Source organism: Hemicordylus capensis, chromosome 3 (genome assembly GCF_027244095.1).
Source record: "Hemicordylus capensis ecotype Gifberg chromosome 3, rHemCap1.1.pri, whole genome shotgun sequence".
Lineage (NCBI taxonomy): Eukaryota > Metazoa > Chordata > Lepidosauria > Squamata > Cordylidae > Hemicordylus > Hemicordylus capensis.
In genome coordinates, this window is record NC_069659.1 from 188,964,285 (window position 1) to 189,108,463 (window position 144,179).

At 42.8% G+C, this 144,179-nt stretch overlaps 1 protein-coding gene across 9 annotated transcripts; it reads right to left on the bottom strand.

The window, feature by feature from the left end:
* Nucleotides 1-8,414: 8,414 nt before the first annotated feature.
* On the bottom strand, nt 8,415-99,999 carry CTBP1 (C-terminal binding protein 1). 9 transcript variants are annotated; one of them, XM_053309838.1, is made up of 11 exons: nt 99,760-99,995; nt 58,545-58,635; nt 56,068-56,284; nt 46,887-47,041; nt 32,908-33,052; nt 27,175-27,381; nt 24,301-24,515; nt 15,677-15,807; nt 15,061-15,188; nt 10,816-10,933; nt 8,415-10,570 (listed from the first exon to the last, which is right to left on the bottom strand). In XM_053309838.1, exons 3-11 carry the CDS (start codon nt 56,072-56,074, stop codon nt 10,384-10,386), a joined length of 1,293 nt encoding a protein of 430 aa, XP_053165813.1. In that variant the 5' UTR covers nt 56,075-56,284; nt 58,545-58,635; nt 99,760-99,995; the 3' UTR covers nt 8,415-10,383. The 9 variants fall into 9 exon arrangements, with proteins under 9 accessions (XP_053165813.1, XP_053165814.1, XP_053165816.1 ...); XM_053309839.1 differs by having other exon boundaries at nt 58,545-58,683; XM_053309841.1 differs by lacking the exon at nt 99,760-99,995 and adding an exon at nt 99,122-99,329.
* Between the last annotated feature and the right edge of the window lie 44,180 nt (nt 100,000-144,179).

Below are 144,179 nucleotides of genomic sequence, written 5' to 3' on the forward strand. Positions count from 1 at the left end.
AAATGAAGTTGCATAAGCCATGTCTGCCAGCAAGTATGGAGGATCTCACTGACTGACATCCTAATTAACTGCATGCATTAGGAGGCTCTGTGGGGACTTGATGGATGCCTGTACACAACTCCCACAGTCCTCCTACACGTGCGCTGTTGCACTAAAAGATTAAGGCTTCCCAATGCTACCTGTGCTCCAAAAGTGCTCTGCAAGAAAGGAATGTTGGAGGTTGTTGATTTTTACCCACAATAGGTAAAACAGCAGTGCACTAAGGAATGAGCACACACTCAAGTTACAGTGTAGGAAGCAGAGGACGGTTTGGATATTGCAGCTATTTAAAGAAAACACATGGAGATCCTTGTATGACTAAACACTAAATATTTATTGGTTAAATACACTTAGATAGGAAAGACCTATATCTAATCTAAAGGACTACATAGTGGATAGGTAAGGAGAGAGAGAAATGTTTCCATCTGCTCTCTAGAAGGAAAGGAAGGATTGTGACTCAGCACAGGTCACAGGAAGTGCTGCAGAGTTAGTCCAGGGGTCATAGAGTAGTAGGGACAGATAGGGAGACCCTGACTGACTGTCTCTACTCCCAATGCCCCTAGTGGTCATTAGGACAGTTGGTGCAAAAGTTTGATGCACTGGAAGTTCATCTCCAACACAGGAAGCATGTTGCTGACTCTCAGCAATGTGCTTCTTCTCTTAAAGAATGCTTCCGGAGTGCAGACAACACTGGGACGCTTTTGCTTGCTTGCACAATTGGGGAGTTTCATGTGGCCTCCCATCACGTCTCTGCAGAGATTGCTAAGCTCCTGTGCTTCGTTAGTTAGATTATCATTTACTATACAAGGCCAATTCCACAAGCACCTCACCAATGCCTCACTACTTCATTTTCTTCTCCTCTGCCACAGTCTTTCTGAGCAAATGATTTGGGCCTCCAGCCAGGAGCCCGGACTATGGGCTTCCCTAAGCTTCTACAAAACACCAAAAAACCCAAATATATATATATATATATATATATATATATATATATATATATATAGAGAGAGAGAGAGAGAGAGAGAGAGAGAGAGAGAGAGAATATAAAAATATATTATTTAGAATTACACCACCTATAACATGTTCATAATATAATAAAGTGAACAAAAGATTGAGCCACAGATACAGTTTATGCAGATCACTCACCAATTGTTATAGAATGGTCTATAAATGATAGAGGGAGCATTCCAGGGTTATTTGTTGTTGGATAATTCCTTATTATAGAGTAAATAGGTTTGTCAGTTCATTACCACCTCTTTAGAGCAATATTTTCAGAGTAACAATACACCTGAAATTAATCCATTTGTATTATGGGAAGCATCAAAAGGAGTATTTATACAAAAGTTATCCAACGAGTGTTTATACAAAAGTTATATAATTTGAATGTTTATGTTTTAAAATATTTTTTTTTTAAAGTTTTGTTTTAATGTTGTAAACCTGGAGACTTTGATAGTGGAAGTGATACAAATATGCTAAATAACAAACAAACAAACAAATAAATAATAATAATAATAATATAATGATGATGATGATGATGATGATGATGATAATAATGGACCTGTAAAAACAGAAAGTAGTACATCACCTAAATGGAAGATTAGATTAGAAAATAAAATCTCCAGGCTTAGATCAGATGCTAGTAAATTGAAAGATATGAAAGACAGGAAGCTGAAGAATGAAAACAGTATCTGATCCAAAAATACCACCTAGATTCAAGGAAAATTAGAGAAGTCCTGGAAATAATAAAGCAGCAAATAACAGCAGTGCCAAAGAAGATTAGGAGATATGAAGCCAGAACTACACAACACAGGCAGAATCTCCGATTCCAGTCAAATCAGAGACGTTTCTACCAAAGCATAGAAGGAGAAACTGCAAGAAACGTAGAAACACCAAATAAAGAAGAAACAGTGCAATTCTGGGGGAAATTATGGGGCAATCCAATAGATTATAATAAAAAAGCAGGCTGGATGAAAGAGGTCAAAAAATGTAACCAACAAATGCAAGATCTAATAATAACGCCAGAACTAATAAGTGAAAGAGCAAAGAAAATTAAAAATTGGACTGCACCAGGCGACGATGAACTGCATGGCTTTTGGCTTAAACACCTAACAAGCCTTCATAAACAACTATCAAAACAGTTCAACCACATTTTGAAAGGCGGTGATATTGAACAATTGCTAACAACTGGGAAAACCCATCTCATCATGAAAGACCCAGCGAAAGGTGCAGTTCCAAGTAATTATAGACCGATAACCTGCCTACCAACCATGTTCAAATTATTAACTGGAATAATAGCAGATGAAGTGATGCAACACTTAGTAACTAACAAACAGCTTCCAGTTGAACAGAAAGGAAATTGCCCAAACACCAGAGGCACAAAAGACCAGCTGCTGATTGACAAAATGATTTTAGAAAACTGCAAGAGAAGAAAAACCAATCTAAGTGTTGCATGGATTGACTACAAGAAAGCCTGCGATTCATTGCCTCACACATGGATACTAAAATGTTTAGAAACAACTGGTGTCAGCAAAAACATTCAGATATTTATTTAAAAAGCAATGAGCATGTGGAGTACACAGTTAATAATCAATGGCGAGGCACTTGGACAGGTTAGCATTAGAAGAGACATTTTCCAAGGGGACTCACTATCCCCTCTATTGCTGGTAATCACCATGACCCCTCTTTCACAAATACTAAACAAAACAGGCCTCGGATACCAAACATCTAAAACATCAAGTAAAATCAACCATCTGCTGTACATGGACGACCTGAAGTTGTATGGAAAGTCCCAGTCAGAAATCGAATCACTGCTAAAACACTGTCCGTATATTCAGTAGCGATATAGCAATGGAGTTTGGACTAGACAGGTGTGCTGAATTAATAATGAACAGAGGAAAAATAACAAAAACAGAAGGAATAGAACTGCCCAATGGAAGCAAGATCAAGAACCTGGAAGAGAAAGAACGTTACAAATACTTGGGCATTCTCCAGGCTGATAACATCGCACACACTGAAGTTAAAAGAAAAATTGGAAGTGAATACATCAGGAGAGTTAGAAAAATCCTCAAGTCCAAACTCAATGGCGGGAACACCATACAAGCCATAAACACCTGGGCTATACCTGTTATCAGATACACTGCAGGAATAATAGACTGGACCCAGGCAGAGCTAGAGACGCTAGATCGTAAGACCAGGAAAATCATGACCATCAATCATGCTCTGCACCCCCGCAGTGATGTAGCTAGGCTATACCTCTCTCGCAGCTCTGGTAGAAGAGGAATGCTGCAAGTCCATCAAACAGTAGAGGAGGAGAAAAGAGGCCTTGAAGAATATATCAAGGACAGTGAAGAAGATGCACTTCAAATGGTCAAGAACAAGAAACTATTCAACACCAATGAAACAAAGCAGGCCTACAAGAAAGAACAAGTCAAGAACCGAGCAGAAAGATGGAGAAATAAGCCCCTGCATGGTCAATATTTGCACAAGATAAGTGGAAAATCAGACATCACCAAGACCTGGCAATGGCTTAAGAATGGCAACTTGAAGAAAGAAACAGAGGGTTTAATACTGGCTGCACAAGAACAGGCACTAAGAACAAATGCAATAAGAGCAAAAGTCCAAAAATCCACAACAAACAGGCAAGTGCCGCCTTTGTAAAGAAGCAGATGAAACAGTGGACCACCTGATCAGCTGTTGTAAGAAGATCGCACAGACTGACTACAAACAAAGGCATGACAAGGTAGCAGGGATGATACACTGGAACATCTGCAAAAAATACAAGCTACCTGTAGCCAAGAATTGGTGGGACCATAAAATTGAAAAAGTTGAATAAAATGAAGATGTAAAAATATTATGGGACTTCCGACTACAAACAGACAAACATCTGTCACACAATACACCAGATATAACTGTAGTCGAGAAGAAAGAAAAACAAGTCAAAATAATCGTCATAGCAATACCAGGGGATAGCAGAATAGAAGAAAAAGAAATAGAAAAAATCACCAAATACAAAGATCTACAAATTGAAATTGAATGGCTGTGGCAGAAAAAGACCAAAATAATCCCAGTGGTCATTGGTGCCCTGGGTGCAGTCCCAAAAGACCTTGAAGAGCACCTCAACACCATAGGGGCCACAGAAATCACCATCAGCCAATTACAAAAAGCAGCTTTACTGGGAACAGCCTATATTTTGCGATGATATCTATAATAACCAACAGTATTGATGATAAAATTCAGCCATCCCAGGTCCTTGGGAAGGGCTCGATGTCTGGATAAAACAAACCAATTAATAACACCTGTCTGACTGTGTAAACAAGAAATAATAATAATAATTTACAGGCCTTTTTGGACCTCTGCCTGCTCGGAGCGGCTGTTTTGAAGGCTGTCATACGTACGCACTGGCCGTTTGTGTGCCCAGGTCACAGTGGATGTTTCTCCTGATGTTAGCTACCAAGTGGCCATTTTTGCTTTATTGTCTTTTAAAATTAGGAAGAGAACACTATCTACTAGCCTTACTGCACATCTGGCTAAGTTGTAGTTCCAGGACTAGCTTTCTTATTCAAGTTGCACCCATCGGAGTTGAAACTACAGTTAGGTATTTAGGATTATCTCTTTTTATTTCCATGCATGTTGTTTAGCTAGTTGTTATGTTTTTTTACTTATTATTTTTCATCTGTTTTTCTTTAAGCATGATGTATTAGCTATTGAGGCTGTGCACACCCCTAGCCAAACCCAGGCTTGAGCAGCCCAGCCTGGGTTTGACTGCACATGTACACTGCCAGGATTGAGCCCAAGCCCAGCGCTGCCCTCATGGGTAGCCCAATTTTTTACCTCGGCCTTTAGCTAGGTTTTAAGGGTGCAAGTGCACCCTTAACCCGGGGGCCAAGGTCATATGCTCAGGCTGCACGTAGTCCAAGCATACACAGAGTCAGGCACCTTAAGCACCCTACTCCTGGGAGAATCTCCCAATGCACCATGCTAGTCACATGGTGCATTGTGGGAATTCCTGGAGGCCTGAGAAAATGAGTCTTGGGCTTCAGAGATCCACACTGCATAGAGCAGTAGATTGTTTGGGCACACGATGGCACGACGAAGAGGACATCAGCGATCATCTGGGGGTAAGGTAGGTCTATCTCTGCCTCCCCCCCCCACCATTTTGGTCATGTGTATGACCTCATGATTTTTGGTGTTGTTTTATTATGCTTTAATGTGTGTGTTATGACATGTGGTTACAACAATAAATTTACTTAAGAATTCAAAAAGAGGTGCTGGTCAAACTCACAGAGGTGAAGAATATTATTCACAGGGGTGGATCTTATCTATGGGCAAAGTGGGCGGCACTCACCTTAAATTCCTCAAGTCAGCAATGTTGTCTCTGCCTCCATTCTGTGTACCTACTGCCTCTCTCTCTTGTTCTATGCTGCTCTTGCCTGCAAACTGCTGCTGCTTTAAGAGCTGTGAGATGGGTGATGGTAGCAAAGAACAAATTAAAAGTCTCAGATGTTTTAAAATATTAATAAGTCAATAAGCATGCTCACTTTTGCTTTGCAAAATGGGCAGTCCTAAGATTCCAGACTCCTCAAGCAGCCAATTAGTGTGTCCAGAGGGAGGGTAAGTATTTTTCTTTTAGCTACTCAGAAGAATCCAATCACCATTTTGGTTAGAGAGCAGATAGATTGGCTGGCTGTTGGTAAGTCTGATCTTTTGCTGGCTTCTTTGTGTTTGTTTGGAGGGGAGGAATGCAACCTCTGCTTTCTCTCTCTTGCCCTTTGATCTGTATGAAAAGCATTACGGCCCATTCCCAGAATGACATGCCATAAAACACTGGAAGGAACAGCAAACTGTAAGACTGGACTAATTAGATTAGAAACTAGAAGAACCCAGAAAGATCTTTTAAGGCATATGCATGGATTTCTGAGTCCAAACTGCTTTTCAAAAAATTGCAGAAGTGGCTTTCCATGTGGTTGAGGTGTAGAGAAGGAAAGGATTCTGTTGGAAGAAAAATAATTTTAAAAATCCATTTGCTTCACAGAGAGCTAACCAGGCTCTTCTCTGGCCAGTATCTGTAATATTAATGTGACCACTGGGGGTTATGGTTCATTTGGCAAGGATTAAGGAACTGATCTCTATAAAAATCATTTGCTGCTTGGTAGGATGGACACCCAGGCTAAGTGGTTGGCACCCAAGGTGGGCAGAGAGTGGCACCCAGCTATTCAGCAGGAATGGAGTAGGAAGAGGGTGTCCCCATGCATCTTTGCTTCCTATGGTGTCCTCTAAGTTACAGGAGATGGTTCAGAGCTGCAGCAAGCATCAATAAAAAACCTGTGATTTTTCTATTATGTATATATGCATTTTTGAAATAGGCAGGCAGAATGCATTTGTTCTCCACTTTTGTAGCTGGTTTTTGCTTTACCTGTGGCTTCTATAGATTTATTTGCTTTTACATGTCTAGCCTGTGCTTACTCCAAGTAGCCCAGATGGTGCACATGGTTACATTTATCCTCCCAACTGCCCTATGAGGAAGGTTATGCTGAGAGATAAGTGACTGCCCCATAGTCAACCAGTTTCATGGCTGAAAGGGGATTTGAACCTGGATTTCCCCAGGCTTGTCCAGCACACTAACCACTGTACCACTCTGGCTAAGGATTATTTCAGGTGGTTGTTGTTAGTAGTAGTATTCATTTTTGAAATAATCAGGCAGACACAGCTGCCCTGGTGACTTCAGCATGCATTTACTCTCCACAGAAGCAGCCTTTTGTAGCTGGTCTGTGCTTTACTTGTTGCTTGTACCAATCTTTTCCTGTGCGCGCACTTGTGTTTTAGATACAAATCTGCACACTACTGTAGTCCAGTTAAACCAGGGGCGTAACAAGGCTGGAATGGGCCCAGAGACAAAATTTTAAAATGGGCCCCTCGCTCACACACACACACACACACACACACACACACACACACACACACTTCACAATATATAGTGCACTCACATCCCCATTATGCCAGCTTCTCTAGAAAACTCCACTCCCTCGCTTTAACCCCATCCCTCCACCCTCCCATGGGGAAGAGCGCTCCCTGCTCAGAGTTGCTTCTGCAGACAAGGACTTTGCTGCATGCATGCTGACTTTGCTCCGAACTTGGGGTTGGCTTTTCCACTGCACCGAAGCTCTGTGGGTGTTGGGGAGTCATGTGACTTGCCTCTGGGGGGCCCCTCGAGGCGTGGGGGCCCCCAGGCAGCTGCCTCCCCTTGCCTAATGGTAGTTATGCCCCTGAGTTAAACACTATAAAGCTATGGATGTTTTCTATATTTCTCTGTATTTCTGCACATGAGCAATTGAGATTTGTGACCTTGTGTATTTGCATTTTGATCCCACTTGTTAGCTACAGATCTGCACTTTGCCAGTTATTGCTAAGGCACCTGCCTAGTCCTGGGTCCACTTCCACAGCTGCCCACAATGGGCTCCATCTCTCACTACCTGTCGCTCCACCCATCACCTGCCCTGCCTAGCACCGCCACTCTCCAGCCTCCAGGGATATGCACGAACTGGTTCAGAGGCCCTGTTACAGACCTCAGAACTGGATCAAAGGACTGGCAGTTTGGCCAGTTCAATGGCAGAGGGGGTTACCCTTAAGGAGCAGGGTGGGTGCTCTTACACCCCCTCGCTGAGTTTCCCCCACTGGCGCTGTCTTTAAAAACAGTCCCGGGGGGGTGTACCTCCTTGCTGCCCCGGTGCACATTGGACTGGAAGTACCTGGTGTGCATGCGCATGTCATGCTCTTGCACCGCACACACACACACAGGGCACTTCCAGTCCAACGTGCACTGGGGAGGCATAAGAGATATGCATAGGAAATATGTCAAGGAGATATGCTGCCACACCGTGGGGCTGTTTTAAAGACAGCGTCAGCGGGGGAAACACGGCCAGTGGCGGGGGGGGGAGGGGTAACTGGCCATCACTGGTTCTGTGCACATCCCTACCAGGAACCACCAGCTGTCATTGATTATTCATATAGTTTACAGATATGGGCCACAGAATCCTGAAGGACAATGTCACAGGGATGCACTGAAATAATTAAAACTAAAATTAAATAAACAAGAACTGAGTACCTTTCAAATGAAGCAAGATATGTAAGCTTCCAGAGAGGCAGCAGTGTTAGTCTGTTACAGCAAAAACAAAGTATCGTAGGCACATTTAGGATTAACAAACTTATTTAAGCATAAGCTTTAACTAAAGTCAAATTCATAAAGTCAGATGCATAAAGTATCATCCTCAGTTGAAAAGGATTGTCTGAAAAGAGAATAATAAAGTTGAATGAAAACCCAATAAACTTAAAGGATAGTAGGTGAGTGTGAAAGAGAGAATCAAAACCACCAGACACCAACAAACAAGTAATTATTTAATCAAAAATGGGCAGATAATAAAGATCTAACAATAACAGAACAAAGATTTATGGGCATCTACAGACAATATTCCAAACACAACAGTCTCATGGGGCAACCATCCAGCAGAAACCAGTGTTCAAAGTGAAAACTGAGTCTTTAATCAGCACTATATTGCACCATCATTTGTTTCCATGGCTTGAATGAGGTTAGGAAGGGGACAGACAGGAATGTGTATTTATTTTGAACAAATATCTACTAAATATCCTACCTAATCTTTCAAAATGCTCATGTGGTCCTATTGGAGGCATACATAGAATACATAAGGTTCTATTATAGAACCAATGAAATCAGTGCAAGAATCCCCACTGATGCCAGTTAGAGATGTGCAAAGCAATTCAAGCTAGAGATGACTGGAGCTCGAAATGGGCTGTTTCGAGCTCAAAACGAAACAGCCCCATTTTGACTCAAAATGGTTCAAGTGTTTTAAGTGCCATTTTGAGGCCTGTTTTTATGGCGGGGTTGGGGAGCTGGTCTAACAATTGGGGTTGGCGGGTAGAGAAGTCCTCCGAGGCAGGCCAATGCACTAAGTCCAGGGTGGAGGCCTGGTCTACCCACCTCATGTGGCAGGTAGACCTACCAGTGCTAGAGCTGCATTCCACCCATTTGTTGTTACTGAAAGATGTAAACTAGCTTTGTCATACTAGTAGCAAGATACTTATTACCATTTATGCTGTCTACATTTGCAACCTCAGCAGTGGGGAGTATAAGAAAGCTGTCTGATATTCTTGCAGAAGCAAATCCAAGTTATCTTTAAGTCCAACACTGTTCAAGACATAGAAAAACAGACAAAACACAAGACAGGAAAATGAAATAAAGGCAGTTCTTTCCAATATAATTATTTCCAGTTTTGCAGACTGTAAAATAATGCAATAGAAATGCTTTTATTGGTTTTCCTCTAAGAGAACATCACAAACAAGTGGAGAACAAATAAACTTAGGAAATATCTATGAATACTAACAGTTACCAGAATAAAAAAAAAAGTGTACACATAATATTTGTTTGGAATTTTTATTTCTTTAAAATAATTCATACAAATGGATACAGTCACAAACATGATTTTAACCCAAAATATTGCTAGCCTACCACATTACCAGGAAGGAATCCATGTAGGCAATGAAATGCTGCTACTTTTCAGTAGTCTAGTGCCTCAGTCTCTCTCTCTCTCTCAATCTCTCTCTCAATCTCTCTGCCTGCATCCCACCAATAATATATACTTTAACTGGTGACAAAAAAAAAAGCACTATGCTCGTTTATACAAAACCTTTATTTGCACCTCAAAATTTCTTTGAAATGTCTTCATTCTGAAATAAGGGAAATTTGTGCCAAAATTAGGAGAAATTGTTTTTATTTTATTAAATTATTCTAAAAAATAAGACAAGAAGGTAGAAAAAACAATGCACTGTGTGGCGTAGAAAGAAAAATGGGGGAAAATTTGTTGTCCTGAGAAGTTCACCAACTGCCTCATTTTTGGGCATATTTTTAACATATAAAAACAAAGGATCTCAAATCTCAAAATTGGTTTGTCGAATGCCTCCCTTATGGTTTTTTTTTCCTTGTTGACAACTAAGCAAACAAACCCTTGTTAATGTTCTAAAACTGTACACAGACAAGTACATTCATGATATAATTAACTACTAACTTCTCTTGCTTAACAAAGAACCCATAGGACACAAAAACAGTGAATCAGGTCACTGGACAGGGACAAACTACATTTTATATGGAGGAATAAAGTTTTCATATCTTCTTTTCATCTCCCACCATTTCTCCTTATACTGCATATTGGACCAGTTCCTAAAACATATATAGTCTCCTTGTATGTTCATGGTTTTGCATCTATTCAAAGTCCAAATGGTTATCCACACACTCTCCAAAGCTGCAACCGCCAGTGTTGGGAATGATGTTCTCTTGGGCTACAATTGGTCACTTGGATGGTCTCTATCAGCTTCTGGTTTGACTGTTTGGCCGGGGGAAGGAGCATGGGGAGGGTGGGCCACAGTTGGGAGCCCATGTGATAAGGACATGGCATTGGGGACTATTCCTTCTACTGCTGTGGGTATGCCAGGTGGAGCCACACTTACAACACCGGGAGGATACCTGCTGAGAGATGGAAAGGACAGTACAATCAAACCTCTTTAATATCCACTCTTTCAATCACTGCTGTTGTTAACAACATACTGAATGAGTCTTCATTGTGAGATTTTCACTCCTGATATTAGCTCACTGCAAGTATGTCAATGGATAAACGGCAGAACTGCTAACAGTGAATAAAGGAGAGCAGCACCAAGTTAAGCTTGATTTAACACACGTTTAATCCACTTCTGCTGTTTTTGTTGCATTCCTACCTGTATGCAGCACCATTAAGCTCTGGGTGAACAACTCCTGGATCCATGCTGGCCCAATGGGTGGCTGCAGTTAAATGTTCTTTGTTGACACAGTTTTTCAGGCTGTCTGGAATACGACCTAGCAGACAGGAAAATATAGTATGAAGTAAGCCGCTGAATTAACAGCTAATTTGTAATTTGTATTAACAGCTGAATTAACAGCTAATTTGCATAGTGTCTATACAAAGACATACAAATGTCATATTTAATTGGTTTTAAATGGTTTTAAAAATTAGTTTTATATTAATCTTTTTACTGCTTTTATTTTATGTTTTATGTGAACCGTCATATGCCATTCTGAGATGGGAAATATAAAAATGAAATGAATGAATGAATAAATAAAAATGTATGAGATGTATGACCAGGTTTCTTTGGCCATAGTTGACAGCAGTCATCACTTTCTCCCCAAGTTCAGAATTTTACTAAATGTCAAATTTTTAGACCTATTCTTTAGCAATGGTAATCCTATGCAAAGCACTATACTGATGTCTGAACATTCAAGTGGCTGACATCCCAACTAATGAAACACTGGTGCTCTGAGAGATAGGACCTTCTACATGCAAGCAGATGCTCCACCACTGAGCTACAGCCCCATCCCCTAAGGGAGGGGTTCCCAAATTGTGGTACTCCCAAATCAGTGCTCACTCTAACAGGGATTCTCAGATGTTGTTCACAACTCCCAGCATCCCCAGCTGCAATGGCCTTTGGCTGAGGATTCTGGGATTTATAGTCAGCAACATCTGGGAATTCCTGTTATAGGGAATGCTTCTCCTGATGTTGCTGCACTACAATGCCCATCATCCACAGACGCAACTTATTGTGGCTGGGGTTGATGGGAGTTGCACTTCAGCAACTTCTGGAATACCACAGGTTGGGAACCCCTACCATAAGGAGAATATCTTACAGCAGACAGAGCTCCTATGTAGTCACCATCCAAATGCAATCCAGGCCAGACCCTGCTTAGCAAAGGGGGCAATATGTGCTGGCTACCACAAGGCCAGCTCTTCTCCCCAATCCTCTCCTGAGGCTTTGTGAGCCTCAGGGACATAGTGGGGTGGAGGCACAGAGCACTTCTGGGGGGAAGGGGATGTTTTCGAATCACACACACACCCATACATGTGCCAGAGCTAAACTAAACAAATTAATGGTTTTGCTTGCTAGCCATCTTATTCGATGTAAAATGATATAAGAACTTTTGTTGAAAAACGGTATATAAGTGATATATAGTAAGCTAGTTGATCATACCCACAGCACTGCCACTGCATTAGTGGATGTTGGCTAGTGTTCCTGATCAGGTAGAGAGCAGTTTCACTAGACTTTCCTGTGGCTCATGTTGAAAACTATAATTTTTTGGTGGGGGGGGGCTTTAAAAATTGTTTCCAAGACTATACTGTTCTTGTTTTAAAAAACATTTTGCTTAAGGAGCCAATATTCCCTTTGGATAGGTGAAGGGCCGTTGTACTGCTTCTACTGATGAGAGGTTATAAAGGAGACAACATTTTATATAGATATGGGAGCAAATGAAACATTCCAAGGAGGGAGATTTAAAATCAAAACAAAAAAGCAGGACTATGGCTGAGAGTTCTCTATCTTTGTGTGTGTGTTTGTGGCATCTGATGACTGCACAGGAGACAAAGGGGTTTGCTAGGCCTGCTACGAAACACTGGAATGAGGTTAGGGGTGGAGAGGGAGGCTAGAAGCCATGCAATCACTACTATCCTAAACTCTTTGGAATGGCTTGAGTAAAGGCCAATAAGAGCATGTAGGTTGTTTTTTTATTAATTATTATTATTATTATTACTACAACATTTTTATCCCTCTCTTCCTCCAAGGAGCCCAGAGCGGTGTACTACATACTTAAGTTTCTCCTCACAACAACTCTGTGAAGTAGGTTAGGCTGAGAGAGAAGTGACTGGCCCAGAGTCACCCAGCGAGTATCATGGCTGAATGGGGATTTGAACTCGGGTCTCCCTGGTCCTAGTCCAGCACTCTAACCACTACACCAAGCTGGCTCTCCCTGCTTAAACCCTGCTTTGTGATTCTGACTAAGACAGGCAAAGAAGATACACTGGTTTAGATAACAATTTGTTTTGATATTTTTGTGTGTTTTCCTTGCTTCTCTTATTTTGTGCAATAAGAATTTCATAGAAGGGTATGTAATTGCAGTCACATTTTAAACTTTTCATGTTTAGATTGCTGTGTTACACACTTTCTTGGAAAGAACTTGAAGCCCAGCTTAGCAAGATGAACCCAGAACTCATCTGAGGGTTTAAAGCAGTTCTTTCCTACAGCTTATCCTTATTTTCAGGTATTCAGAGGGGCCACAATTTTGATAGTGGTGACCATTAAGAAATGGCAGATTAAAGCAGGATTGCCTGAAATTTTATTTCTCTGAAAGTGCTATTTCAAAAAGCAACAGAAATAGCCACTGCTCAGTGCCATAGTCAAGGGAGTGCAAGAGAGTGAAGCGAAAGGTATATCTCAACAGATAAAATGTTTTGGTGTCTACTGTAATCTTTCACCATAGTATCCAACCTTTCAAAAACAGAAAGGAATCCATTGGTAAAAAGTATATGGGATATTATGAAATAAAATATTGAACCATTTTTGCCATCAGTAGCAGGCACAGTGATGCTTTAAATCTGCATTCTGTGGGTTCCTTCCTAAGTGATTCTCTAGACTGCAATAAATGAGAAAGGGACACAGCAGTACTATATAGATGTGCATCACATTGGTCCGATCATTGGATGTGATTCAATGCAAAGCCTATGAGTCAATTTTGCATTGGATCAGAACTGATGTGAAGACTGGATCTAAGGTAATGTGAAAGCCAATCTGATGCAATGTTGTCCAACAGATTCTACACCAGATCAGACTGGATCAAATGTCTTACCTGGTATGTTTTTTTCTTTCTTTTACTGAATAAAAGCTGCCATTTCTGTGGGCCACAACACCATCAGGGCATTGTTTCTTTCCTTGGGACATTATGGGGCAGCTGCCGGGGAAGAAAGCAGCACTTTCATGTAACACTGCTGCTGCCCACAGAGGCAGAGTTTTTCTTCAGTAAGCTAAAGAATAAACATGCTGTTGATGCCACCAGGTAAGGCCCCCTCAGCCCTCCTGGCTCAATGCACTGATTTAATCTGATCCGTCCTACACTACTAGATTAACTCAAGGTGGGCTGCCCATGTGCATCAGTGACACATCCACAGCCCTGTTTTTCTTCCTGCAACTTTTTTTGCTCTATAATATTACCGTGTGTGTGCACATGCATATGAATTCTTGATTTACAGCTGCTATAAAAAGATTAATAGCAACTGATCATGATAATCTTGTCTTGCTCCTTGTTTCATTTCTTAAAATGCACTAGCAGATATCAAAAGAATTCCTGCTCTAAAAGATATCTTAGACTTGTGATTGGCTTCATAAAATAAATCAACTTCTGAAATGGTCCACTATCTACACATATGGATTCTTTCTTACAGCTCCTAAATTTAGACACTCAACTCCACTCAGCCTCAACAAAGAAGAAAAACTTGATATGTTCTTGGCTGTGACATCATACATGAAATGAAGTGGAGTTTTGCTCTCGAAACATCTCTATCTGGATCTACAATAGAAGCCTTTCCAGCATACTAGTTCATGACCTGGGAGGCAAAGGTGGCAAGAGAGCAAAGAAGACAACATGAACATGGTAAGAGTCAAGAGGCCACCCAAGACAAATGTCAAAATGCATTAATGTTGGTTTCACCAGAGATAAGGAACACAAGAGAGTCAATTCTCATACATGCAAAGTCATTAAGAATCTGGGAAAATTGATTTCCCCCCTCTTATATTTACCATCACCATTCATATTATGATTCATGTGAGGAATGTGGCCCATTGGATAGAGTCTTGGATATGAGGATTTCCAGACTTGTCCGGCCATGAAGTCACAGTATGGCAAAGTCATCCTCACTTACCAAGTGAGAACAAGCATGACTGAAGAAATGAGATGAGAAGAGACAGACTGTATATCACTTATATTAGAAGTGCACATAAAGGTTAACATTATCACAAGCCCTTGGTTAACAGTGCTGTGGAAGCATTATTCTAAGCCAGTTTCATACTTTCTGTACAATTGCTATTCTAAACAGGGAAGAATCAGCGTGCTTATTTGTTCATTAAGCCAGGAAAAGAGTCAGTGAGAGAACATATGTCTGGCACCTGTGATAGCTCTCCGGATCTCCCGTGCTGCTTCCTCCCGCATCTCTATCGAGGCTTGTTCACTATACCAGGCAGCATGTGGGGTACAAATCAGATTTGGTGCATCCTTCAGAGGACCTTGACTAAAGCTGAGGGAAAACACAAAGAAGGCACTGCATCTTTCTGAATAAAGACTTTTGCACATACATTAAGAGTGGGTGTGCCCAAGCAAAGCGTAATGGCACCTGCGTTTCTGGGAATGTGGAGTTTTAGTCCATACTTGCTAGTTCACCAGCCAGGCGTTCAGGATACATACATACATAAAATTGTGCCGTTTGGCAATACATTTTAAACCCACAACCGGATTGGTTATTAGAGGCATGTTTCTGTGCTTAATTTTTTCTGTTGGTAAAACATTTTAACATAAAAATGTGTCTTCCATTGTGGTTCTTCTCTAGACTATACTCTGGCTAAACCAGAGTTGCACACAAGCATATTGTTTCAGTAGGGAGGGCCCAGCAAGTATGTGAGGCACTTGTAACATCCTAAAAGGATGAAATCATATTATTAAGCAGAGGCCACTTTGTTGTTGCTGATGGCTTAGACTCAATCTATTTTTAAATCAAAAGTAAGGCACCTGAATGGTTCTGATTCATGCACATCCAAGGCTGCCCCTCGTATCCTCCCTTCCTTCAGGGCTTGTGCAAGTGCTTTTTCATCTACCAGCCCTCCTCGAGCTGTGTTCACAAGGAAGGCCCCTTGTCGCATCTGCAGGAAGTTAACAAAATGAAACACAATCCAACATTTGCAACATAATGCTTACTGCAGAATTCTTTGCTAAAAGGGACCATAATAAAGTCTGTAGAAATAGACCTCTGTCCTTCCCGCCCCTCGCAACAAAAGCACCACAAAACTATATTTTATAAGCAAATTTCTCACCACTGCAGCTTCACATACTTAACATTTATGACAAAACTGCTTCTTTATCATGGGTAACACCGACAAATAGAGTATCGAACAAATTAGTATTTGCAACTAAAATGCATTGTAAACTACGGTGAAAAAAGCTTTTAGAAGATGGGCAGTATGAAGGGGCAGAGAGAGAGAGAGAGAGAGAGAGAGAGTGTGTGTGTGTGTGTGTGTGTGTGTAAAACCACTCTATCAGTTAACCTGTTATAGTTTTACTCTATATATTGCTCTGGAATCAGACTACAACTGAGGAAAATTAATCAATTTGAATAATTTTAAGAAACTGCTGTGGCCCTGTCCTGAAGAAAGTGTATACACTATTTTCTCTAGCTTCCACAAATAATCGCACTATTTTATTGTACATTTTAAAAACTGAAGTTCATAGAATTTACTTAAAAACAAGCAGTGGGAAAAATAAGCACTAGTCAAGCAGAACATGTTTGCATACTGATACAATGCTGTGCCTTTCTACTTGCTTTAACATATCATATGACAACAATGAAAACATTTAAAGCCATATCAAGCATTACAGCAAAACTGTCAACATTTATAAACATAATGAGGTTGTTTGACCAGCAATAACCAGGCTAGCGTAGCCCTACTTGGGTAGAGCTGCTTGTGAGAACTCCTGGGATCGGTCCTGATCCCAGCACTCCTCAGCCAGGTAGCCCGGGTTCTAAACCTGGTCTAAAAGTGAGGTATGCTCTCCTAGTTGACTGCCCAGTTGTGTGTGCAACTGTGTTGCCAACAGTCATTTTAAACATGGAGGTCAGGGGAAGGAGCAACCTGGGCTCTGGAATGCCTACAATGCACCACGCTGCTTACACAGTGCATCGTGGGCTTCGTTCCCCCAGCCTCCAGATTGCTGTGTCACTTGCTGCAGTGGTGATCGTGTGGTCACGCGAGCCGCGCGGTTGGCAGGGCACCTGAGGACGTGTGGGGGAAGGTTGGAATGATCCTGCCCTCCCCGCAACCCTCCCAAGCCCCAGCATAATAGGTCATGTGAATGACCTTAAGGAATAACGTATTAATAACTTATCAGAATTCCCTTATGTTTTAACTATTTACTAAAATGAATGTTTCCCAGGATACAAAAAACTGTTTACTGCTTGTTATGCTTTGAAGGAAAATTACTACAAAATGATGAACAGATGGTATCTAACGCCTAAAAAACTGGCATTAATGTATAAAAATGTTTCAAACAAATGTTGGAAGTGTGGGCATACTGAAGGTACTTTTTTTCATATGTGGTGGACCTGTGGGAGGGCCAAGGCCTATTGGGACATGATATATAATGAACTGAAGAAGATATTTAAAGTGACATTTCCTAAGAAGCCAGAATTCTTCCTGCTAGGAATAACACAAGGAGCAATTTTTACAAATAATTTAACTTTTTTAATGTATGCTTCTACGGCGGCCAGAATATTATATGCACAGAAATGGAAGACTAACGAACTGCCTTCAAAAGAAGATTGGCTGATAAAAACTTTAGAATATGCAGAAATGGCAAAACTTACAACACTGATCAGAGACCAAAGTTTAGAACGCTTCAAGGAAGATTGGAAACCTTTTTTGGTATATTTAAAGAATTATTTTCCTACTATGGATCTTACAGCAGGATTTGAAATTTGAAATGCAGGTTGGGCAGATTAATGGTGGTGGAAGGTTTAAATTTGTGTTTTTCTTTTTTAATTAATACTACAATAAGGCTAAAATTTATAGTTGGTATCATGAAAAGAGGTGCGCGGGAAGTCAACTTGTAACTGTGTTTATTATGATTGTTATGGTTACTATTATTGTTAAAAGTTAATAAAAAATTTGAAACAAAAAAAGGATACAAAAAACTGTAACTTTGGGCAACACAGTTAAACAGATTTCCTGTTTCATTCAGTGCTCTTTAGGCATTTACAGATTTGTAAGAAAATGTATCTGTTTACTTTTATATTTCCTCCAATTCTCTGTAGGCTATACATTTTTGAAAGTGCATTTTGGATTTTCTTATCTCATATATTAGGTCAACATTCTACAAATGCCCAGACCTAAATGTTGAGATTATCTGCTTGTTGAAACCCAATTAATTTAAGACGCTGAGCTATAGAGGCCAGTTCACACAGAGCTCATGGCCACATCAAAGAATCACTCCTGGGTGCCATAAATCATGAGGTGCCTCCATAAATATTCAAAAGCCAATGAAGGATTTCAGAGAATCAACCACAGAGCCAGGAGCGAAGCTAGGCTGGTGGTGGCCCGTGTGCGAATAAGGAAGTTTTAGATCGAGTTAAACCAATAATATCACTAGAAGTTAAGATTACTAAACAAAGACTGACATATTTTGGTCATGTCATGCAAGCTGTTTCACTCGAAAAGACTATTATGCTGGGAATGATCAGCGGAAGAAGGAGACGGGGACAACTTTGTACTCGGTGGCTGGATATTATAAAAAATGACACTGGAATGACCATGGAAGAAATAAAGGAAGCTGCACGAGACAGGATGGCATGGAGTACATTGATCCATAGAGTGACCGAGAGTTGGACACGACTGAACAGATACAGAGAGAGAGAGAGAGTTGTAGCCTTGCATCATAAGAAAGGTGCTCTAGGCCCCTGATCATCTTGGTTGCCCTCTTCTGCACCTTTTCCAGTTCCACAATGTCCTTTTTTAGATGTAGTTACGAGAATTGTACACAGTACTCCAGGTGTGGTCGCGCCATAATTTTGTAAAGGGGCATTATAATATTAGCTGTTTTATTTTCAATCCCCTTCCTAATGAACCCTAGCATGGAATTGGCTGCCACACATTGAGTCAACACTTTCAACAAGCTGTCAACCATGACCCCAAGATCCCTCTCCTGGTCAGTCACTGACAGCTCAGATCCCATCAGCGTATACTTGAAGTTGGGATTCTTCGGCCCAATGTACATCACTTTACACTTGCCAACACTGAACAACATCTGCCATTTCATTGCCCACTCACCCAGTTTGGAGAGATCCTCTTGGAGCTCCTCACAATCCGTTTTGGATTTCACTACCCGAAAGAGTTTGGTATCATCTGCAAATTTGGCCACCTCACTGCTTACCCCTACTTCTAGATCATGTATGAATAAATTAAAAAGCACCGGTCCCAGTACAGATCCCTGGGGGACCTCACTACTTACTACCCTCCATTGTGAAAACTCTCCATTTATCCCTACCCTCTGTTTCCTGTCCTTCAACCCATTAGCAATCCACACATGTAATTGTCCCCTTATCCCATGACCGCTAAGTTTCCTCAGGAGTCTTTAATGAGGAACTTTGTCAAAAGCTTTTCGGAAGTCCAGGTATAATATGTCAACTGGATCACCCTTATCCACACACTTGTTGATACTCTCGAAGAACTCCAAAAGGTTCGTGAGGCAAGATTTACCTTTGTAGAAGCCATGCTGGTTCTCTCCCAGCAGGGCCTGTTCTTCTATGTGCTTTACAATTTTATCCTTGAGGATGCTTTCCATCAATTTGCCTGGAACGGACGTTAAGCTAACCAGCCTGTAATTTCCCGGATCGCTCCTTTTTGAAAATGGGTGTTACATTTGCTACTTTCCAGTCCTCTGGTACAGAGCCCGATTGCAGGGATAAGTTATATATTTTAGCAAGGAAGTTGGCGACAGGAGTGTGCCTGAACCGGTCCGGGGCCATGCAAGAGGCCTCCGGAATGGATTGTACTTCAGCCAGTCCAGCGGTCCAGTGGGGGGGCAGGAGTTTGGCTTTAAGGGCAGGGGGTAGTACTTCCCCTGCGCCACTCTCTGCTGCCCCTGCCCCCATCGTTGTCTGCATCCTCTGTAGCAAGTAGAAGTTGGCGCTATGCACGCGCCCTTTGCAGCACATGCGTGCCCACCGCCAACGCGCACGCCGCATATGTCACACGCGCCGCCGGCAGCAATGGGCGCACGCCGCGATGAGCGCATGCATAGCGCCAACTTCTACTTGTTACAGAGGATGCAGCCAACGATGGGAGCAGGGGCAGCAGGGAGGAACTCTGCCACCCCAAAAACTTTGCAGCAAAGTCGAGCACCGGAGGGGGAAGAGTGGCGCAAGGGGAAGTACTACCCCACTGCCCTTAAAGCCACAGTCATTCAGCGTATCTAGAAATCTGACCTCTCTGTCCTTACCTGTCTATAAATTTACCCAGTCTATGTGTGGCCTTGCCTCTCCTTAACGCCTCCCTGATTTCTTGCTGCAACTCCCAGTCACCATCAGCATTTTGATCCGGGGGGCCATAGCACATCCCCACTAGCACATTTCCTTTTAGGCCTTGTATTGTCACCCACAGGGTTTCTGTGGAGGACTCCGGTCCACCTAGGTTTTCTACCTTGTTAGATTCTATCCCGTTTTTAACATACAGTGCTACTCTACCTCCAAGATGTCCCTCCCTGTCCTTTCTATAGAGTTTATATCCAAGGATAACAGTGTCCCACTGGTTCTCACTGTTCCACCATGTTTCTGTTATGTCCACTATGTCTATTTCTGTGTTAGCAACCAAGCACTCCAGCTCACCCATCTTGGCTCGGCGGTTTCTGGCATTGGCATATAGACACCTATACAATGAATCTCTCACCTGGTGTCTGCTATCTTTCTTTGGACTCTTTGACCAGCTGGCACAGCCTTCTATCTGCTCTCTGTCCCCTTTTGTTTTATCTGAATCCTTTGCACCCTCGCACTTTAAAGGATGGCATTTGCTGAAATGGATACTGCCCAGCTCCTGTCGACTATTCCCCAGGCATCATTTTAAAAGCTACTCTGCAACCTTTTTGATTTTAAGCACCAGGCAGTCTGGTTCCATCTTGGTTCAAGTGTAGCCTGTCCCTTTTGTATAGGCCTTGTTTTCCCCAAAATATATCCCAGTGCCTAACAAATCTAAACCCCTCCTCCCAGCACCAACATTTCATCCACGCATTGAAACCCCTCAGCTCTGCCTGTCTCACTGTACCTGCGCGTGGAGCAGGTAGCATTTCTGAGAATGCTACCTTGGGGGTCCTGGACTTCAATACACTACCTATCAGTCTAAATTTGGCTTCCAGGACCTCCCAACTACATTTCCCTACATCGTTGGTGCTGACATGTACCACGACAGCTGTCTCCTCCACAGCACTGCCTAAGAGCCTATCTAGATGCTGCGTGATGTCCACAACCTTCGCACTAGGCAGGCATGTCACCGTGAGGTCAACACGCAGGTCACAAACCATCTCTCTATACCTCTAATGATAAAATCACCCACTACAAGGGGGCCCCCACCCCCCGGAGGAGTATCCCCTGTGCGAGAGGATATGGTCTCATCATCTATGGAAGGGGTCCCTTCTAAAGGAGCATTTCCCTCTTTCTCAGACCGATGTCCTCCTTGCCTGAGACCGTCATTCTCCCTGACAGCAGAGGAGCTATCAGCCCTGGAATGGGATGCCTCTACCATGTCCCTGAAGATCTCGTCTGCATGCCTCACTCTTTATCTGAGTTTCTCTAGATCCACCACCTTGGTCTCAAGGGAACCAATTTGTTCCCTAAGAGCCAGGAGCTCCTTGCACGGAGCACACACATTCCAGGAATGTCAAAGGAATGTGGGTCCTCTCACAGCCCTAGCTGACTCCACCCCCTCCAGGCAGGGACAAACAAAAACACTGGAGTTTGCTAGCCCTGGCAAATGCTAGTCCTGACAAACACTACACACACACACACACACACACACACACACACACACACACACACACACACTTATCTCTTAAAGAGAAACCAGCCCCTCAAAATCTCCCCTTCTCCTGTTAGTTAGTTTGAAGGTGGAAAAGGCTAGATGTTATTCTGTTTAGAAAAGCTTGCTCATCTCAAGTTGTGTCTGCTCTTCACAAAGCTGAGACCCAACGCAATGTGGGCCGATTTCAGCTCCAAATCAGGCCGTGTGACCTCGTTTGGGACCAAAATAATGCCCCTGCGTCTGACGTCAGTCGTGGGGGCATGTCTGGGGCTGTGCTTGCAGTCCCTGATTGGTTCTTTGAACCAGTTTGCCCAATGGTAGCAAACTGCTCAGAGTTGATGGTGGCAAACTGCTCAGAGTCAAACTGTTCAGACAGAGCTGAGGGCGGCCCTGCTCAGAGCAACTTCAAGGGGGAGTAACTATGTCAGCATGTCACATCAAACAAAAGAGTCTTGTGTCAAATTAGACTAGCAGATCTATTGTGGCATAAACTTTTGTGGACTGGAGTCGAAAACCCAAAGTTCTCAATATATGCCATGTGGATTTAAACACTGGTAATGACTTAGATCCATGAACAAATGATGAACCCAGAAACTGCCAAGATTTCAGTGGGCTCAAATAAATTTCCAGCTGTGCCCGACTGAAACCTGTTCCACCCTAAAACTAAAGATAGAATAAATGTCCAATGATAAGCTTGAAAATGAGGAAAGTTAAATCTGCCTTCTTCAATAAATAGTTGAAGTTTACAAAGTGAAAATCTGGGCAGGCGTCTTTGCCATAAGAAGTCATTGACTAATTTACAGACTTGCTTAATATATGATGAAGACCTCTTAAAATATATATGAGCCTCGGTGCTAGATTCATCTTAATCACATTTATTTTGCTCTAGATACTCAATGAAATTATCTGTCGCTTTTCATTTGAACCAAAAATTGGGAAAATTTTGAATTTACTAATTGAGAAAGCAAAACCCCAAACCCTACTCATCAGGAAAATCTGTAGAACCTAAAACCATTTCTATTATTAGACCTGGAACATCTATTGGATGCACTTAAGCCTGTAACCTTGCTCTATCACAGGCCTGCTCAACATAGGCCCCCCAGCAGTTTTTGGACTACAACTCCCATAATCCCCAGACACAGTGGCCAATAGCCAGGAATTATGGGAACTCTAGGCCAACATCTGCAGGTTGGCTGAAGTTGAGCAGCCCTGCTCTATCAGGAGCGTAAAGACATTTATAAGATTATATTGATCATATCAGAGATCTTTGGAACAGTGATCTTGAATACCCTATCTTATTAAATCAATGACGGGTTGTTTTGAAGGCAGTAAAATATGCCTCTTTGGATCTCAAAATGAGGCTAATACTGCAGAACCTTTATTCTGAGTTTACTGAACATCTCAGAGAATGTTTAACAAGGGATGGTTGCAGACTTCTAGATGCTGCAGGTGTAATCTGTATGAGGTTTGGTCCTGTCCAGTTATTGTGCCATTTTGGCTTGAAATTCATAATGTTGTTAACATGACATTGCCTGTCAAGGATGTTCATGTTGGAGTACATCCCCAGCACATGGAATCTAGCATTACACCCAAAATTGTGGATTCTCCGTGCTTGGGGGGTACTGGAAGGACAAAGTTACTCTTGAACTGCAACTTTGGATAACTTATATGTGTACCTTGCCGGCATTTGAACTGGATTTTTCCCCAGACAAAAAGGTAAATAAGAGGAATTTTCAGCTATTTGGGTGAATTTTAATGAATTGTTTATGTCTTGAAAACAAAAGATATATATCCTTAGAAGAAGATGTATCCCCCTGCCCGCTTTCTTTTTTCCTAGGTAGACTGTATTTTATTATGTTAGAGTTATGCGTATGGGGTCATTTTCTTTTCTTTCACTTTTCAGTTATACTCACATATATAATTACTATCCTTGATTATTTTATATGCACCATTGTAATCTTATTGAAACAGAAGTGTGTGTGTGTGTGTGTGTGCGCGCGCGCGGGGGAGAGATGATAAGGCCATACATACTCCGGGGAAATTTTCAGATATTCCATTCAAAGCTGAAATACTTTTATGTGCTGTCCTTTCTAAGTTATCTTCCAAATCATTTCATTGGGGGGGAAATAGTTTTGAGTATTAACACAGAACACAAGGGGGCACTACATACTCATTATAGACAAATATTCCACCAAGAATTATGGTGTGGAGAAAGTTTCTGCAGAGTATTACGTTTCAGCTGTTAACTATACAGGTAAATGAAGAACAACACAAGTTGCAATGACAGTAAATAGCATTTCCTCACCAACAGAACCTGCTGGTCAACAAAACAGCAGACAAAACTGATATTGGTATGAATATACATTTTAGCTTGATAGAACTTTCCACTTGTCTGATCAATCATAAGCATATATTTGCAACACAGAAATCACAATAGTAGTCTGCCTTAGAGGGCCTCCTGTAAGGATTACTAAGAAAATATCTGTGAAATGCTTTGAAATTGCTATGTAAATGCTCAAAAACTGCTATATAAAATGCTCATGATCACAAACATTTCCCTATCCTGATATTTACCTGTTTAATGGTGAAGTCATTAATAAGATGATGATTGTGTTCATTCAGGCTGCAGTGGAGGGTGACACAATCACTGTGAAACAGCAGATCCTGTAAAGTGCTCACCCGCTGAAGTCCAAGAGCACGTTCAATGCCATCTGAGAGGTATGGGTCATAGAAAATGACATTAAAGCCAAAGGCTTTTGCACGTAGTGCAACTGCTTGCCCAACTCGCCCTGAAAGAAAACAGAGATTTTACAGAAAATAGGGCCAGGCTGATGTAGAGCAAACGACTGCTCATACATAAAGTACACTACATAGTGATGTCAGCTCTAATGAAACATATGTCTATGTTTCATTAGGACACACACCCTACATATGAAGTAAGGCTCTTGCATACTGCAGTTCATAATTCATCACCCCCTCCCCACCCCACTGCACAGTGATTCAGCTCCTCTTCTGGAATTTGTGCCAGAAACATACTCAGCAATGCCGAAATAAATATATGGTGTTGCATATACAGAAGACAAGAGTCTTGTCCTTGTGATTTTTACCTAATCACCACTTCTGAACTGCCAACTCTCTCGTTAGTGTCTACTGAAGAGAGTCATACCCTTTGGGGAGTGTTTATGTCCGGGAACACTGAGCGCTTTGGTTTGTATGCTGCCAAGAAAGTATTTGCCTGAAAAGTTCTGTATGCTGCTTGAAAGTATTTGCCCTCCTGTGCTCAAAACCAGCTTTGTGGCCAGGGATATTTTGGAGGTTTTACAAATGTTTCCACAGGTAAATCCTGTGTTTCATTGAGATGCTGCCCCGGATCCACTGGCCAGGAGCTCGGGACCCTTCAGGCCTCAATAATTGTAAACCGCCCTGAGCCATTTTGGAAGGGCGGTATATAAATCAAACAAACAAACAAACAAACAAACAAACAAACAAACAAAATAAGGCCAGGGGAAAGGAGATGGCCTGGGTCCTGGGATGGCAGGGGTTTGAATTTATCTCGCAATATGACTTTTCGGCTGGGTGGCCTGAATTGTTTAGGGAAGGTGGGATCCACCTGTCTCCCACTGGGAGGAAACTGCAGGTTTCCAACCTGAGAACTGGTTGGGGGAATGTCTTTTCTTGGAGGTTTCGTGGTGGGACAGGAGTTAGGCGTTAAGGCCATTCCTGCCTGGGTGGCTGAACATTATAAGGCTGGTAGGCAGTTGGGAGGGGGCTTCAGGCACACTCTTGAAGGGGCAGATGCTTTGACAGTGGTCTTTGCAGGGTCCCTGGTTAGGCACCAGCATATGGAGAAACTCAGGCAAAGTCTATCTGCTCAGTGGGGTCACTTCACTTTTGTAAAATGATTTGTTGATTTTATTTGGTTATTTATTAAAATATATCAGAATTGTTTGTTCCAAATATGTATAGTGTATATGTTTGTTTCCCTTGTTTTTTCCTGGTCAGAAATGCTCTCATTTGCTTTAGGGGTTCAAATCACAACCAGGGGGGTTGCAGGGCTAGGACTTGGATTTGCAACCCTTTCTGGTAGGAGAACTCTCCTTTATTTTCAACTGAGTTGTACTAGACAGCCTTCAAAGAAAAGAATCTTTAAAAAGTCTTGCAGCTGCTATTTTAAGATGGGCAGTAGAGATTTGAAACTATTTAGATTCATATCAAATTTATATACTTATATCTAGGTAAACCACTTTGGGAACTTTTGTTGAAAAGCGGTATATAAATATTCATCACATTTGTATTTAATTTCTACTTACCTGTGGGCCTAACTATACAAGGAATCACAACTGTGAAACGTTAATTTTTAAGTGGAGTATCTGATCAGACAATAAATAAATAAAAATGTTGACCATTTTCATAGGAGAACAACTTTTGATCCATTATAATTAGAGTAAACTTGCAGTTCAGAATTATATGTTGGGAATCTCATTTTATTGGAGCATGAGTTCTATTCCGCCTTGGGGTTTTCTTTTAACGAAAGGCGGTATAGAAATGTAAAAATAAATAAATAAATAATTCCATTTTAATTTTCTTTGACATAGTCCCCTATTACAGTGATTCCCAACCTGGGCTCCTCCAGATGTTGCTGAACTATAACTCCCAGCAACAATATATTATGACTAGGGATGCTGGGAGTTTTAGTTCAGCAACATCTGGAGGAACCCAGGCTGGGAACCACTGCCCTACTGTAACTAAGCCTATGCTATTGAGAAAAGGAAGAAGCATGCAAACAATTGCATATTCCTTCCCATTTCTGTTCCCTCTATTTCCCTTCCACTAGATCCCTTGAATCTATACAGACTAGGGCAGGCCTGCTCAGCTTCAGCCCTCCTGCAAATGTTGGCCTACAACTCCCATAATACCTGGCTATTGGCCACTGTGTCTGGGGATTATGGGAGTTGTAGTCCAAAAACAGCTTGGGGACCAAAGTTGGGCAGGCCTGGTTTAGGGGTAGAAATAAAAATATTATTATTATTATTATTATTATTATTAACATTTATATCCTGCTCTTCCTCCAAGGAGCCCAGAGCAGTGTACTACATACTTGAGTTTCTCTTTCACAACAATCCTGTGAAGTAGGTTAGGCTGAGAGAGAAGTGACTGGCCCAGAGTCACCCAGCTAGTTTCATGGCTGAATGGGGATTTGAACTCGGGTCTCCCCAGTCCTAGTACAGCACTCTAACCACTACACCACGCTAGCTCATTACCTCTGGAATAAATAATCATTAAATAATCTAATTAAATAAAACCAAATAATCATTAGCTCTGGAAAAAAACATCCATGAATATCTTTAAGTTAAAAAAAACAAATCTGCTCTGCAAACAACAGGGAAATATGCCCAGGCTTAGTCCCAGGACGAAATCAGATTAGACGTTTCTTCTAAGTTGACATACCTAACCCGATAATGCCCAGGGTCTCCCCTCTAATTCTTGCAGCCCCAGAAGCAACTTCCCGAATCTGTTCCACACTTTGCACTCTTGTGCCTTCTCGCAAAGCTTGATGAAGCCAGGTGGTTCGTCTGTAAAGGTTCAAGATGTGGCACATTGTAGAGTCTGCTGTCTCTTCTACTGATGCAGCTGGGACATTACATACTGCGATCCCTTAAATAATAAAACACAGTGAATGAAATTTCACAGACAAACTTCCTCTCTATCCGGACCAACCCTGAAAGGTAGATTATTTCAAAACCAAGGATATTCAGCTGTTGTCTGAGAGCCTAGACAGCTTCTATACTGCTATAGCACAATATATATAGAACAGAATGATCTATGCATGAGATTCTTCACCAACATACAAGGGATCAGTTTTGACCAATCCTGTCAATTTACTTGTCTACTATAACAACAATAAAGCATAACCCTTTAATAGAGAACATTAAAGTTTTTCACCAATTTAATATTCAGCTGCTGATGAATCACTCAATCAATCAATCATCTTTATTATGGTCCAAGACCAGCATAAGATAGAACAGTAGAGCATGATTCAAAATAATAAAAACAAATTATGGAACCACAAAACTATACTACTTTAAAATTACTACTCTAATAGTATAAAACTATATTATAATACCATAAAGCTTCTAACCTTAGAAAAGAGGGTAGCTATGAGATCATTAAACACTTGTATTTAAAAGAAATTATGAACATATAACATGTGAAATATATAAAATGCAAAAAGAGGTGGCTAAAATGGGGTATATAGAACAAGGCATCTAAATAGGAACACTAAAAAAGATAGAATATTCAGTGGTTTAAAACTGCAGAGCGGATGCAAGAGAATGGCCTGGCAGTCACAACCCAGAGGGTCCTACACTTCGCAGTGTTCTATGTGAAGGCCCGGTCTTCATTAGATAGCAGCATCCAGGTGTAGGCTTGGCTTGGGTGACCAGGGTACTTGAGGAGCAGTGGATGACTGTCTCTATAAAAGGGGCAAGAGAGGAGTACATGCTCTGTGGTTTCAACCTCCCCAGCGTCACAGGGGCAAAGTCTCTCTGTGATTTGGATCTTTCTGTATTTGCCTTCTTTTTTTAAAATAAATTTTATTGGTTTTAAAGATATAAAGATACAAAAGTGAGGGGGGGAAAGAAATTAATATAAGATCAAAAGAATAAGATGCATCTCCAAACTTACAATAGCCACTAATAAAAACAGTTTTGCATACTTGTTTGGCAAACGTATTATCCACAAGTAAAGTACATTCTTATCATCAAAGTTGTCTAGTCCAGCCAAGCATCCTTTTAAAGCAAAATCCAAGGGGAAAAAAGGATAGTGACAAAAAAAAGTGGCAACTCAGTTATGAGCTTCAAATTAAACCTGAATCTCATTGGTTTTTATATCATTCAGGTATTAAGTGTATTATCTCCCACAAAATACTGAATAATTACATCAAGGCAAACTGAGAAAAGGAAAAGGAAAAGGAAAATAATAATAGTAATAATAATAATGAAAGAAAATGGCAGAGTGAAGTAATCTGTAATTAAATACAGTTTTTCTCTAAACAATTTGATTTTAAAAGGAAAGGAAAGAAATTAAAGGACTACCAAAAATATGGCAAAAGCTTTGTTTGGAAGCCTATCAGATTAATTGGAAATAGATAATACCAAAGCAGAAAAATAACAAAGATGTTCACATTATTTGCCTTCTAAGGCAGCAGAGGGAAGGGCATGACAACAGGAAAGGGTAGAGGCCCTTCTGTGGCTTGGGATTTCCAACTGGGTCAAGCACTCAGCGGGAGAGGGAGAGTATCTAAGTCCTTCTGAGGACAGGAAGCCTGGAGCCCTGCCTAGGTCGGCCTGGTGCTCAGTATCCATTATCCTCTGTTTGATGACTGTTTTTGCCTGGTCATGGTATAGAGCAAGTGGAGGGGGCGAGGTAAAGCCAGGAGCAACAATTTAGTCCACATGGCCCTTTTCCAGGAAGACTGAAAATTGTCCTGTAGGGTCAGAGGGGCCAAGCTCTTGAGGGACAGTTTAAGCCAGAGGCTTGAGGGATAATTTAAGCCAGAGGTTAAGAATGGACAACCACACTCTGGCCTCAACCTTTATCATGCCCGTTTCCAAGCGTAGTGCGGAATTTGAGACTCAGTGAGGCACTTGGAGGGCCGCTCTTAGAAGTTTGGACTGCAATCGCTCCAAGGGGACAAGACTGGAGGGGCCCCCCAATTGGGCACCATAGAGGATTTGTGCCAACGTCTTGGCCTCAAATAATTTGAGCACTGGGGGTACTTATTGACTCCCTCTAAACCGTAAAAAATTTAGAATGGCGGCAGAGCCATTCAGTGATAATCAGTGGTACTTGTTTTGGAACCAGATAAATAAGTAAATTATCCTGGATGGTCCTCTCTTATCCTGGAAAGAGCCATTTAATATATGGAGGTTAAGCCTGACAGTCGATTTTGCTAGGCAGAGGCTTGAGTAATTTGATCTCTGGTCCTTAAAGAGGTGGGGTGTGTGTGTGTGTGTCTGTGTGTGTGCTCGGACTCCAAGCAGGGAGGTGGAAGCTGGGGTCAGGAGAATAGGGTGTAGTCATCAGGCCCTAGCCTGGCACTGAAGTCACGTCCCCGCCTTCCTCCACACACCACCAGTGCATCAGGATTGGCCAGCACGAGTTCAGCCCATGCAGAGCTCATTTCAGGTTTTTGACGCTGTGGTGGGAGGTACGTACTGATTCTCAGCAGTGAGCTGGGCCTCAGGTGAATCAGAATAGCCACAGCAGTTTGTTTAAGTGGAGTCAGGGGTGATGTTGCACGCAGGGTAGTGGAGACTAATATTCCCAGGCCACCTTTAAGTCTCCTTCGGCCTGCCCCAGGAACCGCCCCCACATTATATGGTATCCATTAACCGAAAGGTCATCCATTGGTATCCATTAACCGAAAGGTCATCCATTGTCCAAGTTTCCTGCACCAAGATTATATCCAACTGGGAGAGGAAGTTGGTGGAGTCTGGGTCTCTGAAATGGAGCCACCCAGCCACATTCCACAACAGGACCTAGATCTTATGCTGGTCTGTGGGATGTCATAGGGTCGAAGTGGCAGTTGAATTCTGGGTTGGAGAACTCTGTACAGGAATCAGAAAATCTCCAGCGGCCAAGCTGAGGGACTGGGGTTCTTGCCAACAAGGAGAGGGAGGGGAGGCATCTGCTTGTACCTGCCCTCTGGCCCAGGGGCGGGGGGGCTGGTGAGGCACTCAGTTGGTCCAACACTTCCTTACAGAAGTTATCTGTCTTGGATCCAGTCTAAAGAGGTCAGCAGGGAAGACCTAAGTGCTCACTGGCTTGGACAGGCTGCCTTGGGCGCTCTGCTCACTAATGTTCTCAAGATGAAAGTTGCTGACCAAAGATACAGCAGTTCCCAGACCCTGCAAGGCGGTGGGCGCTTCCACAGATTCAAGGCCCAGGTGGGCAGCTGCTGATGTTGTAGGCAGCCCTAAGATTTTTCTTTAACCAAGTAGTAAACTTTAAATGCCTATTTAGTTTTATCAAAGTGCTCCAAATACACTTTAAAAGCACTGCCTAACCAAGTCAACATTATACTTTAAAGGCCACAGCTTCAACATCAATGCAGTTAAACACCACAGAGATGCAAACTGTGCCTGCCTTTTGCACAACTCTCAGAATTTTACTTTCTCTCACACATTTTTGTTCTCTGAAAAAGCCACTTAAATAATTCAAAGCACCTTTTCAAAAAAGTCAAAAACACTGCTGAGAAGCATTTTAGAACAGTCAATACATGAGCATCAAAATGACATATAAGCCCTTTCACTGAGCCTTTTAAAGGGAAATGCCTTACAACACTGTAGACTACAAGAGTTGGTTTTAGTTTCTGTCCAGAACTTCCAATTGTTCACTTTGAGTGCATTGTACTTCTATGCACATCCAAAAGGTTTTACAGAGAACAGCAGAAGTTAAGAGAAAATATATGTTGCACAAATTCAGTATCACATAACAGATTTCAAGTTTCTTCGTAATGAACCCTGCCGCCCATTGAGATCATCAGGAGAGGTCCGTCTGCATTTGCCACCGGCTCGTCTGGTGGCTACTCAGGGACGGGCCTTCTCCGTTGCTGCCCCGAGGCTTTGGAATGCGCTCCCTAGTGCAATAAGAGTCTCCCCATATCTGACATCCTTTAAAAAGTCTTTAAAGATGCATTTCTTCACCCAGGCTTTTAGCTGATATTGTTTTAATTGTTTTGAATGTTGTTTTTAGAATATTGTTTTAAAAATTTTACATTGTGTTTTACATTTCTTGCTTTTAAATTTTTGTTTTGTTTTGCTTTTGTTTTTCATTAATGTTTTACTTTTTAATCTTGTTGTAAGGGATGTAAGTTTTGGGCGGTGTAAAAATATGATTGATAAAAAAAGAAAAAGTTAAGTTAAGTTAAGATGCAGTAGGAGCAAAGGAATGCTTAATAAACAGTTCCAAGGAGGGGGAAAAGGGTATTTAAGAAATACTGCCAGATTCTTCAGGTCACAAATTTCTTGCAGTCAGGAAACATTTGCATGTATTTAAAAAAGTTTAACACAAAGTGAAATCTTGCTTTTAAAATGTTGTATTTCAGTAGTTACAAGGCAAACATTTGGTTGTTTGATGTACAACAGAAATAAAACTCTCTAGCCACTATTTGTAGCTTTTCCTCTGAAATGATCACAGTCACTGAGACAGAACGTGCTTCTGTGTATACATGTGTATGTATGTGCTATGTACGTACACACACACACACACACAGACACAGACACGCACACACACAGAGAGATACTGAATCCCAGAAATCCCAAAGAGCAAGATCTCTCCAGAGGAGTCAGCTCACATTTCAAGTCCTTGAAGAACCAGGGCCTTGAAATATTTCCTGCATTGGCACTACAATATAATGCCTAAAAACCCTGCACAAAGAACTTTCTACGTGTAATAATTCTCTTGTGTTTCTTGTAATAATCATTTTTGTCCTAGCACAAGTGACAACATGGCCCTTGGCCAGACAAACCAGGAATGTAGTCTCCTGAAAAATGGGTCTTTCTCTGGGAAAGAGATGAGTTGGATGTAAACATGCTGCTAAATGGAGCACTCAAAAGTATTTTTCATCTCATAGAGTTTTCTAGAATGTTTGCTCCAAGGCTGTAATATGGACAGACATAACTCCACGGTATCTATGATACTGCACAGAGGACACAACAAACTTGCAATGCATCTGTACTATTCTTCTTGGTTATATCATCACATATAAAGATAGATAGATAGATAGATAGATAGATAGATAGATAGATAGATAGATAGATAGATGGATGTGTGTGTGTGTATACACACACACACACACACACACACACACACACACACACACACACACACACGAGAGAATGATTTAAAAACCTTGCAAAGTGCTTTATAGGCTTTTATCTAATTCGGAACCATAGCCAAAAATGGTGTGTGCAAGGGCAGAGATAAGGAGAGGCAAGATAGTAGGAGGAGTCAGTCCAAGTCAGTGCAAGTCAGCACTCACCTGAATGCCAGTAATCAAAATCATTCAAATTATTAAAGGAATTTCAATAAAATAAAGACTTTCCAACAAATTTTAAAGCAAAGCCTTGGTTATCATATTACTCCATACAATTTCAAATACAATAATGAATATAATACCTAAATCTCCAGCAGATTTGATATCAATGTTATCAAAACCACTTCCAATTCGAACAATTATTCGAAGGGCTTTAAACTTCTCCAGATCTTCACGAGTTAAAGTGATGGTATGATACATCAGGGCACCCACTGCTTCATTTAGTACCTGGAAAACAAAGACATCCACCATCAGCTTGGGACTGGGATACTGAAAGGACTGCCAAACTTGACCATTTGTTAAGGTCTGCTGAGGAGATCCTTCTCCATGTCCCGTGGACCTCTGACGTTCATCTGATGGGGATGTGGGAGAGGGTATTCTCTGTGATAGTGTCCAGGTTCCAAAACTCCCTCTCCAGAGAGATCCATCTTCTCCCTCCTTTATGGCTTTTCACTGATTTTCTGATTTAGTCGGCTGTTAACCTGTCAGCTGAATGAGATCATTCTGTTTATATCTGCTGTTGAGTTGTTTTGATTGCTCTGTTCTCTTTGTGTTATTTTCTTTTATTATTTACTCTGGTTTTCTTGTTTATTGCTCTTTATTGTTGCAGGCCACCTTTTAATAATGGAAAGCTGAGATACAGAAGTTTTATGAACAAGTCAAATTACCTTTTCTTAACAGACTTGCATATATATCACTACAAAACATAATGGGAACCAATCCAACAAACCATAGCCCATTCAGATGTCCAGACTGCTCAAGGTGAGCTCTGTCACCTGTAGCAGTTTGCTAAGAAGAAACTCAACACACATGCAAATGTGTGATAAAATAACTGCCTGGATGGGCACCCTGTTGTACCTAAGGTGTACCTGCAACTGTGCAAATTGTTTTCAATGGGATCTATGTGCAAATACTCTATTTTTTCCTGATTCTCCCTTTGAATTGAACCAGGCACTATACAGAGATCCTTCCAATCCCACTGACTTTAATAAAACATAAGAGTAGTCCACATTACCCCAAGCTGGAGGAATCATCATTATGGTAATGCCTATCTGTGCAACCCCAAAGAACATCATTAAGCAACAGAATAATAATTCACTGTTATCAACATGCACCCAGAAATCCCACCGGCATGCTGCTTAAATTCATTACAAACAACAGCGGTACAAATCCATTAGGGCTCCAGTCTTCATTCTGAGAAACAGGCTGCTTATCTCATAAATAGCCTCCACATGTGAAAACAAGTGGGCAGAACATCGTCTTGCAGCACCTATGTAGTGCCTAATGCAATGCTAATGGTGATGCCAACAAGGTGACATGACAAGCAACCTCTTTGCTTGCAGGAATGTGTCATTTTAAAACTTAACCTGCATTGTTATTCACAAACACCACCTCTTTCTTAGGAAAAGCCAGTTTCTCCTGCTGATCACCAACCTATTCCCTACCAAACATCCTCATGTTTAAAAAAATACACAATACACAAAATGTGAGGATCAGGGGTGTACCAAGGTTGGAGTGGGCCCAGTGACAATATTTTAAAATGGACCCCTTGCTTCCTTCCTCTCCTTCTCCTGGACCCGTGTCTCTGCTGCAGAAGAACATTAAGGGCACATGTAGTCATGTAATACAGTGCAGCAGATTAACAGACAACACAAACTGTCATCTGAATCTACCCCAAGATATATGGACCAAATGATGGGGGCGGGGGGGGGGTTGTTCTCAAACTCAACAAAACAATTTGCAAAATATGGGAAAGGCAACTTGTAGAAATTATATAATGCGTTTTAAGTATATTGCCTTTTCACATTAGAGGTTTTCCATGGTAAAATAACATGTCTTAAAGAGCAATGCAAATTAATATAACATTTTTATTTATTATTAATATTTATTAATTCAATTTTTATACCACCCTTCCAAAATGGCTCAGGGTGATTTACAATTAAAACATTCAAACAATCCTGCAAACCAGTGCTTGGATGTGGTTCTTTCAGAGTTTTTCCAATCTAAGGTTGTCACCAAGTGATTCAGTGAGGCTATTCTCATGATCGGCTAAAATTGGGCTAGGGGAGCCTAGCCCGATTTTAGCAGAACGTGAGAACCACTGGGCTCGCAGGCAAGCCCTGTTGCCTCAAAGCAGGTAACCCACTTGCGAAGCCCTCCCCTTAGCCCAGGTTAGCAGAGCAAGCGCTCCGCTAACTGGGGTTTCCGGATTGTGTGTTGCCACGGCGCGGCTCCATGCCAACTCACGAGGAGACCCCTGACCAGGAGGCTAAAAAGCAACCTCCCGGCTCGGGGGTCTGTCCAGCATGCTCTGCACGCTCACGCAGAGCATGCTGGAACTTCTGGGGGCCACACGGCCCTCGAACTCCCAAGCCCCCACTGGCTCTGTGATGGAGCCAGCAGTCATGTAGGCGGCTGATCCGGCCACCCAGGGCTTCCCCTCCGGTCATTTGCAGGGAGTGAGACTCACCTCAGTTTGAAAGCCTTGACCCTTATTTCAAAACACAACCATACCACCTGAGACACTGTGCCGATATACTTTTATAATAAAACTGCAATCCTGTGTACACTGACTGGGAAGTCAAGCATCTTTCCCTGCTCCACACATACTCAGACACATAACATGACACACGTGGGTTTTTGAGGGCACAAACAACAAATGAACTCACAATAATGTGATAATATAAAAAAGTATATTCATGCAAATATGCATTTGCAGAAACATTTCAACACACAACTTAACATAGTCCCAAATCCTGCATAATTCTTTATCCACTCCCCCCTCTGTCTCTGAAGGATCCAATATTTAAACAACTGAATTTCCAAGAATATAAAGGTATAAAAATCCAAGGTAATAAGGGTTTTTTTTGAGGGAGCATGGGGGAGACCTTGGAATGTTTGTTGTTTTTTAATGCAGCTTGGGGGCTGGGTGGGAAAGAGACCCACCATTCAGAAAAGCAGGAGCTGCTTAGCTGCTCCTTCATGCCTCTCTCTCCTGGCTTGCACTCTTTCCCTTGTCATAGCTGAATTGAGTGTTTGGAAGTAAGGCATTTTCCCCCTCTCCCAGCTTCCCTCCTGCTCCTGCTGCTTTTGCTTTTTCAGGACATTTGCAGAGTTCAGGAGTTTTGCAAGCACAGAGAACAGACACTGGTACAAAAAACGAAACATACACAAGACAGACCCGATCTCCACGAGGGAGCTCCATTCTCCACGCCCCCACACACATGAAACTCTTCCCTTTTCCCCTTTGAAGAGAGACAGTTTGCAAACTGAAGTCCAAGCTCCACAACTGGCAAAACAAAAAAACAAAAACAGGGTGGAGTGGGGTGGGGGCTTACTTTTTCCTGCCTTCTTTGTAGTGTCTCCCGCTCTCTTCCATCTCCAGGTCCAGCCTGGGCAATAGAAGGCAGATAGAACTGTTCCCCTCCCCCAACAGCAGGACAGAGCTCAGCAGCGATCCAAACAATTATTCTCAGCTACCTGAGTCTGCTGAGGAGAAGGAAGCTTTGCCGAGGGGCAAGCACACCGCATGGGCGGGGAAACAGGGAGAGATCTGGCAGGCAGGCAGCTGCCTTTGCTCTCCCTTGCAGGCATGCTGTACGGCAGAATTGAAAGGGCAAGGACTGGCCTTGGGGGAGGCCCTGAGAGGATGTGGGCCAGGAGACATTCATCTCCCTTTGCCTCATTAGTGGTACACCCCTGGTGTGGATGACATCATTGAGGAAACATCAAATTCATGTCATGCTCAAGATTCAGTAATATCCATTTTTATTTGCTTGGCTACCTTAGCAGGGTCATTCAATAGATTTCAATTTAGACACTAACTTGGAGGTAAGCAGAACACTGCTGACAATCAATGAGGCAATCCCTAGATGATTTGCAATGGAGTTATGAGGATCCCTGGCTTTGCAATGCCTTTCCTCCCCATAGCCAAGATTGCACACTTTTAGCTTCATTTTAGTTGTAGGTATGGACAACTAAATGTCACTGAAAAACATGAATGTGAGTATCACTGAGAACACGAACGTTTCAATCAGCCTTTATCTTGGATAAAAGGAGCCATCCTCTTCACTGGACCATGTGGGGTGGGGATGGCAGAAAAGCACCACCACAAAGTGGGAACAGAAACTGAGGAGCCAGTGCATAACAGTCGGCCCTTGTGCAAAAGCAGACCTGGTCCTCACAGCATGCAGACCAGGGCTGCTCAACTTCAGCCCTGCTGCAGATGTTGGCCTACAGCTCCCATAATCCCTGGCTATTGGACACTGTGCTTGGAGGTTATGGGAACTGTAGTCCAAAAACAGCTGGAGGGCCAAAACGGAGCAGCCCTCATGTAGACCAAGCAGCAGCAGCAAGGAAAAAAAAGAAGAGGGCTTAGAGGAAAATTTTACCTCCAAACTGCAACACCTGTGAGCCAGTCTCTAGCTCTCCTCCAAGTTTCTAAACATGGAACTCCTTTTGCGCTATTAGTCGTCTGCAGCTTCCTTTTTGATTATTTTGTATTGGGTTTTTTTGTGGGACATTTGAGAGGCATAGAGAAATATGCCGCTGTAGGTGGCATGTTCTCTCAAAAGCTACAAGACCCTTAGTTTAGTTTCTGTTAGCACTTCTTGTGCAAAAACAGGATGAGCCAACAAGGTATGGCAACCAACTGGCAGGAGATGGGAGGGACAAGTACCATGGCACGTAGAAGCACTGAGATACCAGAAACAGTGGGAGACAAATGCTGCTGCCAGGATTTATAGGCTCAAGAATACATGAGTCAATGGGCCTATCCAGACTAAAGTTTGTCCACTGGCCTGACTCCATAGGATAAGGAAATGTATATGCCATATGCATGTTCTTCCCTGCACTTGCCCCTTGTCTGAATCATCCCCCACAATTAATAAATGATACCCCTGCATGCCAGAAGTGGTGTGTGTGTGTGTGATATGCATGCTCACAGCATGCACACAGCTTTATCCCATGGAGTCAGGTCAGTGGACAAAGTATCATCCCAATTGGGCCACTGAGGCCCAGAACCTGTCAGCTAACCTGGGCAGAGCCTCAAGGACTCCCTAACTCCTATGACTAAACTGTGCATCCATCCTGCAGCATCTTTTCCAGAGGTCACCACTCCAGCCGGTGCTGCTGCTTTAGCATGCTAACATCCACCTATCTTCTGGGCAGAGTTCTAGACATTATCACACTTAGTTGGAGCTTTTTAAAACCTCTCTCTCTCTCTCTAAATGGATTTTAGGATTACAGTGTCATTTTGGTTTCATTGGGCCTCTTATTCCACAAACCATTGTTTTTTTAGATTGAGAGCCACTTTGGGGACAGGACTATTAAAATTTAAAATAGCCCACAGAACAGAGTGGGATTAAAATAAAATAAAATACTGTAGTTGGGCCTCTGGTCTCCAGAGTACATAACAGAACCGACACTAGGCCCTAGGGACAGGAAGCTCTGGCCCCACCCATTCAGCATGCTGCCCCACACCCACATGATCACGGGGGGGCTACAATGCCTAAACTGGGCCATAACCACACTATTAAAATGCTGTATTATTTAACCAGCTCAGTGAGGCCATTCACACGACTTACCAGGCAGGTGGGTGGGGAAAAGGGTTCACAACCTTGCCTTCCCCCCCAAATGAGCATTCGGAAACTGGTGGGAGCACGCACCACACGCCCACATGATCCCCACTGCTCTGTGCAGCACAGAGCAGGTTGGATCGCTCTGAGGCCGGGACTCATTATCCCGGCCTCCAGGTATCCCACAGTGCCCCACGCACCAAGTGCAGTGCACTGGGGGATTCCCCAGGGGACGGGCGCTCTAGGTGCTCCTCTCTGTGTCAGCACAAGCTACAAGTAGCCCACGCTGACACACAATCCTGGGAGCTGGGTTCAGGGTGCATTTACGCCCTGAACATTGGATAAGAGCCAGGCTCTGGCGCTGGGTTTGGCACCGCAGCACTGCCGGGATCCGTGTGGATCCCAGCGGTTCTTATGGGCAGCCAAGCTCAGGCTTGGTTGCCTAAGCCCAGGCTTCGCTGCTTGTGGGAACAACCTCAGTGTCCAGAGGGTATTTGTTAGTCACACATACACATACATGCAATACTGCCTTGTCTGGCTGTAAATATGAAACCAGACAGCCAGAAACATAGGGATCCAGATAATCTTAAGCACGTCAAAGACAACAGGATTGCAATTTATTCTGGCCACAGTACATCTTGAATGGTACGACAGTTCAAAGGATTATGTACCTATTTGAAGCTTGAGATGTGCCTTTTCAGATGGTTTTTGATTCATTACTCGTCAAGAGAAACTGAGATGCATACAGAAGCAAGTCAAAAAGCAAGAAGGGCACCATAAAAAGGAGCAGGTTGGCAGGTTGGGTTGCTGTTAGATCCAGCCTTTACTTTAGATGCCCAGATGTCATCCGTGGAACAAGGTACCTTGCATCATGTGATGTAGATATGCTGGCTGCAGTGCTTTCTGGATGGAGATGGCTTGCCAAAGCTATCTAAACCGTCACAACATCCAGATTAGATTATTGCAAAGCACTGTATGTTGGGCTGCCTTTAGAGATGACTTGGAAATGTAAATAGAACAAAATTCAGCAGTGAAAATTACCAACAGGTAATAGCTGCATGAAACGCATATCTGAGCACAATTTGGTGGGCTATGATTGACCTTTAAAGCTTTTAATGGCTTGGAACCAGGATATTTTAAGACCCACCTGCTCCCATACAATCCCACCTGGTTGTGAAGATCATCTTTAGAGGCCCCTCTCCAAGTGCCTCTGCCTTCAGAGGTTAGGTGAGCTTCTTTGGTGGTGGCATCCCAGGGCTGGAATGAACTCCCTTCTCAGCAAGGTTTGCCTTGCCCCAGTTATGTCGAGTTCTGAGTGCCAGGTTAAAATGATTCTCTCCCCACTGTGTTTTTAATGATCAAAATGCTGATTTTGGATTTTATCAAATAATTTTATTCTAGTGTCATGTATCTGCTCTTTTAAGCAATGCCTGCTTTTTGTTATATCAGTATGTTACATGTTAGGCAGTCTTGTGATTGCTTTTGCTCAAAAATTGTAAATTGCCTAGAGATGTACATTTGGAACAATGTACAAATATAATTAATAAATTAAAAAATAAATGGGATAGGACTACTCTAAGTAAATAAAATAAAAATGCAGTGGAAAATGCGGAATGGATTTCAGTGAGGGATATCTTCTTTAGGGGCAGAGTATCCTGGTCTAGTAGGACAGGTTTCTCAAGATGCTGTTTTCTTCAGGCAACTTGTTTGTTGGGGCCTGGTGTTACCTATTTGCTCTTTTTGCTGGTGTTCTGAACAACCTGCATCCAATGACAGGTCTCCAGTACAACTTAATTGCCTCACCTGTGAGCACCACATGAGACATGTCACTAAACAGCCCTTTTTAAGGCTCCTGAGTGCCATATATTTTGAATGCTGAACAAAAAATATGGCACCCAGTGGGCAAAACTGTTGGATCTCCATGTGACCACGTTCCCCCTAGGGCTATGGATGCTTCAGCAGGAAAGGGTAATATGGGAATATCCATACTGAATTATGCAGCATGTTTTATATCCTACTGCAAAACAGTAAAAGTAACATTTTGCTTAAACAAGCCTGAAGTTTAGATGCAGAGCTTTTATGCAACTGAAAGGTTAATAAAAATTCCCTCCAAGTGTTGTATTTCATCTGAGCAGAATAGATGGGGGAAAGATCTGCCTAATGAAGGCTTTTATAATTTGAATAAGCAAGTCAAAGATATATTTGACAGGTGAACTCTTACTAAAAACAACAATGAAAAAAACTGGTTTTTCACTTTTAAATCATAAACATGAAGGGAATGCTTAAAGCCATTTCATGACAGCTTTAAACACAAGAATAATCTTCAGAAAATGGACACACACACAATCATTTGGGTGACCTTTTACTGTGTTATTAAAATTACTCTTGGGGATTCATTGGTACCATGAAACATGGCTTTTGTCTCACTTTGTTAGATTTCTATATTCTCATTTTTACCAAAAAAAAATCTCATTCTCTCATATTTTTTTTACAAATACATTAACAAAACAAATAGTATTACAAGTTACAAAAACACACAGTCATCTGACAATCCCACATAACCCATCAATCCTCTGAAGGAAACTAAGCTTGCAATAATTAGAAGAAAACATGATGAAAACCACATTAAGTGGGGTACTGTAGCAGGTCCTAGGTTCAATCCCCAGCATCTCCAGGTGAGACTGGGAAAGACTATTATCTAGAGCTGCTTGCAGACAGTACTGAGAAAGATGAGCCAGTGGTATGACTTGGGAGAAGGCAGCTTCAAATGTCTATATCAAGACAGGCCAAGGTATTTTATTCCAAAAACATCAGCTGGCGTCAATTTATGTAAAAGATAGCTCTCTGTGGAATTTCCCATCATCTCCAATAAGTGGTAGCTTGACAAGAACGTTCTCTTTCTGATAAGAACATTATTTCTAGAAACAAGTAAAAATAGCAACTGTAAGGATCAAAGATGCCGTAAAAATAGAAAGTGGCACAAATTGTCCCAATTAGGGTTTTACCATCTGTCATCAACCTTGTACTTGACATAACTTTTTAGACAGCCACTGCACTTTTCAGATCAACAGACTTGGTGAGAAAAGATGGGCTGCGTGGCATTAGCAACAGCCCCCCACCCTTGCCTGCTTGCCTGCCTGCCTCCATTCCTGAGGAAGGTGAACTCAAGATGGAGGTGCTTTGCATCAGTAAAACTGGTGATCTGAGAAGTCAGTAAATCTGATCTTGGATGGGGCTGCACTCATCCTGAAATATGACATCTGGAGCTTGGAGGTTCTCCTAGATTCAACCCTGTCCTTGGAAGCTCAGGTAGCAGTGGTGTCCAGGAGTGCCTTCTACCAGCCTGAAGAAATTTTCTACTTTCTCCTTCTAATTGGAGAAACCAGCACTGACTTCTATCACTCAAGCACTGGTCACATCCAGACTGGACTACTGCAATGCACTCTACGAGGGGCTGTCTTTGAAGACTGTTTGGAAGCTTCAATTGGTCCAGAATGCTGCTGCAATGCTTGTGGGCATTAGTTGGTTCATAAGTACTACACCTGCCCCGCAGCAGCTTCATTGGAAGTCAGTTTCCTTCCAGGCAAGGTTCTGGGTTTTAACTTTAAAGCCTGACATGGCTTGGGACTGAGGTATCTTTTCGACAGCATTCGCTCATATGAGTTTGTCAGGGCCCTCACCCAATCAAGCCCTCCTCCCAGCCCCACCATTGACACAAATCCGATTGGCGAGGACCAGGGTTAGGGCTTTCTCAGTAGTGGCCCCTCCATCTTTGGAATGCCCTCCCAGAAAGCAGCCGTCAGTCTCCCTCTTTGCTTAGTTTTTAAAAGAACTTTAAAACCCTCCTTTTAAAAGAAGACTGGCTCTGATTAACATATTGTGTTAATCCTGGCTGCTCTTCTATTTTTATCTGCTCTTTTCTTTTATTGTGTTTTAGGACAACTCACTATCTTTCACTGTGTTTTACTCTTATTTTTTTAATCTTGGATTTCATATTTGTATGATTTTATTGTAAGCTGCCCCGAGTTGCAGTGTCCTGGAGGGGCAGGATATAAATATTTTAAATAAATAAGTAAACCTCCTTCTGTCTGCCAGTGTATCAATTTGCCTTCACCTGAGCAGCTGAAACAAGACTATCTGATTGCACCCATTGCAACACTATTTTCTGGTGTGTCTCAATCAGAACAGCATAGGAATGCACTGTTCCTCTCCCAAATATATCCATGTCCTGTGTCTGTATAACAGAGCACTTTCCTAATGCCTCATTCAGCACAGGCCTCATCCTTTCACACTTCAGCTCTTACTTTTCATCTCCGGAAGCTCCTTCTGGACCTTCTAGGACTGTTTGCATATTTATATATCACCTCGTCCTAAAAGCAATGAGATAGTGAAGCTCTTCTCACAATCCGTGAGAAGAGCTCCGAGGTCTGCGGGGAGAGCAGGTTCACCCGACCCTCCCCGAAAACAATCACTTAGGCTTCCCTGGGCAGGTGGATCGCCCGCCCAGATGAGCGGCAGCTCACCTCTTGTTCTCCCACAGTTCTGGGGGTGGCGCATGGAAGCGCCGCTATGCAGCACCCCATCCATCAGAGTCCCAATAATACACCATGATGTGAGTGTGCAGTGCACTGCTGGGAGCCCCCCTCCCTCCAAGTGTGCCCACCATGACTGCAAGCAGCTGCAGCAGACACACAATCAAATAAATGAGATTAAGGGCATGATCCCAGTGGTTCACATGAGCGTGCAAAACCATGCTGGGCTCCCTTAGCTGGGTTTTGAATGCTCATGTGAATATCCTCTGTATATAAAATACATAAAAATAATGTATTTATTCCTGAACAGAGCAGGGGTTGAACTAGAAGACCTCCAAGATCCCTTCCAACTACAAAAGTCTTTATTCTACATGTCTCAATACAACAATCATATCATCAGTCACAACAAACAAAAGCAGCATCAATGGAACCTAGGGCCTGGCAAAATGGGTATTTTTTATAGGTTTTTTAAATATAACAGTGTTGTGAGGCATTATGTATCCCCACCCACCACCAAAATTAGATTGCCACATGATTTCCCCAAATATCACTCTTTTAACAAATGCATGCTTTTCAGGAAGATCTCACCTGCTGTCAAAAGCTCAAATGTGAGAAGAGTATGCTAGGCTCAAAGAATTTCAGGAGTTCAAACTGAAATTCAGCACTCAGACCCAATCTGAGAGCACCCAAGATGCACACCTTTACAACAAAACTCTATCAGGAGTTGGCAGCTGCACTATGAACCATTGTAGCATTTGAACATTCTCCAATGAAAGTCCTTCACAGAACACATTATAGTTTTGGGTTCTTGAGGTTCCCAGCACATGGCTATTTTATTTATCTCTATGTAAACCACTCTGGGAACTTTTGTTGAAAAGTGACATATAAATATTCATTGTATTCATACTGTATGGATGACCGTGGCAAAATCCCTGTTCTCCAACAAGAGGCACTCCTGAACACACTCATTATATAAGAACAAAAGTAGGGTCCAGGAGTACTCTACAGCTATGTCCAGAACAGGGAGACACTTTCTCAGAAAGGCAATCCCATCTCTCTAAGATCAAGTGAATCATCCCACCGTCAGCATAATCTCTGTTTTGTTTGGATTCAGATACATCCTCATCTGTCCCATTTGGTCAATTTCATCTATCCCACCATAGGTCTCAAACACTAGTTCACAGCTGAGACTGCTATTCCTGCACTGATAGAAAATGAAAAAAATTAAGCTGGCTGCCACCAGTATGTCAAGAACATTGTGCACATGTTTGCGTGCTCACACATTTTTAATGTCTGCTTAGTTAATTTTAGATCCTACTCAGTTTTAGTCAGGAAGGTCCCACTCTGAATGCACGGGAATACACACACTGCCTTGATACTGCCTCCCAGAACAAAACTAATTCTGCACACAGAAGAAAAAAAGTTAGAGAGAACATTGCTTCTGAAGTCTAATAAATAGTGACAATTATCTCCCGGTCTTTGGCTTTTGCTCCTCCAGTCTACCATTCCCAACCAACCCAAAGTATTTTGCTTTTTAAATGAAGAGTTGCAATGAATGGCATTTTTCCAATATAATGGCAGAGAAGAAAACTGATTTATTTGCCACCATCACATCAAAGATTTTTAAATGCAGTCTTTGGTGTGTTCACTCAGATTTGATTAGAGTTTTCCACAACTGGCATTCCAGCTGTCATTCCTGTTGCTTCATGGCCACAACTTCTCTGAAAATGCCCCCACAAAGCAATCTGACGCCACACATATGGGCAGAGCACCTAGGAGCTACCAGTTGAGTGAAATTGGGCAGAACCTCTTTAATACTGAAACCTATGTCACTTTTCAGCCCATTGAGCCCTCAGAGCAGTAATGCTGAGATAAAAGCAACAGACAACATAATTAAAAGCATTGGCGGCGGCAGCAACACCACCACCACCACCGTAAAACTAACAGCAGGGTGGGCTGGTGGGAGGGAACTATTCAAGGAAACAAATAAAACTCAATTAAAAGTCTGAGTAGACAGACCTCCTGAGGAAGAGAGTTACAGAGTCCAGGCACTATGACCAAGGTGGCCCTTTCACTTACTCACCAACCACACTTCAAGCAGCAGTTGGATGCCGGGTTACAGCCTTCTCCGATATCAATGGGAGCAGGTGGCCTTTTAAATACCTTTGTCCCAACCATTAAAGGTGAAAACCGGCATCCTGAATTGAACTTAGAAACACACCAGAAGCCAGTGCAGACAACTAGCAACAGAGGTGCATCTGATGAGTAACAGACCCTTGTCAGAAACCTGCCGGAAGCAATCTGAACACTTTTCAAAGGCAGATGCACACAGGGTACACTGCAATAGTCTAGCCTCAACATGACCAAGGATGGACTCCTGCATCCAGAGGGGATATCTGTTTGGAGCTATGGAGCTATGGGCTCAAACTAGATGCGAGGAGTAACAATTTCTACAAGGCCCTCCTCCCTCCACTTCTTGGTATTTTAAAAAGTTTATTTTCACACACAAAATTTAAATGATTCTTTAAATTTTTCGTGTGCAAATAAACTTTTCAAAATACCCAAAATGAACTCAGGTTCAGCCGCAGATCCAAAGGTCAGTTGCCCATATTGGAGTGGAAACATTTGGATATTTTGATAAGTTACAATCTAAGGCAAGCAGTACTGAGAGAGACAAACAACATGTTTGAAGCACACTTTCACTTTCCAGAGAAAATGAAATGTTATGTTTCTCTAAAATGTTAAGCCATTAATTTATAGAAATTATACTAATTCCTTTGGTGAGGAATTAACAGTTTTGCAATATCTCACATCAGACAAATCAGCAATTATATGGATAGCTTAGGACTGGTTCCCATTGGTTTCCCCCACGTAGTTGTATATGTGAGCACAGGACAGCTGCCCTTTTACAAGCTACAGCAATTATGGAAAATCCATAGCTGCCCCAAGTAAAATTTCTTCATTTCATCTATGGGCCCAAGAACTGTTGGGCTTAAACTGTTTTAACTGTTGGGTTAAAAAGCAAGTATTTAGCACTTATTTAGTACTGTTCAAGTGTAGGGAGAGGAGAGCTGGTTTTGTAGTAGCAAGCATTATTTGTCCCATTAGCTAAGCAGGGTCCTCCCTGGTTGCATTTGAATGGGAAACTACATGTGTGAGCACTGTAAGATATTCTCCACAGGGGATGGAGCTGCTCTGGGATGAGCAGAAGGTTCCAAGTTCCCTCCCTGGCTTTTCCAAGACAGAGCTGAGAGAGACTCCTGCTTGCAACCTTTGAGAAGCCGCTGCCAGTCTGTATAGACAATACTGAGTTAGATAGGCCAATGGTCTGACTCCGTATATGGCAGCTTCCTGTGTTCCTATGAAGCACTTCACATACATCTTTGGTCATTTCTATGAGAGCCCTGTATGGCAGGACAGTGCTATCGGTAATAAAGCAGTTTTTAAAAGCTTGGAAGACTCAAGAGAGAGATCTGCATTAATTAAACCAGAATTCAGGGTTCTTAACCAGTAATAACTACATCAGCGTAGAATCCTCATTTCACCCTGGCCACTCACACCTCTCTAGCAGCTCTTGCAACTAGTTCGCATGCTCACAAAACAGTAGTCAGAGAGAGGGACACAGCCAAGGACTAACACTGCTCCTCCCAGACAGAAAGGACCTATCATCAGGGTCAGGACATTTGTGGGTCCCAAGTATGGCCATGGTTTGTCATGGCAGAGGGGGGCAGAGCTGTAGGGAGCAACATTGTTGTAGATCAGGCTCTTTACTCCTCTTTACAGGCATTTCTCCTCTTTACAGACATTTTCTCTTCTCATGAGAAAAGAGAAGAAATCAACAACTGGAATATCTTTCGAACATCTCACACTATGGAAAATTGCCATGACTACACTGCAACAGTGAGAACACATCCTGAATATTGTAGAAAACGTAAGAGATAGATTCAGTGTTACCTTTTCATGAATTTCTTGTGTAGACTGTGCATCACAAAATGCCACTGTGGCTACATCCTTCAAGATGGGCATTTCTACTGTACAGTCCCTGCCATCCAGCAGTGCTACCAAAGGGCGTGGGTGCATGGGCCCATTCATGATTGGTGGTCGAATGCCTACAATAAAAGAACAAACATCTTTTATACACACAATAAATTCAGTGTGAGTGGAAGGACATGAACAATCCCCCCCCCCCCCAGACTGGAAAAAACAAAGTTTCTGGATGCAAAAGAAGAAGAAGAAGAAGAAGAAGAAGAAGAAGAAGAATTAATTGGTGGAAGGAAAGAAAAGGTGTTAAAATCAATAATGAGATGTATTCTGTGGATTGTTAGAACTATGGGGACTATCCAAAATCCCTGATCCTGTACAGATTATAAATATTACAATCCACAATCTAACAATTCACTGATGATTTTTTCCCCATTACACTGACAGACACTAGTTATTATGAAGAGTCATTTACATGGTCAACTGCAGGCAACAGGAACAAAAACTTTACAACCCACCCACTTCCTTAGGTTAAAAATGACTAATATAGGCATGTGAGGTGGGCAGGCTAGTACAAAACACTCATGGTCTTAGCAACTTTTGAAGACTTATTTGCAAGAATGCTATAAAAGGGGCATTTCAGCTCTTGTACTTTTTCAGCAGGATTCATATCAAGAGAAACACCCACACTCCCAGAGCCCCAATAACACCCTTCATAAAAGCAACCCATGTAAGAGGCTGCATGCATGACAGAGTCAGAAAATAAACAAAAAGAAAGAAATCCTGCTAACATTCCAGTTGGTGGTTATAATCAATTCTTTCCATCCATTTCACAGTCCTGAAGAACACTTCAGAGCTGCCATTTGTGTTGGGAGGGAGGCAGTTATTGCTATCAATGGTAGCTTCTCTCTAAACACAAATAGCTGGGGGGAAGATTGTCAGAACTGCAGTATGGGGCCAGCAGAAAGGGTTCACATACCCTCCACCTGCACCACAATCTTGATCACCCTGTTCCGCAGCTGCTACTTAAAGCATACACACACACGAGACACACTTAATGTAACAAAGTTTGGCCCTAAGCTCACACTATCAGAAGGATAAACTGGTACAACTGATGAAACCCAAAGTAGTCGAAGTACTTGCTCTGCATCTGGCCCTGCATCTAACCAAGGCTAAACTTCCCCAGCTCAACTGTTCAGAATGCTGGAGGAATGTACACCATTTTCTAATTACAGGCTCTGCCAGATGAGAGAGCACCCTTTGCAGGGACAGGGCCAGTTCAACCAACATGATTACAAAAGGGGTGTGCCAGAGCATCTTCATCTTGCGCAGAAGATGTTCAGACACCCTTCTAGCACATCTCTTTACTGAGGGGACATAGACTGTTCATCTGAATGGCTGCGGAGGCAGTAAGGTATTGTTCAAACCAACTCACTACGAGCAGTCCTAGAGCTTGGCATCTCTGTGTGGTACAATATAGCCAATCTAATGCTAATGTTTTAAAATAAAGTTTTTACCGTGGTGTGGACATGCAGTCCTGGGTTTAGTAAGTCACCTTTACCACTAACCATGGTTTCTTAACCAGCTTTATACTACAGTTTCAGAATCTTAGTTAGTGACCAAAACTTATTGGATGCAATTAGGACAATATGCCCTAATTATATGCCCCTGCTAACTGAGCAAAGATACACCTTTTAAAGTGGTGATTCTTTTAAATTTAGCAGGGGAAGAGCAACTGGCCCTATTTAACTCCAGCACAGCATCCTTCCAGTGACTGTTGCTGAAATCTGCCTTATGTTTCTATTTAGATTGTGAGCCCTCTGGGGATGGGGACCATCTTAATTAATTATGTATTATTTGTTTTTCTATGTAAACCGCATTGAGAACTTTGGTTGAAGAGCAGTATATAAATAATATTCATAGTAACCGGAGTATAGTTAATCAGGCATTACACATCATTTCCTACCAAAAAGAAGAGATAAATTAAGCATTTTTATATTCTGCTTAGGTACCAGAACCGAGATGAACGTGTGTCCATGATGTGTATTTGGTCAACAAGGCAGTTTTAAAAGGTCTATGGGGATTCCTGTATTCCAGGTTCCTTATCTAAGGGAAAAGTGGTTTGAGAATTCAGGATCTTTCCTCTCACTGTACTTTTCACCTCCAAGGGCAGATGATTAAATTCTAGCCTCTGCTCCTCACTGGCATCATCTAGGGCCAGTGAGAGCTCCTGCTGGCCACACATCCATTGCTTCCATGGGCTTGGAGAGCCGCTCGCTATCAACACCGAATGTTGGGTGGTGGTGGAATATTTGCTTCTGGATGACAGTCCACAGCCGACTTCTCCCTAGCTTTATGGCCATTCTTTCGGACACTATTGTAAATCCTTTCTGCAGGGTGAGTATGGGGGCAGGAGAGGCTTGATCCTTCCTCCTGCTGTTCCACTTGTGACAATGGTAACAGCAGTGACTCACATTTTGGGCAGGAGGGCTGGAAAAAAAATCGCCCCACCCCCACCGCATCTCTGTCCCACTAATCATTTAGGTCAGGGATTCTCAACATTGAGTCTCCAGATATTATTGGACTTCCACTCCCATAATCCCCAATCAAAGGCCACTGGGCCTAGGGATTATCATCCGTAATTTGAATTCTTTATTGGAATTTAGGAGAGCCCTAAAGACCTACCTGTTCAGCCTGGCCTTCCAGTGCTCTTAAATTGTTTTAAAGGGTCTTTAATGTATCGGGTTTTTATAAGGTTTTGAATTGTTTTATTTTTTAGCTGCTTTATTGTATTTTAAAAATTTTTATGCCCGGTCATTGATTGATTTTAACTGTTTTATGATGTTTGTGAACCGCCCTGAGCTATTTTGTAAGGGTGGTCTAAAAATCAAACACATAAATAAATAATAAATAAATAAATTATGGAAGTTGAAGTCCAATAACATCTGGGGACACAACATTGAGAATCCATGATTTAGGTCACTGTGGCAGCTGTGGAGAGGAGAAAGCAGTGGAGCAATAAGAGTGTCTTCATACGCAGCCCTGCCCCATGTTTGCTCACAACAACTTTAAACCCCAGCCCCACCAATGGTTTTGCTGGGGTATATGGAGACGTGAATGCTTCTCTACCAACCTCAAGAGTCAGGACTACCCTTTGAGAGGGGTGGAGAAGTGTTGCTGATGCTTTGCCTCTTTCCCACTCCTTGGAAGCCTTTCAGAGCCACCTTTTCAAATCAGTATCTGGAATTTTTTTTTAATGTAACCTTCCTTGTGACTACCACCTGTACAAACAATCCCATCTATCTATTCTGTTTTCAAATGCCATTGCATTTGAAGTGGAGAGGAGAGAAGAGCTGGAGCAAGCATGTCTTGACTGCTTAGCTAAGCAGGGTCCACCCTGGTTGCATATGAACGGGAGAATTGATGTGCATGTGCTGTTAGATATTCCCCACAGGGGATGGAGCTGCTCTGGGACGAGCAGAAGGTTCAAAGTTCCCTCCCTAGCTTCTCCAAGAGAGGGCTGAGAGAGATTCCTGCCTGCAACCTTGGAGAAGCCGCTGCCAGTCTTTGTAGACAATAGTGAGCTAGATAGACCAATGGTCTGACTCAGTATATGGCAGCTTCCGATGTTCCTCGCTGTTTTGCTCACAGACACCCAGGTGAAATGTGGGGCTGCATTTGTAGGAAGTCTGGAAACTGTAGTTGGTACTGATTGTGGTAACCAGGTTGGCCTCTGGGTCAACTTGAAGAGACGATATTACTCCTATATTTAAAGAACTATACCAATAAGTTTCTGGGCAAAATACAAGGTGCTGGTGATAACCAATAAAGACCTAAACAGCTTAGGCTCAGGGTATTTAAGAGAATAGCTTCTTCACTATGAGCCCTATCACCTATGGAGATCATCCGGAGAGGTTCGTCTGCAGTTGCCAACAGTTTGTCTGGTGGCTACACAGAGACAGGCCTTCTCTGTTGCCACACCAAGACTCTGGAATACATTCCTTGCTAAAATAAGAGCCTCCCCACCTCTGACAACTTCACCCAAGCTTTTGAACTAGATTTGGTTTTTTAAATGGTTAGAAATTTGTTTTTTAATTTAAAAAAAATGTTTTAAATTTCTGTTTTGTTTTATGTTGTTGAGTTTATGTTGTTATGTTCCAGAGACGGAAGTTTGGGGCGCAGGGTTAAAGCTAATTTTCTTCATCTGAGTGCAAAATGAGTTTTGTTCTGGGTAGCAGTATCAAGGCAGTGTGTGCTCACATGCATTCAGAATGGGGCCTTCTCAATTCAACCTGAACGGGATCTAAAATTAACTGAGTATTTATCAAAAAAGTTGTGAGCACATGCACATGCACACACCTTAGAGGGAACAACATTGGGGCGGTGTACACATATAATAAATGAATGATGAATGAGAATGAGGTCTTACCTAGAAAATTAATGGAACAGCTACAAGCTCTATTCTAGAATCCTCCAAATTCATTTAACTTCTTATCAAACAACATACAACATTGTGGATACACATTGTTTTAGACACATATTCATGACACTTCCATTCCTACACATTCAAGTAAAGTAAAGTGTGCCGTCGAGTCGGTTTTGACTCCTGGCGACCACAGAGCCCTGTGGTTGTCTTTGGTAGAATACAGGAGGGGTTTACTCCTGCGCAGTATGAGATGATGCCTTTCAGCTTCTTCCTATATCGCTGCTGCCCGATATAGGTGTACCAGCGGGGATTCGAACCAGCAACCTCTTGCTTAATAATAATAATAATTATTATTATTATTATTATAATTAATAATAATTGCTTGATAGTCAAGCATTTCCCCACTGAGCCATTAGGTGGCTACACATTCAAGAGACAATGCTAAATATACACAGCTATCCACTGAAAAGGCATCACAATGCTGGGCAGGGCTAGGCAAGCAGAATGGACAGGCAGAGTTCAAGGGCCTAGCAATCAATAAAAATATATAAAATTAAAGTCCAGTGCAATAGCACCATCAAAACCTAAATAATAATTTAGCAAAAGCAAAGGAAATGTTCTCTGTTGCAGTAAAACTCAGCCTTCTGGGTCATTGTTACATCAGAGTTTCCTTATTAGAAAAGAAACCATAGAACACTGGTGGATTTACTATACAATTCAGTCAAGATCGGAACTGGAATGGTCAGACAACAGTCATATCAAGGCCAGCATGGAATAGTATAGCAGCAGCCTTCAATATTTTCACACCCAGAGCTCACCTTTAACTCCAACTGAAAACTTAGGACCTATTTATCTTAAACACTGGGGCCATTCACATGACCTACTGGGTGGGCGGGAGGAAGGCTTCCCAAACCTTGCGTTCCCCCTATGATGATCATTGTGTGCCCAGAGATGGGCACCTAGAAAACTGTGCTCCCAAACAATCAGCCCTGCTCCATACAGCATGTTGTCCTGGCTTCCAAGAATCCCATAATGAACCATAAAACACTCTAGGTGCCCGTCTCTGTGTGCAGCTGGGCTAGAAGCAGTCTGGCTCACACACACACAGCTAGCTGGGTTAAGGGAGCACTTTCTCCCTTAACCTTGGGTAACACCTAGGCTAAAAAGCCCTGGCCCGGCAGGATCGGGCCTGGATTGGATCCCAGTGATTCTTACATGCAGAATAAAGCCGCCCAGAGACGTAAGTTTATTTAATAAAATAAATAAATAAATAAAATAAACCAGGCTGACCATCTCTAGCCTGGGTTCAGCTGTGCATGAAAACAGCCTGATTAGCTGTGTTCAGCCACAACGTGAAACCATGGTTTGCGCTAACCCTAGTTAAGAATCCAAACCATGGTTTGAGCTTACAACAAGCAAATGATGATTTAGAGCTGCTTCTTTCCCATATGGTCGGGACTCAGCTTTATGTTCACTCTCATCTCTATGGTGCAGCAGCCTCTTCAAGTGGAGCAATAGCTTTAACTGTGGTTTATCAATGATTTGTGAATTCAGATTGGAAAAACACTAATGCAATGCACTCCCTAGTTAACAAGCCAACTTCAAACCATGGGTTCAGATCATGAGTTGTCAACCTGAAATAAACCATGGTTCGTTGACTGGTGTAGGTTCAGATATACAAACCAACCAACCAAAGCTCTGGCAAAATAAATTATGCTTTCATTATCTGAACCAGCTCATCATTTCAGAATTTTAAACATTTTGCTATGTCATAGGTTCTCCATCCCCTTCTTTCCCTTCATTCTCCAGCTTTTTTCCTTCCCTCCTCAGTCATCATGTCTGTCTGCCTCCTCTCACATTCCTTCCAAAACAAGGTTGTGGTGTTGCTGGTGTGACTCACCACTTAAGACAAATGGCAAAGCAGATGCAATTGGTTTGTACCAGGAACACACAGGTTAAATCCCCAACTATATATGAAGCTCAGTGCCCTGGGTAACTCAATAAGGTTCTCCACATGAGCAGTGTGGAGAGCCTAAAGAGGGTTTGCGGGGAGAGTGGGCTTGACCGGATCGGCCACCAGACGATTACCGGCTCCATTATCCATTACCGGCTCCATCATTATGGAGCCGGTTGGGACGGTGAGGTTTTGGGGCCTCCTGGCCGCCAGAAGTTCCATAAGGCACCATTCCATAAGGCTTGTTTTAGCCTCCCCATTGGGAGTCTACACGATCCTTTGACCCGGTTTCCAGGCACTCACATATCCAAAATCCTGGTTAAGCGGTGGGCTCCGTAAGTGGGCTTGCCACCAAACTGCCACCAGGAGCCATCGAGCTCCCGTTGCTTCCCACGATCAGGAGAAATCGGGCTAGCCTACCCTAGTCCAATTTTTGCTGATCGTGGGAATAGCTTCAGCATCTCTCAGCTCAACCAATCTCTCAGGGCTATTTTCCTCACCCATTCCTCTATAGAGAGTCGTTTTCACATCGCAGCAGTCAGGGGTACAAAAATCCAGATACACAATCACCACTGCCAAAAACAGTGGCAAGTGGACTGTCCAAGAGCAAAAAGGTGGTTTCTACTCTCCCTGTGTGTAGGACTCGACCACCACTGCCTCCTACACTAGCCTTTAAATGGTCATTTGCCTGCTCCCCTGTGGCAAGTAGGACCACCTCTCAGTAACCAGAAATTTAAGCTTTTGTAGATGAAAAATAATTGGTGCGTTTCCCTTCAGGTTATCAGTATGCCACCATGTATTAAAACAGGTACATGTGGGCTAGTATATTTTTTGTAAGCTTATCTGCAAGGCTGTTGTATATTCATCTTTCCCCACACAATTCTCTCTGTATCAGTCTTTATTTCTTCCACAGCTCATTTGTTCTTTCTACACATCCTTGGGAACATAGGGACATAGGAAGCTGACTTCTACCAAGTCAGCCCATTGGTCCATCTAGCTCAGTATTATCTACACAGACGGGCAGTGGCTCCTCCACGGTTGCAGGCAGAAGTCTCTCTCTCTCATCCCTATCTTGGAGATGCGAGGGAGGGAACTTGGAACTGTCTGCATGCAAGCATGCTGATGCTCTTAACAGAATGTCCCCATCCCCTATGGGGAATATCTTACAGTGCTCACATACAGTCTCCCATGCAAATGCAAACCAAGGTGGACCCTGCTTAGCAAAGGGGACAATTCATGCTTGCTACCATAAGACCAGCTCTCCTCCTCCTTAAAACCAATCTCCCTCTTATCTTCTATCCCATTTTTAAATTCATCTCTACTCAGCATTTCTTTCCCCATTCATTTTTACCTTTTCTTCCATTTCTTTCTTTTTAATGAATACCTTTTCTCCAACAATCTTCCTGAGAAAAGTGCCAAGTTTGACCCAGGTATTCCAGAGCCTTTTCAATGCTATTTTCTATTCTGGTGGAAGATATTACTCATGCCCTGGTAACCTTCCACTTAGATGACTGCAATGCGTTGTACATGGGGCTGCCTTTGAAAATGGTCTAGAAATTTAATAATAGGTATGGGCATTTTGAAACTGTAGTTGGGCATTTTGATCATATCATGCCAGTGTTTCATCACCTGCACTGGCTCCTGGTCTGTTTCCGAGCCCATTTCAAAGTTCTGGTTTTAACCTTTAGCACCCTAAACAGCTTGAGACCAGGTTACCTGAGAGGGTGCCTTGCCCCACATGTCCTGATTCGGACCTTAAGATCTTCTTCAGAGTGCTTCTGCCAAAAGCGCTGAGGTGGGTGGCTACTAGGGAGAGGGCCTTTTCAGTGGTGGCCCACCACCACTGAATTTATGTGCCACCACCATTATGTGCCACCACCACCACCATTTATTCCATTTATGGAATAAATGGAACCCAGTGAGGCTCGCCTGGCACTGTCACTTTATTCTTTTAGATGCCAGGTGAAGACCTTTCTGTTCACTCAGTTAAAATTGATTTTAAAATTTTGATTTTTGAAATTGATTATTTAAAAAGTTTTTTATCCCCCCCCCAACTTTATTCTGTATTTTTTGTTTGCTTTGTGTTGTGATTTGTTGTGTTTTATGTGGTTTTATTGGATGTTTTTACTTTTGTGTTGTGAGCCGCCCAGAGAACAATTTGTTATGGGGTAGATAACAAATAAAGTTTAGTTTAAATTTTAATGATTAAACACCACGGAGAACTGGTTCCCTGTTCTCACTGACATATGTAGGTTTCTGTATCTTTCTCTCCATCCTTACAACCTGGCTCCTAAAAAAAAGGCCTGACCTAGGTTTCGTTTAAAAAAATTGTATCCTGGTTCATGTAGATATTTGGTTCCTAGAAACCAGCTTGGCATCATTTTATCAGCTGGAAAACTAAAGTTAGGGCTATCTATAGGCATATGCAGTTTAAAGAAAATGCAGAAACAGATGTCGAATTTGGAGTCAGGCTCAAAATTCAGCATCCTGAGAATCTCAGCTTTTTTCAAAAGGGAACATTTCTGCGGGGGGAAATGACAATATACAGAAGTATTGTTCTCCTTCATTAATAAAAGTCAACTCATACACTACAGACACTATACATATGGTCTCCAAATCAAACTCTCACAAGGTAATGACTTGCAAAAACGCATAAATGTATACCCAGAAATACAGATGAGCAGTTAAAGTTCAAGTGTTTGCTGGAATATAAAGTCAAATCTTATTTAAAACAGTTGTAAGCTAATGCCAGACTTCTAGGAAACCCTACCAACCTGACATTTCTTAAACTGGGTTGCAGTTTCAGAGTCATTAATTCCACTTCTCTGCTATTTACAATCTTCAGTACTGGAAGGCAATACAGCAAACTGTCATTTGATCCTCCTTCTCATGTCTTTAACTTTTCGTTCAGCCTCCTGCAATCTTGAACCAAAGCTTTAAAACTTCTTATCCACTGCAACCTCTGAATCCCGGATCGAGTTCAAATTTTTACTAAAAATTAAAAACACAAAAAATACAATAAGACAACATTAAGGGTCTGATGAGCAAAAGCCAGGAAATTCAAACTTAAAGGTTCTCACTGAATCTACTTTACACCTGCAGGCTGCCATCATCCATTAATGTCCACTGACATCAAGAGAACATGACGACAAATAAATACTAATGCATCATCACACATCACTATTTTTCATTTGCTCCTCTAGGGTAAGACGGCATCTACTCATAGATATTCTGCATGAGTTGAACAGAATAGTAAGCACAGAGGCTCGAAGCAACAATGGCTGCTCCTGCCCCACCCTTCCGACTGCCTTAACATATCCACCAATATTTCCTTGCCTCTTTAAGGTGGAAAGCAGACAGAGGGCATGGCCAGACAAGAACTGCTGAATGGGTTAAACTAGGGGTGAGTAAACCTGGCCCTCCAGCTATTGTTGAACTTCAACTTCCATCATCCCCAGCCACAGTAAATTGTGGCTGGGGATGATGGGAGTTGTAATTCAACAATAGCTGAAGGGCCAGGTTCGTCCACCCCTGGTTTAGATGATAACACCAAGATGAGTGGGGTAGGGTGACAGCAGAGGGTAACATTAGCTATATTGAACCTGAAAAGTATTATCTTTGTAAAGTCTGTGCAACACATTCTGGGAGTAAACATGGAAATTTTGAAACCACAAACAAGTGGGTACCTGTATACACTTCATGGTACACTTTGAAATGTACCACTGAAGTTGGGAGGTTAGTCTTCTCCAGTGTTCCCAGATGTTGAGTAGAACTCCCATAATCCCCAAGCAAAAGACATTGTAGCTGAGGACTCTGGGAGTTGTAGTCAATAACATCTGGGAATCCCTGTTAGAAGGAACACTGATCTTCTTCCTCATTTTAGTTGGCACCCATGGATAGTAGAATCGTTGTACTTAAGGGTTAGAAGAGGACCTCTGAGGACTTTAGTCCAATCCCCTGCTCAACACAGGATCTCAGCACATGACCTCAGGAAGTTTACTGCAGCTGTATAAACTAAAGATACAGTGAGAAGCCTTCATTTTGAATTGGTAGGATGTGGGGAGTTTACATTAAGCCCTTAATGTTTTCCAAGTGTATTTTTTAAGAAATGTAGCCACCTTCAAGTATACTTTCCACTAATGAAACAGATCAATGACATGCTCTACCTTGCAACCACGTGACCCCAGGGCAGCATTGAGCCACTATGACTCTCCTCTGCTTTGAGAAGTGTTGCTATTTTAGGATGTTGCCAGCCCATTCAAGAGAGTTTTGCGAAATGGGCTACTTATCATTTAACAGATTAAATAGATTAATAGCTAATGTATTAAAATTAAATTAAAAGTTAACACTATTTCTTGAGACACAATATTCTGAAGGTATTACATAAGACAACAGCTCCTCCTCACCAAAACCATCAAACAATGTATTACTCAGAAAACACTTTTTGAATCAAGAGATGAACAAAAATATTTACTGCTGTCATCAACAGTGAATTTTTTTTAAAGCAACACCACCTCTGGTTAAACTTGTAATGAAAAACTTGTAAAAAAAAGATCTTTTGATTAATAAAATTAAAGTCATGCTTGTAGCCATTTTTAAAAGAATATACATTTGTTTTGCATATGAAGGCACCTTGACTTGAGAATGGAAGATTACAGATTAGAATATCCTAATTAATAGCATCCATGACATATGTACATCTTACCTTCATATCTGAAAATGTGTAACCTGTGCACCAGAAGCACAAGTGTCTGATCAAATATGTGAAAGTGATTTATTTCCTAACTCAGCACAAAGAAAAAGAAGTTATGAGTTCCTGGGTGTGAACTTATAACAATGATTTTAGTGTTTTGAAATGTACAGAACAGTCAAATCACCCAAGCAAAGCCTCCAATTCACAAACAAAATTCCCATCAGACCTTGAGATGACTGCAACACTCCAACACAACTGTGCTTCTGTTGAATGCCACAAATGATTGCAATTTGACCCCACAATTGGAACCCAACTGTGTTTTAAGCATTGTTTCTTTCATTTTGAAAAAAAAATCTAAAAAAGGAGGTTAAAACTTGTATAGATTATAAACACATTTTAAAACCAGATGACTTCAACACATATCTAACTTAACTGAAATACCCAATTTAGAATTAAAAAACTTATATTTATACACCAATGGTGTGTTAACTACTGTAATTAATCTCTTGAAGCATCCCCCTGCAAATCTATGATTTGTAGGCCCAACATTTGACCTACCTTTCATTTTCTAACATCTGTTTGCAAAGTCCATGTAATTCCTTAATTTGTTCTTTTTTTCCTCAAAACAAATGCTTGAATTCTCCTTTTTCTGAAAAATATACGAATGCCAAAAAAAGCACAAGACTCATGAGTAACCCTATAAATGACAAAAACCAACAGGTTTGTGAGACGGAGGAGTAAAATGGTAGAAATGAGTTTAATTTCTAATGTTATTATCAACAAGTATTAAAAAAATATTTTCTTAATAAAGTTCCCTTTAGGCATGGCCCTTTTAAAAATCTGAATTCCTATTAACTTCACTTTTAAAGATGCAGTGAATCAAAGTGGTATTTTTTAACATAAACTATTCAAACATTTAAAATAATAAAACACATTTTTAAAATGACATCAGCAGCACTACTATGCAAAACACTTGGAGAAGTCTTGAAATTGTACTTGTACTATGTCCAGGGGCGTAGCAAGGATGTAGTGGGCCCAGAGACAAGATTTTAAAATGCCTCGCCCCTCACTGAAGTTCAGCTCATGAAGTAAAGAAATTTTAAATGAGGCTGAATAGTGGTAACAAAAAGCATAGTAAAATTTATATATATATATATATATATATATATATATATATATATATATATATATATATATATATATATATATATAAATTTTACTATGCTTTTTGTTACCACTATTCAGCCTCATTTAAAATATATATCCTATGTGCCACACCGAAATTATTTTAAAAAAGGTTTTGTAGTTATTGTGGACAATGCAATGGTACTAGAGAAAGATATGCTGCTCTGGTAGCTCCAGGTCTTAACACTCACATCCATTTCGGAGGATGAATACCACTGAAGGAAGCCCGGGCAGGCGGCTGGGGGAGTCAGTCATGTGGCTTGCCTCTGGGCCCCCCCCCCAAGGCAGTGGGCCCCCAGACAACTGTCTCCCCTTGCCCTATTACAGTTACACCCCTGACTATGTCCCCTGTGATATCTGGATGTCATCCCACTTGTAATAACCTCTATGGCACATTTTTCTAAGGCAGTCAAGTTTCTAATTCATTTGTCATCTACTGCATAACTCTAGATCTAAATTTTTTAAAGAATAATGACAACCTGATGAATCTCTTTATTTCAAATTACATTATTTTAGAGTTCTCTAGATATCAGCAGATCTCAATGCAGAACAGATCTCAATGCAAATCATAGAAACGACCCTTGCCCAAAGGTTGGGATTATTGTTTCTGGTTTTGCCTTTATGGTTGCAGTTCCCTTCCATGCTGATCCTGCCGGTATATTTAAACTAGCAGCAATTAGCATGACAACAGGCATACATCAGTCTTTCTAGAGCCAAGCATACCAATTACTTGCAAAGGTATTTGGATCACTGGAGAAAGCAGACACCTGGGGAGCAGCCTTGGATATCAACTACATGTACAAATGGATTTCAAGTACCAAACGCATATTAGGGATATATGTCACACAGGGTTCTTTCTTTGTAAACAATCTTTGGCTTAGTGCTGGGGTGGTAAAGTAAAGGTAAAGTTGTGCCCTCGAGTCGGCGTCGACTCCTGGTGACCACAGAGCCATGTGGTTTTCTTTTTGGTAGAATACAGGAGGGGTTTACCATTGCCTCCTCCCGCTTAGTATGATATGATGCCTTTCAGCATCTTCCTATCGCTGCTGCCCGATATAAGTGTTTCCCATAATCTGGGAAACATACCAGTGGGGATTCGAACCAGAAACCTCTTGCTCGCTTAATAAGTCATTTCCCCATTGCACCATTAGGTGGTGGTGGTATACAAAACCTCTATCCCTACCACCACATCTTTTTTCACAATCAAATCCAAACAGTTCAGAAGCCACTCTAAAGGTAACACAGCATGCAAAGCAATATAGAAGAATGCAGATGATGTTTTTATAATGTTTCTTCTACCCAGCAGCACATACCATGCATTTATCTCACTAAAGTATGATACACACGTGCATGAGCACAGACACAGATGGGCTTTTAACTGCAGTGGCTCTAGACCAAAGAAGAATCACTATCAGCTGTGAACATTCACATTTGAAGGGACGGACTCAGAAAATGGTGCTGGGGGGACACCTGCTCCACTCCTTGGCCTTTGGCCTATGGCGTGTCGCAGGGATCCATTCTGTCCTCTATGCTATTTAACATCTACATGAAACCACTGGAGAAGGTCATCCGTGGGTGTGGGTTGCGATGTCATCAATATGCAGACGACACCCAGCATTATCTATCATCTAAGTCAGCAGACACCAGGGAAGCAATGGATGTTCTTGGAGTTTGGAGGCTGTTCTGGACTGGATGGGGGCAAACAACAAAACTTAATCCAGATAAGACGGAAGTGCTCCGAGTTGGAAAAACTGACCATCCAAGTAGTGAGGTAAATATGGTCATGGATGGGGTCACACTCCCCCTGAAAGAAAAAGTCTTGCAGCTGCTTCTAGACCTGACACTGTCGGTGGAGGCACAGGTGGCAGCAACGTGCAGAAGTGCATTTTACCACCTACGGATGGTACACCAGCTGTGAACATACTTGGAAAAGTTGGACCTGACCTCAGTCACTCATACTTTGGCGAAATCCAGATTGGACTACTGCAATGCACTATATGTGGGGCTGCCACTGAAGACAGTTCAGAAGCTTCAGCTGGTCCAGAATGCTGCTGCTAAGATGCTTGTGGGTGCTAGTCGCTTCATGGGTGTTAACCCATCCTGTGGCAGCCTCACTGGTTACTGGTCCATTTCCAGGCTAGATTCAAGGTGCTGGTTTTAACTTTTAAAGCTCTACGTGGCTTGGGACCAAGGTACCTTCATATTCACCCATATAAATCTGCCAGGACCCTCTGCTTAGCATCTCAGGCCCTACTCATGAACTCACCACTAACAAAGATCTAACTGGTGGGGCTAGAGACAGGGCCTTTTCAGTTGTGGCTCCTCAACTTTGAAACGCCCTCCTATGCTCCCTCCCTTAATGTTTTTTAAGAAACAACTGAAGATCTATCTTTTTAGAGAGGCTTTTTAATATCTTATCCTCTGCTTTTATCTGATAGGTTTCTTGTTATTTATCTTTATTGTATTTTTTCTGATAACTTAATTTCAGGTTCAAAACTTGTTATTTTAATTGTGGTTTTAATCTGATCTTTTAACTTTTTAACCATATATATATATTTTTTAAAAATCTTATATTGTTTCTATTTTATTACTGTTGTAAGCCACCCGGAGCAGTAGTGCACTGAAGCGATGGGGTATACATATTTGTAATATTAATTATTATTATTATTATTATTAGTAGTAGTAGTAGTAGTAGTATCATCCTTTAATTGGCCATCACTGGCCATTGGTGATAATCTTCTGGGTTGGCAAGATGGACACTGGTTAAAGGGCACAAAGTGGGTGCTTCTACAGTTTTTTTTTAAATTAAAACAAAAATTTATTTCAGTGAAATTAATAAAATACATTTAAAATAGGGTGTATTTCTGCTGTTTTGCACTGACTTATGATGGATATGGATATATACATTTACAAGCAGATACACCTACTTTGATGAGAACCTGTACATGCAAAGGGGTGTTGATTGTGGTTCCACTCCCTGATTTGTCCCTCTATGGCTACATGTTGAAATTGTGCCTACTGGAAGGGGACTGATTCCTCCCCTTCCTGACAACCAGCTCTTGCCTAGTCTAAGCTGGCGCTAAAGAAAGTAGCTGAAAATGACAGTAGCTGAAAATTAAATGAGTTTTACACGACTGTTTCTGAGCAGCATTAGTCAGAAATAATCATGCAGCTAATTTATTTTAACTTGAAGGATACATTTTTCTGTTCTTGAGACATTGACTAGCGGAAGTTTTCTTTTCAGTAAAGCTTTCACTGTGATTCATCTCCCCCTTGGCTAAATTTGCTTTTTGTGGCAGCAATGTTTCCAGTGGATGAACACCACGGCACAGTTGGTAGAATGGTAAATAATAATAATAATAATGTTATAGTTTAAGAGTACCCCATCACTCCCCAGTGTAACCTGAACATATTAAAATCCTCTACATGCAGTCACAGTAATGAAGCTGTGATTAAAGCTGAAGGCTTTCCTGTGATACAATGAACTTTCCTACATAACAAAGAGAACATGATACATTCAGACAACAATTTACCAATTAGTAACTTACTGGCAGTTCTGAGGGTGTTGGAATCAGCTATGTTACCACTTTTTCAATGCATGAACCATTTTTAAAGGTGATATTACATATACCTACAGGCAAGAAAACTTCTTCTACACGGCTACATTTTCAAAAAACGCTTAAATATTCTAGTTAGTGGCTAACATTCTCTGCAGTGTTATGATGGAAAGAGACTCACAGGGAGCCAGGAGACCAGCTGCACTGAAGGACTGCCACAAAGCCCAGGGTGGTGGGGATGGGAGGAGTATGGGGAAGCAATTTTCATTTCCCTGCACCTTTTCACTTCCACAAATATGTCCTTGAGAGCTGCAAGACCTGTGGGGACTGTGCTCAGGTATTTAAGGCTGAGACCAGTGATGAGTGCTATAGGGAAATCCCTGGAAAGAACAACACGCTCCAGTATTCCACGAAAGACTTCCTGCGCATCATCCATGATGTTACTCATTTCCTTTAACAGCCCACCCCCATCCAGTGCAGAAACTACTCTTCATGCCTCCATGAAGAGGCATGAAGAGTAGTTAAATGGGCAAGAGCAGCTGCCTCCAGGCAGGGCCAGGCACACAACGCAATGTATTTAATTGGTTTTTGGTTGTAATTTTAATCTGTTTTTAATTGGTTTTTGATTTTGTTATGTATTTTTTATTTTAGTGTAAACTGAACGGTGGTATATAAATAGAATGAATGAATGTGGCTTCGATCCCTCAAAGCTGAATAATTGCACAGGCTTACTGGCTATGGTCTTGATAGTTGATCAAAAGCTTTCTTTTGACCACTTTCTGAACTGATTGACCACTTTCTGAACTGTGCGTGGTCCAAGTTCAAGCCAAACAGAATACTGATTCCATTATTGTGAAAAATGATTGCTACCATGTATTTTGAAGAGACGTTTTAGAAATACCTACAAATATTGAGGCAAGTTACCTCGTGAAAACTGTCTTTGCTTATAATGAATACTATAATGAATAATAGTAAGATAATCACTATTAATTATATATAGTGGCTGATTTCCAGATCTGAGGCTTCCACAGTGAGGCTGCTCTTAACTCAGAATCTTCCCAAGCAGCAGAGTAAAGGGGGGAGAGGGAGCAATCTTGCTACTCTCCTCTACCTCTATAACTGTCCTTTGCCTTCCAAATACATGTCCCTGAGGGCTGCACATCCCTCAGGATCATATTTTTAGAAAGCAAAGAGCATTTACAGGGACAGGGGAGAGCAGCAAAATCACTTCCCCCTTCCCTCGTACCTTGCTGACTCAGAAGACTCTGGCTAAGCTAAGAACAGCCTCTCTGGACAGAGATGCTGCTCTGGATATCAGTCAGTGTATATAGTGCTCACTACCACCACCTTTCTGTTTTTAAAAATCTTGCTAACTGGAGAAAAATAAAGCTTTTGATGCCCTCTTCAGGATACATTATTCACATGTAGTGTTACTTATTTCTCTTACAAACAATATTTAAATTGATTTCTTTGTTGTCAATGAACACTGCATTTTTGCTAGACTTCTCAGATCTCCTGACTATCATACAGCCAAGGCACAGGTTAAGTATTCATGAATTACTGATCTACAAACATTTCTCTACAAAATGAAACCAACTTTGGTCAGTTCACATCATTTTTTAGTTTTTCTCCTCTATGTCTGTTTTCATGGAATTGCCCTTACTACAATATGCTATGAAACTACATAATGTCACAATACTGTCCAGCCACAAGACCTCTTTTGCCAGTTTTTTTCTATCACTCTTAGGAAAGTGCTCAAGTCTGAGGCAGCACCCTAGTTCCAGGTTTTCTTAGAAGATACCAATTATCTGGTTCCATTTCAGTTTATTCTTAGCAGGCTTTTGGGATTGAGACTGCCTTGGCCATCATAGTGGACAAAATTGTGCTAGGATCCTATTAGTTCTCCTGGACCTCTCAGCAGCTTTCAATGCCATCAGCTGGGGTATCCTTCTGTTTTGCCCAACAGGGATAGGAGGCACTGTACAGAAGTGGCTCCACTCATTCTTAGGAGGTAGGGACCAGAAGGTGGTGCTGGGAGACTGCTGTTCTGCCCCATGGCATTTTGGCTTGCAGGGTCCCCCATGCTTTTTAACAACTACATAAAACCGCTGAGTGAAAGCAACCAGAGGTTTGGGCTGATGAACCTTGACATCCAGCTCTACCCCTCATTTTCATCATGTCCTTTTTCATGATTTGCACTGGTTCCCTCTGCAAGCAATGGAGCATTGTTTCCATGCTCCATTCAAGGGGCTGCTTATTGCTTTTAAAGCCCTAAATAGGTTAGGACTTGGGCACCTTAAGGATCTCCTTCTCCCTGTACGCTCAAATGTTCATCTGAGGCCTGTTTTGGACACCTACCAGGAGCAGGACTTTTTCAGTGGTGGTCCTGAATTTGTAGAACTCCCTTTTTAGAAAACCCATAAAGCCCCATTTATTATTCTTTTCAGTGGCTGATTAAGATATGGCTTTTTCATTGTGCTTTTGACTGGTGGTATTTTGGCTGCTGCTAGGTGTTGTTGGTGTTGGTATTGGTGTGTGTGTGTGTGTGTGTGTGTGTGTGTGTGTGTGTGTGTAAAATATGAATTATTTCCCTTGCTTGCTGTTTCTTGGTGTTGTGTTTTGTGGTTTTATTTGGTTTTTATTATGCTGTTATGTTTTGGGCTGCCTTCTGACAGGAAAGGAGACACATAAATGATTTAAAATAAAACAAATAAATAGAAAAATGGCAAACTGTTCTTTTTTTTGAACAAATAAAGTATAAAGTAGGCTAAAAACTAGGCTATTGAGTGAAGACTTCATGAAAATGCATTTCTACATTCATTCTATAAGCAAGCTAACAGGGTATATATAAAAATTTGTATTTTGCTAAGAGTGGGCCAGAAACAGAGTCACTACTAAATAAAATAGACTGTTTTAGGTTAAACTTGACTGTCATTATACAGTATCAATCACAAGTAAAATGTGTATCATATGCTAGCTAAATCTCCTCTCAAATATAGGTTAATGTTTCAATTATGTAGGCCCTATGTCCACTGTAGGGATGTGCCCGGACCGGTTCAGAGGCCATGCTGGAGGCCTCCGAACCGGTCCGGTTCCGAGCCGGTCTGGCGGTCCGGCATGGAGAGGGGTTGTAGCGTTAAGGGCGGGGGGGGTACTTACCCCCCCCCGCTCTCCCCCCTCCGGAGCTGTGGTTTTAGAGAAAGATTCTGGGGCGGCAGCGTTCCTCCCTCCTGCCCCTGGCCCCGTCGTTAGCCTGCAAGTACCGAAGTAAAGATCACGCATGCGCCTGTTCTGCCGCACGTGTGCACCCGCTGCCGCGTGCGTGCTCCACTGACATCACAGGTCAACGTGTGATGTCAGCAGAGCACGCGCAGCGGCGGGTGCGCACGCACGACAGAACGGGCGCATGCGTGATCTTTACTTCGGTACTTGCAGGCTAACGACGGGGCCAGGGGCGGCAGGGAGGAACGCTGCCGCCCCAGAATCTTTCTCTAAAACCACAGCACCGGAGGGGGAAGAGCGGCGGGGGGGGGGGGAAGTACCACCACCCCACTCTTAAAGCTACAACCCCCCCCCGTGCCCGTCCGGACTGGTTCAGACCCTTGCACACCCCTAGTCCACTGTGAGACATGTTCAAGGGGCCTGTATGCTTCAGTTAGGGCTGGAAATGGGACAGAGTAACTGCTAGAGCCCATATTTTCTAAAAATGGGGTAGGGGACGCTATCGTGTGTTCTTTGTCCCAAAGTGCTGGGTGCAACCTGAGATCAGAGTCTAGCACCTAGTGCAGGTAATGAACTTGAGTCTGCATAATTCCTTTTAAACTCCATATAAGGGTTTGTTATAAATAGCAGATGGGGGGGGGGGCACAGCCTGGGCACTATCACACAACACCTCCTCTTCCTTTTTTTTTTTTTTTTTTTTTTTTTTGCTTGACTTCTCCAGAACTCTTCAATGGACAAACACTCAAAAATGTGCTTCTCAAGATTTTGTGTCTTTCTGGCTGGCCGTAATAAAGGTATTACTAGACTGTAGCTTTTGGATTGGGAGTTAAAAGTACAGCTCAGAAAGAGACAGCTTACTCATTTGCTAAGGACGAGAAGCAGAAGTGTTTTCTTCCCACACACCTCAGTGACTAATGTGGCTTAGAATTTAAATGTAATTGTTATGACTATTTCAAACTGTTCATAGAAGCAAGCAGGTTGAAAAGAACATTTTCAATTTGTTTTATGGTCTCTCTAAATGGTGCACATACAATTGCCTACTGCCTTCCTGTCAGCTGCTCATCACATATTTGCAAAAGCCAACTGACAATTCCATTGGAGGAAGAGGATGGAAAGCCTCCAGGCCCAAGCTCAGCTGTGTGTGTTTTTGATCTAAAATGCAACATACAAGCGAGGAGTGGCCCTCGAGCTGCCCTGCACTGGATCACACAAGCTACAAGCAGATCCCTCACATGAGGTCCCTCACATAAACAGGGTGAGGGCACAAGTGTGAAAAGTGTTCTCTACCTTTTAGAGAACAGTCTGTCTAGTTTGGGACTCAGGAGTGTGCCACAGGGTCAATTTCCACTTGGCTGCCAATGGAAACTACACTTTCAGTAAAGTTCCCCTGAACCAGACTGGAGCCATGGCAGGGGCAAAAGGCAATCCCTCCATACACAATGAGATCAAGATTACCACCCCTCCCCCACAGCTGTTTATAAAGTAAAAACAAGTATAGGAGCAGACAATCACATGACAACCCTATCATCTAGTTTAGTTCTAATGTGGTCTAGATTCAGATCAGAGTGCATCTGGTAAAGTGGGCTATAGTCCACAAAAGCTTAGGCTATCATAGATTTGTTAAGCCATTAAGGTGGCACAAGAAATGACTGATAACAACAGAGGGGCATCAGACAACAAGCTTCGCAGGGCAGAAATTTGCCTTTGCCTTATTTGTCGTTCCAAAGCAAATAAATCACTACTGCAAAACAATTTTGTTTGCAATTTTTAAATAAATATGATGTGATGTGAATTTTGCTCAGAAACAATAAATCAATAGTTATAGCTCAAGCAGATTGCAGCCAATGATGTTTTTCCATAGACTTGTTTTGCTTTTTCTCTACTGTTTAATGTTAAAATTGTACAGGAAGTTCTCAGATTTACAACACAAATGATTCCTAAAAACTGTCTTAAGCTGAAGTTGGAGTCTTAACTTGGAACCTATTTTTCCATAGGAAACAATGTTATAAATGGGGGCTTGGTTCCTGAACCACGGCCAGATACCCTTTTTTCCCTGTTGCTGTCAAAACTGACGGTGGGCCAGTGCTGCAGTCACAGACATGCAGCAGATAAGTTGATGGTGGAGAATCAGAAAAGGTGGCAATTTACAAACGTTTTAAGTGCTATTCATCTTAATTTGAAGCGTCAAGTCAAGGACCGCCTGTATCCTAGTCTTTAGATCTGCCAATCTTTACTCAAATATACTTTGGAAATCTGCCTACAGCTTGTGCATGCATCATTCAAATGCCATATTGTAGTGGATTAAAGCCCCTGTCTCAGAGCAGCTCACATGAGGGAGGGGAATGCTGAATCATCTCTGGCAAGCTCCCTATCTAGGCATCTCCTAAAAGTAATCATTATTTCCGGTAGAATTAAAATGCTGCCACCACCACCCCTTTTGTCTACAGAAACTCTCTGGGCTTGGGGTGGGATAACCCAGATAAAATTCTCTTAATTTTGCTATTGAACAAGTACAAAAATCTTCCACGTGTAAGCTTACATGGGATGAGAAAAACCGATAGCTGCTGAGCTCCTGAGGACATGTTTGCACCAGAGAAATCCCCCTTCTTCTACGGAGTTAAAAACCCACTCTGAGAAACTTGTAAAAAGTTTTTAAAAAAAAAAAAAACCAGAAGGAAAACTTTTATTTAAAAGGCTACAAAAATAGGTTGTCTCAAGCTTCAGTAATAGGTTGCATTTAAGAACGCTTAAATGGTTACAGAGTCTTTTTCAATTACTACAGACTGGTTCCATCTGAGGCTGTCTCAGCTTTTAGAAACAGTTAAAAATGCTTCACAAGTTACAAAAATACGTTGTCTTTATGCACGCTTAAATATTTACAGAGGCTTTTGCAACACCCTACTTGTGTTGAGTGTAGGCTAGTGTTTATTTCAATTACATTGCAGGTAAACAATAATAGAACAGTATCAGGAATATGCAAAAGCACACACATACAAAGAAATATAAGTTCCTAATGCACAGTCTGACTAAACAAACTGTTCCCTATGCTGAACTCCCTTTTCCTTGAACTCACTCAATTCCTGATGAGAATCAACCTTCCTGCAATCCTTTCTTTTAAGGATCTACAGAGAAACCTCCATGCCGGCTTTGACCATGAGGGAGCAAACACCTTTGCCCCTCACTAAGCCTGTCCGTACACGCTCCTCTCTAACAAATACTGCCTTTCTTGTTCCCAGAATTCCTAGCAACCGCTCTCTAGGTCTCACCCACTTGGTGTACTGATTGGCTGCCCTGGAGTTCACCAGCCTGTCAGCTGAGACAAGGGTTCACTCCCTGTTAACTCTTTAGAGGGGGGGAGGCTGATCACTACACATATTTCCCTCTTTAACTAAAATTATTTCATCATCATGACAGACTAAAACTTTCCAGGCATTAGGAAAACTACCCAGCAAACAAAAATTGACCATAACTGTAGTAAATTTTCTTTAAAATGCTTCTTAAATTTTAAATTCAATAAAAAGCATTTAATAATAGTCTCTCTCTCCCCTCTCCTCTCTCTCTCTCTCACACACACACACCACTCACACAAACACCCTAACCTCACAGAGAGACCAGTTCATACAAATAAGCTGCAGAAGAGCAATAGCTTTTCTTTGTTGCACAAATCCAGTTTCCACACACCGCCATATGAAAAAGGGTGCAAGTGTAGAAGCCGAGATTTGCTTCCACAAACCTGCATTTTAAAAAAGCTGCCTGCTTGTGTGAGAAAGTCCATGCATTTCTGGACTTGTTTTTCTCCCAATTGATTTAAATGGGAATGAGACAGAAACTACCCCAGCATAGATTTATGCATTTGAGTGTGGTTATTTACCATGTCATATTTACATTAATAATATAAGCATCTTAACTGGTGAGGGGCCATACTTTTGGATATATTGTGTACCAAAGTGCAAGTAAGTATATACTCGCATAGCTAGGAGTGCAGTGGTCTGCTTGTTTAAGCACATTTATGCAGCCAGGGGTAAGAATTTACCCCACAACCCAGGATGAGAATTAAAGATTAGTGCACACTTATTGGGGCTTCTGCCTTTCCCCCGTACTTATCAATGTTATAACTAAAAATATAAAACTATAAAATAAAAAACAAATTATGGATCACTAGTGACAGGGCAGCGGGAGAGGCGTTAGCAGATAGACTGCCTGTTCTGATGTTTCCTCAGTGGACGACTCTTTTTAAAATCTTACTGAAAAGGTCAGGAATACCTAAGGTTAATTTACTGGGAACTCACTTCATATTATTTATTCTGAATGAACACACACTGTAATATTCCAGGATAGAGTTTCAGCATCTTTCAGGCATATGACCTCTCTCACTACATCAGGTCTCCCAGTTTGTTGGGAACCCCACATGTATCTACATGCCTGAAATAAAAACCCTGCTAATGATTATTCTTGGATTGCCCAGAGGCAGAGAGCCTCTGAATGTAATAGGAGATCTCCCACCACATTTGAGTCCTAGATTTGAGTGCTGAATATGCCTACAGACTAAGACGGCTGTCATTATGGAGCTTCTCTCTCTAGATAACTACAGGTTACTCACCTGTAACGTTGGTTCTTCTAGTGGTCATCTGTACTTCTACACAAACGAGCTATGCCCTACGCAGAGACCTCATCAGAATCTAACAAGCTCAATTCTCCTGCTTTGGGCGCAAACCCCGCCCCCAGCTGCTATATGTGGCTGTGCCACTCCTCATCCCCTCAGTCACGGAGTCCAGCTTCAGTGAACCCAGTGGGGAGAACGGGAGGGCGTATAAAAGGACAGATGACCACTAGAAGAACCTACGTTACATGTGAGTAGCCTGTAGTTCTTCAACGTGGTCTGTCTTTTACACAAGAGCACCCAAGGAAAAGGGAAGACACAAAACAATCATGTAATCTGCTAGGAAACGTCTTTATTTCAGAAGCAGCACATGAACTGAAAATTGACTGCAGGACACTCCTGCCAAATACAACATCATTTTGAGCTCTAACATCAATCGCATAATGTTGAATAAATGAATGGGGCAAAACCCAAGTAGCTGCCTGACAGATAGTGTCCAACGGGACAGCTCGATCGAAGGCCACAGAGGCCACCACAGACCAAACTGAGTGTGCCTTAACTGTAGCAGGCAATTGTTTGTGAGCAAACTGATAACAGAGTTCAATTGTGGAAACTATCCAATGGGATAAGGACTGGGCTGAAATCTGAAGACCTTTACGCGGCCCATCATACAGGACAAACAAAGAGGGGGTTTTCCTCCACTCCGCTGATCTTTGGACGTAGAATGACAACGCTCTTCGGATGTCCAGATGGTACAACCTCCACTCCACATCTGAAGGATTTGGAAAAAATGCTGGTAAGGTGAGTGGTGATGAACGGTAAAACATGGACACCACCTTGGGCAGAAACTGTATATCAGGTCTAAGAACCACCTTGTCCTTATGGAACCGAAGGTATGGTTGGTCAACCCTCAGTGCCCTCAGCTCAATCACCCTCCTGGCGGAGGTCACAGCCACTAAGAAGACAACCTTCCAGATCAGGAGCTGTGGATCAATGGATGCCAATGGCTCGAAGGGCAGCCTCAGCAAGCCCGCCAATGCCACAGACAGATCCCAGGCCAACCCATTACGGGATCATCTGGAAACATGTGGGACAGCCCCTTTAGAAAACTTTTTACCACTGGGTCCTTAAACCAGGAAGCCTGGTCTGTAGGGGAGCGTGCCACAACAGCAGCCAAATAAACTTTAAGTAAGGAGAGTTTCAACCCTGACTCAAGAGTCAATTGCATATATCCTGCACAGAAGGATTACAGGCATCAAACCCATGCAATGTCACAAACTAACAGAAACGAGTCCATTTATACAAGTAGACTGCTTATACAAAGCCACCAGAACCTTCTTTAGCCTTAAGGGAAAGCTGGCCGGACCTTCAATGCCATCAGATGGAGGGTCGGAAGATCTGGTGGAGTACTGTCCTTCGCACATGGGACAGCAGGTTCGAGAGCACCAGTAGGCGTATCCATTCCGCTGCCAAACGTCTCAAGAACAGAAACCAAGGCCTCCGGTGCCACAACAGGGCAATTAGGATCACTCTGGCCCAATCCCCCTTCAGTTTACACAGGAGCCTCGGCAAGAGGGATAGTGGGGGAAATACATAAAGTAGAGGCCCTGTCCAAGACAGGACGAAGGCATCCCCTAGAGACCTTTCGCCTTTCCTTCCCCGTACCAGTACTTGGCACTGTGCATTGTCCCAGGAAGCAAAAAGGTCCAGTGTTGGGACTCCCCATTCAATAAATATGTCCCTGAGAACTCCCCTGTCCAATTCTCACTCATGGGAAACCACTGCCATCCTGCTCAGGGAATCTGCCTGAACATTCAGGGAGCCCTGTATGTGAACAGCACGTGGCAGCACTCCATGCGCTACGCACCACTGCCAAAGGTCTAGAGCCAGAAACAGGAGGCTCCTGGAAGACGTGCCGCCCTGCCAATTGATGTAGGTTTTTGCCGTCAAACTGTCTGTCTGTATTGTCACAGCTTGACCTTGGAGGACCAGCAAAACCCCTTTGAGAGCGTTGAAAATCGCCAACAGCTCCAAATAATTGATGTGATGAGACCTTTCTCTTGAGGTCCAATGACTGCTCAGGCAAAGCCCTTGCAAGGCAAGCTCCCCACTTGAGCTCTGATGCATCTGTAGTGACCACCAAACAGGGGCTGGGAGACTGGAAGGGAGCGCCGACCCTCAGATGATGGGCCTCGATCCACCATACTGCCGCCATCCGTACCACACGAGGGGATACATGCTTTATATGGCCTGGATCCCGCAGGGGATCAAACACATCCATGAACCACCTCTGGATGATGCACATCCGGAGGTGTGCTAGAGGCAGCACATAAGTGGTGGCCACCATGTGGCCCAGCAGGCACTGCACTGATCTCATGGATTGCAGGCTTCCTGCAAGGAAGGTCACGGCCAGCCTTCTGAGCACCTTTATGCGGGCTTCTGGCAGGAAAACCTTTTCCAGGGTCATATCAAATATGAGTCCCATGAACCGAATCTGATGGACTGGTTCCAACTGTGACTTCTAAAAATTTATCTGAAACCTCAGGTCTTGTAGGGTATCTATGACCAAATCCAGCACCCTCAGGACCTCCTGCCTGGTGCTTACCAGGATTAGCCAATCATCTAAAAAAAAAAAGCAGCACCTGTAGCCCCCTCTCTTGTAGGAACGCCACCACCAGGGCCAGACATTTTGTAAATACCCTCAGTGCCATTGTAAGGCCAAACGGTAAGGCTTTTAACTGGTAGGCCTTCCCTTTTATCTGAAAGCACATGAAGCACCGATGTTGCGGGCGAATCGACACATGGTCATATGCATCTTTTAAGTCTAGAGAGGCCATCCACATGGCCCTTTCTTTCTAGGAGAGTCATAACAGTGGGCATGGATAATATACGAAACTTTCTGTACACAAGATGTTTGTTCAAGGCCCTGAGGTCTAGTATCGGATGCCTGCCACTGTCCAGCTTCAGTACAATAAAGTACCGGGAATAAAACCCTGGGCTGTCCGGATTGGCAACTTCCTCAATAGCATCCTTTGATAGGAGCTTGGCGACCTCCTGGTCCAACTCCCAAGTGTACGGGGTAGTCACCAACCTGGACACGGGTGGCGTACTTATAAACTCCAGGGCCTACCCTAGACACACTATTGTAAGGACCCACTGGTCTATAGTTACCTTGTCCCAGTTCTCTGAAAACGGGGCCAGGTGGGTCCAGAAGCGCCCTGAGTAATTGCTTCTTTTGGTATGGTCCCAGACACTGCTTCTGGACCTGCTGCTTGCTAGGCTGGGAGCGCGGCTTGAATCAGGGCTGGAATTTGTTGTTCCGAAAGGAATGCCCCAAAGGGGAACCATGTTGAGCTGGGGCTCTCTGAGGTTGGTAAAGTAAGGTGACCATTTGGCCAACTTCTGCGGCTTAGAATTCGAGCGCGTGTAGGACATCAAACGGGCCATGCTTCTCAACTTCTGCACCTTTTGCAGAGTTTCATCTGTCTGCTCAGCACAAACTGGAGCCTTCAAAGGGCAAGTCCTCCACCCTAGCTCAGGCTCATAGTTTAAGCCAGATGACTTTAGCCAAGCGTGCTGAAGGGCAACGGATGTGGTCATCACCTTAGCAGCACACTCTGTGAAGTGCCTAGCGGAGTACAGTTCTTGTTTGGCTACTTGAACCACCTCCCAGAAGAAGGCCTTTGCAGGATCCCTCTTGTCCTGTGGTAGGAGGTCAAGAAACGGGCTCACTTTCTCTCACAGAAAGAGATTATAACGCATGTTGTAGGCTTGATAGTTAGCCACACACAGATGGAAGGCGGAAGCAGAATAAAGTCTTCTCCCAGAGTCCAATTTCCAGCCCTCTTTGTCACCAGGCGCCGTCTGGCCATGACCTCTGCAATGACACTTCCACCACATTAGAGTTGGATGCCGGATGGTTCTTTAGGAATGCTGTGTCGTCCTGCACCTGCACCCGGTAGAAGTGTTCCAGGAGCTGGTTAGGTTGGGAGAGAGTAGCTGGCTTCTGCCAGTGACCCTTCATAACCCCCAGCAACGCTGAGTTGAGTGGTAAAGCAGCCAGTACCTTGGCCTCTGAGTCAATTAAGTTGAATAATGGATCCAGTTCTCCCTTCTACTAGGTACCAAAGTTGACTCCCAGAGCCGATGCCATGCAGACCACATAAGCTGAGTAGAGCTTGAGGTCTTCTGACAGGGAGATTGGCTACGAGTCTAACTGGATATCAAGTTGTGATGATCCACAAGAACCACAGTCTGACCTCTGGGAGCTGTTATCACTCTTCCCATCGGACTTCGGGGGAGCCAAAGAGTCCTGAGCATTTGGAGTCAAAGCCCCTGGTTTTATGAATTTCTGACAATGCAGATTGGTCTCAACTACGTGGGCTTCCCCCAAACACAAAAACACTCAGAGTGAGTATTGGGGGAAGGGATTTTGGATCCACACCGGACACACTTCTTGAGGTTGGTAGTGCCTGGCATGCACACCAAAGGCCGGCAGGCCACCATGCTCTGTCCCATCTGGGATCGGAGCCCGAAGAAAATCAAGAAACAAAAAACAGCAAAGAAAAAACGCCAACTTCGCAAAGAATGCAAACAAAACAAAACAAGAAGGAAAGCAAGCAAGGAGAAACCAGTAAGGGGAAGAACTTTCTACTCGCTGTCAAGCTGCAGACTCCACAATGTGCACTGAAGCACGGACAACGAAAGACTGAGGGGATGAGGAGTGGCGCAGCCACATATAGCAGCTGGGGGCGGGGTTCCTAACCAAAGCAGGAGAATTGTGCTTGTTAGATTCCGACAAGGTCTCTGCACAGGTGCATAGCCCATTTGTGTAAAAGACAGAGACCACGCCGAAGAAGAGACAGTAAACAAGACCAAGAGGCTATTCAAACGCGCAGAGGAACCAGCCCAGTTTCCCCCGTGCATGTGAACTGCCGAGAGCCGCATGGCTCCCGGCAGTTAGCCCGCTAAATTGTCCCCGCTAAATGAGGTTAGCGGAGTGAACACTCCGCTAACCCTGTATAGTTGATTGTGAGCCGCCATGGCATGGCTCCGTGCAGTGGCGACTCACGGAGTAGATCCCCCAACTGGGAGACAACAAGCCTCCCAGGCTTCAGGGTCTCCCCAGAATGCCCCATGCACTCACTCGGGGCATCCTGGGGCTTACAGGGACCAGGTGGTCCCTGATCTCCGCCACCCCTACTGGCTCCATGACAGAGATGGTATGTAGTCTGTAGTACACCGCTCTGGGCTCCTTGGTGGAAGAGCGGGATATAAATGTAAAATATAATAATAATAATAATAATAATAAATATTTCTGTATTTTTACTTCCTTTGTAGCCCATTCCTATCCTTTTTCACTGATGCCCCACTGATTTCAATAGAATTTAGGACAGGACTTAAAATTTAAGGGAATACGGGCTGCCACAAAGGAAGGTGGCTACCAGGGGCGTAGCAAGGTTGGAGTGGGCCCAGAGACAAGATTTTAAAATGCCACCCCTCACTGAAGTTTAGCTCATGAAATAAAGAAATCTTAAATGAGGCTGAATAGTGGTAAGAAAACGCATAGTAAAAACCTATGTGCCACAACAGAACATCATCCTAAATTTTTTTTTAAAGGTTTTGTAAATTGTGGACAATGCAAGTCATTTAATGGTACTAGAGAAAGACATGCTGTTCTGGCAGCTGCAGGTCTTAACACTCACATCAATTTTGGAGGATGAATACAACTGAAGGAAGCCCGGGCGGACTCCCCCGGGTCTGGGGGAGTCAGTCATGTGACTTGCCTCCATGGGGGGGGGCCCCAAGGCAGTGGGCCCCCAGACAACTGTCTCCCTTTGCCCTATTATAGTTACGCCCCTGGTGGTTACGTGTAGAGATGCCTCCAGTCATGTACAACTCATCCTGTGTCCTCACATCATTGTATTGTGCACTTCCCCTCCTTACTCTACATTATTAGCCACAGCTGGCAGTAAAATGCATAGAGCCATGATGTCAGAACACAGGGATAACATTATGGAGAAGGAATTCAACACACGGTTGCTGTTTTTAGCTCTCCTACATTCCTTGTAATATTTAATTTCACTTTTATTCATAATATATTGGTGCATAGGAGTACATCCTTCATTGCTGTGGCTACTGCAACATAAATAAAAATTCTTGATATACACATATTAAACAAAAAAAGTGAATCAATAATAGTGACTATCACAGAACCCCCTGATTTCACTGATATGGTATGCCATAGCTTGCTAATAAGTTGGGGGTTTTGTTTTGTTTTCGGTATTGTCTGCAAAGGATTATGTTAGACCTCTTTCTCCTTCTATTATATCCGAGGAGCACAGAGCAGGATACCATATTATTTTATTTATTTATTTAACATACCTGTATACTGCCCCAAACACGTCTCTGAGTAGTTTACAACTAAACAATAACAAGTAAAAATGTTAAAACATTACAACAATGTAAAACTATCAAACCGATTAAAACTATCAAATATCAAACCGATTAAAACTATCAAATATCAAACCGATTAAAACTATCAAATATCAAACCGATTAAAACTATCAAACCGATTAAAACTATCAAACCGATTAAAACTATCAAACCGATTAAAACTATCAAACCGATTAAAACAGTATCTAATTAAAAGCTTGGGTGAACAAATGTGTCTTGACTGCCTTTTGAAAAGTTGTAAGAGATGGAGAGGCACTTATTTCAGCAGGGAGCGTGTTTAAAGCCTCAGGGAAGCCCGTCCCCACCAGACAAGCCGCGGGCAAATGCAGACGTACCTCTCCTGGTGATCCCAATGGGCGGTGTGGTTCATAGAAAAGAAAACGTTCTCTTACATATCCAGGGCCTAAACTGTTTAGGCTAGGGAATATAATATACTTTGGCTAGGGAATATAAATATACCACATCCTAGTATATCCTCACAGGTTACTTTGGAAGACTCAAACTGTCAGAGGGTTGGGTTAATTTTAAATCCTGGTCTCTTATCTCTAAGCCTAACATTCTGCCCATCCTAGGAAACATCACTTTTTCAAACAAATGGTCAAATAACTCTCCTCTGAGCGTAAGGTGGGCATTAAGGAAAAGTAAACTTCTAAGTATGAAATCTAATTTCATACTTTAAAAAGCAAACATTTGTGACTATGATAAATAGGCATTAGTCTTAAATAGCTCCATGTTAAATAAATCAGAAGAAAATCCACATCAAAAATTAACTTATTTCAGCATTTCAATTCTGAAAATGCTTTTAAGTCTAAATACTCTTCATTTTAATGCTTTTAGATTATGGACATGTGATCACATTTATATTTAATTTTCCTTTTCTAAGAAACTCAAGGTGGCTAACAATGCAATTAAGAACAATTCAAAAATAATAAAACAGCAATGATGAACACAATGTTAAGTGGCAATGAGCTCCCCTCCCACAACGTTTTTTTAAAGAAGCACAGCACAGACCATCAAAACACAAGCAGGATCAGCAATCACTACCAAGTGCCATATTAACCATGATTGGCCCATACAGGCCTCCATGGGGAGGCCAATGCAGAGCAACAGAACTGCAACTGAAAAAGCCCCATCGTTCTGATAAAGGAACACAGAGTAGAACCACGGGTGCTGATTGAAGCATATGGGAAGGAACACAAGGGAAGTTGCTGGTTCTTCAGGTATCCCTGGATCCAGGCTGTTAAAAGCTTAAAAGATAAGGAACAGCATCTTGAACTGGACCCAGAATGAATAAATAACTGCTGAAGATTTTATAGTATCAAAGTGCTCCATTCTGCCAGCCCCCAGTTCAACACTTCAGCAGTTGTACTATGGACCAACTTTTTTTGGACACTTTTTTTTTGGGGGGGGGACACTTTTCAAGAGCAGCTTCACACAGACTTTATTACAGTAGTTCAATCTGGAAGCTGCCTTGGTGTAAATGATTGTTGCTCCATCTATCTTCTCCAGGAAAAGGTACAGCTTCCACCCCAGCTTAAGATTATTTTTAAAAAGTACTCTTAGTCATCCATGTCACATCAGCATTCAAAATTAGTGGGGGGAGGGGTGGGGGTGGGTCAAGAAACATTCCCAAACTGCACACCTATGACTTAAGGACTGGAATGCCATTCAAAGTAGTTTGAACACCTATTCTTGGATTGACTGATTCCCAAACTAAGTGCTCTGTGGTGTTTCCTCCTCATGATATTGTCTAAAAGTGCACTTTTTATTAATAGGGATATTCGGGTATCAAGAACCCCTATTGCACTGCACTAGAAAATGAAAGTACTACAGACTTATAGTGCTAGGGGTCAAAGAGACCCCACAAAATGCTCTTGTAATACTCTACACATGCTTTATGTCCATAGATGCTTGGTCCAGAACATGTTCCTTTCATGTCTTGTAGGGGGTGGGAAGCATACAGAATGAACACTCAAGAACCTTGCTAGAGTCCTAACAGGTTAATTGTTCACTCTTCTCAAGCATGTTTTTGGATGCACTCTTCTTAAGCAATGGTTTGACGGGGAAACCAGCCCCTTTACAAATCTGAAATGTGGTGGCATATTTTTTGAGGTTAGAATCTTGGTGTAGTGGTTAGAGTGCTGGACTAGGACCGGGGAGACCCGAGTTCAAATCCCCATTCAGCCATGAAACTAGCTGGGTGACTCTGGGCCAGTCACTTCTCAGCCTAACCTACTTCATAGGGTTGTTGTGAGGAGAAACTCAAGTATGTAGTACACCGCTCTGGGCTCCTTGGAGGAAGAGCGGGATATAAATGTAAAAATATTATTTATTTTACACAGTCAGACAGGTGTTATTGACTGCTTTCTTTTATCCAGACATCGAGTCCTTCCCAAGGACCTGGGACGCCAGAATTTTATTGTCAATGTTGTTGCTGTTATAGATATCATCTCAGAATATAGGCTGTTCCCAGTAAAGCTGCTTTTTGTAATTGGCTGATGGTGATTTCTGTGACCCCTATGGTGTTGAGGTGCTCTTCAAGGTCTTTTGGAACTGCACCCAGGGCGCCAATTACCACTGGGATTATTTGGGATTATTCTGCCACAGCCTTTCAATTTCAATTTGTAGATCTTTGTATTTGGTGATTTTTTTCCTATTTCTTTTTCTTCTATTCTCCTATCACCTGGTATTGCTATGTCGATTATTTTGACTTGTTTTTCTTTCTACTCGACTACAGTGATATCTGGTGTATTGTGTGGCAGATGTTTGTCTGTTTGTAGTCGGAAGTCCCATAATATTTTACATCATCATTTTCTTCAACTTTTTCAATTTGATGGTCCCACCAATTTTTGGCTACAGGTAGCTTGTATTTTTTGCAGATGTTCCAGTGTATCATCCCTGCTACTTTGTCATGCCTTTGTTTGTAGTCAGTCTGTGCGATCTTTTTACAACAGCTGATTAGGTGATCCACAGTTTCATCTGCTTCTTTACAAAGGCGGCACTTGCTGTTTGTGGTTGATTTTTCAACTTTTGCTCTTATTGCATTTGTTCTTAGTGCCTGCTCTTGTGCAGCCAGTATTAAACCCTCTGTTTCTTTCTTCAAGTTGACATTCTTAAGCCATTGCCAGGTCTTGGTGATGTCTGATTTTCCACTTATATTGTGCAAATATTGACCATGCAGTGGCTTATTTTTCCATTTTTCTGCTCAGTTCTTGACTTGTTCTTTCTTGTAGGCCTGTTTTGTTTCATTGGTGTTGAATAGTTTCGCATTATTGACCATCTGAAGTGCATCTTCTTCACTGTCCTTGATATATTCTTCAAGGCTTCTTTTCTCCTCCTCTACTGTTTGATGGACTTGCAGCATTCCTCTTCCACCTGAGCTGCAAGGGAGGTATAGCTTATCGACATCACTGCGGGGGTGCAGAGCATGACTGATGGTCATGATTTTCCTGGTCTTACGATCTAGCATCTCTAGCTCTGCCTGGGTCCAGTCTATTATTCCTGCAGTGTATCTGATAACAGGTATAGCCCAGGTGTTTATGGCTTGTACGGTGTTCCCGCCATTGAGTTTGGACTTGTGGATTTTTCTAACTCTCCTGATGTATTCACTTTCTATTTTTAATAATAATAATAATAATAATAATATTTAATTACTAGCTACTCACAGATTTCATGTTAACCAATTAGGCATTGTGGTATGCACTAGGGATGTGCAGAGTGGTTCGCAGCCGGAACATTCCAACCACGAGCCAGGTCGTTTCGAGTGTTCCAAACGTAGAACAGAATGCCCTTCAAATGAAGGGCCTGTTCCAAGCTCAGAACAAAACAATCCCATTCCAAGTCAGAACACTCAAAACATTCCACATCTTGTGGCCTCTGCGCACACACAGCAACCATTTGCATGGTCAGCACCACAATGCAAACAGGTGCCGCGTGTGCACAGAGGCCAGAAGAATGTCATTCTGGATTCCAAAATGGTGCTTGGAACGTTCAGACTCGGAACAGGGGCATTCCATCAGAACAGCCAGCTGTTCTGATGGAATGATCTGGGCATTTGTGGTCTATTCCGAGCTCTTAACAGAAAGCAAATGCCATTTCATTCACATCCCTAGTATGTGCAACTCCACTGCATCTGCAAACCTGTGTGAGGAACCCAAATCAACACATCTCAGTAGGTGGTCAGTTTCCTGGCACCTCACAATGAAAGGTCATCAGGTAACCCTCCTAACTTCCTTACATAGAGATTACCTCCATGCAAAGTGTCTGCAAGGCTTAAGGAAAATCATCAACACTCCAGAATGTTATTCAAATCACCCAGACCATCTGGTTAGGATGCTTGGAGAGATGGTTGCCAATCCTTTCCTCAGAGAACAGGAACCAGTTTCCCCAGGGAAAGGACTTATCTGTCCAGAGAAGCAGAAACTTCTCTCTTCAGTAGGTCAGACACAAACGCAGGTGGACTGGCTGTGTCTCCCATACTCTGGCTTTCACTTATATTTGGCTTCTGACAAACAAAGCAAGCATGGCAGGACAGCTTAGAAAGATACTCAATGGTAAAAAAAAAAACACCTGCCAGCGCAAGATCAAAGTTAAGGCTATCTCAATCTGGCTCAACCTCCAAAGAGTCAGGAAATTGGAGCCTAAGGTTGATGCCTTAACAGATCTGCCATGCAGGGCGTAGCAAGGTTGGAGGGGGCCCAGAGACAAGATTTTAAAATGGGCCCCTCGCTGATATACACACACAAACACACTTCACAATATATAGTGCACTCACACTAACATCCCCATTATGAATACGGTGAATATCCAGTTCACATTGAATCTAGTTTTTTTACTCTCTGCTCCTGCCAATCTCCAAGAGACTCAACATAATTCATAGGGGGTGCAACATGGGCGGGTGGGGAGTCATGTGATGTGCCTCCGGGGGGGGGGGGGGGGCTTGAGGCAGTGGGGCCCCAAGACGACTGCCTCCCCTTGCCTAATAGTAGTTATGCCCCTGCAGTGCCATGTGATCAGTAATGATGTTAAGCAATGTCACCAACTGCACTTGCTTACAACTTGTCCTCCATGCACCCACACGTTTCCTTGGTCTTTGAAGCCCAAATCAAAATGGGGAGGATGGAGTGCCTGGCACCCGTAAAGATGCCCCATGTTGTCCTGCTCTTGTACTGTCTTCCGAGTCTTACTGCATCCGAGTCTTACTGCAGAGTGCAGATGCACTGTGGGGATGCACTGATTGCACTATGACTGGGGATGATGGGATTTGTACCCGAACATCTGGCAACCCTAGACAAGCCTGACAGAATACATCAGTCATATTCACCAAAATGGGAAAGAAATATAGGCTACATTGTTCCAAAGACTGGAGGGGAAAGGGCCAAACTGCCACTTTTCAACGCTATAGCCGTGGCCATTTTTATCAGATCTCCTTGAAATTAGGCACAATTATAGACCTCATCAAGTAGATCACACACACCATGTTTTAAGTTATTCGCCTAACAGTTATCATTTTTATAAGTAATAGAATTTTGTGGGTTATAACGGCAGAACCTTTTTCTTTTTCGCTACTTGCCTTAACAAAAGGGGCATGGGAGTGCCTCTTTTAATTTGCAGAGGAGCCCTGAAGACAGTAATTTGGAATCTGAAAGAACTTAGGCATGACACCCATGATGTATCTATGGGCTCTACACTCCCAGGGTGGTGGTTAAATCAGAATCACAGTTACATCACATTACCTCACCACCTAACTGTGACTCTAATATAGACCAATCAAGGTGGGGGAACTCTCACTCCGTGCTTTCCATCTCTCCTCTGTTCCAGTCCCTTGCTTTAATGTCCTTTACGTTAAAAGTAAGACTCACATGGCACCTGAGTGTCGAATACACACCATCACAATATGATAATTGTTCTGTGACAACATTGTACGTGCTCCAATAAGCAAAATGGAATAATCAAACTTCGCTCCAGAATGCATGGAGTTTACTCAAAACCACAATACTGGAAGCCCAGTTAAGACTGTATACCCAAAAGGCAGAAAGGTACCACCAAGTCCAGGAGGATGCCAACATAGCTAACAGGTAAAATCAAGGAAGCCATAAAAGGGAAGAAGACTTCCTTCCGAAATTGGAAGGCCTCTCCAAATGAAGACAACAGAAAGGAACACAAACTCTGGCAAAAGAAATGCCACAATGCGGCCACCACAAAGACCATTAAAGCAGCCTCCCACACAGCTGCTAGAATAGTAATGATTAAAACACCTTAGACAAGCCTCTTAGAAGTTATCCAAACACATGGAGAGGGAGGGAGGCTTAGATCATGTATACCTACTCTCCACACATCTGGTGTCAACTCTGAAAAATGCCCTGTGCATACAGCTGTAAGCACGGAGGACCCTCTCCATGAGACTGGGAGTTCTGAAGAAGCAGTTGCATATGAAGCAGTTTTTTCAGACTACATAACAAACTACTGGTGGTTGGGTATCCCTAATCCTGTGCCCCTCCCCTCTCCACGCATTTGTATAATTCTTGGAGTGGAGTTTGGAGCATGCACAAATCTAACCGCACCGAACATTATTTCCCCATCACCCCACATATTCATTTTTTTGCTATCACATTATATGACACAGCAGCATTACCGAGATGCAGGACTGAGTTTTAGCTCAGAAGCCTGGCAGGTGTCCTTCTCCCATGTGTTGGTAAGGAAGTGTGGTGGTCCACAAAGAATAAAGAAGTCAGGATGGAGTAGTCCTCAATATGGCAAAGTTTAATACAACAAAACAAAGTTTAATCAACGAATATACTTACTTCTATCAGCCTTTATTAAGGAAAATGTTAAGTTGCCCCAAATGTTCATTCAGCCCGATCCTATGCATACATACATAGAAATAAGTCTAATGGGTGCAGTGTACCCAGGATTTCAGTCTCAGACAACAAACCCATGCAGATGACCTTTTTTACCACACACCTGCTGGGCCATAGCACAGTAGCAGAGAATGTGCTTTGCATGAAAAAGGTTCCTGGCATCTCCATCTTAAAAAGCATCTCCAGGAGCAGGACTGGGAAAGACCTCTGCTTGAGGCCTTGAAGATTTGCTTCCCATCAGAGCAGACAATACTGAACTGGGTGGACTAATAATAAAAGTATAAGGTACCTCCATATGTTTATAAAATCCACCTTATCACTTGGCAGGATACTACAGGTGTCTAGGCTACCATAGGGCAAAAGTGCTTCCTTACAAAGTTCATTCTCCTTTCTATGTTATTCAGCATTGTTAGTGATAACTATTGCAGTATTTCCACCTTCAAGCATTCAAATATTTATGTTACACAAACTCTCTTATGGGCTTCAATTTCTTTTAAATTTGCAGAGGTCACAGATTAACCTTCATTCAGTTTTTCAAACTTCTTCCACAAACTATGAAGTCTATAGAGGTTGTTATCATAATCAAGTGGGGGTGGACTGGAGGGGAGGCAGAAACTTACCTGCTTCCTTCCAAACGATTGGAGCCTTCATTGGGCTCTGCTGCTCAACACCCCCATATCTGCAGCAGTGTTAATCAGAGCTGCATTTGGGAGCTGGAAGTCCTCCAGTATCCCACAATGCACCACGCAGGAAGCAGAGAGGCAGCCCTTGGCAATGCAGCAGTGTGCCTCTCCCTGGCCCCACTTTCTCCTGGACTATCTTGCTCTCCCCCTGCTCAATATAGATAATCACCATGACCTCCAAGAATGCTTAAGCTTGAAGATTCTACCATACAGACATGCTTTCCATTAAGGAACTTGAAAAGTAATCCTTTCTTCAGTGTGAAAGTGATTTTTTCCAGTTGGGCTCACAGGCAGTCACTCACACGATCAGAAGCTGAGTGAGGACAGTCTGAGGCAGGGGGGTTTCGGTCCTACCTTGGTTAAAGACTGGGTACAAAAGCTAGGCTACCCAGTTGGGCAGGCGCTGGGTAGGAGATGATGACAAAGACTGATATTTATATACTGCTTTTCAACAAAAGTTCCCAAAGCAGTTAAATAAAGATAGATAGATAGATAGATAGGCTCCCTGTCCCCCAAAGGCTCACAATCTAAAACAGAAACATAAGATAGGCACCAGCAACAGCCACTGGAAGGACGCTGTGCTAGGGATGGATAGAACCAGTTGCTCTCCCCCTGAGAAATAAAGAGAATTGCCATTTTTAAAGGTGCCTCTTTGCTGAGTTAGCAGATTCCCCTGGCACCAGATGAGTCTCTGTACTCAGCTTAATTCTCTCCTACCCACAAAAGGCTGGTTGTAAGAACAATTTGGATATTTATATACCACTTTTCAACCAAAGCTCCCAAAGCAGTTTACAAACAAACAATCAAACAAACAAACAAGATGGGTCCCTGTCCCCAAAGGGCTTACAATCTAAAAGAAACATAAGAAAGACACCAGCAACAGCCACTGGAGGGATGCTGTGCTGGGGATGGATAGGGCCAGTTGCTCTCCCCCTGCTCAATATAGATAATCACCATGACCTCCAAGAATGCTTAAGCTTGAAGATTCCACCATACAGACATGCTTTCCATTAAGGAACTTGAAAAGTAATCCTTTCTTCAGTGTGAAAGTGATTTTTTCTACCATAACTTCAGCTCAATTGGGAGCACCAACTACATTTGCAAGGTAACAATCTCAGGTGCATTGAAAATGCTGTGTAAGCATTGTGTCAAGCAGCCACTCCTAGTTCCCCTAGCACCAATCGACTACCACAGCCAACCTTCAACAAAGGCTCTTCCTTCTCATCGCCAGCAGAGCAAGTATTTTTGTCTGGCAAGCAAGAATCAGGCATATCGTGCTATTGGGCCGTAGTGGGAGTTTGTCCCAGTAGCTTCTTTCCTCCCAGGGCTCAGCAGGGATGCAGAGCAGCTGATCAGAGGGCAGAGCAATCAGATGTGGGGAAGGAGGTGGAGTTTGAAATCAAGCCCATGGACACTTACAGTGACAATCAAAATGAATGGAGGGATCCAGAGAAGCAGAGAGGCTGACGTGACCTTCATCCTTTCTGCTTCTCCCAGTTCATATCAATTGCTGCTGTAAGCTTCCATGGACTTGTTTTCAAAGCTCCATCTCCCTCCCTTCCTCTGATCCCTTCTCCCTCCAATTGGTGTGCTGCTTCATCTCTCCCTTCAATGTGCTGCTCTCAGTACTGTTCCCCCTCCTTGACTCCTTCTCATATCAGCTGGGGTTAGGAACTAAATAGAGAGGAGTCTGCAGGATGCCATGAGCCATTTTGGAAGGGCAGTATACAAATCAAATCAAATAAATAATAAATAAATAATAAATAATGATGAGAAAGAGCCAAGGAGGAGGGACCCAGGACAGAGGGAGCCAATTGTGAAACTAAGAGGAGGGGGACCATCTCCTCTCTCGACGACAGCAGGTGACGAGAGAAGAGGGGAGCTTTACAAGAAACAGGAGAGGGGGACTTGGACAGTTGGGTAAAGATGGGATTGGACGCAAGGAGAAAGAGCTGTTGGCGGCTGCTGCTGCTCTCTGTGGCTTCGGGGTTCAAACTTTTAAAAGTTTATTTTCTTTTGTTTGAGGGCTGAAGCTCCTTTAAACCTTTTATCATCAAATCCAGCAAAACTTCTGTGGAACTTTTTTTTTTTAAAGCTATATCTATCTCTAGATAAAATTTCTGAATGTTTTATTTTTTTCCCATTTTCCCATTTCTCACAGCAGGGCTTGCCAAGTGAGGCAGCATCCTGCTAATGTTTCTGCGAGGGTATTTCTAAGCAGAATTTGTCTTGCACTCCTCATCTGCATTCATTTTCACTCGCCGCTGTGCCACCGCCTCCTCTGGGACAAGTGCCCTTTCCCTACCAGCATGGGAAGTGAAAACAGCAGTGAGCGGCTGCTAGCTCAAGAGCAAACACCCTTCCACTTCCCACGTATGCTGCACATGCCACTGCACTTGGGGAAGGCAGGAGGGCCGGTACAAGTAATGCGTCTGGCTAAGAAGTGATGGTTTTAGATAGTGAACCAAGTCAAAATGTGTGGACCCATGACCACAGCCATGAGTTGTACCACTCATGGGGCAACTGGGCTGACTAGCAATTGCTCCCAACTGCTGTGATGCACATGAAGGTGGGATACAGAGAAGCACCTTGTCAGTCTGGCCAGACAGCCCCTAACTGTGTACAGACTAGGGTTGCTAGCTACAATCCACCTTACTACTATTACTTGTATAGTGCTTTTCAGCAACAACAACAACGATAACTCTACAGACATAAATGGAGACTCACTGTAGGTAGCAGCCTATTCCTGTCCTAATTCTTATTTGCATCATCTTTTCTCTAGATCAGTACATAAGAACAGCCTTGCGGGATCAGGCCCAAGGCTCATCAAGTTCAACATCCTGTTTCATACTGTGGCCCACCAGATGCCGCTGGAAGCCTACAGGCCGGGGTAGAGCGCTTGCCCTCTCTCCTGCCATTACTCCCCTGCAACTGGGTCTCAGAGGCATCCTGCCTTTGAGCCTGGAGGTGGCCTTTAATCCCCCAACTAGTAGCCAATGATAGAGCTCTCCTCCATGAAGTTATCCAAATCCCTCTTAAAGTCATCCAGGTTGCTGGCTGTCACCATATCTTGTGGCAGAGAATTCCACAAGCGGATTATGCATTGTGTGAAGAAGTATTCCCATTTCGGTTCTAAATTTTCTAGGAATCAATTTCATGGGGTGACCACTGGTTCTAGTGTTATGTGAGTGGGAGAAGAATTTCTCTCTGTCTCCAATCCATGCATGATTTTATAGACCTCTATCATGTCTCCCTGCAGTAGTCTTTTTTCTAAACTAAATAGCCCCAAGTGTTGTAGCCTTGCCTCATAAGAAAGGTGCTCTAGGCCCCTGATCATCTTGGTTGCCCTATTCTGCACCTTTTCCAGTTCTACAATGTCCCTTTTTAGCTGTGGTGACCAGAATTGTACGCAGTACTCCAGGTGTGGCAGCACCGTAGTTTTGTATAAGGGTATTATAATATTAGCAGTTTTATTTTCAATTCCCTTCCTAATGATCCCTAGCATGGAACTGGCCTATTTCATCCCAAGGGAAACTGTTTACTGTAAGCAAGGGACATGTTCTCAAATGGAGGGGTAGCCAAACCGAAAGGGAGAGGCACACATGTGGGCATACAGAGAAACTGTCATCCTTTCACTTTCAATGACAAAATCAAAAGCAATTGTTTGAGGTAAGAAGTTGTAGTAGCTTGGTCAGCTCAGATAATTAGCAGTATTGAAAGGAAAACTTACTGGACACAAATGTGCAATACTTAGAAAATGCTGATGGGAATCACCGTAGATGTTTCAGAAACTTTACGGTAAAGTGAGAAATCAAGAAAATTATCTGCTCCATTCTCAAGTCTTCTTCATACCTAATTAGTTATTTCCTGTACTGTACAAAGAGTACAAGAGAGTTGCTATTGTGAAGCTCTTCCCCCTGGCATTCGCAAATGCAATGTTCTCTTTATCTGAACATTTGAGCCTAAAATACATTCAATTCCACTCCAGATAAAAGGTTATTTCCTTAGATACTTCTTATGCTTATAATAGAATCTGCTGTCTGGCTGCATCATGTTGAAAAATCGCACAGGCCAAAAAGAAATGATTTTCTGATGGCTGAACCACTGACCAGAAATCTCAACAGGCGAAGACTTAAAGCAGATTTGTATGTATAATTAAGGAAACAGCAGGAACAGACTCCAAATTAAGCAGTATCCCACAACTAAGCAGACTCTAATGAGTTACAAGACCCCACAGAATGGCAGCTCAGTGAGAAGCTCTTGTTGATCAGAGTACCTACAATATCTATGTGCTTAGAGGGCAAGATGTATCAACTATATGGCTTTTGTGCAATACATTAGTATACATTACAGACACACAGCCCACTTTATAATACATTGTTTTTGTTTTGTAAACAAAAGCTAAGCACTGTACAAAAGTTAATAACACACATGAATAGCCAATCCTTGAGTCCCATTTTCTTTGTCACACTGTCACAGGGCCAAGAAACAGAGCCCAGATTAGAGCAGGGCACATAGCAGGAATTATGGTTCACAAAGGCTCCCATAAGGCAAAGTAAATGGGCAGAAATCAGGGACATGGAGCTGGTTCACATGGCTGCTAAAATCAGGGCAGGAGATGCATTGCCCACATTTGCATGATCATCAGAATCCATGCAAATCCCTCCAGCCCAGCTTGCCTCCAGTGGGGCTACCCAGCTTTTAACCGAGCGTGGAGAGAGGACAGCTCTCCTTCCTTGACTCTTTGATCTTGAGAACTCACATGCTTCTTCTATCTAGTCAAACAGCCCCCTGCCTGCCCTCCCTCACACAGCAACCATAGAGAACTGTGGCTACACTGACTGCTGTTAATGGATGTGGCGGCAATGGAGCCTGTGTAAGAGAATGCCCAGGGACACTGCACTCCACCATCAGGATCCTGCAATATATGGGCTCAGGCAATCCCACCCCCACAATGACAGATATTTTGTTAGTACTGGCAGATTTAAAACACAGGGTTTTCAAAATAATTATGTGAGCAGTACTTTTAACTGTGCAACACTCCAAAGAACACAAACTCTCTTGGGCTACCCACCCCAGGTTATAGGCAGAGAGACATGAGACGCTCAGGAATCTCATCCAGGGGAGATTCTGATAATTTTTGTTTATTTAAAATGTGAATGGGCAGGGCTGCATCTCCACACACCCCTAGTGGTTTACAATAGATAACGTATCATTTTAAACCAAATGAATTGAATTCCTAAAAAACAGCTACCAAGAAATAACAGCATCCATCAACTCAACTCATAGCCCTTAACCAGACTGACCAAAGGCCTGCTGGAACAGAAACACATAAAAGCAGCCACAAGACTGCAAACTTGTGATTTCATCCTTGCATCTCAGAAGGAAGATTTCTCCTCCTTGGGGCCATCACTACAATGGTCCTACTTCTAGCAACCAAGATTCTCTCTGCCATTCTGACAGAATGCAAAGCAGGGTGTGATCTGAGGAACCCAACTGATACAGGAGCTGATATCTAGGGGGATGCTGTCTTGTGCTAATATATATAGGGAGGTGCTGTTTTGTGCTCCAGGCTAAGAAAAGCTCTACAAGTTAGAACCTGCATCCTGAATATGCCTGGAAGCACACTGGCAGGCAGTGCAAATGATGTAACATTGGTCAGATATGTCCACATCTCCTAATATTTGTAAGAAGGCAAGCAGTTGCATCTTGCACTAGCAAAGCTTCCAGTAGTCTCCAGGGGCAGCCCCACAAAGCATATTACAGCAGCCAATTCTGGAAGTTTGCATCAACACAAGAAGATCTCCTCTGTCTGAGAAAAATGCAGGAAGTGCATTTGGACAGGACCCTAACTGCTGTGCCTGCTTTCATATGGAGACCCACATCTCATCAACCACGGGCAAGCCATCCCTCTCCAGGTCCAAGGGTGACTCACCTGCACCTTGGACCCACCTCCAAATTGTTTGGGTTCAGCTTTCAAGTTTGCTTGAAAGTTTGCTGTCGTAATACAAAGAATCTGAACGTTCCTAGAGGCACAGAAATCCACATAAATACAAATCCACATAAATACTGACTGGCACCAGCTTTATCTTAAGGATGTGCACAGAACTGAGTGGGGGTGGTTCGAAGGCGGGGAGGTGTGCACTAAGGGTGGGGGAGGGTGCACTTTCCCCTCCCTCCACTTTCCCCCCGCTGGCGCATGGTTTTTGTAAAGTCCTTTGGCGCAGCAGCATGCCTCCCTGTCAACCTGTCCTCTTCAGCCAGAAGTGACCAGAAGTACCTGGTGCACATGCATGTTGCACTCAAGCCCGCCTGACGTGTGTGTGTGGTGTGTGCATGCACACCAGGTACTTCCGGCCACTTCAGGGGACGGGGCAGCAGGGAGGTACGCTGCCGCCCCAAAGGACTTTACAAAAACTGAGCACCGTTGGGGGGGAAAGCGGAGGGAGGGATAAGTGCACCCTCCCCCACCCTTAAAGTCCGACACACACCACCACCTTCGAACCTCCCAGTGTTTGAACATGTTCGGAGGCCCGTAAAATGGCCTCCAAACAGGTTCGTGCACATCCCTTCTTTATCTTGGTCTAGTTTATTTTATGAAAAGGGAAATAAACCATACTAGAAGAGTTGTGCAATACAATACAAAATTTCAAATTTATTTGCAAAGTATACGAAACAACTGGCATAACACAAAACATAAACATGCTCCTCATCTGATTGGGAAAAATAAAAATAAACTGGTAACTTACACGTCACAAAAACTTTTAAAAGAAAATGTTAGTATCAGAATAGGCTTGTTATCTGTGCCAAAGCATGCCTGCAAATGCTCAGGTTACAGCCTCAGCAAAATGTCTGTGACTGACCAAGCAGGAAATCTGCCTCACTTGGGGAGTCTGAGTAAGAGCTGATATCATAACTCATTGAAAGGAGTATGTTGTATTCTTCAGTCCAAGGCTGCTGCTCTGCAAACATGTCATGACACAGATGCATTGTTGTTGAGATCTCTCTGACCAAGTTCCTGCATTGGACATGGACCAACAGCAATGTTGCTGCTGGCCCTCAACTGCTGCAAAAATGAATCATGGCACAAATACTGCGAGCTGATGCTGCCCCAGGCAACATTTTTTTCTTACAAACAGTGACCAATCTCATGGAGAGCAGACAGATTTTTGTCCCAGCACTGTGTCCCCAAACTCTGGCTTCTCTGTGGATCTTTCAGTCTTAGAAGGAGAAAGTCTACAGAACTGCTTGGCCATGGGCTTGTCTCACACAAATTATGGAGATAAGGAAGGTACCATGGCAGAAATACTATCCCAAAATCTGCTGAGATACAAAGGATAATAGGTTCTGAATTTAGAGCAAAACAATGTGTGGGTCAGCCAGGAAGAAGCAGCACTACACACAGATGAAGGTCCCTTATACACAGCCAGTCCATCAGCGGTAACATTGCACAGGCAACCAAAATTACTCCCCTACTCTGCACTAGTCTCTGTTCCACCAGGGACTTTTTCAGACAGCAACTGTTACCACGACTTTACTTTGGGAGGGTGAGTGTGCGTTCACAGATCGGCCAGATTTACCCTGAAGTCTGTGCGGTATTTCAGAGAGCACTTTACACATTATTTGGGTTTTTCACTCCATATAGGAACCTCGCCTGATTTATGTCTGGGGTTAAAAAAAATCCTCTTTTTGCATCGGAGTATCTGTTATGCTCCAAAATCGCAGTAAAGCCTCGCAGTAAACCTGCGGTGTCTGAAAAGCCTCCATTTTGCTGGTCGAATGACCGTAACAATAAAGATTTGATTTGATTTGAAAAGCCTCCAGGTGGTAGTATATAGACACATCACAGAGAAGATTTTTATAATGGGATCTATAGTTGTTAAAAGGACGGGATTTTTGTCCAAGATCTAAAGAACTACTATAGATACGCTCAAGGCCCAGGGCATAGCTAGCACAATGTTTGGCTTGTCTTCTTTATTTTTTGCCTTCAACCCCCAAGCCATAACACAAACTGCTTATGAAACTCTTCTCAGATCAAAAGAGGTTTGCCATGAGGCAGGAAGGGTTCTTGTTCACGAAACACAAAGCAAAACCTTTCCTGGCACAAGTTATTTGGATCCAAGTATTGGTTTTAAAAGCTTTCCCCCCAAATAAAATTGTGGCTCCAAATCAAAAAGCCCATTCAAAAGTAGGATAAAGTCCTCCTCCTCTTTCAAAACTCATACTTTCCCACCTAAAACTGAAAGAAAGGAGTACTTTTGACAGTATTCCTGGTAAAGTGTAGTATATGGGTACATGGCCAACCTTTAATCTAGATTACTGCAAAATCTAGACTACTGCAAAACTGTGACTCTTGGCATCCAGCTACAGTTACAGACTAAAAACCCGTGAAAGTTCAGTCCAACCATGTTGAAGTCAAGTCTCTTGGCAGGCTCTCTGTTCTGCTTAGCTTCCCCTGGTGGGTCAAAGGCACAGCCCAATGCTCTTCTGAACTGTTAGATCTGGAACAGTGGACTTTGTTAGAAGGGCTTTGTCTGTATTCCACATAGGTTTCTTATGTCCTGCTTCAAGCCTATTTGTGTAGAGATATGCTTAAAAAAAATTAAACCCTGGGCTTTAAAAAATGACAGATTTTAAATTAAAAATGAATGATCTGGACATGGCTTACATTAGTTTTACTGGCAACAAAGGGAACTGGTACAGGCCTAAATGCAACAGTAAAGGAGCAGCAGCCCTCCTATGCCATCCTTATGTAAAAACACAAAAACCCTGTGTGTATTTGTCTGTCTGCAGGCATGTTAACAGAAATTCCACAGTATTAACTGGTGTCTAGGGCCACTACCCACCCATTTTACTAGCCCCAATAGACTTCATAGGAAGTACTAACTTTAAAAAAAAATAAAAATGGCAGCACAGATTACTATGAATAATTGAGAAGTGGGGAGGGGACAAGTGGAAGAGAACATCAATAGAAACTGCACCATATCTCTGCACCCCTAAAGGCAGGCCAGTTGCTCCAGTGCAACCTATGAGTTGTCATAGAGGGACAGGATCCACTAGTAATGAAGTCTGAAAAGGAGCAAATGAGACTGCATCCAACCTATGGACACTGGAAGCAGCACACAGAAGAACCTGGGTGGTGAGAAATGGAACCAAGAAGACAAGCTGCAAAGGCTGGACCAGAGAGTTCCAAAAAAGCAAAACAGGGAAGAGACCTGGAAGGAGTTCCAGAAGGGGAGCCAGGGGGAAGTTGTGGTTGCAGCAACCTCTTTCAATTTGCCTTGCCTTCTTCACCCTGCCCCTTCGGAAACGTTTGTGTGGAAGAAGAGTTCACCCAGAGATCCAGGAGGCTGTTTTCCAGAACTGTCAAGCACCTTCCTAACTCCCCTCCTTACTTGATTTCCCACATTGCAGCCCGAAATTGCTCATAAGCTTCCATTTTTATAAATACTTTAGAATTCAGTTAACAGACAACCAACTATGCGACACGATCAAAAAGAAAGGAGGGCATCGCCCCATACTTGGTTACTGCACAATAGTGTGACTTTTTTTATTATGTTAACATTTTATGGCCTTTTCCCATTAGGACAACAAAGGTTTGTCAGTTCCTCATTTTTCATTTCAGTTGGAGGGCATCATAACTGGAGTCATCACATAGCTCTCTATTAGCTAGTTTCTGCAGCACAGCATCAATCAACACAGTTTATTGTCCTAACTTGGTGTCTATCATTTTTGTGCTGCTGATCCTCATCCTCCTCAGCACAGGAACCTGCTGCATCCTGTGTGCAATGCCTTCCCACACTTTCATTAATATTGGCAGAGACCAGGAAGTTCAAGAGGCTTCACATTCTGTCTGCAGTGCTCCTTCCACTGCCAGCTGCTGCAGGATTTTACAGCCCTGAAATGCCGCAAGCCCAGAGGCTGCGTGTGTCACCGCATCAGTGCTCCAGCCCATGAAGGGGAAGCCCAGCATTGTCCTTGAACAGAGGTCCCCGATATATCACTGGCCAGCTGTGCAAAGGCAATTAAAAACCTGCCTATCATGAAATAATATTAGTCTTACCTCAAGCTATTTGGCACCTGCTGTTAATTTTTGGAACTCCCCTCACAACAGCCACAGCCAGGTTTGTCTGGCAAGGAGTGGTTCAGGAACCTTTGGCCCATATATGCATCTAGAGATGTGCAAACCAGGGCCTTGAGTTCTGCAGAACAATACCCAAACTCTAAGAGTTGATTTCTTCTGAAACGCCTGAGGGGGCCATCGGATTCCAAAATAATCCACTGCCCCAGGAAGCTGTACAATCCCCTAACACTTCCTTCGTTAGCACATTCATTTTCCATCAGAAGCTTGCAGATCCCCTCCAGGCTGACCAGCTGTTTCAAACACAAGTCCAACTCACTGAAACTCTAAACTTCTAACAGAATTCTGCTTTACGTAGAATTTCATACTTTACATGTATCTATTTGCTTGGAATGTGGAAACACTGGGCAGAAGCTGACATTCAATGTTTGTCCTATTTAAGAGGTTTTCAAAGTTCCTATTATTTAATATTATTATTATTATTATTATTAATTATTAATTATTATTTTACATTTATATCCCGCTCTTCCTCCAAGGAGCCCAGAGCGGTGTACTACATACTTAGGTTTCTCCTCACAACAACCCTGTGAAGTAGGTTAGGCTGAGAGAGAAGTGACTGGCCCAGAGTCACCCAGCTAGTATCATGGCTGAATGGGGATTTGAACTCGGGTCTCCCCAGTCCTAGTCCGGCACTCTAACCACTACACTCTAACCACTGGCTCTCTTTTCCTACCCTAAGGGGACTGGGTTTTTTGCCAGGTAACTCTTGCAGACCAGCCAGAAAGACCCTGCATGTGGTAGGGGTTCTGAGGAGTCTTTGAGGAGCCAATTGGGCCTAGTTGTGGCTCCACAAAAACTGGGTGTATGCACAAAACCTCCACTGACTGCACACTGCAGAGAATATTGGTAACAAGTGAATTTTAGCCCGTTGAAAAACGGGCGCTAGTAATGCTTTCGGCCCCCGCCGCCGAACCTCCCAGCTGCCCGATCCCACCATTTGTACAGGAAAAAGGAGCTCGCCAGCAGAGCTCCTCTTTCTGCAAAGGCTCTTCTCAAACTGGCGCTTTGATCGGAAAGGACGCCCTTTCCGCTCAAAGCGCCAGTTTGAGAAGAGCCTTTGCAGAAAGAGGAGCTCTGCTAGCGAGCTCCTCTTTCCTGTACAAATGGTGGGATCGGGCAGCTGGGAGGGCGGTTCGGCGGTGGCATTTTTCAGGGCCAATTTGGCCCTTAGTAATTTGGCGGGGGGACGGGAATGGTGGGATCGGGCCCCAAGGTTTCCCCCCCCGCCCGGCTTTACTGGCGGCGCCAGGCCTCGGCGGCGGCTCCGCCGCCACCTCGGCCAGCTTCCCCGCCGCCTCTTCCCCCGGCGCCTCTCTCCTTTATTTGCGGCGGCCGCTTCTGGCCCCGCCGCCGCCTCACCCGCACTCCCGCCGCCAGTTGCCCCGTCGCGGCCACCGCCACCTCTGGCCGTGGCCACGGCTGCGCCGCCGCCTCTCCCGCACTCTCCTCCTGGCGTAGGCGGCGGCCACTTCTCCTTCTCCCGGCCCCAACATGGCCGCCGGGTCCTGCCGTTCGTGCCTCCCTTGCCCTGTTCTGGGCATGCCCAGAACAGGCCAGGCACGAACGCACGCTTGGTGTCCGTCCACGGACGGACACCAAGCGTTTTATTAGAGAGGATGGCAGAAGGAGCTGTCTGTTGAGCAGCTTGTCTACCATTACCAATTTTCTCATTGGCAAACCCCTCCAAAGAGCACTGTTTGAAAACCACAGTCCTACTTCGTAAATGGCCCAGGTTAGTCTTTCATTTTCTTCGATAAGTCAGAAACATGCACTTATACCAAAGAAGGAATGGCAGTACGTACCATTCAAGTAAAGTAGTGCCGTGGAGTCAGTGTCGACCCCAGGCCACTACAGAGCCATGTGGTTGTCTTTACAACTTTTAAATTCATCTATTTGGTTCAAAGAGCTGCCCATTTTTATCTTTATTTTTAAAAATGCTGTCTGCCTTTGCTAGATTTGCTGCCGTGCTATGTGGAGTTTTTAAAAGCAACACAGTCTCTAGAATTATACACCCCAGCAACCAATGGAAAGCTGATTGAATGTTTTGGACATCTACCTCCAGCTAATTCCTCAACAACAACAACAGAGGTGGCCCGTCATCTGATCAGGCTTCAAGCCCCTAAAGCTAGTCTGATTCTGTTGTTTAACGAACAAGAAGATATTCAAATATGCCAATCTGTTCTAAGGACAGTCTGCATTTTTCCTTAATTCATGTCATTCTGTCTATTTTTCTACGAACTGGGCAGTCTCACTATGTCAGGAAGCTTACAACAGAGGGTTCTTTTGGTGGCTATCATCTTGCTGAAACAGAATTCTCATAGCCACTCAGCTATTTGTGATTGGTTTGAAGAACTGGGGAATTTGGCTATAACAGGAAAACAGAATGAGTGTGTGTTTGCTTTAAGAACATGGTCTAAAACTGAAAACGTTGAGGTCACCATTCTTTTCTCACCGGAATTATTTAGCAGGTATTTCCTTTGTTCTATCTACATCTTTCTTCCCCTCCCTTCCCAAATTTAACTCTTTTTCCTTACAGAAGGTGCTTTGTCATTCTTCAATCATTCTAGGCGGATTTATCCAGTGGGAGATATAATGATAGGTGGGGGAGATGGTCAGTCATCGTATTATTAAACCAGTTTTCTATAGCATATGTAATTTTTTTTATTTTTTTGGTTTTTAATTTTTGTGTTTTAATAAAAATATGATATGAAATATATTATTGAATATGCCCTTGTAAATCACAAAATAAATAAGAGTTTGAATATACAGGTAACTACAGGGGGGAAAAAAGCTTATCTAAGGAACACTTGTGATGTATTCCTTAAAAATATCATTTCCTTAGATTGATCAGATACTCCAAACAAACAAACAAACAAAGCTTATCATATTTTCATTCATTGCCATATTAACATCACCAAGACATATTTTCTTTTTTTGAATGTAACAAACTGAAGCCAACCATGTTGTACCCATGCTATCTACATATTATTAATGTTAACATAACACACTTTCCCAAACACAAACAGAATTTGCATTTCAGTTGTAATTTTGTACTAATCCTTTAAGCATTAAACATAATAGTAAAAAAAAATCATAAATAACTAATGTTCAAGTAGGAGCTTCAGTTACTAGAATTTATTTATTTACTTTTTGTATTTATTGCTTTGTTTAATTCAAAAGGCACCATATGTCATTCAATCAGGAAGTACAGGTGTTGAGCAGGTATAGATTTGTGATGAATCAGTAAGACATCACATTATAATTATAGTCCACATTTTTAAAAATTAGTAAAATAAAAAATCTTAGGATAAAATGTGAATTTTAATCAGTGCATAAAGATTACTTTGTTGAGTAGAACCAAAATACAGTACACAATACTGTAGTGAGTTGCCAATATACAAGGGATTTTATAGCTCAGATACATCTGTCCAGTTTAGCTAATAAATTATCAAAGTACTTCATAAATACATTTTATGATCCACTTATTAGATCCACTAGCCACATTATATAACATTGTACAGTAATTATGTATTGTAATGTAAAATATTTCTGAAGTAAATAAATGAACTATTTCTGTTGCTAATATTAGTCTTGCGAGTGCAGATATACCATTATCTGGATCAGGATTAGGCAAAATATCGCCCTGCTGATGCAGTCTCAACTAAAGGGGCTGAAGTATGTCAAGTCACCAGATACTTCCAAACTATTGTGCATTCTGTAAGTGTTTAAAACTAGCATCGTTCTTTTTATTTTCATTTACTTTAAGAACAGGCCAAGCTTGATACTATTCTACAACACAGATCCTATTGATTACAAGGGCCATAACATATTTCATAAATAATTCTACATCCCTCGTTTGGCTTCAGAACTACAGTCGTCCACCCATTTATTTACTTCACTGCAAACAAACATGCGATCTAGTTTATAACTACAGGCCACATAAATTTTAAAAATGACTAAATGGGGGGTTATTTTGCAGGTTCTCCATCTTGGACAGAAGGTGAATGTCTTTCTCGCAGTTATTAAAATGTGCAGTGAAATCCAATTGTTCCATTAAAGCCACAAATGATTCTTCTTCAACGACATGCTGACCAAGGAGTGGGGTGAAAGGCTCCCGTCTACCGAAAGTACAATGCCAGCCACAGGGCATGCATGGAGATATATTACAGCGTTAAACCTAAAGAGAAAATTACAGCCCTTTCCACTCTACAGGCTTCTCTAATCCATACAGTATCAATACTTCATTGTAATAATCGCAGAGTTGTGAGCAACGTACATCACAGGCCACATGAACGTATATATTACTAGCAGGTTTTTGGTTCTACGGACGGTATAACCATCCCATCGCTTTATCTTAAAACAAGAGCAATCCATAACTGCACTGGTTAGAATGGGGCAATAAAAGTAAACCAAATCACAGAAGAGACATACCAGAAAGAAAGCCATCCCTTTCGTTAATACTAAATAATCCGCCCAGAGGAACACGCCAATTCATTGCAACCGACAGGCCTTAAAGCAATTCCCATTAATAAAAGTGTCCCCATTCAACTTCCTGCTTCTTAGGCACATTGTGTGTCTGTGTGTTCTATTCCACTGCAACTGGGAACATGCATTGCTTCAACCCCCAAGAACTGTGCGAGCATAAAAATGAGCATTCAAATCCTCGCTTGCTAATCGAGTTGGAGGTCCATCCCCTCCCCCTTCCCTCCCGCAGAAGCCAAGTTCGAGTCTCTTCAGCCTCCTCCCCGAGTCCCTCTCTTACAACGCAGATAAAATAATCTTGCTGGAGATGATCCAGCGGATCGGCCTTCAACTCCAACGATTTACCCCCCACCCATCCACCCAGCGCTCCTCCAAAAGGGGAGGCCCTTCTGTACGAAGCAAAGGCACACACAGCGGCACACAATACAATACATACAAAGCGGGCAGGGAGAGGGTGGAAGGGAGGGAAGGAGCTCGTCGTGGGGGAGGGGAGCGATGCCGGCCTTTCTGCGCGCAGAGCCAGGACGGAGAGAGGCAACAATGTATCCCGCACAGGACGGAAGGAAAGGAGGCAGGCGATCTCTTACCGAGCGGCAAACCCTTGTTGAGCAAGTGGGAGCTGCCCATTGAAATGCGCTTCAGGGGCAAAACTCCAGCGGGGTCTTGGGTACAATCCGAAGCATATGGCGGCCCCGTCGACCTCCCCCCGCCCTCCTCCCCGAAGTAGCACAGACACTTTGCACAGAGAGAGACACACACAGACTGAGAGCGGCTGGAAGGGAGAGACAGGCGAGGCGACGCAGGCGGAGCTCAAGACAGCGGGCAACGTTAATCTCCTGTTTCCTGCCAGGCACCTCTCTGAAAAGTGAGGCGGGAGGGTGGGAGGCGCGAAAAGGAAACGCGGGAAGGCGAAAAAGAAACGTACGCGGAATGGCTCAAATTGCGCCTTCCTCGTCTCCTTCGGGGGTCTCACGGTTACTGCTGGCGGCTCGTTTTGACTCCGTATACTCATTACGCGGCATTCTTTGCAAAGATGAAGCTTTCTAGCACAAGACTGTTCACTAACGTCTACATTGCAGTCAAAACACCCTCACGATATCATCAGTGAAGATAGCATTTGTGGCAGTCTGCCGCCGGGAAGTTCCGCATGGTAGTAAGAGGGAGAAGGGAGAGAGGAAAGAGCCAGAGGTGCACCCAGGGGCGTAGCTAGGGTAGGGGCTCGTGTTCGCCCCTCTCCGCGATGGCCCCTCGGAGTGAAAGAGAGAGAACGAATAAAATAGAGAGGGGTGCAACTGGGGGCCCTGGGTTCTTTGAACTCATCTGCTCAATTATAGCTACTCCCCTGGGTGTAATTTTGGAGTCCTGGACCTAAAGGCCTTTGGAGGCCGCCCCCACTGCAAGTTAAGCATTAGCCACACACCATCCCCCTACACACACACACACTGTGGGACATGCAGTGTTTTTAACACGTGGGTTCTTGAAGGCACAAGAATGTAAGGATATAAAACAGACACATTTCTGAAACTATGCATTAGCAGAAACATTTCAACATGCAGCTTCACATATTCCCATCCAAGATCTTTCTTTTCCCCCTCCCCCCCCCAAAGCAAAGGTTGCCCTGGGCTACCCAGCACAGCACCAACCGGGGTGGGGGCACAGTGACTACATCACCGGACATAGGCCAAAGAGGATTTGGGGGCCTCAGACAGTGTGGAGGCCCAGAAGTTCAGGGATAAGAGCGCCTCTTACACACTTATCTGTACATATCTGTATTCTCATACATGCTTTTGTGTGAATGTACCTGCGTTCATTTTAAAAGTAAACCTGAGTACAGGTCCCTCAGAGGCAGAGTACAGATAGGAAGTGTACTGCTATAGCTGTGTTCAACGTAATGTGTGCATGACTCTACCTGTGTTCTCATCTTCACCTGTGTACACTGTGCACTCACTGTATGAGTCTGGAGCATAATGTGTGAATAGGGCTCAAATACATAGGCACATAGGGACATAGGAAACTGCCATATACTGAGTCAGACCATTGGTCTATCTAGCTCAGTATTGTCTTCACAGACTGGCAGCAGCTTCTCCAAGGTTGCAGGCAGAAATCTCTCTCAGCCCTCTCTTGGAGAAACCAGGGAGAGAACTTGAAACCTTCTGCTCTTCTTCATCCCCTGAGGGGAATATCTTGCAGTACTCACACATCAAGTCTCCCATTCAGATGCAACCAGGGCAGACCCTGCTTAGCTAAGGGGACAAGTCATGCTTGCTACCACAAGACCAGCTCTCCTTTGTGCCTCTTTAATTTATGGCATCCTTTCACGCATTACGCTGCAACAAACCTGGGTTTGTGTGCCATTAATAGGGAGCTGCAGCCAATCCTGGCCTCCTGTCAAGTGTATCTGCATGATGCACGTCTCTGCCAGTACATGCATACATTCCATTTTAATCATCTTCAGACCACCGCTAAAAGTGGCTATATCATTGCTCTCTGGCTGCCTAGCTCACTTTTGGAGCTGTAGACCTTTTAAATATTGGTGGTGGTGGTGATGGTGGGAGTACTAGTGTGATTCCTGTGGAGGTCAACCATGCAAGAGAGGGAAGAGAATTGCTGCCATTTGGGGAGCATGGTTTTAAAATGCCTAGCACCGGGTCTCCAAGCCTTGATTTCCCAGATGTTGTGGGAGTATAATTCCCATTGATATACTAGCACTGGTATTCCCAGGCTTGGTTCTCCAGATGTTGTTAGACTACAACTCCCACAATCCCCAGCTACCATTGATTGTCTTCAACAGACCATGAATCAGCTATATTTGCTCCCTCCTGGAGTCATTTTCAATCTTGTATCTTATCTAGGCTTTACTGAATAGTGGCATGCATCGTTTCAGTTCCTGTTAAGTATGGTTGCATTATTAATTGGTTGGTAACATTGCTCATGGTCCTATCAGCATTTTTACGACAATCAGATTATCTTAATGAAGTGGCTACAATTGGTCCCAGATGCTCAGTTCCTCAGTGTCTTTTACTCCTATCTCTACAGGTAGGGATAAAAACTTCCCTCTAGTTGAAGTTTTTGGACTTCAACTCCCATCATCCCCAGCTGCAGTGGCCAATAGTCAGGAACTATAGTTGTACTCAGAGGAACTCTTACCCCTGGACTTCGGGGCCGAAGTCCAGGGCCTCCAAAGCCCCTGGGGGACCCCAAATCCTCTTTAGTCTGTCCTGGGTGGTGTGGTCACCCGGTGGAGCATAATGATGCTTAATTTGCAGGGCGGGGGAGGAGGTCCAAAGGCCTTAAGGTCCAGGCTCCAAAATTACCTAGGTGCACCTCTGGTTGTACTCCAATATCCGCAGCAGGGCTGAAGTTGTGCAGCCCTGCTCTATAGAACAGAAGGAAAGTTAAGATTCTGTAAAACAGCTAAATATGTTGCTATTTAATGTAGTGCTGCAACATTTACTCAATTGGTTAAAAAAAGTGCTTCAAATTAATTGGGAAGCAGGTTTCATTTTTAAAAAATAACAAAAGTGCTTATGAAAACCAGCTTATTAGTCATGGAGCTGGGGGACCGACTAGGGTAGGCCCAAACCCCTCCACATTTTTCTTTCCCTACTCCCAATTTTTTTTACAAATAAGTATACGTGCCCCAGGCCACAAGTTGTCTTTAAAATGCCATATAGACTGCCCCCCTACTTTTTTTCAGTGGCTCCCCTTGAACATTTAGACTGGCTACGGGGCCTTTGTCCTTTTTTCTCACACAAAAGGAATGCCTTTTAATTAGCCACAAAGGTGCATAATCTAAAAACAAATATTGCTTTTAGTGTTTATTTATTCATATAGAAATTTAATTGCTCAATTAACTGGTTAAACCTTATATGATTAGTTAACTAAGATTTATTTAATTGGGCAACAATGCTCATTTACTGGAAACGTTGGAGGGGAATCCTAATGGCAATTATGTGCTTGTCCCCACCACCGCTAAATAACATCTTGAGGGAGCACAGATCCAGATAAGGATCATGGCATGGGGGTATTTATTTTATTTTATTTATTTAATACATTTCTATCCCACCCAAAACGCAAGTTCTCTGGGCGGTTTACAAAACAATAAAAACAACCAATAAAAGAATAAAACATTTCAACAATTAAAATTAAAAAGTTAAAACTATTAAAACACAATTAAAACAATTAAAACAGTATCTAATTAAAAGCCTGGGTAGGAAGCTTTAACTTGCCCCTTCAAGTTAAATGGTGTAAATCTGGATCCCTTCCTCTGCCTCACGCCACATGGCTCTTGTTTGCCCTGGGAGGGAAGTTCCTACTAGTATCAATGGGAGCATCCCTGCTGGAAGAAAGAGCTGTGTAGGGGAAGCATTCTCAATTGGGACTGCAGTCTGCAGCAGGGGCAAAGGATAAAGGGGAAAGGCTCAGGCACAGGCACAGAGGGAGGCCAGCGGCAACCCGGGTTCATCCCACCACCGCGGCCCCCCTAGCCCCGCCCCAAAGCATCTGATGTCAGATGCAGGGGGAGTAGTTTAGCCCCCAATCAGGGCTGTGTGGCCCCATTTGCGAGCACAATCGGCTAGCGCCGTATTCGCAGTGTGGCAGGGAGAGCCGCTCAAGCCGTGCTGCAAATGCGGTGCTGGCCAATCTTTCTCACAAACAGGGCCACGTAGCACCATTTGAGAGCAAAACTACACCCCCGCATCTGACATCATACACAGGGGGCGTGGCTGGGGTGCAAAGGGTGGCTCCCGAAGGGCGGCAGCCCAGGTTCTTTGGACCTGTTCGCTCAATGGTTGCTCTGCCCCTGATCAGGCACTCTGTGGCTGCTGTTCATTAGGGGCGGGGAAAAGCAAGCCTGCAGTTGCCCAGCATGTGCTTTATGTAATCTGTAGCCTGGCCCTTAGAATCCTAAGCGTGGGATTCAAAATCGGACATTGCCATTCAGAAATCCAGGATTATCCCAGACTGCCAACTTGTCTGCTTTGGATATCTCTATTTAAAACAGGCAGTCCCCACCTCTCCTAGACCAAGCTGACCATAATTTATGAATGCATTACTAAAACATTTGCAACCAGCCTTTCATCTTAAAATCTCCATGGTGACTCACAAAATAAACCAAAGAACAATATAGTCTGGCATATTTTATAAGAGAACAATCATAAAAACTAATACAACTGTACAACTAACAAATAGAACTAACAGAGGGACCTTTCAATTATCATTACCAAAAAAAAAAAAATGGTCAGAGCACCCAAAAAGTTCTCCAGAAGGGGGCTGCCTTGGCCTGATGTCTAAAGGCCAAGATTATGCCTGTGCTCTCTGGAATCAGCCTCCGTTTGTCTAAGCAAAACTATTTTGATCACTGTGGTGATCCCCAGATAAGCAGAATAAGGGGTGGGGAAATGTTGCTGAGCATAAACCACATCAGTAGCTCAGACTTCGCACAGGAGGAAGTACCTCCTCTTTACACTTGTTGGTCCCAGAAGTAGCTATGCAGATGTGTTCCAGATCAGTTGTACAATAGTCACATGTTTTATCCTCCTTATTTGTTGTCTCCAGGAACACTACTATATTGAATACTCTCTTCATGCGGTTATTACTGTCACTGACATTTGATTTTGTGCATTAGTGCCAAAGTGGTTATCTTTGTTTCATTATGAGATGAGATGTGTAACAGACTATGTAAAATATTTCTTACCATTTAGTTCTTTCTTAGCAGCTGTGGTTTTCTTTCCAGCAAATGCCCAGCAATTACATTTTCTTTCCCACATGCCCAGCTACTTTCCCTGTGAGGGGACATTTTCTTTCCCACATGCCCAGCTACTTTCCCTGCATTTGCCTCTTATTGATGGAGAAATGGAAATCATGTTTATAGACTGAGGGCTTGTTGGAAAAAACAAACCATGGATCTTACATATCTAATTGTGTGATTATATGGATCTCTATCATCTTATTTGCCAGGGGTGTAGTGACCACCGAGCAAGGGGGGGACAATTGTCCCCAGGCTTCAAGGGTCTGCCCCCTCCAAGGCTCCCCCTCACCCTTGGCCAAGGTGCCCCCTTGCCCCCAGCTGGTGAGGGGGGCATTCCTCTCCAGCCAGCATTCCCGCCCCCCAGCATTGGCCCCTCCCTGACATCAGATGCAAGGGGGCAGTGCCAAGAATGGGGCTGTGACAGTCCCTGCAGAGGTTCATTTCCCCTGCCAGTGGTTGGTGGAATTGCTGAAAGGGAGGTCCTTTGAGCTTCCTTGAGCTGCTTGTGAGCTTCCAGGAGTATCTAGCTGGCCTCTGTGGAGACAGACCTTGGGATGCTTCATCAAAGCAATGCTTACTTAATTTGTTGAAAATCATGATACACCCATAGCAGAATATGCGTTATTTAGGGAAAGGGTCTTGTCTTCACACTACAACTGAGTAAGAAGAACTATGTATTTATTGCACAATGGAATGCACAGTTTGTATGGAAAGGCCTTGGGAAACCGTTTTTCAAGACCACTATTGGGCAAGTTCTGGAGAAACTGTAGCTACAAGAAATAATCAGCATTAAAATCTTGCAGATGTTATTAAACCAACAAGATGTAGTTATCAGAAAATATTGTTACATTCTTACTAAACGTCTATAAGAATTTTGAGTCATAATAAAGCTTATTAAGAACTGCATGACACATGTTTTACTGCTTAAAAAAAGATGTGTAATTACAAAGAAATTATGGAAGACCCACTCCTGCAACTACTAATACTCAAAAGGTCTGGGGGCTATAACAATGACAAATCTATACCATAATGACAATGTTCTAAAGCGAAGTTGAAAAAAAGCACCTGTGTAGATAGGCTGAAGCCCTTGGCATTTGCAAATACTTTCTACCAAACTAGAAATATTTAATAATTGGGTGGGTTTCCTCCCAGAAATATTGGAAGGAATGCATATTTACATTGGAGTGGATAGGTTTTTAAATTTTAGGTCCATATATCATACTGAATTTCATAAAAAGAGGTTACCAATGGACAGAATGTTTCTGCTTCCTTTGAAAACATATCCATCACTAGGAAAAAAAGAGACTCCAGTTTTCCCTGAGCTTCAGGGAAGTTTTGTTTGATTGTTGTTGGGTTTTTTCTTTTCTTTTCTTTTTTGTCAAACTATCAAGATGCTGGAATGGGTGTGATACAAACAAGTCATATTGTCTCTGTACAAAAGTCATCCTCTTATACCCTTGACAGCTCGGAGCTGAATGAATTAGAGCTGGCTGGGAAATCCAGCATCATTAGAGAACAGTAAACACGGCTGCTGCACCACCTCCCTTAGTTTCAACTGAGCTGGAGCCAAGAACCCTGCTAGAGAAGGCAAGGCCAGGTCAGTATCCCTTGAAAATCTTTTTACACACACACACACACACACACACACACACACACACACACACACACCACTTTTGGCAGAGCTGACGAGTGCTGCAGCTAGATTTGCAGCTGTTGAGTGAGCAAGCTTTCTTCCCTAAAAGTTCAAACAGGCAAGACAGAGCATACTTTGGACTTGCTTCTCTACCCCACTGCATTTTCTTTCTCTCTAGTGCTGCTTCTGCTGATTGAAATGGATAGAAATTGTTTGAGTTGCAGTAAATTAAAAAGAGTAGAAGTCTTTGACTATACCATAATGGTGGAAAACAGGGCAATCGATAATTCTTCTGCAAATTTTATAGAAGAGAACCAGTTTCCTATACCCACTTCATAAGGACTTGAGTGGGGCTCAGGCGTATAGCAAGGTTGGAGGGGGCCCAGAGACAAGATTTTAAAATGACCCCCGCCCCCTCAGCTCAGCTCATGAAGTAAAGAAATCTTAAATGAGGCTGAATAGTGGTAACAAAAAGCATAGTAAAATTTATATATAAAACCTATGTGCCACAATAGAACATCATCCTAAATTATTTTTTTAAAGGTTTTGTAAAATGCGGACGATGCAAGTCACTGAATGGTACTAGAGAAAGACATTCTGTTCTGGTAGCTCCAGGTCTTAACACTCACATCAGTTTTGGAGGATGAATACAACTGAAGAAAGCCTGGGCGGGTGTGTGGCTGGGGGAGTCAGTCATGTGACTTGCCTCGGGGGTGGGGGCCCAAGGCAGTGGGCCCCCAGACAACTGTCTTCTCTTGCCCTTTTATAGTTACGCCCCTGGTGGGGCTGATAAAGCAATAACTCTAATAGGGCAGAGAGTGAACAATCTCAATTCATAAGAACAGAACAGACAAACCCACTCAATTAAAAACAAAAATGAGAGTAAGAAAACAGTCTGTTTACAAAAAAGAAGAAGAATTTCATTATTTTTTTTTCTATTTTCATTTATTATGAATAAGGCAATTATAACATTTTATCAAATGTTAAAGAAAATTTATAGAATGCCTCTATTAAAACACTATTTGTGCAGTCTAGACGATTGTGCCTTTAAAAGGTGCACTCAGGAAAGATTCATAATAAAACGTATCTGAAAAGGCAAACTTACCAATTAAGTTTTATTGGCTTTATCAGAAATGCTAAGGAGTCAGATGTCAAACGAAAGATTTTGTTCAGCTCTAAAGCCTGGCTGGGTCAGCTGACTTGCATAATGCAGTACACACTACACTATATGTGGAAGGGATTCTACAAAGAATACAATTAACTCTCATAATGGCCGTGCACTTCAGGGCCTAATAATTTACCTGACTAGAGATGTAGCCATTGATCTCTAATTGGATACATTCCAACTATTTTCAGGAAGCTTCTCACATTTGCTGCAGGAATATCAGAACATGATTAATTATTTCAATAATTTTAACATATCTTTTATTGTATTATCTTCAAAACTATGATTAAGCAAGGAGATTCTGAAGGAAATTGAAACTTTATTTTAACTATTCATAAATAAAACTTGACATTGTAACACACACACACCCACTGCCGCAAAGTAGTTCAATTTGCTTTTTATTTGCTGTTCCTATGAAGGAAAAAGAAGAGTTGAGAAAGCAGTTTTTCATTTGGTAGGTAAAAAAAGAGGTTTCCTGGTGATGTTAATAAATTTGTACTAGTGCAGAACAAGTTGCATCTGCTAAGCAATATAAAATCATCAGATTTCACAGGACACTCCAGTCCAGGCAATGGCTTGGATCCAAAGAACCGTGAGCAGCAGAAGAAAATGTATTAGTGCTGTTTTGTGACTCTTCTGTAAACACTAGCAGAAGACTTCACAGTACAATGCCACAATGCATCAGGAGTTGCATTACCCTATGAGAAACATGGTGAATAAGGAAGACAGAAGCTGTAGCATATACATTCTAGTACCATTAAAATATCTTGGGAACATGCCTGTGCAAAGTCTTGTGCAAACAGGAAAACTTCTGTGGATTTGGGGTTGCTTTTCTCATGCAACACTCTTCCACCACAGCTCTTCCCTGAGAGGGAGAGGGCTGTGCAACCCTCAGGGATGTATTTTGGGGTGGCCCAGAGGAATTAAGAACCTAAGAACAGCATCCTGTTTCACACAGTGGCCCAACAGGTGCCACAGGGAAGCCCACAGGCAAGAGGTGAGGACATGCCCTCTCTCCTGCTGTTGCTGCCCTGCAATTGGTATTCCGGGGCATCTGAATACCTGGAGGTGGCCCACAGCCCTCCAGCTAATAGCCAATGTTAGACCTCTCCTCCATGAATTTATCCAAACCCCTCTTAAAGCCATCCAAGTTGTCACAACATCTTGTGGCAGAGAATCCCACAAGTTGATTATGCGTTGTGTGAAAAAGTACTTCCTTTTATTCCTTCTTGGAGAAGGAGAGGGCATCAAAAATTGCCACTTCTCTGCTGCACTGCTGAAGCTAGTTGGGAAGTACTGTTAGGCTTCTTGCATCCTTGCTTTGTGTGTCGGTCAATAACATTGTTTTTTACTCTTGAATTTTTTTTAAACTAAGGATTTTGTTTTTCTCCTTATACTAATGTGTTAAAGCTTACCACTACGTCTTCTACTGCAAATGAAATAAATGTTTGATTTGTTGTAGCTCATGTAAGCATGGGGGTTTGGAGGAGGGTACCCTCTGCAACTCTCACAGATTGAGCCTACTGAATTCAATGGGGCTTGCTCCCAAGTAAGTGTGTATAGGATTGCAGTCTTTGCACCCACCCCCTGAAAAAGTCCTGTGGAGGACCATACTTGTAGGTAAGGCAGAATTCTGTATTAAGAATTGCAAACTGAAAGCAATGCAAAAAGCACAATCTGGTCAAAATTAAGTACCACAACTGATTTCAGTTAGTTCACTTGTTTAATTCTCTCCTGTTCAGACCAATGAGGACTATGGTTGGTTGAAGCCCTGGATCACTCCAATTCTATCCTGTCATCAACCTGCTAGGTTTCTTGCAGTTGAAAAGAACTTGATTCAATGTTCCGTATATCATATCCCCAAATATTTTATTTGACAAGGTCCAGAACTTGCTTCATATAATCCTTCATTAATACAATTTTGGGGTGATCCAAAGTGTCATTTATCTCTGATAAGGTTTGCTCTTAAAGATATGGGAAGGATGCAAAAAGCCTCTTGTCTGGAAGAATGTGATATAGTATATATCTCTTCTACACACATGAACACTTGCAATATTCAAGATAAATAATTTAACATATGTGTTATAAATATTGGGCACTATTTGTACTAAGCTCTAAAGTCACTCGTGAAACTCTTTTTTGTCACAACCCACTGGGAAGGTTTCCTATGCATCCTGCCCCCCCTGCCCTCACGAACACTACTGTGCTCTTGCACAAGTCATATTTATTTCAATTGGTTTGCATAGGAAAATCCCCTGATGGATTCTGCCCCTTGTTTTTAAAAAGTAAACAAAATGGGATACCAAATTAAGAGGGCGGGCAGAATATAGGGAGAAAAAGATAGTGGGCTGGTTCAGACAAGATTTCTCTCTCCCAAAGTGAATGATGTGAATGCACCGTGATGTTGCACATCTTTACATCTTCTGTAAAGATAACATCCTCCCTAGACATTTCTGTATGGCATGGGCACCAGGGGCACACTTTGTACAAACCGTCATTCTACACACAGCCCAAATATTAGATTAGTAGTATTACTAGTATTTGTAGCATGTGTAGACGGGCAGTTCAGACAATAGGAGAGCTGGTTTTAATGGTAAAGGTAAAGTGTGCTGTTGAGTCGGTGTCGACTCCTGGCGCTCACAGAGCCCTGTGGTTGTCTTTGGTAGAATACAGGAGGGGGTTCCCATTGCCATCTCCCGCGTAGAATGAGATGATGCCTTTCAGCATCTTCCTGTATCGCTGCAGCCTGATATAGGTGTTTCCCATAGTCTGGGAAATATACCACCAGGGATTCAAACCAGCAACCTCTTGCTCCCTAGACAAGTTACTTCCCCGCTATGCCATTAGGTGGCTTAATGGTAGTGAACATGAATTGTCCGCTTAGCTAAGCAGGGGACATTTGCATTTGAATGGGAGATTTGGTTGCATTTGAATTGGTTGCATTTGAATGGGAGACTACAAGTGAGCACTGTAAGATATTCTCCTTAGGGGATGGAGGCCCTCTGGGATGAGCAGAAGTTCCAAGTTCCCTCGCTGGCATCTCCAAGATAGGGCTGAGAGAGATTCCTGCCTGGAACCTTGGAGAAGCTGTTGCCAGTCTGTGTAGACAATACTGAGCTAGATAGACCAATGGTCTGACTCAATATATGGCAGCTTCCTATGTCCCTAACCCCACCCCAAAACATGTTTAAGGAACAAGTCATCAGGACGTTGCGGGAAGATGTAAGGATGTGCACACTCATGGCATGTTCCTGTTTTAATCACATAGACCAGTTTGGTACCTATCAGAAGGGTCAGAAGTACAGATCTGTATCAGATCAATGTCCCCTCATCCAGCATTCTTTGCAAGGATAGGAACATAGGAACATAGGGAGCTGCCATATACTGAGTCAGACAATTGGTCTATCTAGCTCAGTATTGTCTTCATAGACTGACAGTGGCTTCTCCAAGGTTGCAGGCAGGAATCTCTCTCAGCCCTCTCTTGGAGGTGCCAGGGAGGGAACTTGGAACCTTCTTCTCATCCCAGAGAGGCTCCATCCCCTAAGGGGAATATCTTAACAGTGCTTACACATCAAGTCTCCCATTCATATGCAACCTCCTCAAGATTCTCTTTGTATGAGGGACTCATACATTCTGTTTGCCGGAGGGACCGCCTGCTCCCAAGGGTTGCTGCCCGCTTGATGAGATCATCTGAGGGGGCTATGCTCTGGGTGCCAACAATGAAGGAGGCTTGGTTGTCGTATACACAGGACAGGGCCTTCTCTGTTGCTACCCCCAGACTTTGAAATGGTCTCCCAGTGGTCATTCACTCCTCGGACTCCATCACCATTTTTAGAAAGCTTATTAAATCTTGGCTTTTTAATCAGGCCTTTACATGATTGTTTTATTGCTGCTTCTGTGTGTTTTTATCCGTGTACAGTTTTTGTGTTTGATAATGTTATATATTTTAAATCAGATTTGTTTTAATATTTTTAGCCTAATACTTTTAACTGTCATTTTTATTATATGTTTTTTACCTTTTGTAAACCACATTGGGATTGTTTTTAATGAGGTGTTTGGATCACTTGATGGAGGAGAGTTCTCTCAAGGGCTAATAGTTGGAGGACTCTAAGCCACCTCCAACCTGAAAGGCAGGATGCCTCTGAGTCCCAGTTGCAAGGGAGTAAGAGCAGGAGACAGGGCATGCCCTCAACTGCTACCTGGTGTAGTGATTAGAATGCTGGACTAGGACTGGGGAGACCCGAGTTCAAATCCCCATTCAGCCATCATAGTTGCTGGGTGACTCTGGTCCAGTCACTTCTCTCTCAGCCTAACCTACTTCACAGGGTTGTTGTGAGGAGAAACCTAAGTATGTAGTACACCTCTCTGGGCCCCTTGGAGGAAGAGTGGGAAATAAAATGTAAAATGATAATAATACCTAACAAGCCTTCATAAACAACTATCAAAACAGTTCAATCACATTTTGCAAGGAGGTGATATTGAACAATGGCTAACAACTAGGAAAAATCATCTCATCATGAAAGACCTATTGAAAGGTCTTTCAATAGGTGCAGTTCCAAGTAATTATAGACCGATAACCTGCCTGCCAACTGTGTTCAAATTATTAACTGGAATAATAGCTGATGAAGTCATGCAACACTTATTAACTAACAAACAGCTTCCAGTTGAACAGAAAGGAAATTGCCCGAGGCACAAAAGACCAGCTGCTGATTGCCCGAGGCACAAAAGACCAGCTGCTGATTGACAAAATGATTTTTGAAAATTGCAAAAGAAGAAAAACAAATCTATGTGTTGCATGGATTGACTACAAGAAGGCCTTCGACTCATAGCCTCACACATGGATACTAAAATGTTTAGAAACAACTGGTGTCAGCAAAAACATTCAGATATTTATTTTAAAAAGCAATGAGCATGTTATGTACATGTTAACATGTACACAGTTAACAATCAATGGCGAGACACTTGGACAGGTTAGCATTAGATGAGGTATTTTCCAAGGGGAGTCACTATCCCCTCTGTTGTTTGTAATCGCCATGACTCCACTTTCACAAATACTCAACAAAACAGGCCTCGGATACCAAACATCTAGAACATCAAGTAAAATCAACCATCTGCTGTACATGGATGATCTGAAGTTGTATGGAATGTCCCAGTCAGAAATCAAATCACTACTAAACACTGTCCGTATATTCAGTAGCGATATAGCAATGGAGTTTGGACTAGACAGGTGTGCTGCATTAATAATGAACAGAGGGAAAATAACAAAAACAGAAGGAATAGAACTGCCCAATGGAAGCAAGATCAAGAACCTGGAAGAGAAAGAACGTTACAAATACTTGGGCATTCTCCAGGCTGATAACATCGCACACACTGAAGTTAAAAGAAAAATTGGAAGTGAATATATCTGGAGAGTTAGAAAAATCCTCAAGTCCAAACTCAATGGCGGGAACACCGTACAAGCCATAAACACCTGGGCTATACCTGTTATCAGATACACTGCAGGAATAATAGACTGGACCCAGGCAGAGCTAGAGACGCTAGATTGTAAGACCAGGAACATAATGACCATCAATCAGGCTCTGCACCCCCGCAGTGATGTTGATAGGCTATACCTCGCTCGCAGCTCAGGTGGAAGAGGAATGCTACAAGTCCATCAAACAGCAGAGGAGGAGAAAAGAGTCCTTGAAGAATATGTCAAGGACAGTGAAGAAGATGCACTTAAAATTGTCAATAACAAGAAACTATTCAACACCAATGAAACAAAGCAGGCTTGCAAGAGAGAACAAGTAAGGAACTGAGCAGAAAAATGGAAAAATAAGCCACTGCATGGTCAATATTTGCACAATATAAGTGGAAAATCAGACATCACCAAGACCTGGCAATGGATTAAGAATGGCAACTTGAAGAAAGAAACAGAGGGTTTAATACTGGCTGCAGAAGAACAGGCACTAAGAACAAATGCAATAAGAGCAAAAGTCGAAAAATCAACTACAAACAGCAAGTGGACCACCTGATCAGCTGTTGTAAAAAGATCGCACAGACTGACTACAAACAAAGGCATGACAAGGTAGCAGGGATGATACACTGGAACATCTGCAAAAAATACAAGCTACCTGTAGCCAAAAATTGGTGGGACCATCAAATTGAAAAAGTTGAAGAAAATGATGATGTAAAATATTATGGGACTTCCGACTACAAACAGACAAACATCTGCCACACAATATACCAGATATCACTGTAGTCGAGAAGAAAGAAAAACAAGTCAAAATAATCGACATAGCAATACCAGGTGATAGGAGAATAGAAGAAAAAGAAATAGGAAAAAAATCACCAAATACAAAGATCTACAAATTGAAATTGAAAGGCTGTGGCAGAAAAAGACCAAAATAATCCCAGTGGTAATTGGCGCCCTGGGTGCAGTTCCAAAAGACCTTGAAGAGCACCTCAACACCATAGGGGCCACAGAAATCACTATCAGCCAATTACAAAAAGCAGCTTTACTGGGAACAGCCTATTTTCTGCAACAATATCTATAATAACAGCAACAACATTGATAATAAAATCCAGCCATCCCAGGTCCTTGTGAAGGACTCGATGTCTGGATAAAAGAAAGCAGTCAATAACACCTGTCTGACTGTGTAAATAAATAATAATAATAATAATTTGGTGGGCCACGGTGTGAAACAGGATGCTGGACTAGATGGGCCTTGGGCCAGATCCAGCAGGACTTTTCTTATGACTGATCTGACCCTTGGAAGCTGGAGAGCCCTCATAGCGTAGTGGTTAGAGTGGTGAAGACTAGAACTAGGACCAGGAATACCCGAGTTCGAATACCCATTCAATCTTTAATTTATTATTCTTTATTTAAAACATTTATTCTCTGCTCCTCAAGTACACTACTGCTCAGGACAGCTCACAACAATAAAATAGATACCATATACAAGAAAAAACAATAAAATTAACCAAATTGAGTAAAAAAGTTAAAAGTCAGGTTAAAAACCACAATCAGTATTAAGTTCAAACTAAAAGTTATATTAAAAGCTAAAAATGGAAATTATAAAAACTAAAAACTAAAGAACCTACCAGATATAACCAAAGATGGGCCATTAAAAAGCCTCCTTAAAAAGGTGTGTCTTTAGTGTTATTGGTTCTTAAAAACACTGGCGAAGCTCTTCAGGGAGGGCATTCCAAAGCCAAGGGGCCACAACAGATAAGGCCCTGGTCTCTAGTTCCCACAAACAGGATCTCTGTTGGTGGTGGGGCCATGAGTGAGCAGGGCCTGAGTCGATGAACGAAGGGCCCTGGCAAATTAACATGTGCAACTGGAGTCCAACAGGTCCGCCGGCCCCAAGCCATGTAGAGCTTTAAAGGTCAAGACCAGCACCTTGAATCTAGCCCAGATGTGGACAAAGCTGCCGCAGGATTGGTGTGAGACTCATGGAACAACTCACACCCCTGAGCATCCATGCAGCAGCATTCTGGACCAGCTGAAGCTTCCAAACAGTCTTCGGGGGCATTCCCACCTCTAGGGCATTGCAGCAGTCCAATCTGGATGTTACCAATGCAGGAGTAACTGAGGTCAGGTCCCACTTCTCCAAGTAGGGTTGCAGCTGGCATACCAGCCGGAGTTGGGAAAAGGCGCTTCAGCAAACTACCGCCACCAAGGGCATCGTTGGGTCCAGAAGCACCCCCAAGCTGTGGACCTTGTCTTTCAGAGGGTGTGTGACCCCATCCAAGACCAGATTTACCTCATTACTACCAGGGGCTGGATTGTAGTAGATTCACATGGGTTGCATCAGTACTACCAACCCAGAACACTTCCATCTTATCTGGATTAAGTTTCAGATTAGGTTTCTGCTCTGGGAAGAGCAGAAGGTTTCACAATGCACTGTATGAGCAGCACAGTGCATCGTGGACTTTCTGGAGGCCAAGCAGCCTTGCCTGGCATCTTCTTGCCGCAGCACTGCTCATGAGGGAGCAGAGTGCCATGAGTGGGGCACATATCTGGGAGCACAGCTCAGCGAGTGGGGCAGGAGCAATTATCGGGGGGGGGACTGCAGGAGTCATTCCACCTTCCCCCTGGCCTTCCCCAGCCCCAATAAAGGAGGTAATGTACAACCTCAATATCTCTAATCTAATGTTCTATTCATTCATCTATAGTTGAGTGGGGCTAATCACTCTTTTCCTATTCCAAATGTATTTCACTAGGGCTGTCCTTAGAGAGCCCGGGCAGGGTGGGGGGCCCAGGGCAAATCAGCCAATGCAGGGGCCTCTTCCAATTCATTCTAATAGAGGTTAAAAGAGTGGGGCCCGGGACGGCTGCTTGTCTTGCCATGCCCTATAGACAGCCCTGTATTTCACCAATAAACTAGTTAAGTAACATAGATGCTACAGTGATCTCCATGTGTGTTCCTTAAACAGCTGCAACAACAAAACTCTGCACTCTGTAACTGGAGTGGTAGCTTCCGTGGTGCTTTGCTAAATAATCACAAACCCCAACATGACCTCATAGCATGCCCCACAATCTATGGCCACACACAGGGAGGGGAAGAGTTGTGAAAGATAAGCAGAAGTTTCTTAGCTGATAAATTACAGCAGAAAGTGTCCCTTGAAGGAAGAACATCTGAAAACCACTGGCCTTAATAATCTCTAGAGGAGTACCTGTGTGAGTCTGTGGCAGACCGATCGTGACAATGGCTGTGACTCTCCCCCCCCACCCACAGGCATCAGCTGCATGAGGGAAACGGAGATGGTGGTGCCTTTAAAAATAAAGGTACAGAATCCTGCTGCACCTTGAATGCTGTGTATGATTGCATTTTGTTCACATTAGTTAACAAATCAATTTTTAAACTTAGTGAGTAGCATCCAGATTATTTAAGCATGACTATGCACTTCTATAATCAATGAGACAAGCTAGCCATGACTAATTTTAAGTCTGATTAATTTCAGTGGGACTTAGTTATAACTAACTTAGCTGGGATGCAGCTCAGTGTCTGAATCAGAACTGAGCCAGAGAGTTCAAAAATACTGATTAACCAAGTTTTAATTGGTTAGATTCCCTGGCTATAAGATTTATTTAATCTTGTGACACCTGTATTTCATTCATTCATTCATTTATTGTATTTATATACTGCCCCATCCAAATGGCTCTGGGCGGTGCACAACAACAAAAATAAAACTCACAAATCAGTCCTTTAAAAACCAATCATTACAGAACAATTCAAAACCAGCATAAAACCATTAACAATTAAAACATTTAAAACAGTTTAAAAACCCTGGGAGGCCAGGCCAAACAGATAGGTTTTAAATGTAAGGGCTTTCCTGAAGGCCATCAATAAATTGGCCAACAATTAATGCTATCTGTATCTTTTGAATCCTTTTCTCATGTCCAAACTACACTTGACACCAGGGGCGTAGCAAGGTTGGAGTGGGCCCAGAGACAAGATTTCAAAATGTCCCCCCCCCCTCACTGAAGCTCAGCTCATGTAGATATATATATCCTATGTGCCACAATAGAACATCATCCTAAATTATTTTTAAAAAGGTTTTGTAAATTGTGGACGATGCAAGTCATTTAATGGTACTAGAGAAAGACATACTGTTCTGGTAGCTCCAGTTCATCAATTTCAGGGGATGAATACAACTGAAGGAAGCCCGGGCGGGTGTGTGACTGGGGGAGTCAGTCATGTGACTTGCCTCTGCACCCCCCCCCCAAGGCAGTGGGCCCCCAGACAACTGCCTCCCCTTGCCCTATTATAGTTACGACCCTGCTTGACACTTAAAAGCATCATTAGCCCTGACAGACTTAGATTTATTTAGTGAATAGCAAATACATTGGGGGTCCCTGCAAACTGGGACCATGGAAGTAGGTAGAGGGTTTTAACCATGTGTACCATGGTTTCAACCTGGCTGCTGTTTATCTTTGGGGAAAGCCCCCATTGAAGCAAATGGATGCTTTATTCCAAGATAATGGCAGCCAGATTGAAAGGCCTAATGGATTGGTACCATGGCAGGGGTCTGGTTAAAGCTGCCTGTTCTACTGATCCAAAGTGTGTGTGTGGGGTGGGGGGGGAGACAATTTGCCTGGTATGCACTGAAGAAAAACTAAGCCTATCTGGGATAATGATGCTTTAAATATAACGTGTATTTTGGCCCTCAGAGGCATTGTATCAAAGGCAATGTAGGGTTTTGTTTTTTGCTCTCAACACCACCTTAAGTTTTTTGTCCAGTTCATTTAATTGTATTTATACAAATACGACAACTAATACAACAAATATTTATATACCGCTTTTCAACAAAAGTTCTCAGAGCAGTTTACATAGGTATAAATAAATAAATAAATAAAATGGATGCCTTTCCCCAAAGGGCTCACAGTCTAAAAAAGAAACAAGATAGACACCAGCAACAGCCACTGGAGGGATGCTGTCCTGGGGCTGGATAGGGCCAGTTTCTCTCCTCCTGCTAAATAAAGAGAATCACCGCTTTTAAAAGGTGCCTCTTTATTTATGAAATTGTTGACAAGGAACAAGATACTTGGTAGGATGACTCTATTACATGTCTTAGAACACAGCAATAGCACAGAGAAGTGAACAATGTTTCTACTTTCTTAGAAATGGATTTCTTCAGAAGCCCCCTAGGAATTCCTTGACATCTGGATGGTTTATTGTAAGCAGCTTGTTCAAGTAGCAATTCAGTACTCTGACAAGATTTTGCACAATGCTGAAATGGACTGCAACACACCACTACAACATACATAGTGTTGTAATCACAAAGTTATCTATTTAAACTCACTGTAATGTTGTACATGAAACAGATACTTTTTCAAAAGGATTTTTAAGAAGAACATTTCATAGGTTGTACAACTTGTTAGCTACTCAGTGTAATCTGAGTATAGTAAAGCAAAATGTAGCAACTAGATGACAAGGGGAGGAGATCTGGTCTTGTGGTAGCAAGCATGACTTGTCCCCTTTGCTAAGGAGGGACTGCCCTGGTTGCATATGAATGGGAGACTAGAAGTGTGAGCACTGTAAGATATTCCCCTCAGGGGAGGGGGCTGCTCTGGGAAGAGCACCTACATGCTTGCATGCTGAAGTTTCCAAGTTCCGTCCCTGGCATCTCCAAGATAGGGGTGAGAGAGATTCCTGCCTGCAACCTTGGAGAAGCCAATGCCAGTCTGTGTAGACAATACAGATCTAGATGGACCTATGGTCTGGCTCGGTATATGGCAGCTTCTTATGTTCCTAAGGTTCACAGGAGAGTATGTGCCCAAGCATTTCTGGAGCCTGTAGGAGCATCCGTGTGTATCTACTACAATCCAGCCCCTGGATAAATTGAACAGTACCAGGACATCCATCAGATTGAATACATGTTGCTTCTAAGTACCTGGAGCGGAGATTGCACAGGAAGCACCATGTAAACTGTGCTGAGCTCCTCAAAGGAATAATGGGTTTGAAGACACACGTATGAAAAAATTAGATAGATGTTCCTCTGGATTCTGTGTCATGCCATGCTATCCCCACACGCCTTCCCAGAGGTTCTTTGACTTAGGCTGCATCCAAGGAGGCTGGGAGGGAGCAGGAGGATACCAACCATGTTGGGTTCCTGCAACCAATTCAAAGCACATCTTGGCTCCTTCCTACTTCCTCCCTACCAAGGAGGAATGAGCCAAAATCAGAGGGATCTCCGACTGGAATTGGATGCACCCACATTTTGTGTTATAACCTATTGTAGCTGAGAGCTAATTCAGCATTATCTGGCATCTAGGCTTCTCAGGCATTCACTCTGACTTCTTAAAAATTATTTTCTGGACCTCTGCCTCCCTAAATTGCAGGCTTGGAAGAATCCAGATGTTTGCAGTTAAGGTAGGCTCTTCCACTTTCCACTAGGGCTCTGCCCTAGTAGTCCACACAGAAGTAGTCTATGCTTATCTTCTAGATCATTAACAATTGCTGCTGGTGCTGGTGCTGGTGCTGGTGCTGGAGGAATTCTGCATTCCAAGATCTGTGAAAGAAGATCTATCTTCCTACCTTGTGGACAATGCTCCTGAGACACCATCACCAAAATAACTGTAACTGACCTCTAGTCTCACACAGAGCATTCCACGCTGCAGATGCCACTGACTGCTGCTGTAGAGGATGAGTATTTTAGGACCTATTCCACACCCTACCTCATGAAAATCTTATTCCCATCAGAAGTTCAGCTACTATGAAAAAAAACAATGCAAAGTGGAAAATGAAATCTATGTCCTTCCTTCTTGGCTCCAGTCTGAAGTCTAAGGATAGTCATGAAAGAGTTTCCAGCTCAACTTTCCCATTTGTACCTTGGGCAAATTAGTGATGCTGCCAACATTTGCAATTACCTGATTCAGAATATGAATGTGCCCAGTTCATAATACTGTATATTATGAACTGAAGGTCATTTCAATGGCATTTGCCTGAGAAGTTCTGCAGATTGGAAGTACAAGATTTTGCATATGGAAAGAATATACCTTTAATTTGCTTATTTTTTATCCAAGTCATGGACACTAATCACAACTTAGACATTGTACGCCAGTGCCTCCAAAGAGTGGCTTTTGGTGGCCGGGCGGCCAAGTCTGGGAAATACCTGGAAAGCTTCAGAGCCTTGCAAACAGAGCAGGAGTATAATTCCTGAGCCTATCTGATCAAATATAGGGAAATACCCCAACTTGAGTGATCTACAATTTATACCGAGACTCTGTATGCACAGTAGGCCTGCCCTGTTCACTCACCTGTTAATGAATACACAAGAAAGAAGCAGAACCAGGGACGTAACTATAACAGGGCAAGGGGAGACAGTTGTCTGGGGGCCCGCTGCCTTGGGGGCCCCCCAGAGGCAAGTCACATGACTGACTCCCCCAGTCACCCACCCGGGATTCCTTCAGTTGTATTCATCCTCCAGAATTGATCTGAGTGTTAAGACCTGAAGCTACCAGAACAGCATGTATTTCTCTAGTACCCTAGACCTACCCCGAAAGTAAGACCTAGCAATAATTTCTGATGTACTGGGTACCATTAAATGACTTGCATCGTCCACAATTTACAAAACCTTTTAAAAAATAATTTAGGATGATGTTCTATTGTGGCACACAGGATAGACAGGTAGATAGATAGATAGATAGATAGATAGATAGATAGATAGATAGATAGATAGATAGATAGATAGATTTTAGTATGCTTCAGTGAGCAGGGGGGCATTTTAAAATCTTGTCTCTGGGCCCACTCTAACCTTGCTACGCCCCTGAGCAGAACCCTGTCTTCTAGCCACTCCCCTCTGATGTCCATATGCATCTCTCAACAGCCACATATTTAATATGTGTGAAAATGGCCTTCTGTGTCTACTCTGCCCCTGTTCCCCATCAGATGGAGAAGCCCTCCTAGTCTCTATTTTCAGTCTTTTAGCTTAAATTGAGGCCAAAAACCTTCCTTCCCAATGCACGGGTGCCATGTGTGTGCTGGTGCCATATGGAGCTTCTTGGGGCACACACACTGCCCCAGCAGGAAGCTGCATGGAGTGGCAGAGAGCAGGCAAGGACCTGCCATCCTCTTTCTTAAAGCTCCCAGACTGCACAGTTTGTGCACAACACTAGTTGGTGTCTTTGACTTGGACCAAAAAAGATTCAATTTGGAATGGCATCTGAACGTGATAAAGGTGCAGCCAACATTTTGAGTCAGATTAGAATTTCTGCAAAACAACAACAACAACAAACCTTGGATTGGTTGTTGCTGTTTAGCAAACTTCAACAGCACTGACAATTGCTGGCTCAATTCTAAATTCATGTGAGTGAGGTTCACTCATCACTAATGCAACTCTCCCCTTCCATTTCAGGCTCAGCAACTAGGAAAAGGCAATGCAAAACAGTCAAAGATTATAATCAGCTCATGGTGGGTTAGCAAATTGCCTCAAGGAATCTATTTCTGGCAGTATTTCTGATTGTCACAGCAAGTTCTAATAGACAGGAGAGCTGAGTCCACAAGATCCAATGGTTTTCAAGCTTTACTGTAAGTTTATTGCCATTTGGGTACTCAGTGGAAATCCTTAGTTTCTACTAGGAGAGAAAGGTGGAGTATAAACTGACTGAAATAAATGGAATGACACCCCAATGGAATTAGGCTAGACATTGTTACTAAGAGGTTGTGCCCAAGGAGCAACATCTCTCAGCAACAGTCCATGAAATTATTTGACATGCCACTTTTATTGTTATCAACTAAAAGACAACCAGTTGTGATACAGTTTGTGGTGGATTCCAATGGATTTCTATGGTTTTAACTATGTGGTAGCTGGTCACTGCAATGGTAGGCCTACTGCACGCATGGCAAGAGACCACAGACTTCTTCCTCTCCATTCAGCAGAGGCGTATCTAGGGAAAATAGCACCTAGGGCAAACACTGAAATTGCGCCCCCTGTCCAAGCATCTGACACCCATCTTTCAGATAACTTTACCATAATATCAGCTCAAAAATACGTCAAGCTCGTTAATCTTTTAATATTTCAAAAACTATTTAGCAATGGACATAGCCAGACCAAAAAATGCTGGAAAACTACAAATTTCAGTATGTGGGGGCTCATGAAATACCCAAATACTATGTGGAGATGTACTTGGAAAACTAAACAGAAGTGCCTGTCTAATTCTCTACTATGCATTGTAGCATCACCATTACATAAGTTTTAAAAATAAATGGAGAATTTGACTTTTCCCAGATACTCTGTAAATAATTAAAGGATATGCAGAGTAAACTGTGTCACTGCTTGGAATATATTCTAGTCTTTCAGAAAGACAGTTAAAATGAGAGAAAGAGAGCAAGAAACTCCCAGTGGGCCTTAATATTAAGGGTTTCACACTGATTCAAAGACAAACTCACCATTAATAGCCATATTAGCAAGACATCACATTTAACTCACTTATCACAAGAAGCAAAGTAAGAGCAAATGAATACAATCCTAGCTCTTAAGCGTCAGCTCAGTATTCAAAAGCCGATTCTCTGTACATAGTGCCAATCTGAATATGTGTACAATTTTTATTATTATTATTTTTACCTGTAGCCCCTTTGGGGGGCTTCCTAAAGGCTGGGGGGGTTGCAAAGATTCCCCCTCACCCCGCTGGCCTCTAGGACCTTGCAGGGACCATTTGAGCATGTGCAGTGGCCGTTTTTAAAAATAATCTTTTTTTTTTAAAGGCCACTGAAAACAAAATGGCCACCGCACATGCTCAAATGGCCTCTGCAAAGCCTGGCATGACCTAGAGCCTCACAGAGGCCATTTGAGCATGCACGGTGGCCATTTTGTTTTTGGCAGCCTTTTTTAAAAAAAAATAATTTTACAAAATGGCGCCCCCCTTCAAGTGGCGCCCGGGGCACGTGCCCTGCCTGCCCTACCCCTAGATACGCCCCTGCCATTCAGTTAGAGTCATCTTTAGAGTTTAGGTCAGTTAAGTTTATTTAAAACCAATGGTCACCACAAAAATAAAATAGATAAGCCTGCCATAATCTATCAGTGGAAATCTGCACACTATCTTAGTATATACAATAACTGGCACAAATAACATTTAACTGTTCAGCATAAAAACATACAAAATTTGATCTAATTTTCCTTACATACAGTGTCTGTATTCATGATCTGATAATAAGAAACACATTCCATCATGGTTACTTCTGCCTGAAATCCTCCAGAAACATCTTCTGAAACACCAACCTCTATCAAGAGCATTCATTTTAAAAGTGAACCTGGGTTCTGGCCCCTGCTAACTCAGGGTATATGCATATAAATCTCTACGTGCATTGAACACCATGTATGATGAACAGGGTTTAGATCTTATCTAAAGATATACGGATACGAAGTTATATAGCAGTAGTTCAAGTATGAAAGCAGCAGACTAATGTATTATGCCATGGACTTGCCGTAGTAAGGAGCAGTTTACATTATTTAACATGACAAGAACAGGACAAAACACATTCAGAAGCAATTCTTTTGAATACACAGTGGGCAATGTCGAAATGATGCATAGGAAGGCAGGCAACATAAGCAAGTGCTTGTATTTTTAGACGCCCTATGTCATTTGTTAAGCTCTGTAGTTATAAGCTCTTAACACATTAAGGTAACTCTAATTAGGAACATAGGAAGCTACCTTCCACCGAGTCGGTCCATCTAGCTTAGTATTGTCTACACAGACTGGCAGTGGCTTCTCCAAGGTTGCAGGCAGGAGTCTCCCTTGGCCCTATCTGGAGATGCCAGGAAGAAAACTTGGAAACTTCTGCATGCAAGCATGCAGATGCACTTCTCAGAGAGGTTTCCTTTCTTGTTGCCTTTGCTGCCATTCACCACTTACTATCCTTTAGGGATGTGCGAAACGTTTCGGATACAAAATGTTTTGTACCCAAAACAGCCTGTTTCGGGTGTTTTGTAGACAAAACAAAACACCCATTTTCCAGATCCAAAAGTTTTGTATACAAAACAAAACGTCCCTGTTTCAGCTACAAAATGTTTTGTTGTTTCAGACCTCCATTTTGTGGTGATCTCTAAGTCAGTCTCCATTTTGTGTTTGACATCTCTTTGAATTTCCCACCCTTCCAGCCTTCTGATCAGTGACCTAAATCATGGGCTGACCTGCTGACAATTCCCTCCTTGTTCCCTATTGGCTCTTTTGCTTCTTCCCACTCTTTACTGACCCCACATTGGCCAGGGGAAGGGTTGCTAACCTATGGGGTGCTGGGTTCTGCTGTTTCTGTGGTGTTCTGAGTGTAGATTCTCTGGTAGCATATGAGAGTGGATTCTTGTTTTTCACTGAAAATCTCATATGCTACCAGAGAATCTACAATGAACACCTCAGAAACAACAAAACCCAGTACCTCACAGGCTTGTGGGGGTGGGGTGGTTGGCACCCCATGTGCACTACACAACCCCTCGCTCTGGGCAACCCCAGTGCCCCCCAAGTGGAATTATGGGGCTGCTGAAACCTCCATTATTCCCCATGGGAGAAATCTTAAAGACACATAAACTTCAGCCCTTTGCCCAATTCCTTTGAAATAATTCTGGAAGTTCCCTTGCCCCCATTGGGCACTACCACCCACCACACTCTGCTCTGGGTCATCCCTTTCCCCTTGATTTGAAGCGATACATTTGCTGGAATCCCCATTATTCCTTATGGGAAATTTCTTAAAGATGTTTAAACTTTTTAAAAATCCACACAAAAACCCAGCCCTTTGCCTAATTCCTTTGAAATTTGGGTGGTAGCTTCCACCCATTGGACACTACCACCACCACCCACTCTTTTTGCCCTGGGACCCTTTTTAAAAATCCAAATCAATTCGGATTTGGAAAATTTGGCTACAAAACAAATCAGGGCTGATTCAGATTCAGAAAATTTGGGTACAAAACAAAATGGGGATGTTTCAATTCGGATACAAATCGAAACAAGAAAATTCCAAAATGCACACCCCTACTATCCTTGCACCTACCTTATCAATCTCTATTTTGTTCCCAATTCTATTGTAAAACAACAACAGTGACTTGGGGCCACGGGGCATGTCTAAACTAAACATTTAACTTGGTTTTAAACTAATTTACTCTCATAGCTACCCAAAATAGGAGTTTGCATTGCTTTTGGAACTAATGAAGAAAAGAAAAATCTAACAAGGGCCCTTCAGTTCATTCTCATTTGTTCCAAAACAAATGCCAAGTATAATGAATGAAAATAACTGCTACACATGCCGTTTGTTCTTGTTTGTTTCCCCCATTTGTTTTGGGAACTGGGGCCAGGGTGGGGGCTTGCCTTGTAATGCACCTAAAAGTGGACTTTTTAATTAAACCCATTTAAAAGGAAGGCCTTTTTTTTTTACACTCCCTTTTAAAGGCCTTCCTTTTAAAACCAGTACTACTCTCGCTGGCAGCCTCCCAGAGATGGCCATGTTTCTGCCCCACAGTGTTGGAGATGGAGTTCCAGTGCATCGACCTTTTGCACCAACTATCCTAATGAACACTAGGGGCATTGGGAAAAGAGGTAGCTAGTGAGGGTCTCCTTACCTGCCCCTGCTTTCCACTGCTCTAGGACCCCTGCTTTGACTCCTCAGGTACTTCCTGTAGTGAGTCAGTCCTCTTCCTTTCGTCCTAGAGAGAAGATGGAAACCTCTCTCTCTCCCTCTCTACCTATTCATTATGTAGCTGATAGATGGGATAGCTCTTTTCTCTCTCAAATGTACTTCAACAATAAATCAATGTAGTTTAGACTCTACAGCAATCTCCAAGCGTGTTAAATAGCTGCAACAACTAAACTCTGCACTCTGTAACTGAAGTGATAGCTTCCTTGATGCTTTGCTATATAATCACAAAACTCCAATACACAGTACTCTGAATGCTGCATTGATCCAGGGCATTGAGTGGGCGGGGGGATTGGGGCTGCCATGTTTTTTAGTAGCCACCCTGTTTGTTCTACACAATATCCAAGATCCATTCCATGTCTGGAAGAATGTGGGAGGAAAACATGGTGGCTTCCAGGAGACAGCTGCTTAGAGAACAATTACTGCCACAAGCAGCAGCAGAAAATAGTTAAAAACAACAACAGCTCCTAGGTTTGATGATGAATGTGGAGTAATAAAACAAAGAAACAAAATATCTTGTACAGCTTGTCCCTCAAGTTCCTAGTTTCCTGGGGACTGTAGATGTGCAAGAGTGGTGCTAATTCTTCACTAGAGGTCTCTCAAAACCTTCACAGTTTACCAGGATGTTTTGATAGGATCCGTGAAAGACTACAGCCCTGTTCAGACATTAAATTGTGCATGTGACAGGTGTCTCTACATATATGTTATGACTTTACATGTGTTCATTTAAAAAGTGAAATGGTTAAAAAGTTAAAAATGGTTCAGGCCCCTTCAAAAACAGGATACAAATAGGAAACATACATAACGTGTGTGACATGGGCTGTGTTGAAACAATAGCACATGCCTTTTTACATTGTAGTTTTTATGATGAAGCCAGAGGAAAGTTACTTTCTCCTCTATTGATAAATCTTAATGGAAGAGAAGATGATGTCTTATTGAGGTTTTTATTTTCTTTATGCGATGAAGTTAAAATTAGAACTGTGGCAAAATATTGTTATATTCTCTGCAAAACACGTTCTAATGTTTAGTTCATGTTTGTAATGTTTGTATTTGTAAAACTGCTGGTAAATGACTGAATAAATATCATGTATGTATGTACATAACGTGTGGCTCTGTGCACAAAACTGTATGTGTGTACTCAGATTGTACATGTGTCGAACACAGTAAGGTTGTACACACAACCTCTTACCGGGGTGGTGGAGAAGGTGGGCAGGGAGGCAGACTCCTCCCTGCCTCCCTGCAGATGATCAACTAAAAAAGAAATATTTGCCAATCACATGCCCACATGTGCACCAGGGCTGTGATCAGCACTCTGCCAGCTGGAGGGGGAAAGCATGCTCTGGGTCCTCCATGGACCCAGAATGCACCCAGAATGCAGCATGTGCAACAGAACAGCTGCTTTTAGTACTGCAGCTGCTCCGTGTGACTGCTCTTTCTCCCTGGCTTGCTGCCAAAAATGGTGGCGGGCCAGTTGGGAGTCCAGTTTTCTGGGGGTGATAGTTCACACAATCACCTACCGGGGTAAAATGAACCATAGGTTTCTTTTACCTTGCTAAAACCCTGGATAGAAAAACTGGGCTACCCAGGTCTGGAGCAGCTGGGAGCGGAGGGTTCCTAGTGCCCCAGATGACACGAACTGCCTGGGTTGACCCAGGCAGCTTGTCTTGTGTGAACAGCCTTAATGTGTGAATAGGGCTTACCTCTCTTTTAAAAATAGGGAGTAGGCACTGGTTCCTTCAGTCCCTTGCTATGAAGCAAGCTCCAACCTTTGCTCTCAGTGGACATGTTTAGATCCAGGCTGTAGAAGAGGACTTGGCTGACCATAGTAATCACAGGCAAGAATCCAACACTGGCTACTGGGCTCTAAAGGCCACACATTATTTTCTCTAAGCAGAACATGTCCAGTTCGTTCAGCCTTCTCTTAACATTATGTGCCTCAAACATTTTATCATCTTTAATTCTCTTCTTAGAATCTATTCTAGCATGCTTTTATTCTTCTTGAATGCTAGTTTTGTTGTAGACATCTGAAAACAGAAAACTCCAAATGATGCCTAACATAGCATGTTGGTCTGTGAAGACAATACTGAGCTAGATAGACCAATGGTCTGACTCAGTATATGGCAGCTTCTTAGCTTCCTATGGGATAATATTTAATGGGGTATTACTACCACATGCTTCATCCTGTGCAGGAAATAGGTCTGTTAATTCAAGGGAGTGGGGAATCCATTTTTATTCTTAGAACACTGGTGACTTATTGCTGATTCATCTTTGGATTGGTGCAGTGAAACAAAATAAGAATGTGAATTAAATCTATACTTACATATCTGAGGAAACCTTTTTTGGTAATGGTGATTTCCCCCACCCCCTAGCTCTCAGATCTCAGTCTCATAATTACATCAATTGAATTCACAATAGGTAGAGAAACAAAAATCATCACTCTCACCATTATAGATTTAAAGTATAGCACTTTAAAGTTTTCCCAGCAATAGCAGAGACGAAAACACCCCCTATTGGCTGGCATAATTATGACACCTGTTGTTCCTTTCCTCTAGCTACTATTCTATCAGTCTCTACAGCTACTGAGTCCCCCAGCCCCACCCACTTTACTGAGAGCATATGCTGCCAGGTCTTTAAAATAAAGAACTTGCAGTTTTCTATGTAGGTGGAAAATGGAACTCAGTTTCTTTGGCTTCTGTTTCTGAATCACTGTCTCTCCTGCCTTCCTGAATCAATCTACTGCCATTTTGCAGGCCACAAAACCTTGCCTTAAAGCAAGCAGGCCTTTGAAAGACAAAAGGATTGCAGTCCTTATTTGTAGGGATGTGCGGACCGGTCCGGTGGCCCTGTGGTTCGGTCCAGGGGTCCAGGGGTTCGTGGTCGAAACGAACCACCCCCCGGTTCCGTCAGACCGGAACCGGACCGCCGGGTCCTGTCTGGCAGGTCCACTAACTTTATTTTTTTTTTAAAAAAAAACGTTAATGAAGTACCTGTAGCCCCTTCAGGGGGCTTGCTGAAGCTGTGGGGGTGTTTCCGCGTGGTTTCCCTCTCTCCCTCGTCGGCCTTCCTCATCACTGCCATGGCCGGGTAAGTAAAGCCTTTCTGGCCCTTTCGGGCCTCCATGGTAGTGAACGGTCACCATTTTGGCAGCCACCATGCATGCGCAAATGCCCTGGCATTTGCGCATGCGTGGCAGCTGCCAAAATGGCAGCCATTCGCTACTATGGAGGGCCGAAAGGGCCGAAAAGGTTTTACTTACCCAAAAGGGCCGAAAAGGCTTTACTTACCCGGCTGTGGCAGTGATGAGGAAGGCTGGCGGGGGGAGAGGGAACCCACATGGACCCCCCCACACACACACATGACTTCAGCAAGCCCCCCAAAGGGGCTACAGGTACTTCATTAACTTTTAATTTTTTAAAAAAGTTCACAGACCGGTCTGGGATCGGACCGGACCAGGTGGGGGGGGGGTTCGATGGGGTGCCGGACCAAACTGGCCCAGTTCCATTCGAAGCCAGTCTGGCCTCGAACCGAACCGGGCCAGACGGTTCCATGTACACCCCTACTTATTTGGGTGAGAGACGGTGAGAGACGGTGGGAGAGGGAAGTGGATTTGAGGAACGGACTCTTTCCACAGTTCCATCTCTAGGGACCAGTGTTCCCTCTAACTGGGATTCCCAGATGTTGTTGGCTACAATTCCCAAAATCCCCAGCTGCAATGGCTTTTGCTTGGGGATTCTGGGAGTTGTAGTCAACAACATCTGGGGATCCTGGTAAAAGAGGTCACTTCTAGGGACTGTAGGAATGTATGGGGAGGGTGGACTGATGGAAAATAGAAACCAAGGGAGAACATCAGGTGCGGGGGATTGCTGGATTTTAGTCCAAGAGGAGCTTATGGGAAGTGTGTAAGCCTCACTTGTTGGAGAGGGAAGCCTCCAACAGTAAAGGAGATTGGATGTGTGGGGAGGAGATTGTCTAATCTGGACTGTGAAGAGACATAGGTGGTGGATGGACTGAAACACCATTCACTTGCTGGCACAATCCTGGGGTTGGGGATGAGCTCTCATCGCCCCAGATCCAGGATTTGGGGCCCCACACTACAGTTGGGGCCTAAAAGAAGCACCAGGTTTTGCCTCATGTCTGAACCTAGCCAGTGTCTGGCACACATTCATAATTCAAAATTTAGTACTATCTATCTATCTATCTATCTATCTATCTATCTATCTATCATATTTTTAACCACCTGATATATACATCCCTCGGCGATGTACAAAATCTAAAACAATATTTACAAATCAGCACAGATTAAAATACACAAAACAATTAAAACAGTAGCATAAAACAATTATGAAAACAAATTATTAAAATTAATTCTAATTAATTCTTTACTTTTAGATTGTGAGCCCTTTGAGGACAGGGGTCCATCTTATTTATTTATTATTTCTCTGTGTGAACTGCCCTGAGCCATTTTTGGAAGGGCGGTATAGAAATCAAATCAAATCAATCAATCAATCAATAAAAGCCTGTAAGAATAAGTGAGTCTTTAGAATCTTCTTGAAAACAAACAGTGAAGGAGATGCTCTTATTTCAGCAAGGAGCATATTCCAAAGCCCTGGGGCAGCAACAGAGAAAGCCTAGTCCTGGGTCGCCACCAAATGAGCCAGTGGCAACCGTAACCAGACCTCTCCAGAAGATTGTAACAGGAAGCAGGGTTCATGACAAAGGAGACACTCTCTTAAATAGCCTGGACTCAAGCCATTAAGGACTGGACTCAAGCCTGGACTCAAGCCATTAACCCACACTTTGTGTTTCACCCGGAAACATATCGGCAGCCAGTGCAGTTCTTTCAAAACTGGTGTTATGTGGTCCCTTCAAGTTGTCCCAGAGATCAATCTAGCTGCTGCATTCTGTACCAATTGTAGTTTCCGGGCTACATACAGAGGCAGCCCTACGTAGAGTGCATTACAGTAGTCAAGCCTGGAAGTTACCAGTATATGTACCAGTGTTTTAAGGTCATTTACCTGTAGAAATGGATGTAGCTGTCATATCAGCTGAAGCTGATAAAAAGCACTCCTGGCCACTGCCTCAGTCTGAAAAACCAGGGAAAGCTTTGTGTTCGGGAGTAATCTCAAGTTATGTACCTGATCATTCAGGGGGAGTGTAACCCCATCCAGAACAGACAGATCTAAATCATCTCTCAGGTCCCGAACCCCCACAGTCAGTACCTCAGTCTTATTTGGTTTCAACATCAGTTTGTTATCCCTCATCCAGCCCATAACTGCCTCCAGGCAGGCATTTAGAGAAGATATGCCATTTTCTGATGAAGTAAATTATAGCTTATATACCTGCCTAATAACAAATTGTTCTCAGTTCACACAATGGAAAATTATACAAAATTTATACAAAAGGTTTAACTTTGTTAAGCTTAACTACGGATGGAAAAGTTATTTGTATGGTTTTCAAAAGTTATGTTTTTAGAAGGGTATTGCTTTGCTGGTCTGGCCAGCATAGCGTGGTTGTTAGAGTGCCGGACTAGGACCGGGAAGACCCGAGTTCAAATTATGAAACTCACTGGGTGAGTCTTGACCAGCCATGTATCTGTCAGCCTAACCTACCTCACAGGGTTGTTGTGGGGATGAACATAACCACGTACACCACTCTGAACTCCTTGGAGGAAAAGCGGGATATCAATGTAATAAATAAATAAATAATTTTTTTTTTTAGTGTATTCTAGAAGTATAATCTCAGCAGATATCAGGTTTCCATTTATTGGCCCCAAATAATAGAGGAGCAGCCATAGTATATTTTGTAGTTGTCCTGAAAGAATTTGGTAACCAGTAATTTATGGGAGATTTTCCTTCTGGGGCTTGCTGGATAAATGAATGCTTTCACTAGCTGTTAGCCAACTAGGACAAGTATGTCACTTAGAATGCTGCCTTATTTCCATTGGCAGCTCATAACATAGTTAAGAATTTTGTAAAATTTAATGTGGTTAATTATTTTGGATTTTCTTTATTATAGGTGATGTGAATATATATGCCCCTATTATGACCTTCTTCTGAAAAATTGACTATGAAGTGACTTTTTGTAAGATGTATTTTTGTCTTTTGGTCAAAGCAATAAAGACAAAGATAGGGACTGGTACTGATGTTCATTTTGATAAATGTTTGTCCAGCATCACAAAGCTACCAACATATTGGAACAATGATGAAATGTTTACTGGGTCCATTTGGGGCAATATTGGGACAATAATGAAATGTTTACTGGGTCCATTTTATATATTGCCGAACTTTTGAGTAATTCAATGAATGAATCCCATCACCACTTATCATTAAGATTAAAAACAAATAGCTTAATTAATGCTTAATTAGATAAACACTCCAACACTAATGAGGAAATGGTTTAATGAACATAAAACAGTTAATAGCAGCAATATGTTAGCTCATCTACATCCGAAAGTAAATTTTACGGCTGTTTTAGTGCATTTTTACATAAAACTGATTACTACCATTGTGGAATCAGTGAGCTTCATGTATAGGTTATCTTCATGATGGAGTTTAAGAGAAGAAGCAGAATCTTTTGGGGCCACTTCCAACTATCTGCCCTTGCATTCTGGAAAGTGGTACTGATTTTACTCAGCAATCACAGTGGAAGCTATTTACTAGGCCTATCCTATGCATGCTTAATCAGAAGTAAGATCCACTGAGTTCAGTGGGGTGTGCTGCTCTGAAATAAGTGTGCACAGGATTGCAGCCTTAAACACTTAAATGTGAATTGTGCCTGAACTTAGTGCTATAAGTTGTTGCCAATATTTTAAAATCTTAACAGTGTCTGAAACAAGTAGTGTAAATTAATGGATACCATTTTAGAATCAGGTACACGGACCCTGAATTCCAAAACAAAACATATAAAAATCTGAAGACACTAACAAGTACACTAACCCAGGGAACTTTGCAGCCTTACGTTGGTGCATAAAGAAGTATTTTGCTCCTTGCTATCTAGTTAACTTCTTTCATAGTTTATGCTTGAAAAAAACAACAACCAACAACTATTGTGTAGCATCTTTCTGTGTGATCCAAATGCTGAGAACACACCAGCCCTGATTGAGAAAAGACAACCTTACAGAATAGCTCCCTATTTAAAATCAGGTCAAACATGTTCAGCACGGATGGCCAACTGGTGGCCTGCAAGCTGCATGCAGTCCTTAGCAGTTCCATCTGGCAGACAATCCCGTCCATGTTGCTGGGTGGCTGGATTGGCCGCCCAGACGATTGCTGACTTCTGCCAGTAGCAGGGAGGGAGCAGGAAGATTTGGGGGCCAGGAGGCCCCCGGAGCTTCCATAGTGCACTTTGTGAGTGTTCAGTGCATTATGGGGAGCCTCCCAACGGAGGCTCCTTACGTGTGGGTGTCACACAAAGCCATGCAGCACCAACACACAAACATTTAGCCCAATTTTTGGGTGCCCTCGCGCCTAAAACCCTGGGCTAAGAAGCGGGCTCTATAAGCGGGCTTGCCGCTGCACCCCTGCTGGGAGCCATGCGGATCCAGGCAGTACACACACACTCCAGAAACCAGGCAGGGCTTCCTTAGCCCAGTTTCCGGTGCGCCTGTGAATGACTTCATTCTTTAACACTGAGAGGCTGTTTCTGTCCCAGGAGGGGACCATTTCTGGCCAAGGTGTGTATATGTGGAATGAGCAAGGACATCCAGCCCTTGAGCAGCTTGGCTGGGGAGTATCTGAAGTTGACCATCCTTGCAGTAAAGGATTGAGGTGGGGAGAAAACTGATGTTTAATGAAGGCAATAGATTGGGGGGCTGTCTGTGTATATAAACAATTTGATCTGATCATCTTAGATCTTTGGGGTTGTTTTTTTAAACCTTCAAAATTGTTTGTTTTTTGCCAGAAATGACCAGGGACTCACATGGGCTTTTGTCTGGAAGAAATGAATAGTCATTGATTTGAAAACCAGCTTGTTACTCTGTAACATGAAAGTAAACACACAAGGACACATGACCACAATACAAGCTTGCCAGACACCGTGGGATCAGAGAAGGTTAGCTGCTTCAGCAGTAAAGAAGTCATCTTAGAAGTAACAGGCTATGAGCACGATGTGTAGCACATGCCGCATGAGCATGTGTAGCACATGTGTAGCATAGCAGCATCCAAGATTCAGAAAGGTTAAAATTTATGCCTTTTCCAGAAGCTGTGCCAATGTGATTAACATTACTGAGTGACCTTCAACAGAAAGAGGGAGTGGACAATAATTCATGTTGATAATCAAGCACTTTCAAAAGGAAAAGGAAAACTAGTTCTAGTCCTTCAAATACAAACAGTTTGGTCAATTTTTTCCAGCTTAATTCCATAGCTCCTTTACCTATTTATTATGTGCAAAGACGTGGGAGGGAATTATATGATCACAAAAGTGGAGCATCTCTTAATCAGTAATTTTCAATTATCCTGAAATCTATGGAGGTTCTTCATGTGAACAGATGTTTACCAGGGCCAAGGCTGAGGTACTCATTTGTGGTCTGATTGAATCACAATTTTGTATAAAATAGTCTTCACAATTATCCTGCTGTATCACCTAGATCATTTTTTGTCTCACTGAAGGGGAAAAATGGGGATTATTGATTTCAGGTAAAACTAAGATATTTCTAGGATATTTATATGTATATAAAGCATACATGCTTTTTATATTTTATATTTTTGTCATTCATTAGTCTTCTGGTTGTCAGTTTTACTGGATTGCACATTAACAAAACTAATTGCAAATTATAGTAGTTGTGTTACCTTGCTTCATGTTCTGCATATCTTCCATACAACTTTATCTACTTATGAACATATTCAATTATTTGTATCTTTAAGAATCTGAATTAAATACTGAATTTGGATGAAACGTTGGGAAGGAAACTCAGATGTTATACCAGTTTTGGCAATGAGACCAATCTCTGTAGAAGCATAGTATTCCTACAAGCCTCTCCTCAAAGAGACTGCAGAGGTGTATCTAAGGTGAGGCAGGCAGGGCACATGCCCCAGGCACCACTTGAAGGGCGGGGGCCAAAAACAAAATGGCCACCGCACATGTTCAAATGGCCTCTGTGAGGCCCTAGGCCATGCCAGGCATTGCAGATGCCATTTGAGAATGTGTAGCAGCCATTTTGTTTTCAGCGGCCATTTAAATTTTTTTTAATAAAATGGCCACCGCACATGCTCAAATGGTCCCTGCGAGGCCCTAGAGGCCAGCAGGTGGAGGGGAAACCTTTGCAGACCCCCCACAGCCTTTAGGAAGCCCCCCAAAGGGGCTACAGGTAAAAATGTTTTAAAATTTAATATAATATAAGCCACTGTACACATATTCAGTTTGGCACTATGTACAGAGAATCAGGGCTTGTGAATACTAAGCTGAAGCTTATGAGCTAGTATTGTATTCATTTGCTCTTACTTTGCCTCTTGTGATAAGTGAGTTAAATGTGATGTCTTAATAATATGGCTATTAATGGTGAGTTTGTCTTTGAATCAGTGTGAAATCCTTAGTATTAAGGCCCACTGGGAGTTTCTTGCTCTCTTTCTCTCATTTCAACTGTCTTTCTAAAATACTAGAATATATTCCAAGCAGTGACACAGTTTACTCTTCATATCCTTTAATTATTTTCAGAGTATCTGGGAAAAGTCAAATTCTCCATTTATTTTTAAAACTTATGTAATAGTGATGCTACAATGCATAGTAGAGAATTAGAGAGGCACTTCTGTTTAGTTTTCCAAATACACCTCCACATAGTATTTGGGTATTTCATGAGCCCCAGCATACTGAAATTTGTAGTTTTCCAGCATTTTTTGGTCTGGCTATGTCCACTGCTAAATAGTTTTTGAAATATTAAAAGATCAACGAGCTTGACTTGTATTTTTCAGCTGATATTATGGTAAAGTTATCTGAAAGATAGGTGTCAGATGTTTGGACAGGGGTGCAATTTCAGTGCTTGCTCTAGGCGCTATTTTCCCTAGATACGCCTTTGAGAGACTGGTGTGCATCCCAAACTCTACCCATCTTTGTGTTGGCAGTGTATCACTGGTATGGCAGTTACTCCACCATAATATAACATTGACACAAAAGTATCATCACATCAGGATAAATCCAGGATGGCAGTATAGTTGTGTTCAAGGATATTTAGTAATAAATCTATCCTTGTCCAACAAGCATAACTCAACTCAAAGATAAGATTGCAATGTCAATCTTCAGTTTATTCTATTTGAGGTCAATCTGATTTCTTACATAAAATCCCAGTCTTCTTATGATCCCTAAGGTTTCCTTGAGATAGCACAAGTAGCTTCTATTTGGCCTTTGGCAAACGAGAAAGATCTGTCATAGTGAATTACTGTCGAATCATCTACAGATCAAGAATTCTCTGAGTACTTTAAAAATCATCTAACAAGAACAATTGCTTTGAGCATTTGCTGTATATACACTAACAATTTTCACATGTGACAGGAAATACATTGAAACATCTTTTTTTGTTAATTTGTTAGCAAACACAAAATTAAGAGCACACAGAAACAATACAAATAAAATTGTATGATGCAGATCGAAGTTTAGCTAAAAAAAAATGATATCCAGACTCAAACAAAGGAATAACTATCACTTTCCAATCCCAGAAAACCCATCAGAGCAGCTCAAAGATTATTGGGCCTATGGTAGCATAACATTTCATAAACCAAATGTATGAAGGTAAGAGAGCACATGCCTAGTACAAAGGCTCAATTCACACTCCATGGTAGTGATCGTGGGAGTTGTTTCCCCATGCCACTCTTGTAAGCATTCAAGTCTTTTGAGTGAAATCAAATGTTATCTTCCAGAGAGGGAAGGAATTGCCCCTACTCATGTGGTTCCTGGATTCAAATGTTACCAGAGGAGCATGAAATCTTTTCATGAAAAAGCCGGTGTTCTCTCTAATTTTTTCCACCTTGTGTGCGGAATGAGTTTTGTTCTGGATGGGAGTATCAAGGCAGTGTGTGTGCACATGCCTTCAGAATGGGGGTCTTCCTGATTCAACTTGAGCGGCATCTAAAATTAATTAACAGAGCAAACAACTTATGAGTGCAGGCATGTGCGTACGCCTTAGAGGGAACACTAGAAAAAGCCACTCCCACGCTATACTGTTGTGTGTAAATAGTTGATAAGCAGTCATCTATTTCTAGAGATGAAAAAATAGTTGGGCAACTCTCTATCATGTGCACAAAGGGCAACACATGTAACACATGTCAATCACTCAGCACTCAACCCACAAAAACCAAGCAAGCCAAATGAGGTGGCAGCCGAAATTGAATTCCTTAGTCTGCTTGAGAATACATTGTTGGATGGAAATATCGTCACCATGGATCATCTTCAACAGGCATACAGAGGAATCCTAATGGCAAATAATGTGGACAGCCATCCCAGCCGCAAAAAAATAAAGCAACTTATACAGCATGATATACCAAGTGTAGAATTCCATAAACCAAAACAGGTGAATGAATCAGAACGTGTTTCTATCAATTTTTTAAGAGATGCTACAATTCAGTTAGCAGAAGAGAGCAACACTGATGGAAATAATGACATGAAAATACTCTATGATGCTGCTAAGACTCTACAAAAATTTATTACCAAAGCAGAGAGATGGGTATTTTCTGGTTCCAAGTGAATTTCTTCTATTGGGTTCTCAAGGGACCAAACACAAGCCAATCCACAGGACAAAAAGACTGTGAAGTCAATCAGCATGCCATGAGTTTCACTCAGACTAGAGTGTCTTTGTTTCTGTCCAGATCAGAAATAAACCCTGAAGACTCTATAGAGAAACATGAACTCTCGGTTGTACCAAGGTCTATGTTTGCTGCTGATGGTGCAATGCTGAAATGCCAAAACAAAAGCAGTCTGATGGCTACTCTGGGAAAATTACCCACATTGCCTGATGATGAGGATGCAGAGCCACTAGCCATGAACAAGGAAAAAACAGAAGCTATTCATAGTGATCCTAATCAGTCTGCTGGATTTGAGGTGGGGCTTGTAGGTGGGATGGCAGAACTCCAGTCACTTCATAAGTCAGGCAGCATAAAAAACTGTGGCCAGCTTGCTGAACATTTTTCAGATTATTTTCTATCAAATACAGAAATTATGATGAACTTCATGGGGTATTTGATCGCCATGACATTAATATGTCACTCAAGACAGCAACATGTGAAAGAAGACAAGGGCAACAACTGGTGATAGCTTGCCACATCATGGATACAACAAACATAGCAAAATTAACAATGGTTAAGTAATCAGGAAGAAGCAGATCCAAAGCATTTACTTCATGCTGCTGATACAACAAACAAGGGGGCTTCCAGAATAATCATTCACTCACCAGACACTGATGTTTCTGTGCTAGCTATTCGATGGTACCCAGTAGGGATGTGCAAACAGGTTCAACATTCGAGAAATTTGACGTCAAACTTGCTCATTTCAAAGATTCGGGGTCGAACCGAACCATCCCCGTTCAGTCCGACCCCAGACTGAAACACACACACACACCCGATTGTTAAACCAAAATTTTTTTTACCTTACTCCCCCTTGAGGGAGTTCTTGGAAGCAGCGGGGGGGGGTGTTCCGCGGAGGTTCCTCCTCCCCCCATCGGGTCTCTTTATGGCCGCCTCTGGCCAGAAGAAGGCTCTTTGGCCTTCTCCCTTCAGTGCAGCAGCCATTTTGAAGGCCGTGCACCTGTGCAATTGGTCTCTGCGTGGCCTGGGTCACACAGAGGACAATTGCACTGGTGTGCAGCCTCCAAAATGGCCACCGTGCCCAGGGGAGAAGGCAAAAAACCAGCCTAATAGCCGGCCAAACTGGCCAGAGGGGGCCATAAAGAGAGCCGGCAGGGGGAGGGGAAACCTCTGTGGATACCCCCCTGCCACCTCCAGGAACTCCCCCGAGGGGGAGTAAGGTAAAAAAAAGTTGTTGTTTTTACAAAAAAAGTTCATGAACACCTCCCCGGATCAAACTAAGCTGGGGGAGGGGGTTCAAGGGGGTGCCGGACTGAACTGGCTCAGTCAGGTTCAAGTGCAGTCCGGACTCGAACCAAACTGGGCCAGCATCTTCCATGCACATCCCTAGTACCCAGAATTATGTGCTGACGTGAATTTTGTTACTGGGAAAGGAGAGCTGTACCGCACTATTTCTCTACTCCCCATATAGGAAGCTCTTGGACCCAGCAAGGTTTCTGCTTTGCCTGGCTTACATGCTATCAGTGGTGCTGACAATACTGGAGGTTTTGCAAAGAGAGGCAAACTAAGTTTCTGGAAGGCTTTCAAGAATGCCAATGATTGTATCATAAGTGCACTTGCAAGCCTGGGAAAGCATTTACTCCCCACTGATGGTACATTTGCTGTCCTTGAGGAATTTATATGTCAGGTTTGCTTGCCTCATACACAGATCTCACGTTGATAGGTTAAGGTGATGGCTGTTCACCAAGAAACAAGCCCAATCTGAGAGCCTTCCACCTACAAGAGATGTATTACACCATGGAATACTACGAACACACCATCAAGCAATCCTTTGGGATAATGATACAATCGTGAAGTGTGTAATCCCATCACCTGAAAAATATGGTTGAAAAATGGAAGGGGGTGTCTGGATACCAATAATGACCAATCAAGTCCCAGCTCCAAAGGCTGTACTTCAGTTGGTGAGGTGTGGATGCACTACCTCCAGATGCCAGGGGGGAAGATGCAGCTGTTGTAAAGCAGGGTTGATCTGCTGGACATGTGTTTCTGTGCATCTCAAAACACACAGAACCAAGAGGATGCTTGTGACAACATGATGGAGAATGAAGATCCAGAGGACGAGGAGCTAGAGGAAGAAGACAATGAGGATTTCTAGGAAGAAGCAAATTAATATACATAATGTGATGTGCCAAAGTGCAACCCCCCCTTCAATTAATTATGAACATTTTTCATATGCTGTAATATATTTTTGTAAAATAAAAACCTTATGCAAAACTTGTAGTAAAAGTCACTTATGCAAAACATTTATTATCTATCATTTAATTATTCATTATCAGCTTTCACAGATCAGCATGATAGAGCAGATTCTCAGACTGCTAACATGTTTTGTCTTATTCTTTGAGGTATTTTGAAGAGAACAGTGCAGCATCACAAAAATCCCACGGCATTGTGCATGCCCCCATACTATCAATTTTTTCATCAGGCGACTGTAAGAGATCAACTTTGTTATTCTCTGATCTGATATATTTTTGGAATAGTTTAGCATTCCCTATTCCCTAATAGACACTTGAGAATAACAATTTCTTGTTGGACAAACAGGAAAGGCATGGAAATCCATCAGTCCGAAAATCTGGATTTGGCCCCAATGATTGCATGAATGCAAGAATGCAAGTATCAATAAGCAGCAAGTAGCCCCCTCATGGGTAAGATTGCCAGATCATGAAAGAAACAATGTTGAAACTTGGGGAGGACCTGGAGAAGATCCAGTGGTGGAATCAGGGAATAAACCCAGTGGTTTCTTGGCAAGTTGGGAGCAAGGAAAGCCACAAAATCTGCTTTTTCAGTTACTGTGTAAAGCTTCAGTTATAGCTTAATCAGCCATCCTGGTTTGTCTTTTTTTTTTTTTTGGTTGGGGGTGGGGAGTCCAAGATCTTTTCCCAGTTACTTAAGTGTTTGATATGCTTAGCTAACATCTTAGCAGATACGATGTTAGCTGAGCTGACCCCAGCCTAATTCTAAAAGCTAGCATTGAGCAGAACTTGTGCAATCCAATATTAGATCACAACTAACAATGTTAGTTGTGTCAGAATAAAGTCGGGTTGGTGAGGATTACTAAAAAGAATATTTGGCTTCCACCCAAGACTGCAACTGTTTATTTAGCATACCTGCTTTTGCTGACTCCCTGCCCCATTAATAGGCTTTGCTGTAAATATTCAGAATTCCAGCAAACAGAACAAAATTTAAGTGAAGCTGTAGAGTCTTTCCCCCTTTCCTCCAGCTCCCCTCTCCTTTTTATCTCACGTATTTATTTTTAGATGGTGAGCCTGTGGGCAGGAACTTGCATTTGTAGTCTACTTTCTACTAGGCTTATGAGATCACCTGGCTTTCTGTGTGGGTGTCCGTGTCCCCCCCATCAACTTTGCAATGCCTGGACCAATATGAACCAAATCGGGTACAGTTGTAGGGACACATAGAGACACCTCAACGGTGTAGTTTTTGATGATATCATCCACCCCATTCCAAGAGGGCAGACACATAAACATTTGAGGTGCAAGTGGGCTAACTTGTGAACTGCTTAACCGATTTGAACCAAATATGCTACAGCAGTAGAGGACACATTAGGGCATGGTGTGTGATGATGTCATCCACTCAAATTCAAGATGGCGGCCGCGTGAACATCAGAGGCATAAGCAGACTAATTTGTGGACTGACTAATTTAAATAAAATTATGTACATTTGCAGTGAGTGACTCATAAGGACACCTCAATGGCATAGTTAGTGATGATGTCATCCAGACTGATTCAAGATGATGGATGCATAAACATTTGAGGCACGAGTGGGCTAACTTGTGAACCGCTTTACTGATTTGAACCAAATTTGCTGCAGCAGTAGGAACACCTAGGGACACCTCAATGGCATAGTTTGTGATGATGTCTTCCACCCCAATCCAAGATGGTGGATGCATTAACATTTGAGGCACATGAGATCTAACTTGTGGACCTCGATCTGAACCAAATTTAGTCCAGTTGCAGAGACAGTGAAAGGAAAGTAGGCTGATTAGTACTTACTAGAACAACTTGTTCTATTTTTGTACAGTGCCTAGTGCATATTAGGTGCTTTTAAATAATCATGATTATGACGATGAATACTTGTACCCAGACCCAGGCCCAAGAAGACACAGAGACATTTGTAGTGGGAGAAATGAGCCACGCTTTATTAAATTAACATCAAACATGGCGGACTGAAAAGGTCATGAATCACCTGACGAAAACAGTGCGGGCGCCTAGGCCTGGGCTAGGATTCCTTCATCCTACCCATCAGCCCAAAGGGCGACACACCCTGGCTCAGGAAAGAGGCAGGTACATCCCGCCTAGTTCCTTCACAGCCAACCACCCCCTATAAAAGAGGGGATCTGGACAGCTTAGGATCTTTACCCACCCCAGACCGCACAGGCCAAAGGTTGGTCAAGTCCCAAAGCAGGTTTCTTGGCAATCGAAGTCTTCCTGTGCCGCACAGGCCACAAGGAAGCGATTGACAAATCCACCTTAAAATATCCAAGGGTGCTCACTGATAAACTATACCAACTTACTCAAAAGCCCACACTGTTCCTGCAAACGTGGCCAAAGTAAGCAAAACTAGCTAACACTGACTACAGAACGGAGTAGGTGAAAAAAAACCCAACAACTGCCAATCAGTTGAGAGCAAAAAATTCCTACTCGGCCCCAGAGGCGACCAGTCGCTAGACCCACTCTGCATCAGGGAGGGAGGGAGGGGAATCTAAAAACGCTCTGAGAAGCCGAGCAGGCGGTCACTTGGCAGAGACCTGAAGCCCCGCCCCCGCAGGCCGATCAGCCAATCGGGCTGCTTCTTGGGCCTGCCTACCGGGGCTGGGACAAACACCCTCCCACTTGCACGAGGCAAGGGGAGGGGGATTCTGGCCAGTTCAGATGCTAGAATATCCTTTACATGGATCTGCCACATCAGCACATCTATATGAAGAAAGTAATATCAGATATTACTAGAGATATAGTATATAGAGATATACAGATATATACTATACTAGAGATATAGTATATACAGATATTGATATTACTAGAGTAGATAGTACTACAAGATAGAAAAAAACTTGTCTATTGCTATTGATGACCTGAAGATAGCACAGAGAGAAACCAATAAGACAACATTATGGCCTATATACATACACTTACCATGAAGTAAATCCTATGAAGCACAGGGGAACTTGCTTTTGAGTAAATATACAAAGAAGTATGCTACACAGATGTCTGGGAGGAATCATCTCTTGTTCTGGTCATGTTAGCGACTGGAACAACTCTTGCTGCTGGCTTGTAAGTGCTCTGGCCTTGCAGTTCAGAGGTGCAATCTTGTAAATAGTCATCATAAAATAATAATAATAATAACAACAACAACCCAGTGAGGCAGTACCTTGGCGTGGTTGTGGGGCTTGTGTGCTCTGAGGAAGGTGAGAGCTAAGGTGAGAGCTATGCCAGACCATACTGGACAGGTCTCACCAGAGGAGCCAGACAAAGAGTGCCTCTCCCATCAACAATATGGTGAGACGTAACTTTAATAAATCTATACTGGATCGTTCGTCACCCGGGTCAACAAGGACCGCGCCAGGTGCTATAGTCCCTGGACATCTGGTGGCAAGTGGGCAACAGGACTCAGGATCTTCAGTTGAGCAACCAGGGCTGGAGACTGCAAGGTTACTGGAAGAAACGTCGCTTAACCAAAAAAAATATATGAAAAATGCCAGCAAGGAAATAATGATCTGCTATTACAAGTCTAGTCCAACTAGAAGAGGTTATTTAAAAAGAATGTACCAAATTTGGAAAGAGAAGCATCCAGATACAGAAATAACAGAACAAAGGCTAGCAGACCAGAGAAGATACATAATAAGAAATAAAGTATTCACAGGAGTTGAGCTGGAAGAACTGCAAAGAGCAACACAGGCTCAAGATATGGAAGAAGAATTACCACCAATTGAAGAAGTTGCTCAGGCGCAGGTGGAGGAGGTGTTGGAAATAGAGGATAGCACTGTTGCTGAACGGTTTCAAAATCAAAACCAGGCAACTGCCCCTTTGCCTTCACCTCAAAAACCCGAATGCCGTTTAACAGAAAAGCAACAAGAACTAAAGCAAAAAATAACTGAGCACATGAACCAAACAACCACCAGGGTTTGACTTCCAGCTCTAAAAACAGTTGCCAAAAAACAACTCGCTCAGGCATTAAAAGATGTCAATGCTGCACTTGCAGAAATAACAACCAAGAATTTGCAAGAAACAAACCAACTAATGTACAGTGCAGCAACAATAACAACACAAGAGCTCGGATATAATATCAGTGGACCTGTCAAAAAAGAAAGCTGTACATCACAGTACATCACATTAGATTAGAAAATAAAATTGCCAGGCTTAGATCAGATGCTAGTAAATTGAAAGATATGAAAGACAAGAAGCTGCAGAATGAAAACAGTATCTGATCCAAAAATACCACCTAGAGTCAAGGAAAATTAGAGAAGTCCTGGAAATAATAAAGCAGCAAATAACAGCAGTGTCAAAGAAGATTAGCAGATATGAAGCCAGAATTACACTACACAGGCAG

Coding starts and splice junctions, on each gene's coding strand:
- CTBP1 (XM_053309835.1), bottom strand. CDS start 99,799: ATGGGCAGCTCCCACTTGCTCAACAAGGGTTTGCCGCTCG. Junction 24,516..27,174: donor CCTGGGCATTATCGGGTTAG/GTATGTCAACTT, acceptor GTTTTCTTTCAG/GGCGAGTTGGGCAAGCAGTT. Junction 10,571..10,815: donor CTTAATGGTGCTGCATACAG/GTAGGAATGCAA, acceptor TCCATCTCTCAG/CAGGTATCCTCCCGGTGTTG.